The sequence below is a fragment of the Furipterus horrens genome, unplaced genomic scaffold, assembly GCF_987537825.1.
Source record: "Furipterus horrens unplaced genomic scaffold, mFurHor1.1.pri manual_scaffold_9, whole genome shotgun sequence".
Taxonomy (NCBI): domain Eukaryota; kingdom Metazoa; phylum Chordata; class Mammalia; order Chiroptera; family Furipteridae; genus Furipterus; species Furipterus horrens.
Window position 1 is genome coordinate 73828221 of NW_028327179.1, and position 144179 is coordinate 73972399.

The 144179-nt window shown below is 38.2% G+C and overlaps 1 protein-coding gene, 1 non-coding gene and 1 pseudogene across 2 annotated transcripts; 1 reads left to right on the forward strand and 2 right to left on the reverse strand.

Annotated features, from left to right (window-relative positions):
• The first annotated feature begins 450 nt into the window (after window positions 1-450).
• Window positions 451-86249, forward strand: IQUB (IQ motif and ubiquitin domain containing). Its single transcript, XM_090286775.1, has 13 exons — window positions 451-493; window positions 9628-10063; window positions 12342-12476; window positions 17623-17784; window positions 17871-18043; window positions 18239-18394; window positions 35876-36086; window positions 43184-43359; window positions 54919-55089; window positions 69366-69542; window positions 80975-81223; window positions 82163-82348; window positions 86031-86249. Exons 1-13 carry the CDS (start codon window positions 464-466, stop codon window positions 86211-86213), a joined length of 2445 nt encoding a protein of 814 aa, XP_090142901.1. The 5' UTR covers window positions 451-463; the 3' UTR covers window positions 86214-86249.
• LOC150001941 (U6 spliceosomal RNA) lies at window positions 13221-13327 on the reverse strand. The gene has a single exon (XR_016513254.1). It is a non-coding gene; the product is annotated as a U6 spliceosomal RNA (small nuclear RNA).
• A 47355-nt stretch (window positions 86250-133604) lies between the features above and the next one.
• On the reverse strand, window positions 133605-134254 carry LOC150001942 (RNA 3'-terminal phosphate cyclase-like protein pseudogene; annotated as a pseudogene).
• Between the last annotated feature and the right edge of the window lie 9925 nt (window positions 134255-144179).

Below are 144179 nucleotides of genomic sequence, written 5' to 3' on the forward strand. Positions count from 1 at the left end.
ACATTTTAAAATGTTTACTGTATAATATCATAAATGCTGAGATAAATAAAGGTAGGTGTTTCATGAGAAATAAAGATAAGTCATTGAGGGCAATAAATTCCCCCAAAATGTACAGGTTTATTGTGGAAAGTAGTGGAAAGTGATGTAAAATTATTTTTCCACTTTCAGAATTGAGTCTTTCCCACCGGCTGTTTTCACCTTGCATTTACTTTTATTTTACACAAACAAAGAATTACGGTGTGTGTGTGTATGTGTGATTTTGATGTGCTAATAACATTTCCAACATGCACTCATGTGGTTGTATAAGATCATCTCTACAGTAAAATAAAACATGAACATAGAATGGGTATCCAGTCACATTTAACACTGTGAAGTACTTGATGTTCTCTGCCACCAGGTTTTCTTCCTTCCATATCCTGCTTCTACGCCTAAATCTAATTTTTTCTTACATAGAGGGCAATGGATGATACATTTAAAGAGGAGAGCCAGAAAGGTGAGTGTTTAAAACCAATGGAATTCTCATTACTAGTAAAATTAAGATATACTATGATTTTGAAGGCGAGAGTGGGAGAGTATTTGGAAGCACTTGTCTGCACACCACCAGTAAAAGACTAACCTTAGTGGTTATCTGAATGTTCCTTCCCCCTTATTCCTGCTCTTCATGAATATGTGGATTCATGTAGTGGTTTAAATGCATTTGCTTTTATTTAAAGCCAGCTTTATTTGAGAATATAATACATATTTTATATTGTACAAGTAATAAATATATATCTTAAAATAGAATGAAGACTGAAAAATGACATTGTGCGTTAGGAAGTTATTGGGAGATGAGAATGCAATTTTAGTAGAATGATATAAAGGAATGAAAACATTGAACATTATGAAGGAGGAATGAACTGTCCGATATATAACAAAAGTTTTAATTTTATTACTTAATCATATCTTTTAAAAATAGTGAAGCATGTTAAGTCAAACATGGTAGCATAGATTAGTGGTTTAAAGTAGAGGCTCTGGAGTCATACTTGCTAGGATTAATCCTGGCTCCCTCGCTAAACCTCTCTAAACCTTAGTTTTCTCACTAGTAAAATGGGGCTAGTCACAGTTCTTAATGAAATCATTGTAAGGATTAAATTAGAAATATAAAGTGCTTGGTAACAAATAATAATAAATGCTAGCAATTATTATAAGGCCTCTGCATTAAATTTATTACATTTGCAATAGGAATATAAATGATCCTTTCCCTCGATTCTTTAAAAACTTTCTCCATTTAAAGGATTTATGGTGATTAAATAAAAAAAAAACCCTTTACAATTTAATGATTAACAAAAGCTTTGCTTCTCCTGACTTAAAAGGGGAATTATGTAATAGCTCCTGACTCCCTTTTCTCTGGTTGCCAGGGAACTAAGAGCCAAGTTCTAAATTTAACAAAGGCAAGTGGGCACCTACTGTTGTACAACTGTGTTCTCCTTTGTCAAGGTCTTCATTCTTATCTCATATTTATATTTTCTATAATCTCGATTTCTTATATCTATAAGCGTACATTGCTTTCAGTGTTTGGTTCGGAGAACTGTGCTTTTTCACAAGTGCGAAAAGAGATCTGGAAGAGTGGTTCAAGCCCAATTCACTTTCAGATCTAACCAGCCCTTGCCCCGCTCTCGGTGTCCCGCCCCTTCTGCCCCCTCATCCGCTGGCTTCGCTCCTTCCTTCACTGCCATCCTTTCCAGTGCCAGCCTCCGCTTCCCGCGAGAGCTGTGCAGAGGCGAGAGGAGGTGGTGCCAGGGTCGTTGCTACGTTACTGCCAGCAACAGAGAATCGGACGAGGGCGGGCGCTGCCTCTAGGAGCCTCAGAAACCACCTCCACCTGAGTAGCTGACTATTTTAGGTAGGAAGACAGGTTCTGGCTGCCCTCCCCTGACCCAGCCCTTAGACGGCCTTTGAGTCAGGGATTCTATAGACGCTGGACTCCGAGGACTCTGTGCTGGGCGCTTGGGGCGACCGACTCATGGGGCTGATTGGCCGGTCAGGAATGTTCCACTCTTACTTTCCAAACCGTGCAAAGCAACTGTTCTTTCTTGGGTTCCTTTTCTGGCTCCACGTCTGTGATTTGGGATTAGGCAGCTCCTCCCCCCCTAGTGCTGTTCACAGCAATAATATAGAATCAAGAGGTAACCTTCAGCTATCCATGGTGACCATTTTCAGTCTTTAGTAAATAGAGCGCTTACTGACTGTCCTCACTGGCACTCTCACTCCTTCCCAGCCATGGTTCTGCGGTGCCTTTTAAAAAACTTTAAAACTCAAAGTCTATTTGGTATAAATCAAAACTGGATTCCTGACTACTTACATTCTAGATCCGTCATGCCTTGTAGGTGAAAGGGGACGTTTTTTGTATATAATCATAATAGATACTGCTTTTCTCTTTTAAACAAATTTTAAGATTAAAATATTTACTTTCAAATAGATAATACATAAAAATGATAAAACAATTAAACAATAAAAAGAATAAACAGTGAAAATCTGCCTTCCATCCATTCCCCCCCACCCAAACTGTTGGGTCCTCCAGTTCACCTTCTAGAGGTACTCTCTGCATATGCAAATGTGTAGTTGTACCTGTAAAAGTACATACGGGTCTGAGCTTTTGTAGGAGGTCATCAAGAGCGCGTGACTGTGGGTTGACCCTTGAACTGGATGGGGCAATGGGAGGTTCCTTACTCCGTCCACTATTCTTGAAGTTTCTGCCCACTCGTCCCTTACTGTACTAGGAGCTGCTTCAAGGAGGAAGCCTTTAGAGAGGAATGTGTTGCTGAGACCATCTGGTCAGTGTACATGACTTAATCCAGCTGGATTAAGGCCTCTATACAACTCTTAGGTTGTGGTGGGTGATTGCAGAGATCTACTCTTTGCAGCGCCCAAGACAAGCCTCCTATGTAAGTTCGCTTGCTTATTAAAATTGCCACCTACCGCCCTGGCCCTGTAGCTAAATTGATTAGAGCATCATCTTCATACACCAAGGTTGTGGATTCCGTCCCCCGTCAAGGCATATGGGGAAGAAGCAACCAAAGAATGCATAAATAAATGACACAACAAATCAAAGTTTCTTTTTCTCTTTCTCTAGTTTAAAAAAAATCAATTTTTTAAAAAACCCACCACCTACCATACCAACTGGAGCACTTTGCCTCTTTTTTCTGTCTCTTGTAGTTTAGGATTTCACCTGGGAAACTCTTGGGGTTGTGAACCAAGAGCTTTGCTTTTTTCACTTAAGTAAATCATACAGTATGTAGCCTTTCGAATTGGCTTCTTGCTTAGCATAATTTGAGATTCATCCATAATGTTGTGAGTATCAATAGTTTATTTTTATTGGTAAGTAGTATTCCACATATGAATGTATGACAGTATATGTATCCATTCATCAGCTAAGGAACATTTGTATTGATTCCAGTCTTTGGTGATTAAGAATAAAGGCTTTATAAACTTTTGTGTACAACTTTTGTGTGAATGTAGCTTTTCGTTCCACTTGTGTAAAGGACATAGATTGCTGAGTCATATGATAAATATGTGTTTAATTTTATGAGAAACTGACAAAATTATCCCAAATGTACCAATGATATTGTTACAGTAGTTCTAATTTTTTTTCCCTTTGCTCCCCTCTGCCCAGTAACCCCCTTCCCTCCAGCATCCCACCCCGCTTAGTTCATGTCCATGGGTTGTGCATACAAGTTCTTTGGCTTCACCCTTTTGTATATTATTCTTAACTTCCCCATGTCTATTTTGTACCAGTCGATTATGCTTCTTAATCCCTGCACCATATCTCCATTTCTCCCCCTCCCCCTTCCCAGCTGATAACCCTCCAAATGACCCCTATGATTCTTTTCCTCTTCTGGTTTGCTTAGTTGGAATTATTTTTTATTTTTTAAATTCAGTTGATAGTTGTGTGCTTGTTGTCATTTTAGTGTTCATAGTTTTGATCTTTTTCTTAAGTAAGTCCCTTTGACATTTCATATAATAATGGCTTGGTGATGATGAGCTCCTTTAGCTTCACCTTGTCTGGGAAGTACTTTATCTGCCCTTCCATTCCAAAAGATAGCCTTGCTGAATAGGGTGGTCCTGGTTGCAGGTTGCCTTTCGTCACATTGAATACTGCTTGCCAGTCCCCTCCTGCTTGCTAAGTGTCCTCTGAGAAATCAGCTGATAGTCCTATAGGCACCCCCCTGTAGGCAACTCTCTGCCTCTCTCTTGCTGCCCCCAGGACTCTCTCTTTATCTTTCACCTTTGGCATCTCAGTCATGATGTATCCTGGTGTGGTCCCCTCTGGGTCCAGCTTGCCTGGGACCCTCTGTGCTTCCCAGACCTGTATGTCCATCTCCTTCACAAAATTTGGGAAGTTTTCCTCATTTTTTTCAATTCTTGCTTCCTCATTCTTCACTGGTTGACTTTTTTTCTTCCTTATGTTCTAAATCATTAATTTGAACCTCGGTTTCCTTCTCTTCACCATTGGTTTTGTGTAGATTTTCCTTCATTTCACTTAGCATAGCCTTCATTTCTTCTCTTATGTGTTTGCCATACTCAAGCATATCTGTCAAGCATGTGAGCATCTTTATCACCAGTGTTTTGAATTCTGCGTCTGTTAGGTTGTCTTTCAGGGAGGGGCCAACTGCATCATGTTTGTCCTCTGCACCTGCGCTGTGTGGATTTGGCTCTTCTTTCTGCTGCTGCTGCTGCTGCTGCTGCTGCTGCTGCCGCCGCCGCTGCTGCCACCGCCCTTCCCAGGCTCCTGCGGAGAGCCTGGCCGGCCTGCCCAATGCTCCTGCACTGCCCTTCCCAGGCTCCTGCGGAGAGCCTGGCCGGCCTGCCCAACGCTCCTGCACCCTCCCAGATAGAAGACTCAGAGACCCAGGGGGACCTCCGCTCAATATCCACATGCCTGAGCTCGTCCCTTCCAGGTTCTGTGCAGGGGGCTCCCTCCCTGGGAGCACAGGTGGCTTGGAGTCCCGCTAAAAGAGGCAGGCAGGGACATCCGCCGCACCGGGTGTCTTCCTGCTGTGCATGATCTAAGCTGAAAGCCCCAGAAGCGACGGAATATGATATAAAAAACATGCTGAATTACTATGAGAATGCATTTAAAGCTGTGTGAGGTGCTCAACATGAAATTCAAGGCCGAGATGCAGAGCAACTGGGGCCTCACCAAGGAGAATCTCATGTTCCTGGCGCAGAAACTGTTCAACAGCACCAGCAGCAGCCCCCTCGAGGACTACAGCAGTATGTCCATGTCCTGGTCCCAGTTCAACAGGGAGAATTTACCAGGGCAGAATTATACTTTCTGTGTAATTACACATCTGTGAGGTTGGCTATCTCCTCGTCACTTAGTTCTCCCACTGGAACCTTGATTTGTTCCCCCTTTTGGGCCATACTTCTCTGTCTCCTCATTCTGACAGGCTATGTGTTTGTTTGCCTCCGAGTCCCAGGTAGAGCTGTTGCTGGTGTTACGTTGTAAGGGGCAGAGCCTTAGGGATTCCTAAGTACAGGGCGACCTGTTTCACCACGTTGTGGCACTGTATGTTGGGGAGGGGTCCGAGAGGGAACAATGCCACCTGCCCAGCACTTGCCCCTTTTCCAGGCACCTCTCCCACTTCTGCACTGGACTGGCGTCCCTCTAGCTGCTGCCCTGGTCATCATTCCCAGATTGGGTGGGTCTGTGGACTTCTAGGACCATGGGGGCCCTTGAAACAAGTGGACTCTGCTGAGAGATCAACAGTTTCTGCCTCCACCCCAACCCCCACTGGTCTGCACAGTCAAAAGCAATGAGGCTTGATTTTCCTTGGTGCTGGGACCGTGAGCAGCTAGGTCTGATGAGGAGCTGGGAACACTCCCCAGGTGTCCCTCCTGACTTTAAAATGTGTGACTGTGCTTTCTGCTGGCCTGCTGCTGCCGCCACCACACTGTGTCCTCGCCACCCCGGCTCCGCCCCTCCTACCTGCCTGGATGAGTATTTCTTCTTTACATCTTTGTTTGCTGGATTTCCATGCAGTTTGATTTTTCTGGAACTTCTGGTTGTTTCTAGTTTTGAGGTAGCTGTATTCCTTCTTAATCGTGGAGGGAGACGCAGCGTGTCAGTCTACACCTCCATCTTGGTTGGAAGTCCCCAATGGGCATTTTCACCATCAAGTTATGAAAGCCTCTTGTCTTCATATTCACTAGCCCTTGATATTGTTTGGCCAAAAAAGGAAAACATTAACTATGGTAATAGGTGTGTAGTGAATTTTCATTGTGATCTGAAGTTGCATTTCTCCAATGACTAGTGATATTGAGCATCTTTTCATGTGTTTATTCTTGAGGCAAGAACTAGAATGAAGTAATTGAGGCAACTAGGTCCAAAATTTTGGGAGACATTTATTCTCAGGCTCAAGTGCAAGTGCAGAGCAGTGCAGGCACCATCCTTGCCTCAGCCTAGTCCTGGCCCTGCTTACTTGCCTCTATATATATTCTTTGGTGATATATCTATTGAAGTGTTTACTCTTGTTTCTTACTGTTATCATTTTCTTATTGCATTTTGAGAGTTCTCTGTATATTTTGGGTACAAGTCCTTTATCAGGTAGGAGTTTTGCAAAAAAAAGTATCTCCCAGTCTATGGTCGGTCTTTTTATTATTTTAGTTTTTTTTTTTTGAAGGGCAGTTCTTGATTTTGTTGCTGTTGCTGATTTAGAAGATGCCATCTTTACCATTTTAGGCGGAGGATGGATGACCCACCAGATAGAAACAGGAGCTTTACCTCAGGCTCTCCAAATGGACAGATGAATATGCTGCTAGGAGTTAGAGTTTGTTTAGGTACTCTCTCTTTAATCAGGTCATTAAGCTCTGTTATTGGATAAAATAACCAAAAGAAAGATTTTTTTTTTCCCAGTGGGTGAGATCCTAAAGAGGCTTGTTTAATTAAAAAAAAAGGGGGGGGGGTGGTTTCTGTTCAGTTTTATCTTATTTTATGTTATTTCCTCTTTTTTTTGAAAATTTAAAACTTTATTTTAGTTATTTTATTTCTAGTGCTGGAAATTTAACCATGTATATTTAATTCAACAACATCTAGGATTAATAATATCATGTCCCTCAATTTTTAAACAGTATAGGATTGAAGAACAGTTTATTCTTATCATTCTCTTCCCAATACCATATTTTATTGTCTAATATTTCAAGTTTTTACTATTATTTTGTTGACAATATTTGTTTGCATTTACCCATATGTTTATTATTTATTTTCTCACCTTTTTTCTTGAACTTTGTACTTCCATTGGGTCCATTTTCCTCCTTTTTCAAGTGTATCCGTTAGATAGAAATATTTTTAGAGCGGATATCTTGCTGGTAATTTATTTATAAATGTATCTGTTTTCTTTCTGGAGAGATAACTTTGCTGAGTACACAATTTTAGGTTGATGGGTATCTTATTTTAATTAGTACATTGTTGCCTTGGCTCCTATTTTTCTGATGAGCAATCTGCAGTGATTTTACTTTTCTTTCTTTTTTATTGTCAGAAAATTAATATGATTCAAAACAACAGATGATATGTCCTGTATATTATGACTGTTTTATGGGCCTTTTCTTTGTCTTTGTTATTCTGTAATTTAATTACAATTTATGTGACTATAAATTACTTTTTTATCCTGTTAGATATATATGTATGTTGTGCTTCTTGGATCTGTGGATCCATATATTTCATGATTTTGAAAAATTCTCATCCATTATTTTAAAAAGTATTTCCTTTTTTTTCCAGCTTTCTGTTTGCTGTTGTTGTTTTTTTTTCTGGGACTTCAATTTGACATATGTTAGATCAGAGCCTGGCAAACTTTCTGCAGAGGACTTCCCAGGCCACATGCAGTCTTTTTGCATGTTCTTTGTTGTGTTTTTGTTTTAGCAATACAAACCCATTCTTAGCTCACAGCAAGATATATGCTTAGCGGAAAAATATACTAGACTTTCTTTTTCATTTTCCCATGGTTCTTAAACTCTCATATTTTTGATATCCTTATCTCTTTGCAGCACTCTGTGTAAAATCTATTTATCTTCCAGTTTACTACTTCCCTCTTGAACTCTAATTCTGTATTCACTGGATTCAACAAATTATATATATATATATTTTTTTTAATTACAGATATTTGATTTTTTTTTTTTTTTGAAATTTGTCGTCTAGTCTAGTCAGCAAGACAACTTCACTGACTGAGATAAATTTTTTTCTCCATGAGAATTTGTGTTTAAATTGGGAACCCCAATCACAGACTTCCCATCTCACTACTGTTCCAAATTTTAATCTTCCCTCTGCTGGTTGCCATAGAAGTTAGCCTCAAGGTCACCTCCTCTACCCCTCCTTCCTGACTGTCAGCTTCTATAGGTAGGCTTACTGCTGACTGGCTGCTCACTACTCTGAACCAGCTCTTGCCTCTGCAACTTGGCTCTGGGCTGCTCTCCACCCTGACCCAAGTTCCTGGGTGCTCTCATACTGTTTTCCAAGCCAAAGCTCCTGCTTGCAGTAGCTTAGGCCCTAGTCAGCTCCAGGATCAACCCATACTTGTTTGTTGATATGTTCATTTTGGGAGGGGGTAGAGGTCATTGGACACCTCTGCTACAACTTGTGAAAGCAAAGCTGCCACAAAGAATGCGTACTATCCAGGATATAGTTGCTGTGTGAGCTGGCAGGTTTCTTGGAGCATCTAACCAATTGTAATGCCAGAACATAAATACCTGTTAGTTTTGTGTTTAGGAAAAAAGCTATTCAAAAAGTCTTTTCACAAACATTGATTATTGAATAAGGAAGAGATGACAATATATTTCAAAATATTTTCCAATATATTCTTCAAAGAAGATTTATTTCAAATTAATTGCGCTTAGAGTTTCTCCTTTTGGTATATATTTTTATTTCTGTGGTATTTTTATTAAATATTCACTGACATTTTATCTGATGCAATTATTAAGATAATCATTGTTTTCTAAAAAATCAATGAGCAGCATTTTAGTATATTATGAACATTACTGTATACCAGCCCTGGCTGGTTTGGCTCAGTGGATTGAGCGTCAGCCTGCGAGCTAAGTGTCGCTGGTTCGATCTTCCAGTCAGGGCACATCAGAGAAGGAAAACTCTGACTCCAAAAAACCTCCGCTGCCTTGCGGCATACCTCTTCAGGGGAAAGGCTAAGGGAGTAAACCCCGACAGAAAATCCGGAGCCGGAGTCCCTAAGGCGGTTTGACGTTGTAGTCAACACCGGCAACTCCTGCGGCGCACCTGAAGCCAAGCTGTATTGACTCCGTCTTTCCCTTGGACCCTTCAACTGTGAAGAGAGGGGGGGTCTGCTGCATGGGCAACAGCAGACCCTCCATATCACCCTGCCCAGGCTCTGTAGCTTCAGCTTCGCTGGAGAGGACACTCCAGCGTCATCGCAAGATGTCGATTCAACACGGGAGGAGACAGATACCGTGTCACTCCCGAGTTGGACTGCACAACCATTCTCGGCGGTGCAGATAGACTCTTAAGAAGCTACACCATCGTCTCTCGAGATGGACGGCTGCCAACGACAACGACTGTATACCATCAATTAATTTGATATTTGGTATAGAAGTTTTTATATATAATAAATTATTACTTTTTCTCAGTTCAGGACAATGTCTGAACAGGAGGAAGACTTTGATGCTCAAGATGTTCTTGATGCAGCAGAAGAAAGTGATGATGCTCATGAGACTATCAATATTCCAGTTACCTCAGAAGAGCTTCCAGAGTCAGATCAAACTGAAGACAATGAATCTGAACTAGAGCCATCTGGTGGTGCCCATGAAACACGTGTTAAGGAGCAGAGTGACCAGAGCTCTTTGAGCCTGAAATCAGATGATGAAGAACAACTCATGGAAGAGGTTATATCACCCGAAGAAGTTTCAGATTCTCCCAGACATTATAAAAAGCATGATCTAACTGATTTTGATAATGTAACACAGTCAGACAAACGGTATTCAAATGACTATCTGACATTTCTGGATAAAATAAAGGCTGTAAAGGAATCTCTAAAAACATCAATGATAGATTCTTCAGCAACAGGTATTATCTAGGGAAGATAGGGTACTTCCTATTTTCATTTTGAAGAATGGTTGCTTTTTCTTATTTTTGGTTAAAGATTTGTTTTATATTTGATGTTACTTTCCCTTTTCCTAAACACCAAACTTCTCTAGCTATACCACTTGAATGTCTTAACTATGTGTGAAGCTTCTCTATTCTGCATTATCTACTCTCCCTAAATTAAACAAATATCTTTAAATTTTAAATGGATATTTATCAACTTTTTTTCCCAAATTAAAGTAGGTTTTAAAAATATTAGAGATCTTGGAAAATAGTAAAAAAGTTCTTGGGGATAATTGTAATTTTTTTGCATGCCAATTTGGAATTAATTGTACGTAGCTAACAAGAGGTGGGATGGGAATTTGACTCCAGATTTTCTTGTTTCATATCCAGTGCTCACATCATGTTGTTTTTAAGTATGTCCAAATTTCTGTGTAGTGTTACCTTATATTTAGCTTCAGAAAAATCATTGTCTTTAATTATAGTTTAATTTTAAAGATATAATGTTGGTGGCATCTAGGACTTATTACTACATTGTTGGTAATGAAGCAGAGAGGAGCGGCAAGAAAGTGGTTACACAGAGAACCTTTCTACTTGCATGGTTAACTGACTGCTGCTCTCCCCTTTGTCCGTAAGTTTTGAGAGAGTTTTCATCCATAGGGTGGAGAACATGAGCTATCACTTAATAATAATAACAGCAGCTTAGGATGGCTGGTAAAGTGTAGCTTTTGAATCCAGTGGGGTAGTTTACCCTTGCATGGTATGTCCACATAAGCTAAGAATGAAAAGGAAGAAGAAATTAATCCAGCCCAATTACACATAATTGAAGGTGTCACTCTTCAATTTCATTATTCACTGTAAATTTGGGATCCATTTTTTGATATTTTTGTAATTCCCTGTTATTGCAGCTTATAACAAACACATGGTGACTTAAAAAAAAAAGTTGTCTTGATCCTGAGGCTCACAAATTCCTTAACACACCTCCCTTCCCAAAACTTAGGAATTCACTGCTAAGAATATTTTAAAATACATTTATCATCAAACTTTGAATCCATAAAACAATTAAAATAGTCTCCTAAGAATTTAACATCTGTGTAAATGTTCTCTTTGCTGACAGAGAACTGTGAAAACTAGTTTCAACAGGCTTGAAGAACCTTATTATCAACAATGCCTAGTTGAATTTCATCCTGGGATTACTGATGTCTCAATTAGCTTATGAAAACTGTCATATCAGACATCTAGAAATATACAAAACTCTTTTGGCTTACAGTGTGCACTCTTTATTCCATCTTTCTTATTACATCTTCTTCTTTAAAATTTAAAGTCTGTAGATGTAAAAGAAAAAAGTTTACCCCATAACAATTTTTAAATACTGCATTTCCTTCTTATAATTTGTAAACAGATAACCACTTAATAATGAAAATTTTTATTTTTTTAAATGTCTTTATTTTCTGTTTATAAAGTGAGAAGTGAGCCACATAATGTCCATTTTTGTGAAAAGTAGGTTTGTGCAGTTATTCCAGATATTTGTGTGTATTTCAGATATTTACAAAACAGTGATTTTCTGTTTTGCATTTTGGCAACTATAGACATAAACAGTGGGAAGAAGAATGGGCTTAGTATGAGATATCTTTTGTAGTTGCAAGGTGAAAGAAATTTTTTTTTGAAAATGTATTAGTTTTTCTTAATTTCATAAATAAGCACTGACTCAGTGATGTGTGATATCAATGTGTGATATCAATATGTGATCAAAGCATTGGGACACTCTCTAGGTCTCAGGGTCTTTTTCCAATACTACACAAAAATGCTTAGTTTTCTGAGATGTTTTTTAAGTCTATATCTGAGTAATATATAGCAGATATTTGGAACTTCTCAAAGCAGTTTAGTTTTATCTTCCATTTCTTGTGGTATTCTGAGCAAGGAGGTAATCTGAATGTGCACTGATTCTCGTGCCAGGGAATGGAAGAAAGATGTGAACTTTGAGCTGGTATTGAGGAAGCAGGTGTTCATCACTGATGCTAATTTTTGAGATTTTTAAATTGACTTTCAAAACAAAAGTTGCAATTGAATGTTTGTTACTTCTCCTCATAGAAAATGTAAAGTCACTGTTATTATGGAGGTGTGGTGGGGGAACATGGCAGAAGCAACTGCTTTCTATGTGATTAAAAATTGTTCCATAACTTTCTATCTGCTTGAGGACTCTAGGTTGCTGACCTTTGCTTTTGACTATGACTCTTTTCTTTTCTTTTTTAATCTACAGTAAAAGTTGTACTTCTTCCTGTGAGCCAGGAAATTATAATGCCTTTTAAAACTGACAGTATTTTTAAACACCTCAGGGATCATTTTTCACACCTATTAAATGTGCCATCTGACATACTACAGCTGAGATCTGCAGGTAAGCTTGGAAGCTAAAAATTTATCAAGACTTCTTTAGGGTTAATAATTTAATTTTTTTACATGTAAATATCAAGATCTTTGATTTATTTAAGTATCTTGATATTTACTGTTTGAACATGATGTTGTGGTTATGTACTTATTCATTTAATGCATTTTTATTGAGGACATATTTTGTTCTTAATCCTTTACTAAGAACTGAATATATAAAGAAACATGAAACAAAATCCTTGTTCTCAGGCAGTTACCACATAATGTATAAATGTTTTAATGGAGCTATGCACAAAAAGCTGTGAGTGCAGGGATGAAAGAAACTGGGAGATTCTAGAAAACTTATTTTAATAAAAATGGTAATACTTGTGCTAAGTCCCAAAGAAGTGAGGAAAAACTAGGACTTTTGGGATGTGGTAAGAGGTTTAGTGTGGCTGGAGAGTGGGGGGAAATGAAGTTGAAAAAAAAAAAAGATGAATGAGCATGTATAGAATAAGAAGAGGGCTGAAAATGGTTTATCCATCCATCTTCTATACATTAAGGTTCATTCACATTCCCATAATGTTCAAGTTTATTTATATTTTGTGGGCAATACTAAGCAGCCTACTTTACATTAGCTTTCTGTCAGGAGAGGATCTAGTCTTTGTGATGCAGTTAACCTGACTAACATAGCTAAATAAATGTTTCTGTAGACTATGTCTGCACAAATCCTAATATTTTAGCTTAAAACGTTCTGGTATTAACTTTTTTTTTTTTAAATATGGGACGCTTCACGAATTTGCGTGTCATCCTTGTGCAGGGGCCATGCTAATCTTCTCTGTATTGTTCCAATTTTAGTATATGTGATGCCGAAGCGAGCATGGTATTAACTTTTAAAGGGGCCACAATAACAATTTCTTGTGGAAAAAATCCTAAGCACTATAAAGTAGTAAGCCATACCTATTGAGTTCCTCCTTGCCAAATCAGAGAAAAACAATCAGTTCAACTTCAAAATTGTTTTCCAAAACTTTTACAATGAATATGCTCTAATAGTGTAATGTCTGTGTACTCAAACAACTGGTTATTAAAGCTTGGTTGGGGAAACAAAACTAAAATTTAAGTAGTAATAGTGATAGTGATGATGATCATGATTGTGTTGATGTTGGCTAATATATTGAGCATTTACTATATGATAGTCCTTTTACAAAATATTCTGCCTACATTATCACATTATCATTTAATCCACACAACTCTTTATTATGAAAAAAAATTTTTTTTTTGAGAGAGGAAAACTAAAGCTCAGGGAACTTGTGCAAATTCACATAGCTAATTAGTGGCAGAGTCTGAACTTAAATATAGACATAACTTCAAAAAGGGAATTTGAAACTGTATGGAATTAACTATAAAGTGAAGTTCAAAACTGGAGGAGAGCACTTTGAGATTGGAGTAGTTGGCCACTGGTACCTAAGAATTGCTTTGTTTGTACTTCATGATCTTTCTTCTTCAGGTATGAGTACTTGGCATCCCTACAGGGGAACAGGCAATAATACATTGGGGAACACAGTTTTTGTTGAGTTAGATCTGACTCTTGTTTTTGACTAACTTTTGGCATCTGAATCCAAAACTGACCCAGTTTTTCTCTATCACGTCAACTTTTAAAGGTACAGGGTACCCTCCTTGTGTCCCCAAAAATCATACAAAATATACATACAAAGGAAAATAAAGAAAAAATTACATGAATATGATCTTTATTTAGAGTTGTTTTTTTTTCATATAAAGGCTATATACTGTTACTGTAGGTCAAATTTTGTAAAAGTAGTAAAGTTCTGTTACCAAATACACATATTAAAGTATTTTATCTTTTCAAATGACAGGCTAGGAAATGCCAAAATAAGATACTTGAAACAATCTCCTTCAGTTGGCAAAGCTTTAACAAATTGCTTTATGAGACCCAGTTTTATGTGCAGAGGTGGGAATATAATGTTCTTTCTGTCAAAAAGTGGCTCATGTAGAATGTTTGGATCACCAGGTTTGAGGTCAGATCTCAGAGGCCAATTCAACTCCACCCAGTGCTTCTCATGAGCTCTGCTGTCCCACATAAACAGAAAACAGGGATACTTGGTGTATCTGCATTGCTGACCAAGAAGGAAGCAGACCATCTGAAGGTCAATACAGATGATCCAATTGTGCTTGTGATATTGGAACAGATCAATGACTCTATGCCTTTATATTCTTCACGAAAACAAACTGAATGGCCAATTGGGACTGCACCAAATAAATTGCCACTGTGGAGGAGGACATACTTTGAGCTCTGCTTTGAGCTATTGATGAACAATCACCATTCAGTTGTGTTATAGATTGGAATTCCGAATTCCAATGTGATGGCAATATACAAAGCCACCGTCACTTCAAGAGTACTGCAGAAATGCACTTTCTCTTGATCAAAAGTAGGATACCTTCGCTCCTTTTTCAAGCAAGTTTTTCTCATGCAGTCTTGATGCTAGGAGTTTTGAAGCCTTTTTGGATAGTCCCAAATCTCGTGCTAACTCATTCAACTCATGCTCACCAAATCCCTTACAAACTGGATCATCTTCAATTTCAAAATCTTCAACATTGCTGTCACTTAGTTCTTCACCATACTCCTGTTTTTTGAAAGAGGGAAGTTCAATGAAAACTGGCACTGGGATTTCAGCTGAATGAGGCACTGGGTGTATATCTGATGGTAGACCAGGATACTCTGTTTTACATTTATTTTTCTTGTTATATCTTGACATTTTCACTGTATAAAGTAACAGTCACTTGAATGATCTCTGGGCTCTCGCCAAACCATAGGTATGCCAAATGGCAATTTATCACATGTTCCCTTTGTCCACATCCATGAACTCTTGACACACTGCTTGCACATATTTTGAGGGACCTAAGACTTATCTTAGTCACCAAGTTTTACTTTAAAGTATGCAAAATAGGCTTGCCTGACAAATGCACTGATGTTTGTCCTTTGACTGGGAATGGTGAAACTGCCACAGATATAACAAAACGAATCAGTGTTGTTTAGGCACTTATGATTAGAAATAGCAGAGGCAACCATGATCTGAAGGAAAGGAAATAAGTACATATGTTAATAAAAATAATAAATTCTGCTAACTCCTTGTATACAGACAAGAACTTGGACTATACTTTGGAATACGATTCACCATATAGAGCGGTACACAACCTCACACCAGACTGTCTTGTGTAACTAAATAGCCTAGACAAGTATGAACCTGTCGCTGGTCTCCAAGTCTGTCCCCACCACTCTCCACTTGAGGGAGGTTTGCTCTCAGCCAATAGGAGAGCACTAGTGCTCCCCTCAATCCAGCCTAGAGTGGTTGTATTAAGATAAACTGTAGAGAAAAAACTTGACGTAATAGAAGAAAACTAACTGCAGTTTTGAAATCAGCATGCCTATTTAAGTCTAAAACAGTGGGAAAAAAAATCAAACTCAACAGGAATTATGTTAAAAATTGTTCCCCTGTGAATTAAAGAGCTGGAGTCTGTTGACCAACCACCCTGTAAGGCAGGCGCTTTCTTCTGGTACTAGAACTGAAGTTCATGTTTCATGAGACTAAGCCTACTATAGAAACAAGTAGAGGAATGAAGAGGGTTCTCGGAATCTGTATTAGATGCTATGACTATTGTAACAATTAACTACACATTTAGAAGCTTAAAGCAACACATTATTTCTCTTACAGTTCTGGAGGGCAGAAATCCTGACTCATTTTCACTCAGACAAAGCCAAGGTGTCAGCAGGACTGTTCTGAGAGTTCTGGAAAGAACCTGCTCCTTTGCCTTTTTCATCTTCTAGAATTGCATGCCTTGCATTCATTGGTTCATGGCCCATTCCTTGATCATCAAAGCCAGCAACGTCGCATCTTCAAGTCTTCCTGCTCTGTCACATCATCTTTGCTTCTGTAGTCAAATCTCCCTCTTCCTTTCTCTTATAAGAGCACTGCAATAATCCAGGATGATCTCTCCATCTCAAAATCCATGATAAAATCTATAGTCACTTTTGCCATATAAGTTAGCATTCATAGGTTCTGGGGATAAGGACATGAATATATTTTCAGACCATTATTTCAACCTATCACAAAACCCATAAAACATTCATGTTAATTTTTTAAATTAAGAATTTAGGGCGAGATATTGAAATTAAAGGAATTTTGTGTTTTCTTGAACTATGTATGTTGAGGTGGCTACTGGAACTATTAGGGAGAACACTTTCTAAAGTGTATAATTGTTATAATTGTCTAACCACATGCTGTAAACATAAACCTAATGCAAAATAATATTGAATGTAAACTGTAATTAAAAAATAACATTTAAAAATATACATTGATAATCATGAAACATTAAAAAGGCTAGTGGTATCTGATATATTTCTAAGAATGAATATAACAAAACCTTCCTTGTGCTCAACTTATTAATTGTAATTAGAAAGACCATATGTTACAAAATTGATATGGGTTCCATCAGTAAAGTTTTCATGATACAAAACAGCAGCCAGTAACATTATACATATTTTTATATGCCTTAAAGTAGAGAAATGAAATTAGAGTCAATTTATAGAAGTTGAAGTAATACAACATAAAAATAAAGTGATGTGCATTTTTTCAAGCACAAACTGAGGCTTAACTACACCTTGGTATTAACTTACATGAGTTTCTGATTATAGACACAGAAAAGAAGGGATCCTTTGGAATTCTGACTATATACACTTCTGCTGGAGAGAGGGATATTAAAATAATCAGGTTTTCCCTGATATGTCCTGTGCTTATATATAACACAATGTCATTTTTTAGAGTCAGTATTTAGAATATGATTTTTCCCATATTATAGAATAGGTTTTTAAATTTTAAATGTTGCATGGTTATTATATATTTGCATGTCTGATGAGTTGAGAGTTGTAGCTTTACTTATAATGTTGAATCCTTGCTTAGGAGTAGTACCTTAACTTTTCACATTGTGCAGTTTTTGGTACTGACATTATAGCAAGAGGTGGACACTATTAATATTTGGTACTTGATATCAATCAATATTTTAGTAAAGATATGTTTATATAAAAATATTTGATATTTATTATCCCCTTAAGTACTCATTTCTTTGTCATAACACTTCTTATAATTTTATCTCATTTTTAGGAAGGATTCTTAAAAATAATGAGACTCTACTACAACATGGAGTTAAGCCACAGGATATTGTACAAGTGGAAATCTTTTCTACACTTCCAGATCTATATCCAATCAAAAGAATAAATAGGTCAAGTGATGCCTCTCAAGTTATAACTGTCCAAGTACAAATTGGTTAGTTATTTGTTGTATTTTAGGTAAAGTATTTTGGAGTCATTTAATACTTGAACTTCCATTCAGTCTTGGTTTTATCTCCTCAGGCATTGATCAGTACCAGCAGGTGGCTGTTGAGATTATAAAATCTGACTTTCACAAACCATTTCTTGGTGGATTCAGACATAAAATAACAGGACTAGAATATCACAATGCTGGAACACAAACTGTACCTAAAAAGATTCCTGAAAAATACAATGCATTTTGTAGGGATACCCAGGTAATATTTGTTTTTTCCCTATATGTTTTTGTAGCTAAAGAATCAACAAATGTTATGCTCTATACCTCTCAAAAATAAAAATCTTCTAAGGAATTATATGGTAATTAAAATAAAAAAGAAAGTTAAATATGTAGAAAAATGTTTATATATGTATAGAGTAGATATTTATTTTAAAATGTTATATTTTTATTTTAGACAGTTGTTCAGAAAAAAAAGCTTCAACAAACCATAAATACAACATCCACACAGATGACTAAAATCGGTGTGTATGTATCAAATATAACTGATAAACTGGTAACACCAGAAAAATATTATTCGGCAGCAGAATACCACGCTCAAAGATTAGCAGCGGTAAGATAACTTTTATTATGTATGAATTCTAAAAATTAAATTTGTGAGTCAATTGAGAAGAATCCACATCAGTGTTACAGAAAAAATTATAACACTTGTTAAAGATGGTAAGGCAGACTTGATTCAAGAGGGACTACTACAATGGAGATTTGTAATAAGGGAGAGCAATTAGGCTTAACTCCAAATACAATAGGAAAAGTGGCTATAGCCAAGGAGCAGGGTTTAGGGGTCAGTGGATGGAAAATTACTAAGAGAAGACATTAAGGGTAAAGGGGTTTCTGGATAAACCAACCTAAGAGGATTGTTGCCAATGGCAGGCCAGAGAGATTAGGCATCATCTGGGGGATGGAGGAAGGTGAGGCTTATTTTGCTAAGCATAATTCTCTCTAGTACCATCCATGTTGTCGCAAATTTTAGGAGTTCCTTCTTTCTTTCTGCTGCGTAGCATTCCATTGTGTAAATGTGCCACAGTTTTTTGATCCACTCATCTACAGATGGGTGCTTAGGTTGTTTCCAGCACTTGGCTATTTTAAGTAGCACTGCTATGAACATAGAAGTGCATAGGTTTCTTTGAGTTGTGATTTCAGAATTCTTTGGGTATAATCCTAGCAATGAAATTGCAGGTTCAAAAGGCAGTTCCATTTTTCATTTTTTGAGGAAGTTTCATACTCTTTTTCCATAGTGGCTGCACCAGTCTGCATTCCCACCAACAGTGCACTATGATTCCTTTTTCTCCACATCCTTGCCAGCACCTGTTGTTTGTTGATTTGTTGATGACGGCCATTCTGACTGGTGTGAAGTGGCATCTCATTGTGGTTTTTATTTGCATCTCTCTGATGGCTAGTGATGTTGAGCATTCTTTCATATGCCTATGGACCTTCTCTATGTCCTCTTTAGAGCAGTGTTTGTTCAGATCCTTTGCCCATTTTTTAATTGGGCTGTCTGTCTTCTTGATGTTGAGACGTATAAGTCCTCTATATATTTTGGAGATCAATTTTTTGTCTGAGGTATCATTGACAAATATGTTTTCCCACATGGTTGGTTACCTTTAAATCTTGATGATGTTTTCTTTTGCTGAGCAGAAACTCTTTAGTTTGATATAGTCACATTTGTTTTCTCCTTTATTTCCCTTGCCTTAGGAGATGTATTGGTGAAAATATTGTTAGGTGAGACATCTGAAGTTTTCCTGCCTATGCTTTCCTCTAGGACTTTTATGGTGTCACGGCTTACATTTAGGTTTTTTATCCATCTTGACTTCATTCTGGTGTATGGTGTAAGTTGGTGGTCTAGTTTCACTTTTTTGCATATCCCTGTCCAGTTCTCCCAGAACCATTTGTTGAAGAGGCTCTTTTCACTCCATTTTATGTTCCTTCCCACTTGTCAAATATTAGTTTACTATATAGACTAGGGTTTATTTCTGGGCTCTCTATTCTGTTTCATTGATCTATATGTCTGTTCTTATGCCAGTACCAGGCTGTTTTGATTACAGTGGCTTTGTAGTATAGTTTGATGTCTAGTATTGAGATTCCTCCTACTGTGTTCTTCTGTCTCAAGCTTGCTGTGGCTATTCAGGATCTTTTTTGTTTCCATATAAATTTTTGAAGTACTTGTTCCAGGTCTGTGAAATATGTCACTGGTATTTTAATAGGGATTTCGTTGAATCTATAAATTGTTTTGGGTAGTATGGACATTTTAATGATGTTGATTCTTCCCATCCATGAACATGGTATATGCTTCCATTTATTTGTATCTTTCTTAATTTCTTTCTTCAGAGTTATGTAGTTTTCTGAGTACAGGTCTTTTACCTCCTTGGTTAAGTTTATTCCTAGGTATTTTATTTTTCTTGTTGCTATAGTAAATGGGATTTTATTTTAGTTTCTATCTCTGAAATTTTATTGTGGGTATACAGAAATGCCTTTGATTTCTGAATATTGACTTTGTACCCTGCAATTTTGCCATATTTACTTTTTAGGTCGAGTAGTGTTTTCATGGAGTCTGTAGGGATTTCTATGTATACTATCATGTCATCTGCAAATAATAACATTTTTACTTCCTCTTTTCCAATTTGGATGCTTTTTATTTCTTTTTCTTATCTGATTGCTGTGACTAGGACTTCCAACTGTATGTTGAATAGGAGTGGAGAGAGTGGACATCCTCGTCCTGTTCCTGATCTTGGGTGGAATGCTTTCAGTTTTTGTCCATTGAGTATGATGTTGGCTTCAGGTTTCTCGTACATGGCCTTTATTATGTTGAGGTATGCTCCCTCTATTCCCATTTTGCTGAAAGTTTTCATCATAAATTGTTGTTGTACTTAAAAAAAGCTTTCTTTTAAAGTATATTTTATTGATTATATTGTTACAATAGTTTCAGTTTTTTCCCCTTTGCTCCCCTCTTTCAGCACCACGCCTTCCCCAGCAACCGCCACCCCCCCACCCCCCCAGTCCATGCCCATGCATCATACATACAAGTTCTCTGGCTTCACCTTTTCTTATATTATTCTTTAAAATTTTTTTAATTAATTTATTTTACAATAAAAAAATAACAATCCCCCCTCTCAGACTTAAGACCCTTTATAATCTTATAAAGGACAATGGGCGAAGGTCTCGTGTTCCTCTAGCTGCTTCAAGCTGAGCACGGTCATCGTCCTTCCTACCTTTGGGTCCAGAAATTCCTAATAAGAGTGGGGGTGTGGAGGGGAGGGCGGCCTTCCCACATGGAGAAGGATCTTGAAGACTCCAGGTTAGTTGGCTGTCCCAGACAATGGCATGTTTGGTTTAACAAACTGGCATCCTTGTTGTATTCTGGGGGCAACAGGTTTGGCAACAGGGTTAAAAGACATTATTCAATCCATAACCACTAGGTGAAAAAAGGCAGGGATTAATTTTTCAATGTCCCATATTAGGCACATCTCACCTGTCCAAAATCCTTTTGCCCATTATACTTAGTTTGGGCTGAGGGGAATATTTTAGGTTTCCCCCCTATCAGACCTCTGGGCCCTTTCTGTCCAAACCATTAGGATAGAAAAGAGAAATAAGTTTTGAAGTGAAGCCCACAGACCACCCCATTCTTCACCAACCCAGCCACTTAGTTCAGCAAACCATTGAGTCTCAGAATGCAGCGATGCAGACAGGATTAAGTGAGGTCTATACATATACACAATCACTCAGGTAGTGATATCATAGGCTTATGCCCGGTCACGTTGTGATGTAGCAGCCTTTTCTGTCTCTCCATGGTTATAAGACTTTTCTCCAGCTAGTGTCAGTTGGTTATTCCAGATGATTTCTCCACAATTAAGTTGTAAATCCAGACTGATCCTGGGAGGAGGTTAGTGTAGCTTCCACTTACTCCTCCACGATCTTGGATCTCCAAAAGATTTTTCAGCACCTGTTGATATGCTCATGTGATTTTTGTCTTCATTTTGTTTATGTGGTGTATTGCGTTTATTGATTTGCAACTATTAAACCATCTTTTTATCCTGGAATGAATCCCACTTGGTTGTGGTGCATGATCTTTTTAATGTTTTTCTGGATCCAGTTTGCCAATATTTTGTTGAGGATTTTTGCATCTATATTCATCAATGATATTTCCTGTAGTTTTCTTTCTTTGTTGTGTCTTGACCTGGTTTTGGCATTAGGTAATATTGGCTTCATAGAAAGAGTTTGGGAGTCTTCCCTCTTCTTGGATTTTTTGGAATAATTTGAGAAGGATAGGTGTTAGTTCGTCACTAAATGTTTTGTGAAATTCGCCTGTGAAACCATCTGGTCCAGGGCTTTTGTGTGCTGGGAGTTTTTTGGTTACTGCTTCCATTTCACTAGTTGTTATCAGTCTAGTCAGGCTTTCTGCTTCTTCTTGATTCAGTTTTGGAAGATTATATGTTTCCAGAAATGTGTCCATTTTATCTAGGTTGTCGAATTTATTGTCATACAATTGTTTGTAGTAATTTGTTACAATCCTTTGTATTTCTGTCATATCAGTTTTGATTTCCCCTCTTTCATTTCTGATTTTGTTTATATGGATCCTCTTTTTTCCTGTTGAGCCTAGTTAAAGGCTTGTCTACTTTGTTTATCTTTTCAAAGAACCATCTCTACTTTTGTTGATCTTTTGAATTGTTTAGTCTCTATGTCATTTAATTCTGCTCTGATCTTGATGATTTTCTTCCTTCTCTTTCTGGGCCTTGTTTGTTGTTGTTCCTCTAGTTAGATTTTTTATTTTAGACTCTTCTATCCTTTTTAGGTAGGCCTGTATTACTATAAACTTTCCTCTCAGGACTGCTTTTGCTGTATCCCATAGGTTTTGGGTTGTTCTGTGTTCATTATCATTTGTTCCCAGAAACTTCTTGATTTCTTCCTTGATATCATTGTTAACCCATTCATTATTTAATAGCATGTTATTCATTCTCCATGAGTTTGAATGTTATTGAGTTTTTTCCTTGAGGTTGATTTCCAGTTTCAAGCCATTGTGATCTGAGAAGATGTTTGATATAATCTCAATTTTACTGCATTTGTTGAGGCTTGTTTTGTGTCCTACCATGTGGTCTATCTTTGAAATGTTTCATGTGTACCTGAAAAAAATGTATATTTTCCTTCTTTGGGGTGAAAGGTTATGTATATATCAATTAAGTCCATTTGATCTAGAGTGTTTTTCAGTGCCACAATATCCTTAGTGTTTCTTTGCTTGGAAGATATGTCCAATGTTGACAATGGGGTGTTAAGGTCCCCTAATATGAGTGTGTTGCTGTTGATATACTTGTAGTCTTCCAATATTTTTCTTATATATTTGGTGCTCCTATGTTGGGTGCATATATGTTTATCAGGGTTATATCTTCTTGATGGATTGTTCCTTTAAATATTGTGAAATGTCCTTTCTTATCTCTTTTTTGACCTTTGCCGTGAAATCTTTTTTGTCTGATATAAGTACAGTAGTCCCTCACTATATTGTGGCCTCACTGTACCGTGGGAGTTTTAAAAATATTATATTTAATTATTTATCGCAGATTTTTTGCTATATCGCAGGATTTTGCGATACTGTATATGTATGTTGTTAAAGTTATGTAGGTTTAAGAGTGTAGAATATGTTTAAGAATATAAGTAGTGTTTATAAAACTGTGGAAAAGGTTAATAAGGGAGTAGGAAAGGTTAATAAGGGGCTGGGAATGGTTTATAAATGTGTGGGAAGTGTTATAAAGCCTTAAAATATATATAAATACTAAAATAAATGTAAGGTTCCTACTTCGCTGATTTTCACCTATCACGGGGGGTCTAGAATGTAATACCCGTGATAACTGAGGGAATACTGTATTGCTTCCCCAACTTTTTTTTCTTGATCATTTGCTGGAAATACTTTTTTCTATCCATTCACTTTCAGCCTGTGTAGATCTTTTGTCTTGAAGTGTGTCTCTTGTAGACAGCATATATGTGGGTCATGCTTTCTAATCCATTCATCTACCCTATGTCTTTTGATTGGAGCATTTAATTCATTTACATTTAAGGTTACTATTGACATGTATTTATTCATTGTGACTTTTTCTCTTTGTACCTGTGTCCCTATCCCTTTTTCTTTTTTTCCTACTTTTTAAAGCCTTCCCTTAAGCATCTCTTGCAGTGCTGGTTCATTGGAGATGTATTCTTTTAGTCTTCCTTTGTCTGAGAAACTCCTTATTTCACCTTCCATTTTGAAAGAGAGCCTTGTTGGGTAGAGTAGTCTTGGTTTGTAGGCCTTTGTTTTTCATCACTTGAAATATTTTTTGCCATTCCCTTCTGGCTTGTAGTGTTTCTGTTGAGAAATCAGCTGATAGCCTTATCGGAGCTCCCCTGTATGTTATTTGCTGTTTTTCCCTTGCTGCGTTTAGGATTCTCACTTTGTCTTTTAATGTTGCCATTTTAATTATGTTTTGCCTTGTAGTGGACACCCTTGGGTTCATCTTAATTGGGACCCTCTGTGCTTTCTGTACATGTGAGATTTTTTCAATCCTCACATTTGGGAAGTTTACTGTCATTACTTTTTCAATCAGGTTTTCTATCCCTTGCTCCTCTTCTTCTACTTCTGGTATCCCTATGATACAGATATTATTACATTTTATGTTGTCCTGCAGCTCTCTTAAGTCCTCTTCATTATTTTTCAGTCTTTTTTCATTTTGCTGCATTGTCTGGGAGTCTTTTTCTACATCATCTTCTAACTTACTGACCTGATCCTCTGCTTCATTTAGCATGCTTTGATTCCTTCTTCAGTGTTCTTCAGTTCAGAAGTTGTATCCTTCATTTCTTCCTGGCTCTTATTGATAGTTTCTATGTCCTTTTTCATTTTGGTGTAGTTCTCAGTAAGTTCCTTGTAGCTTCCCTGGAGTTCTGGTAGTTTCCCTGAAGTTCTTCGTAGTTCCCCTGGAGTTCATTATAGTTTTCTTTGTTTGCCAAGTTCATTGAGCTTATTCATTACCATTGTTTTGAATTCCATGTCTCATGTTTTGCTTGCTTCTATTTCATCTATCCCACTTTCTGGGAATTCCTCCTTTCCATTTGATGGGGTTTTGTTTCTTTATCTTCCCATTTTAGGTGGCTCTTCTTGTTTGTTTCTGCTTCTTAGATTGATCTGCTTTTATTTCTGCCTTTGTGGTGTGACCTTCTGTGGTAGAAATCCTATGTGATTCAGTGGTGCAGGCTCCTTGATCTCCTGAACTTGATGGTCTTGGGATGCCCTTTATGCCTTTTATTTTGACTCTGGTAATTTTTGATTTTGGTGTTTGTTGTGTTGATCTTTGGTGGGTCCTTCCCTCCAATTAGCTGACTGAAAGTCACTCTGCCCACCTTGTTTTGAAGACAATTGTTGAGCTGCTGCCTCCAACTGATGCTACTTGGAGAGGAGTAGTCTGCTTAAGAGATTTCTCCCTTAGCCCTGGGTATGAGTCTGCACTGAGATCTGGTCTCTTGATCCCTAGGTCTTTCTCCAAAACCAGCACCAAGAACTTTTCCAAAGTGCCTCTAGTTCACTTCACCCTCCTTTGGCCACAGCCCAGGTCAAGTGGGGTGGGCCAGGGGCAGGCCCACAGCATGCAGCAGCAGGCAGACCTGGGGCACTCCTGCTCGCAGGCCTGGGGTGCACCCATGTGCAGCCCTGGGCAGGAGGAAGAAGGGACTAGTTATGCTACTGTGGAAGTGCTCCTCAAGAATCTTGCCCTGGGACTTCTGGCCAAGATGGAGGCCTAGGTAGACACACTGTGTCTCCCTCCACAACTAAGAAGGAATACAATTACCTCAAAACTAGAGACAACCAGAAATTCCAGAAAATAAAGCTTCACAGAAGTCCAACAAACAAAGATATAAAGAAGAAATACTCATCCAGACAGGTAGGAGGGGCGGAGCCAGGGTGGAGAGAACATGGTGTGATGGCAGCAGCAGCAGCAGCAGCAGCAGCAGCAGCAGCAGCAGTGGAAAGCACAGTCAAACATTTTAAAAAATTGAGAGGAACACCTGGGGATCACTCCCAGCACCAGACCAGAACACACAGCTCATGATTCCCATGCCAGGAAAAATAAAGCCTCCTTGCTTCTGACTGAGCAAACCAGTGGGGCTTGAGGTGGAGAAAGAAACTGCTGGTCTCTCAGCAGAGTCTGCTTGTTTAAAGGGCCCCATGGTCCTAGAATGTCTGGAAACCCACCCACTCTGGGAAAGATGGCCAGGGCAACAGCTAGAGAGGTGCCAGTCCCATACGGAAGTGGGAGTAGTGCCTAGAAAAGGGGTGAGTGGTGAGCAAGTGGCACTGTTCCCTCTCAGACTCCTCCCACACACACAGTGCCACAATGTGGTGAAACAGATCTCCCTGTACTGACAAATACCTAAGGCTCCACCCCTTACAATGCAACAGGTGCTACAGCTCTACCTAAGACACACAGGGAAACAAACACAGGAGCCTGTCAAGGTGAGGAGACAGAGAACTATGGCCCAGGAGATGGAATGGATTGAGGTTCCAGTGAGAGAACTAAGTGACGAGAAGATAGCCAACCTAACAAATGAGGAGATAGCCTGAGATGGAGGTGCCTCACACACCCTAGGCTTGGTTGGAAGCTGCTTTGTCCAGCAGAGTCTTAGTGACCATGGCGGAACAAACTCTTACCCAGGACACTTTATTATGTCCGATGAACAAACTTTTACCCAGGACATTTCATTATGTCTGGGGGAAGGAAGGTGGCTGCCTCTCTAGTGGAGAACAGCAATTAGACCTTCTTCCATCATGCCTTTTATTGAGGAGGATACACATGAGAGATACAAGGTCAAGATTCATGAATCATCAATAGTTTGGAGGTGTTAGGATTACAGTTGACAGTAACAGATTACATGCACTAGTACAGAGGGTACAGTGACTAGTCTGTGTCAGAGTCTATCAAACATCTTGACGCCACACTGGCATTAGGTGCAAAGTTTCATATATTCCTATCTAGAGACTGGTTATGTTATACTACAGAGTAAGAAAGCAGAGCAAATTCTAAAGCATAAAAGCATAATAAGCATTTTTCAAATCTAATTTTCATGGCAACCCTCTGAGTGGTTTTCGGTCATGTTCCACACAGAGCCTTATGTTGAGACTTAAAGACAAGCATGGCCGGGATGCCAGCAGCAGTCATGTTCAGGCCAGGGCTATAGTTTACTAAACCATGAGGAGCGGTTCCCCACAATAGTCAACCTAACAGACGCAGAGTTCAAAACACTGGTGATAAAGATCTTCACAGGCTTGACATATATCCTTAAGTACAGCAAGTGCATAAGGGAATAAGTGAAGATTATGCTAAATGAAATGAAGGAAAATCCACACAAAACCAATAGTGAAGGGAAGGAAACTGGGGTTCAAATCAATTATTTGGAACATAAGGAAGAAAAAAACAGTCAACCAGTACAAAAGGAGGAAATAAGAATTGAGAAAAATGAGGAGAGGCTTAGGAACCTCTGGGACAACTTTAAATGTGCCAACATCCAAGTCATAGGGGTGCCAGAAGAGGAAGAGCAAAAATTGAAAGCTTATGTGAAAAAATAATGAAGAAAAACTTCCCAAATTTAGGAAAGGAAATAGACATACAAATCTAGGAAGCACGGAGTGCCAAAGAAGCTAGACCCAAAAAGGACTACACCAAGACACACCATAATTAAAATGCCAAAGGTTCAAGATAAAGAGAATATCTTAAAAGCAGCAAGAGAAAAGCAGAGAGTTACCTGCAAAGGGTGGCCTATAAGACTATCAGCTGATTTCTCAAAAGAAACTTTGCAGGCAAGAAGGGATTGGCAAGAAATATTCAATGTGATGGAAAGCAAGGACCTACAACCAAGACTACTCTATCCAGCAAAGCTATCATTTAGAATGCAAGGGCAGATGAAATGCTTTGAAGAGAAGGTAGAGCTAAAGGAGTTCATCATCACCAAGCCATTATTATATGAAATGTTAAAGGGACTTACTTAAGAAAAAGATCAACAGTATAAACATTAAAATGACAACAAATTTACAAGTATCAACAACCGAATCTAAAAAGTAAAAACAAAACAGAGTAAGCAAACAACCAGAACAGGAATGGAATCATAAGTATGGGGATCATTTGGAGGGTTATCAGCTGGGAGGGGGAAGGAGGAGAAATGGGGACATGGTAGAGGGACTAAGAAGCATAATTGGTTGGTAGAAAATAGACAGGGGAAAATGAAGGATAATATAGGAAAGGGTGAAGCCAAAGAACTTATGTGCACGACCCATACACATGAACTAAGGCAGGTGGGATTGCTGGAGGGAAGGGAGGTACTGGGAAGAGGGGAGCAAAGGGAAAATAAATTGGGTCAGCTGTAAGAAAATAATCAATAAAATATACTTTAAAAAATTTTTTTACCCCGCCCCTAGCCTTTCCTCCCTGATCTGCAAAAAACAACACACACACACAAATACTCTGCTCCTTGTCTCTCAGAGCCAGATGCCACCTGGCCAGCTCCTGGCTCTGCCAGTGGGCACAGCCTCGATCTCTGACCCCGACTCCTCTTAGTGGAAACCTAGGGGAACTCAAAAGTCTTTGCGCACTGCCAGTCACCACCTGGGGAGCCAAGCCAGCCAGAATTCACGTCTCTCCCGTTTCTCCTCCACGATCCTCACCAGACAGGTTGTTCCGAGGTGGCCTTCTCTGCCACCAGCAGCACCAGAGCTCAACTCTTGACGGTATCCAGATGTTAACTGAGATGCTGGGTCCATAATTAGACAAAACTACAAACTGATCTCAGGAGCAAGCAAGCGCAGCCTCCTCTCACTCCTCCGCTGTCTTCCCTCCTCTGGAAGAAGACATGGATTTTTTCCCACCATTTATTTTTTAGACTTATGTCAAATGAAATTTCTCATGAATTTTGAGTCTATTTGCCTAAAATAGTTTTCTTTCCTTTTCAATTTAGCTTGAAACTGACTGTCTTTACTTCTCCCCTTTTAATCTTTAAAAAAAAATTTATTTTTTATTGTATTTTTCTATTACCACTTATCCCCCTTAAACTCCTCCCTCCCCCACAATCACCACACTGTTGTCCATGAGTCCTTTATACTTTTACTTGTTTTCTCCACGCCATCACCCTCATCTCCCTCCCTGGAACTGTCAGCCAGGTCTCTATATGAATCTCTTTCTATTTTGCTTGTTTGTTCAGTTTGTTCATTAGATTCCAAATATAAATGAACTCATTTGGTATTTGTCTTTCTCTGACTGGCTTACTTCACTTAGCCACATCCATCCATGCTGTTGTAAAGGGTAAAATTTTCTTCTTTTTCATTACCAAGTGGCAGGATTCTTAATAAAATTGAACAATGCGAAGATGGACACAGAAGCTGAAATGTCAAGGCAGAGTTGAAAAAGAGCTCAGAGGAGCCTGATTAGAGTTTGGTCAAGGAGGGAATCTTTGTCAATGGGAGTCATGTTTTACTGGTAGCAAAGACAGTCTTTATCATCAATCTCTCCCCAATATAAGGAACAAGAAACCTAAATCCTCCTAATTCTTCCCTTTCCCTCAGGGAATCCCAAGTTTTTTGTGTAATACCTTTGGTCATTTATTAGATTTGTACCCCTATCCCTTGGCCTTAAATCCTGTAACAGTAAAATCACATAAGGAGGTTTCCAAGGTAATTGAAATCAAAGAGATGCTAAAATCTATTTTCTCTAATATTTAATATAGCCATTTCAACTCTTTTATGCTATGTTTACATAGTCTATCTTTCTTCATTTGAGAGATTTCCCTAAAAGCCCCACCTACTGACTTTCACTTGTCTCATTGACCTGAACTGTGTCACATGACACTCCCTGCTTTGAGTGTGTTATAAATACTTTTTAAAAGTTACATATTGTTGCTCCTGAATAAAACTGAGGTTTACTTCCAGCCAAGATGGAGACCTAGACTGACATGCTCCATCTCCCTCCACAAAACAAGTGGTAAGAGAAGGAAAACCAGGGATTAAATCAACAAATCGGAACATAGCGAAGGAACAAACAGTCAACTACTGAAGAAAGAGGAAACAAAAAGTGAGGAAAATGAAGAGAAGCTCAGAAACCTCTGGGAGAACTATAAGCGAGCCAACATCTGAATCAGGGTTACCAGAAGGTGAAGAAGAAGAACTAGAAATTGAAAAATTACGTGAAAAAAGAATGAAGCAGAACTTCCCTAACTTGGGGAAGGAAATAGACTTACAGGTCCAGGAAGCACAGAGAGTTCCAAACAAACTGGACCCAGGGAGAACCATGCCAAGACACATTATAATCAAAATGTCAAAAATTAAGGATAAAGAGAGAATCTTAAAAGCAGCAAGAGAGAAGATGAGAATTATGTACAAAGGGGTCCCAATTAAGTGTCAGCTGATTTCTCAAAGAAGACTCTGCAGGCAAGAAGAGATTGGCAAGAAATACTCAAAGTAATGAAAAGTAAAAACCTACAACCAGGATTACTCTATCCAGAGAAGCTATCATTCAGAATGGAAGGGCAGAGAAAGTGCTTCCAGGACAAAGTGAAACTGAAGGAGTTCATTAGATCCAAATCACTGTTATATGAGATGTTAAAGGAACTTGTTTAGGAAAAAGAGGATCAAAACTATGAACATTAAAATGAAAACTGTATCACAACAACCAACAACAGAAGCTAGGAAATTGAAACAAAGACAAACTAAGTAGGCAACGAGAGTGGGAAAGGAATTATAGGTATGGGGAACATATTGGGGTGAGGTCAGTGGGTAGGGGGAAGGGGGAAAGGGAGGGAGATGGTACAGGAATTAAGAAGCATAGAAGGAGGGAGTGGAGTAGATAGGAAGATGTTGAAAAGAACTATGTGCACAACCAATGGGCATGGACTAAGTGAGGAGGGGGTGAATGGGGGAAGGGGGGTCAATAGGTGGATGGGAACATAAGAAAAAGAAATTGGGATAACTGTAACAGCATAATCAATCAAACATATTTTTAAAAAGACAGGTTTTATTAATAGGGAAGTAGAAGACAATAGATATAAGGTTGGGACAGTAAAATCTCTACAATACTTTCCAAGTTTCAATAAAATGACATTAAAGGGATAACAAAAAGTATAAACATATAGGAACAAAGAACACATGAGAAGAGAGAAGAGTAAATGTCAGTTGATTTTTTTTTTTAAGTTGTAATGCAGATGGAGAAGTGTTAATTACTTCCTTGAACAGAGGAAGTAAAAATCTAAATGTCTGCCAAGGGGGATGAAATCAAGGACCAAATGAATTTATCCCATAAAAATCTTGGAATGTGAACTGGAGGTTTTGTGAGAGATAGAAATGAGATGCGAACTATAAATAGAAGGATTGGTTAAAAGCCAGTATAAGGAGTACATTTCCATTTAATCTCCTTTTGTCTTAATTGCTTTCTTTCTACTTGTATCATGTTTATTTTATTCTTGAGTTGTTTGAGTTCAATGCTTTGTATTTATTTTAAACTTTTCTTGTTTCAGGCAAGATTATGTGTGATTATTGATATTTTTGTATTGCCATCTCATTTTGTTTTTTACTTATTATTCATTCTTGTTTTCTTATTCTTTTACTAATCTTCCTACTTTTTTTGACTTGACTATACTTTTCATCTTTTTGTTCTTTTATAGTTCAATATAGATACTTTATTTCTATTTTCTTAGTGATTACTCCTAAATTTTTTATTATATATTTATTTTTTATTGATTTTTAAAATTTATTGATATTAGAGAAAGGGGTCAGGGGAGAGAGAGAGAGAGAGAAGACATTAATTTGTTGTTCCACTTATTTATGCATTCACTGGTTGATTCTTGTATGTACCCTAACTAGAAATCAAACTTGCGACCTTGGTATCTTGGCATGTTGGGATGATGCTCTAACCAACTTAGCTACCTGGCCAGGGCTTCATAAAAAATTTTAAAGCATCTTATTTTTTTAATACCAAGTGCATATTTAATTAGGTTCTATATCTTTTCCATAAACAAGTCAGGACCTTAGCAGGCCTTCTTTTTTTTCTTTATTTCCATCTTCGCCTTCCTCATTCTTCCTATCCAGTGAGGATTTGATCTAGAATTATAATTTTACATAAATCTATATAAAATTTATTACATATTTATAATTTACTAATTTATTATAACTTCAGATTTTTTTATATATTTACATTAATATACTGTATATGAATTTTTCAAATAAAATGTATTCAACTTAACAACTTTTTTCTGAAGTTTTTGCTTGTTCTTTATTCCCCTTTAATTTATTCTTGCTAGAGCACATTCTGTAGTAATTCTTTCAAATTATGCATGGGAGGTATACTATCTAAGTCCTATTGAATGATCTTCATTCTTGAGTTTTAATTTGAATGGGTGTAGATTCATATTTATTTCAAAGTAATTTTCCTTTATAATTTTGAAACCGTATTTGATTAAAAGTCTGATATCAATCAGATTCTCAGCTCTTTATTTCCCCTTTCTAGAAGCCTTTAGAATTTTCACTTTACCCTTAGTAATCTTACTGTGATGTGCTTGAGACTTGATGATGGACCCTTTCTAACTGACAGCTCCTTTCTTTAGTTTTGGGAAATGTTCTTTTATTTTTAAATTACTTTATTAAAGTATAGTTGAAACCATATTATAATAATTTCAGGTGTACAGCATGGTGATTTCACATTTATATACCTTACAATGTGATCACCACAATAAATCTAGTAACCATCTGTCACTTACAAAGTAATTATGATATTATTAACTATATTCCATGTGCTGTACATTACAGCCCCATGGCTTATTTATTTTTAACTGAAACCTCATAGCTCTATTCCCTTTTCACCTTTTACACCCATCTGTTCACTCCCCTCCCCTCTGGAAACAATCTGTTCTCTGTATCTATAAATCTGTTTCTGTTTTATTTTGTTTGTTCATTAAGGTTTTTTTGTTTTTTGTTTTAGATTCCACATATAAACAAAATGATACAGTATTCATCTTTACCTGTCTGACTTGTTACATTCAGCACAATACCCTCCAGGTCCATCCATCTTCTACTATATTTCTGGTAATTTTTAGAATCTATGTTCTCATCCTATCTGGAGCTTGTATCATTTATCTTACATGTCTCTTAATTATTGCATTTATCTTACATGTCTCTTAATGTTCCTTCATTCTTTCTAATTATTTTTTGACCATTTACCCTGCATTTGAAAATATTTTCTTGCTAAGTTTTATGCTTACTAATTCCATCCTAGGATCTGTGCATTTTGCAGATCAGCTTACAATACACTACTAGTTCTTGGTCAATGTCTGTTCTTCCCATCATAATACAGCTTTGCTGGGCTCATGGCTGCACCACTAAAGACCGCATTTCATTACCTCCTTTGTATGTTGCTGAGACCAGTAACTAAATGTAAGGGGAAATAATATGTGGCACTATGAAAGTGACTGGGTTGTAGTTCTTTTGTTCTTTTCCCCTTTCTACTGGCTGGAAGATGATAAGCAGTGTACCAAGCACCCAAGACACAAAAGTGGGAAGCCATCTGTTGAATATGTCAGTTTCCTTCCAGCCTTAAATTGTTTACTCGTCGGCAGTCATCCGTCTCGAGAGACGATGGTGTAGCTTCTTAAGAGTCTATCTGCACCGCCGAGAATGGTTGTGCAGTCCGACTCAGGAGTGACACGGTATCTGTCTCCTCCCGTGTTGAATTGACATCTTGCGATGACACTGGAGTGTCCTCTCCAGTGAAGCTGAAGCTACAGAGCCTGGGCAGGGTGATATGGAGGGTCTGCTGTTGCCCATGCAGCAGACCCCCCCCTCTCTTCGCAGCTGAAGGGTCCAAGGGAAAGACGGAGTCAATACAGCTTGGCTTCAGGTGCGCCACAGGAGTTGCCGGTATTGACTACAACGTCAAACCGCCTTAGGGACTCCGGCTCCGGATTTTCTGTCGGGGTTTACTCCCTTAGCCTTTCCCCTGAAGAGGTATGCCGCAAGGCAGCGGAGGTTTTTTGGAGTCAGAGTTTTCCTTCTCTGATGTGCCCTGACTGGAAGATCGAACCAGCGACACTTAGCTCGCAGGCCGACGCTCAATCCACTGAGCCAAACCAGCCAGGGAAAAATTGTTTACTAATCCCTGGATTATGATGTGAGAAGGGAAGAACTTATACATTGTGTAAAACAACTGTGTTTTAGTGTCTTTAATAAGTTTAACAAATTTAATAGCACTCAAGCTAACATTCTATTGATTTGTATAATTTCAAAAGTAAAATTTTGTCACAATCTTTCTTGATACTTTTATATTGATTCAATATCCATTCCTTCTTCTCTAAAAGTGTTTATCTTGTCTGGTCTGGTTTTTGTTGCTGCGTTTTGCCTTACCTCTAGCAGGGGGCTTGTAAAACTTTGGCATTGATCAGAAATATCTGGAGAACTTGTAAATATATCTCATCTGTGCTCCACCCCACAATTTCTGATTCAGTAGCTGCTGGGAGAGGGGAGCTGAGAATCTAACAATTTTCCAGGTGATACTGATACTGTTGGTCTGGCCATCATGCTTTGAGACCCACTGTTCTAGTAATTGTTTCAAACAAATGTAATTAAATTCTTGTTTGTTAAATGAGTTGTCTTTTACTTTGTTGACTTTTCTCAAATGTTTGGTTTTTCTTGGGTGTACCCTCACAGTATTTGAGATTTTTGATGTCCAGTGTGTTACAACATATTTGTTTACTACATTCTTACCCAGTCGTTTTAGGGGATGGGCAAGGCTGATTCTGGGAGAGAGCTAGTTTTCTGGAGAGCGTCTTCTATTCATCCTGAGTGTCACCAGTCTTCTGGGACCCTAACTCCTTTTGCCTAGAAGCAGGTACTTCTGTTGCTCTTAACTAAATTGTTTTTGAGGAGCCTGTCCCTCTTGCTTTTTCAGTCAGTCACCTTAGTTGCCCGAGAGACCCTTCTGCTCATGTGATCCACCAGTTTGGGGCTTGAAGCAATCTTAGTCACTTCTGTATTTTCTAGTTTGCCTACCCAGTGTATGATTAGACTTCTTCAACTTATTCCATCTCTTTCCTTTCTTAAGGGGATTTTTCAGTTTCTCTTCCTTTGGAGGACTCCTTTGGTATGATCCAATGTCATTACTTATTTTTGCTTATATAATTGTCTTTAATTAACAGGGATTAGAATGAGGTAAACGATTATATCAACATATTCTCTTCCATCTTGATCCAGCTTCTCCACATTTTATTTTTATTTATGAATTTGGTAAATAAAAATATAAACTTCTCATCTATATTGCAAGATTTTTCGAAGACCTAGTCCTACAGTAGACACTCTGACATATTTATATTTCTCACAATTTAATAAATACTTGTTTGCTCAAGTCTCCCTTTTATCTAATCTGTCTTTGGTGATATCCACCACATGACCTACTGCTATATATTTAGGAAATACAATTTTAAAAAAATGAGTGTATGCTTTGACAATAAGATAAACTAGAGAGAATTATTATTCAATAATAGACATAATTAATATAACAATAATAATATTTTAATGGAATTTATTAGGGTGACATTGGTTCATAGAATTATATAGGTTTTAGGCATACAACTCTACAATAATAGTATTTATTGGAGATTTGCAATGTACCAGGCTTAAACTAAGCACTTTACATACATACTGTTACTGTCACTGTTTTGCAGATGAGAGACAGCAAGTAACTTACTCAAAACCAAAGAGCTAGTCACTAGCAGAGGGAAGATTCAAACTAAGTTTTACTCTAGATCCTGTGCTCTTAAGCATTGTACCGTCTGCCTTGTGTGAAGGTGTATTTGTTAGATTTCAAAGTCAAATAGCTGCTGTGCATTATCCATATTATAATGTACTTGTATGTGAGAATATCTGCCAGAGAGCTAAAACTAAACTCAAAGTTTTTCAGTATTGATTGAATTGGAGTAAAAAATAATCAGTTTTGCCATTCATTATTGACTGATAAAGTTGATGGTAAATACTTTTTATTTCTTTTTAATTTAACTATAGGTAATAGTGTTACAGACTTACTATAGAAAATGGCATGCAAAAATTGTGGTAGAAAATTTAAGAAGACAAAACATGTTAAGGTTGAAGTGGGAAGAACAGGAAGAACTAAGAAAGATAGGAGAAAAAGAAGAATGGATGAAATTGGACTATAACCGGAGGCATAATCCTCAAACAAAAGAAGACTTTGAACTTCTGTATAATGCCCTGGAACGTAAGTTTGAAATAGGCTTTGCATAAAGTGTTAATTTTATACTTTTTCATTAGTAGGAAAAATGGGTCTACTACAAAAGGAAGACCTTATTATTTTAGGAAGATGTCTTGGGAATCTATACTAGACAATTAAAAATGATGAATAAGGTCTTACAGTTGGAACAAGAATTAAGGCTGAATTGAATTTGGAAATGCTTTTATATTAACAATGGGTAAATTATGCAGACTTTGTATATTATGTCATTTGATCCTCATTCCTGTGAGAGAAAGAACTATTGTCTAATATGGGTCTTAGACAGTCTTGGGAGTTTGTGAACTCAGAGTTGAATTGCCTCCAATTCCTCAGTCTGGCATCCTGTCTCTGATTCTGCTCTTTAGATGAAGTGCTGGGCAATACCTTTAATTCCCTCCCATTAATCATAATATACGTATATATTTTCTACACATTTGATTTTTATGCCTCATTTCTTTCATACAATGTGTGCTAGTCATTGACACAATTAGAAGCTTCAGTTACTCAGACAAGCCAAGAACTCTCTACTGAGGGCAGTAGAGACATTGTTCTTCTTGAAGTCTGTCGCAGTGCCTACCTTCCAATCTCAGCTTAAATGTTGTCTGCTCAGAGGCTTTTGTGACTGACAAGACAACTTGTATATAATATTGTCATCTCAAATTCTCATTGCACCCCAAACTTTTCACTCATAACACCATAATTTGTAGTGATACATCTTTTGTTTAACATTAACTTTCACCACCGGGTTGTAAACTTTGAGAGAAACGGATTTTTTTAATGATCTCTGTTTTTCTGTGCTTAGCTCATATCCCAACAAATATTGGTTGAATGAATGAATAAATTAAGGGGAAACCTAAGAATGTAGTAATGCAGCAATTCCTAGCTTCTGCTTTCTCAGGAGTACCTGCTAGAATGGAAGTAACTGGAACAGAAGAATTTTTCTATTACCTTAGATACAAGAAAGTAAAGAAGTTTGCCTCGTGTGATGGCAGAAAAATTTTAGAAATTAAAAATAGCTTTATTTTTTGTTGTTGTTGAATTTTTTTAATCCAAATAAATAAGTCTTTGACTTCTATGATGATTAATAACATTAACTTTAAACAACATTTTTTAACTGTAACTTTGTTTCTTTATACATTACTTGTGGATATTATATGTGTTCTGTTACTCAAGTCACTTTTTCCTCTCTAACTGGATTCAATTTTTGGTGTTGAACATTGGACATATTTTAATAGCTATGTGAAAATGCACCATTTACTGAAGATGATGCAATTCAACAATATGTCCAACCAGTAAAATTAATGACTCTATCTCACCTGCAAAATTTAGGAATGTAGCAGTGTGTAACAGTTAAGCTTGCTCCATAGACCTGTACATCTGCTTCCTCTTTCTCCTAATTGTTGACCTATGCAAATACTTTCTGTTTTATTTTAAATTTTACTTCTCTCTCCATTTGCTCTGTCAGGTGAAAACAAAGGTTATTTCTAAGTTTGGTAGTTTAACAGGGAGCACTGTTAGCAAGGTGTCTGTGAAAGAGTGTACTGATAATTATAAAACTAAGTTCTGTTACAGCAGAACTCTATTCAAATAATATTCAAAATTCTTATGTGTGAATTAACCAGAGTATACCATTGTTACTATACCCTGGCTGGTTTGGCTCAGTGGATTGAGCGTCGGCCTGCGAGCTAAGTGTCGCTGGTTCGATCTTCCAGTCAGGGCACATCAGAGAAGGAAAACTCTGACTCCAAAAAACCTCCGCTGCCTTGCGGCATACCTCTTCAGGGGAAAGGCTAAGGGAGTAAACCCCGACAGAAAATCCGGAGCCGGAGTCCCTAAGGCGGTTTGACGTTGTAGTCAACACCGGCAACTCCTGCGGCGCACCTGAAGCCAAGCTGTATTGACTCCGTCTTTCCCTTGGACCCTTCAGCTGCGAAGAGAGGGGGGGTCTGCTGCATGGGCAACAGCAGACCCTCCATATCACCCTGCCCAGGCTCTGTAGCTTCAGCTTCACTGGAGAGGACACTCCAGCGTCATCGCAAGATGTCGATTCAACACGGGAGGAGACAGATACCGTGTCACTCCCGAGTCGGACTGCACAGCCATTCTCGGCGGTGCAGATAGACTCTTAAGAAGCTACACCATCGTCTCTCGAGACGGACAGCTGCCGACGACGACGACCATTGTTACTCTGTTTAACAGGTAACTGTGCCAAGTAACAGGGAATATACTACTTATTAGTAGTATTAACTTAAAAAATTACTTTCTTTTCTTAAGCCTTAGTTTCTTCATCTATAAAAGAACTTAATAATCTATGACATATCTATGTCAGAGGGCTATATAAAGTGAAAAATGTAAAATATTACATTTATGAAAGCACTTTAAAAAGTACAAAGACCTATGCATGTCTGAGTAACTGCTATATGGTAAATAATTTTATGCAGATTTTCCATATTAAAGTAGAACAAATATATATTTTATTTCTACACATGATTTATATGGAAGAAAATTAAAATGAAATTTCTTATATAAAATACATATCTCTTTTTTCTTATAATCTTACAACTATAAATTTAAGCTCTCAGAATAATAATTTTTAAGTCTGTTTTGTTGTAGTTAAAATTTCTGGTTCACAAGCTCAATAATTTATACCAACCACTCTTCTATTTAATAGCATAGGTTCAGTCCATGCTCTTAACTCCAATATTTGAAATTGCTGCCCTCTTGTGGCAAATAGTTGCAATTGCATAGTTTGAGTTACATTGCCTGATATAAATTTTATAACTTTTCCTCTGGATAATCTGTCCCTTAGTAATTAAGTGAAATGATATCAACTGAACAAATGTATTTAACTATATAAGATAATATAATGGGTCATCTACAAGCCTATATCCATGCAACAATGTTTGATGTTTATGCCTTTTAACATTTTTATCTATTAATTATTCATTCATTCATTCATTCATTCATCATTCATTCACTTATCTGTCCATTGATCTAAATTGTCACTCTTATCTCAAATTCAGCATAGGGGTCAACATCTTTGGGAAACCTTTCTCAACAGCATGAATAGAGCTTAGAGCCTCTTTTCCTTGCCCCATTAATCTCTGTACACACCACTCTCTTAATTGTTGACATTTTTACCTGTGGCATCTGATATGTCTAGTATGTGTTGAATTAAATCTTCTAACTTTTGCTTTGTTTTGACTTAACTGTGTTTTCTGCCCCTACTCTAATTATTACCTCTTGATCTCAAGGTATCTTGACTTCCAGCTTCTGCAGACTCCCTGGGCCTAGTTCACTGACATATCTGGCCCTGGCATTTCAGCCTGAATCTTTCTTCATTCTTGACTTTCAGGCTTCCAGTCTGTGATGAGAAATTTATGTATGTATGCATGAATATATTTATTTATTTAGTTATGAGAATTTTTAAAAGAAGATGCATATGAACTGGCAGTGATGGAAAAAATATTGAGTGTTATGATATTTTTTATTTTTCAAATTGCAACTAGATCTCAGAAATTTTAAAATGTGTATGAACTTTAAATACTAGTCTTATACTTCCATTTTATAATTGAACTTCAGACTCTGGAAGTTAGTCATCTGTAAAAGAAGATAAGTTAAGGAGATAAATGTATTCTTTCAAATGAACCAATTCTTTTAATATCATTTTCTTTAAAAAAATACTGGGTTATATGGGCTGAATTTTGTTCCCCTAAAATTCATATATTGAAGTCCTAATCCCCAGTATATCAGAATGTGACCGTATATGGAGATAGGGCCTTTAAAGAAGTAATTAAGGATGAGTGAGGTCTTATGAATGGGATGTAAGCCAATTTGACTGGTGTCCTTATAAGAAGAAGAGATTAGAAAACAGACATGCACAGAAAGAATATCATATGAAGACACCAGGGAAAGATGGCTATCTACAAGACTAGGAGAGGCCCTCCAAAGACACTATCCCTGCCATCACCTTGATCTTGAACTTCTACACTCCAGAACTCTGAGGAAATAAATTTCACACCCATTAGTCACCCATTCTGTGATACTTTATTATGGCTGCCCCAGCAAACTAATATATCATTCCAGTTTTAAAAATCATCTGTAGGAGATGGCAGGTGTGTGGCTTAGCTACTGTGCCCTGAAGGGCAGACTGAAGGTCAACCTAAAGGTTCCTTGTGTAAATTCCAGCAAAGCAGACAAAGATCATATGTGATCATTTGCTGCTCTTGTTGTGTTTATGCAAATGAACACGATAAATTAAAACTGGACTTAATGCAGAAAAATAAAATCACCCCTAGGGAACATATATTTTATAAAAGGGGGTAGAACCTCTCTTGTTTCCCTCAATGTCTTCTATGTATAGTTCTGGACATAGTCAAATGCAATATCAAATTAGTTTTGTCTAGCTGATCCTGATTCCTACGTTTTTCTATTTCTTATTAGTAGCTAGAACATGGTATATTTCTGACATCGTGTTCCATCCCTCATTATAGATCTACAGGGAGGTTGTTCATCTAAGGGAGAATATCTTGCTCTCTGAGGTTGGCAGAATATCTTAAATAATACCCTAGTGACCTAAATTTATTACTGGTCAGGAAGGCTTCTAATGTAAAATTAAGAATAAGCCTACTAGCATCATTCAATTTTTTTTTCTGCTTCCTGGGAAAATCCATATAATGAGATAAATATTTTCAGTTATTTTCACAAGCAAACAATTTTTATCTTCATTCATTTACTACCTTTTGGTATATGGAGTTTGTTCAATTTTTAGAAGTTCTTTCTGGTTGCTGGTCTTAAACGATAAGCTCATCAATCATGAATATCCTGGACTTGTATAACATTTAGCTCTTAAATTTACAACTCCTCTTTTTGGACAAATGAAGCTATACAGTGTTTGAATAATGTATTCCTGGTAAGGGACAGAGTAGATCCTTATAAGGAACATGACTGGCAAGTTTTTGACCTGATAAGGATGACTTCAGATTGAAATTTAAGAGGAAGAAAAAATGATCTGATAACACTGTAAAAGTAGATGTCATGAAAGGCAGTGGTTATAGCAGAAGAGGGCTAGAAATAATACTATGGCTTCAGATACATACTTTTCAATGCAGAGAATGGTGTTAAAGTAATCTGGCATATTAATAGAAGAAAATTATAATTTCTAATTATATAAATGATATATAAATGCAATATATCTTGCATTATCTCTGTAACATGATGAAAAACTAATCATGTCTGGAATATAACAAAGGAAGAGTACATTTTACTTGATTAAATCATACCTAATAGAAGATAAGGGGAAGTAATCTTATATGTCAAGAAAAGATGTACCCAAAGGAAGTCTTTAAGCCTAATGGTAAAAAATTTCAGGCTTTTGGGTAAAGATAAATGGAAAGAGAAGCAGACATTCTGTTCTTGTGGGAGGATTTTACAGCCTATCCAATTGCAGAGAAGCAAGGAAACATTAGTTCCTTCAATAAGGCATATGTCTTTCTCACTTTTGTTTGTACCATCAAGCTTTACGGAGTTCCTTTCACATGATAATTACTCAAAAATGGTTATTGGGTGTTTTTAACTGGCAAAGAAGTGATAGAATTTTAGCAGGTATAATAACCAGATAAGTGAACCAGGTTTTTTTTTAAGTTCAGAAAAAGTATAGGTTTGATTCTATGGCCAGAATAGAGTCCATAAGTGTCTAAAACTTCATTATTCTGACAATGTAATTATAAATTATCTTCATTTAAGAAGAACGAATTAGATGGCTACTAAATAAAGGTGGCTCTCTAGAGTAAACCAATGAATAGGTTCTCATTGAAAAGGACTGTAAAATTCAAAGGATGGCATATTTTTGAGAGGCAGAGAGCAGTCAATGCCATGGACCATGGGGTCAGACTACCAAGAGTCTGAGTCCAGGCTCTACCTTGGGCAAGTTACAGGGTCTCTCTTTTCCTGTTTCCTTTTCTGTAAAATAGGGGAAAATAGTAGCACCTAGTCACTGGCATGTCAGGAGAGTAAATGAGTTCATATATGCAAGAAGCACTTGGCACAGAGCCTGGCACATAGTAAGCTGCTGTCATTTTTATGGTCATGTTTAATTAGAAAGATGGGGCTAGGAATTGGGAAGAAAACAGGAGATGAAGTAAACAGTACAGTTAAAAAAACCTGATTTTTCTTTTAGTGCAGCCGTAAGAATAGAAAGGAAGTTAAGGCAAGGTCTGGCTATCCCTTGAAACCACAGTTCCTGTGTGGATTAGGGAAGAGGAGAATGAGACATCTGTTAGAAAAGGCTGATTTGTGGGGCCAGAGCATTCAGCATATTCTGATGTGTTCAGGGCTAAGGGGATCTTGAGTGAAGCTAAAGTTCCGCAAACCTGCATGGGTGGCAGACACACCTGCTGCCTTGGGGAGGAATCCATGGACATGCTCACCTAGAGGCATACATTGGTGTTATCTGTTCAGTATTCCCTCACTTATTGTGGGTGTTACGCTCTAGAACCCCCCACGATAGGTGAAAGTCAGCGAAGTAGGAACCTTACATTTATTTTAGTATTTATATATATTTTAAGGCCTTATAAACCCTTCCCACACACTTATAAACCACTGTCTGTCCCTTATTAACCTTTCCCACTCCTTAATTAACCTTTTTCACACTTTTATAAACACTACTTATGTTCTTAAACATATTCTACACTCTTAAACCTATGTAACTTTAACAACATACATATACAGTACTGTAAAACCCCGCGTTATAGCAAAAAGTCTGATAAATAATTAAATATAATATTTTAAAAAATCCTGCGATATAGTGAGGCTGCAATAAGTGAACCACAATATAGAGCGGGACTGCTGTACTGATGTCCTTTGGCTTCTGTTTGTTTGACTACTTTTATTGCTTTCAGTTTCTCAGCTTCTATTTCATCTTATTTTTAATATATCAGATATATAGTATGAATGATTCTATTCACATAGAATTTTATTTAAATTGATACAAAAATAAAATACTGCTTGTCAAGATGTAATGGTAAAAAAATACCCTGTAAAGATGTGGGATTTTAAAACTTGAATCTTTCATGTTAATCCCTTAGTCTGGCGACAAGAAGAACTGGCACGCATTAACCAATCTTTCACTGGAGCAAAAAGGAAAGCTGCTTTGTGTGAACTTCTGGACAAAGAGACCCAACTTATTGCTTCGATTGGGAGACATAGATATATTTCTTATATGGCAAACCAGGAAGCAATAATACAAGCTTTTTTGAATAAGGTCAGTGAAGTACCAATTATTTAAATAACAGTGTAGCCTTAATTTAGAAGTATAAAATAACAACTAAAATATTTACATTTTAAGAATTTTCATAAATTTTATTTAGCATTTTGGTGATGTATTTAAAAAAATTATCCCTATATTTTTCTTTCTTCTGACACTTCTTTAGATTTTAACTGCAACCTAGAATAATGATTGACAAGTAACATGAAATTAACATGTTCATTCTCAATAAAGGGACCAATGAAGGGGGAAAATATAAATACTTTCCTTGTAACTGTTCATTTAGATTTAGTCTGGCTATAGAAATTAGGTGAACTGCACACCCTGATAAAATGGAATATTAAATTCACAAAATGTCTTGTCTGGGGTGCCAATATAGTAAGCAGCCTGGGGAAAATAGCTATCAATTAATGTTTTTCTCTTGCTTACCAGGTCATTAACTGATTGGATATTTCTGGCCAAAAGGATGTATGATTATTGAAAACCATGAAAACATACAATTAAGGGAAAAACTAAAGTAATTACCCTTTTGAGGAGAAATTGCATATTTGATATTAAATAGCCCATTTCTATAGTGACCAATTCCCTTTTATAAACCTGACCTTTCCAAACAACTGAAAGCCAACCAGCCACCAAAAAAAAAAAAAAAAAAAAAAAAAAAAAAAAAAAAAAAAAGGAAGGAAGGAAGGAAGAAAAAGAAAAAAAGGAATGGAGTTTTTCAAGATATTCGTCTATAGGGATTCAAGTTGTACAATTCTTGTTTGAGAGCATTTGTTTTAAAAACCTATATATATTTTTATACTAGAAATGCCCTCTTCTTATCTTACCTGTATATTCTCTTATTTGATTTCAGTTTTTCTTGTGGTTTTAACTACTCTCTAAATCCTGGAATTCCCTATAGTTCCAGGTCAGACATCTCTTAGGAGCTTCCAAAATCACACATCCAAATGCCTACTGTCTTTGCTCTTCAGATGTCCCAAGAGTCCACTCCCAGTCAACCCCGAAGTCATAACATCTCACCATTCCTCATCCCACACCTCTTACTTTATCCTATTGCATGGTGCTCACATAGTTTATCTCTTGGAGTGTTTCATCACCTACTCAGTTGCTTCAGGCAGAAAGTAGGGCATTATTCTTTTTTACAAAATATGCTTTATTGATTATGCTGTTACAGTTATCCCAACTTCTTTTCTCTTTGTTCCCCTCCACCCAGTGACCCCCTCCCTCCAGTGGCCCCCTTTCCTTAGTCCTTGCCCATTGGTTGTGCATATAGTTCTCAACATCTTCCTATCCACTCCACTCCCTCCTACTATGCTTCTTAATTCCTGTACCATCTCCCTCCTTTTCCCTCCTTCCCCCTCCCAGCTGACTTCATCACAGTATGTTCCCCATACCTATAATTCTTTTCCCACTCTCGTTGCCTACTTAGTTTGCCCTTGTTTCAATTCCCTAGCTTCTGTTGTTGGTTCTTGTGATGCAGTTTTCATTTTAATGTTCATAGTTTTTATCCTCTTTTTCCTAAACAAGTCCCTTTAACATTTCATATGACAATGGTTTGGATCTGATGAACTCCTTCAGTTTCACTTTGTCCTGGAAGCACTTTCTCTGCCCTTCCATTCTGAATGATAGCTTCTCTGGATAGAGTAATCCTGGTTGTAAGTTTTTGCTTTTCATTACTTTGAGTATTTCTTGCCAGTCCCTTCTTGCCTGCAGAGTCTCCCTTGAGAAGTCAGCTGATAGTCTTATTGGGACCCCTTTGTACATAATTCTCATCTTCTCTCTTGCTACTTTTAAGATTCTCTCTTTATCCTTAATTTTTGACATTTTGATTATAATGTGTCTTGGCATGGTTCTCCCTGGGTCCAGTTGTTTTGGAACTCTCTGTGCTTCCTAGACCTGTACGTCTATTTCCTTCCCCAAGTTAGGGAAGTTCTGCTTCATTATTTTTTCACATAATTTTTAAATTTCTAGCTCTTCTTCTTCACCTTCTGGCAACCCTGATTTGGATGTTGGCCTGCTTATAGCTGTCCCATAGGTTTCTGAGCCTCTCCTCATTTTCCTCACTTTTTGTTTCCTCTTTCTGCAGTGGTTGATGGTTTGTTCCTTCCCTATGTTCCAATTTGTTGATTTGATCCCTGGTTTTCTTTTCCTCGCCACTTGTTTCATATGTGTTTTTGTTCATTTCAGCAGGACTAGCCTTCATTCCTTCCCCATCTTGTTTAAGATCTGCTGTTAGGTCTGTAAGCATTCATATAACTAAAGCTCTAAACTGTGCCTCAGAAAGATTTTCTATCTGCTGATCCATTAGATCTGATATTTCCTGGCAAGTCAGCTGTGTCACTGGGATCTCTATCATGATCTGTGCCATCTTGACAGTTTTGTGTTTACCTTTGCTTCCTGGGCAGGGTTGTCACACCTCCTACACTATAGGGGGCAGAGCCCCCTGCACTTGTCACTACTGGGCGACCCTTCTCACCACACTGTGGTGTTTTCTGTGGGGGTGGGGGTCCAAGGTGGATTCCTGCCATTCATTCTCAGCTGAAAGACTGGGAGCCTCCTCCTCCATTGCCATGTCCTCCGGCCCTCACAGTCCAAGGCAATGGGGCGGGGGGGGGTCTGCCTTCCTTGGAGTTGGAATCACAAGCTGACAGGTCTGGTCTGTAGCCAGGGTGCTCCCCAGGCGTTTCTCACCTCTTTTTAAATACAGGTATCTGTGCTTACTGCCATCCTGGTGCGGTCACCAAAGCTGCTGCCACCAGCACAGCTTGACCTCTCCGCCCTGGCTTCACCCTTCCTACCCATCCAGACAAGCACCAATTCTTTATAACTTCATACATTGGACTTCCATGTAGCTTTATTTTCTGGAACTTCTGGTTATTTCTGGTTTTGCAGTAGATATATTCTTTCTTGGTTGTGGAGGGAGACACAGTGTGTCAGTCTAGGCCTTCATCTTGACTGGAAGTCAAAAATAGCTCCAGGCATTATTCTTGACAGCCATCAGTCACCAACTTGTTTGTTCTATTACTTTAATAATCTCCTCAGTTCTTCATTGCTTCATTTCCAAACCCACTGCTACTGCCTGTAAGGAAAAGACTCTATCTTGGCACTCTGATGACTTCACATGTATCCATATAGGCCTTGTAGGCAAGGACTTGCACTGCAACTAATCTGAGTCTGGGCGGAATGCCTTGTGATCCAATTGGAACATGAAAAAATGGGAGGCTTCTGAGGATTTGCTCTGGGCAGCTCCTCTCTCCTGTTGCCCTTTCTCCCCTGGGAGGCTGTCATGAGACAGGGCTTATCTTGTGTGTGTGAGCTTGACATTTATTTAAATAATTCTGGATGTCCTCCTCATCTGGATTACTTTATATCTCCAAATTAGGCTCTTGGCCTCCAATTTCACTTCTCAATTCCCTTCTCCATACTGCTGCCACTTCATAGTGACCTCGTTAAATAGAGCTTCTGCCCCTGCCCCTTTCTCACTGCCTTTGGGGAACAAGGATTTTCATAAGTGATTCTCAGAATACCTCACCCACCCCACTGTTGTCTCCTTGTACACTTCTCCAGCCACACTGTTCTAGCCATGCTCAGTTAGTACTTATGCATCCTCAGAAAGATCATGAGCTGCTGATTCTTTTACATCTGGTTTTACCTCTACTTGGAACATCCTTTCCTTTCTGCCTCAGTAGCCAGTTATTTACCCTTTAAACAAGCTCAGATGCCCCTTGTTTCAGAAAGGATCCACTGATCCTCCTACTTTAGCCTGCATGGTATGCTTTCATGAGACTGTTTCACTCTTCTCTTAGTACATTGTGGTCAGTTTTTATTATATCTATTTACATGGCTGAATCCTTCCTAGATTCTGAGCTTCTAAAGGCAAGAGCTATTATTATCTCAGAATCCTCATATTTTAGCACAGAGCTTATCACAAAATATCAATAAATACTTGTGGAGAAAGGCAGGGAGGAAAAATCAGGGACAGAAATAATTGTATAATTTTATATTTAAGAAATTACACAGTATAGATACTGTCATTTCAAGTTATTGAGTATCTTCACTTGAGAAAAGATGAGTCTACCCCATGAAAGCCATACTATTCATACTTATCTGGATTCATATTTTAAACAGATTAATTCCTTAAGCAAGTTGCTTTATGTTGAATCTAGTTTCATCACTGGGAACCGTGTTCCTTATGTGGCTGATTATTAACCTCACCAAGGAGTACAACATGGACCCAGAACCCAAGTGTGTTTGAAGGTGCCTGAATACTCTGAGCTACCAATACACAGGAAAGGTGGGCAGCACCTTGTAAAGGATTTCCCACTTGTGCTTTCTCTGTTGCTTTGTTTCCTATAAACTATTTTTAAGTTCTTTTAAATACATTTACATTGTCTATTCTTCTTATGCTTTTGTACTCTGCTCACCACCCATACCCCAAGCTTCACGTCTAGCATCATCTCTAAACAGCTTCTGAATTATAAAGAGTCCAAAAGTAGATTAAATCCCAACATATAACAGTGACTGTGGAGCCAATTGAAGACCATTATTCTTTCCCGTGAAGTATATCACTCTAAGATAAGGTCTTTAAATCTCTCTCTCTCTCTCTCTCTCTCTCTCTCTCTCTCTCTCTCTCTCTCTCAAACACACACACACACACAAATAAGATTGGGAAAATTTATTCACAAGAATCCCCATTAGGCAGATTTTTTTTGTTTGTTTCATATAAATAACTTTGATAAATTGTTGAAGTTGAATCTAAGGCTCTGAAGGATCCACAGTGTAGGGAGAATTGTTTTGTGCCAGTAAAATGGAGTTGTCTTTTTTTTGTTTTTGTTTTTGTTTTGTATTGCCAGGAGAAAAAGAAAGTAAGAATACAGTTAAAAGGTAATGGGGTACCATGTGACTTCTTGTGACTTCTTAAGTTATATTACTAAATAAATGAAATATTAAATGCAAGGTGGTATTTTTTTCTAAGAGGAGAATGAGAATAATGACCAGGTTTTAATGTCCAGACTGATTCAGCGCAGCACACAAAGATGCAAGACCAGAGATTGAAGGAAGGGTGGAAAAGTTAGCCAACAGAATGTGTACATAGCACGGGTCATGGGTTTTTTTTGTGTGGGTCATAGGCTTTAGAACTATAGTTCTAAATCTGCAGTCACCCTGGATGATATACCAGTTAATATCACCAATCCCCAGGCTAAGATTTAGAGGAAATGGATATTTTGGCTGGTACAAGGGAATTTTACCTCAGTTTTGACCAAAGTGCTGTATAGGGCAAGAAAAACACAACCCCAGAATGGAGCAACTACACACAAGGTCATTCCACAGTCCATCACATAACCTAAGTAGTGCAGTCTTTAAAAACATTGACTAATGGTGGCTTTGGGCCTGCTTTTAGCCTGTTATAGTAAATTATAAAGTCTTTGTTATTTGAATACAAAATCATTTTAATCATCTTTTTGTATATGGTATCATAGTGAATATCATAGAAAACAGTTAAGAAAGATTTTATAGTAACATTTGCAAATACTCATATAATGTCTACTCTTCTTTATGTCTGTCCTCCTTACCACCTCAAGCTCCCATGCCTAACGTTGCCTCTAATATTCAGGAGCAGTCAGTGTTGAGTTCATAAAACTTGAAGTGATTTATTAATCTGCCGGTTTTTTTATTGCTAAGGAAAAAATAGCTTTTAATTAATTCCTGAAGCTAGACAAGGTTAGAGTTTTTTCAAATGTCAAAAATAACAACCAGAGCCATAATGCAGATTTTAAGATTCATATTTTGCACCATAGTATATAGATTGGTAAAGAGAACATTTATTTTCCTATACTTTGGAAATAACTTTGGAGAATAAAATTTTATGTTGTAGTTTTGGGTGAACTTCATTGAATCTAAATAGTATGTGGGTTATTGAATTAATTTATATCTTTTACCCTGAAAATAGAATTTCTCTAAGTAATGAATGATATGATTTTAAATTAGTCCAATCCAGGCATTGGACCAATCATTTATTGTGAATTCTATACTAAAACTTCATTCTCCTTAAAAGGATTAATCTAAAGACTTTTTTGAAGCATTAATTCAATCATTTATATGCTTAACACAACAAACATTGGCCTCCACTGGTTATCAAATGTTAAAAACTCACACGTTCACAGAATTAAAGAAATACAGGTTAAGAAATCTGAACAAAAAATCACCAGCCGTTTTCTGATATATCTTGGATGCTTTTTACCCACCTGTGTAAAGAAACCTCGTGCATTTTTGTAGAAGGCTTTCTCTAGAGTCAAGGTCATTTATTTCTTTGCTTCTCTTTGATTTGCATGCCACTTCTCATATTCACAAACTAAAATACTGAAACCCATGTTAGCTGTGTAATTTAAGTGTTTTTTCTCAGTACTCAGGTGGCCAACAGCTAATGGGACAGAAAAATCAACCATCTCTTGCCTCTCTGAGCACCACAGTAGTGTCCTCTGTGGATGAACAAAACCCTTTTGCTATGTAAAAGAAAAGTTGATCATTGCCCAGTAGCTTTGGGTGGGTTACGATTATTCTTAATTTGTGCACTTCAAGACTTTAGTATTAATTTAGGAGGAAGAAAAGACCTTCTCTCAGAGTGTAGTCATTTCTTCTCTTTTGTGATAGCCTGCTGTAAATATTTTTGTTATCTCTCCACCTTCCTTTCCCTGAAATGTGTCTTCCTGCTGTTCTTCTGTTTCTCTCGTCCAGAGTCTGTGCTGTCTCATTTGTTGGCAGCAAAGTGGAATTTATTATGTTCCCGTTTTCTGAACCAATTTAAGAACATGATTGCTGTACATCTCTTAGTACAGCCAAAGCATTCAAAGAAAAGATGAAATAGGAAAGAAAAATCAGCAAAATTGACATTTTCCTGCATCACAGTTAAAAAAAAAACAAACATCTTAAGGCCTGAAATTAAAGAGGCTGAGCTTTGAAGACCAAATTATCAGTGTTGGTAGAAATAAATCCGAGTATAAAAAAGCTTTGCCAAATGGATTTTTAATATCTTCTCAGTGCTAAAACTAGGGAACTTCAAATCTAGGATTCTTTATATCACTCAGTTCCTTTTCCCCTGGCTAACTCCTAGTTTTTCTTCAGGTTTTATCTTAGATACTATTTTTTTCACCAGTTCGGTGCTTCATAGCAACCTATAGTTACCAGTTTACCTGCAATCATCAAGCATAATCACTCTTCTTTTAGTTACTTATTTCTTTATCTTTACATTCCATTAGATTTGAGAGTTCTTGAAATCAGGATAGTATTTTATCTACTAAGTATCTAGTGCACTGAGTAATAAATAGTAAACATAATAAATATTCATTGGCTGAACGAATGAGTCCTTTAAGTGAGAAATTTATTCTTTTAATCTTTTGGGAGATACAGAATTAACAAACATAAAATCTTTATAGAACAATATGGACCCAAGTTTCATTAATGTTCTGAGTGACTGAAATAGCAGGACTACAAACATGCATGTGTGTGCATTTATAAGTACAATAAAATTTCAGGTACTAGCAATTTTATTGGTTCAGTTAGGAATCTTTATGGAAAAGGTAGGGTTTGAGTTAAAAATTGAAGGATGGGAAGGTTCAGGATGTTGAATATATTTTGAAAAATCCAAGGTATTACTATATCATACTATATTAGATGGATCTAAAAACTTTGAGGGAAGATAGAGTTAAATCAATCTATCATTAAAAAAAAAATACAGTAAACTAGGTATTTCATTAAAATGTTATTATACTTGGATTATTACCACTGAAATAAGTTACCAGCTTGCAGCCAGCCTGCAGAGCAAAAGGTATTGTCCACATTAATTGAAGATTACATTTAACAGAACCAACCCTGAGGAAAATTGCATGCAAAATTAGACTTTCAAATATTGCCATACAAACTTAGCTTAAGATTCCTTACTCCTTAAAACGTTTAAAAAGAGCTTTGAAACAATCATTAAACTTCAGTAACACTCTGAGGCTTACTCCAAACAAAGCTGAATTCAATTTAAAACAAATATATTTTTATGTCTAAGTGATAATAATTAAATGATAAAACACTTTATTATAGAGCTATTTCCCTTTTATAATTCTTTTAATTTTTAATATTTTTATTTTTAAGTATATTTTATTGATTATGTTGTTAGTGTAGTCCCGATTTTTTTCCCCTTTGCTCCCCTCTGCTCCCCTCTGCCCAGTACCTCCTTCCCCCCAGCAATCCCACCCCTCTTAGTCATGTCCATGGGTCGTGCATATAAGTTCTTTGGCTTCACCCTTTCCTATATTATTCTTAACTTCCCCCTATTTTGTACCAACCAATTATGCTTCTTGATCCCTGCACCATTTCCCCATTTCTCCCCCTACCCCTCCCAGCTGATAATGCTCCAAATGATACCTATACCTATGATTCTGTTCCTATTCTGGTTTGCTTAGTTGGATTTTGTTTTTATTTTTTAGGTTCAGTTGTTGATAGTTGTGAGTTTGTTGTCATTTTAGTGTTCATAGTTTTGGTCTTTTTCTTAAATAAGTCCCTTTAACATTTCATACAATAATGGCTTGATGATAATGAACTCTTTTAGCTTTACCTTGTCTGGGAAGCACTTCATCTGCCCTTCCATTCTAAATGATAGCTTTGTTGGATAGAGTAATCTTGGTTGTAGGTCCTTGACTTTCATCATATTGAATACTTCTTGCCAGTCCCTTCTTGCCTGCAAAGTTTCTTTTGAAAAATCAGCTGATAGTCTTATAGGCACCCCTTCATAGATAACTCTCTGCTTTTCTCTTGCTGCTTTTAAGATTCTCTCTTTATCTTTCACCTTTGGCATTTTAATGATGATGTGTCTTGGTGTAGTCTTTGGGTCTAGCTTGTTTGGGACTCTCCGTGCTTCCTGGACTTGTATGTCTATTTCCTTTGCCAAATTTGGGAAGTGTTCCTTCATTATTTTTTCACAAAAGTGTCCAATTTTTTGCTCTTCTTCTTCTCCTTCTGGCATCCCTATGATTCAGATGTTTGCATGTTTAAAGTTGTCCCAGAGGTTCCTAAGCCTCTCCTCATTTTTCTCAATTCTTGTTTCCTCCTTTTGTACTGGTTGACTGTTTTTTCTTCCTTATGTTCCAAAACATTGATTTGAACCCCGGTTTCCTTTCCTTCACCATTGGTTTTGTGTGGATTTTCCTTTGTTTCACTTAGCATAGCCTTCACTTCTTCCCTTATGCATTTGCCATACACAAGCATATCTGTCAATCTTGTGAGCATGTGTATCACCAGTGTTTTGAATTCTTCATCTGTTAGGTTGGCTATCTCCTCATCTGTGAGGTTGACTGTCTCCTCATCTCTTAGTTCTCCCACTGGAACCTTGATCCATTCCCCACTTTGGGCCATACTTCTCTGTCTCCTTATCTTGACAGACTCCTGTGTTTGTTTGCCTCTGTGTCTTAGATAGAGATGTTGCTCCTGTTACATTATAAGGGGAGGAGCCTTAGGTATTCCTCAGTACAGGGTGACCCATTTCACCACATCATGGCTGTATGTGGGGGTGGAGTCAGAGAGGGAACAATGCTGCTTGCTCAGCACTCACCCCTTTTCCAGGCACTTTTCCCACCTCTCTATGGGACTGACTCCTCTCTAGCTGTTGCCCTGGCTGTCATTCCCAGAGTGGGTTGGTCTGCGGATGTTCTAGGACTGTGGGGGCCGTTTAAACAAGTGGACTCTGCTGAGAGACCCGCACTTTCTTCTTCTGCCCCAACTCCCACTGGTTTGCACAGTCAGAAGCAATGAGGCTTGATTTTCCCCAGCCCTGTGACAGTGAGCTGCATGGTCTGGTCAGGAACTGGGAACGCTCCCCAGGTGTCCCACCTCACTTTTTAAAATATGTGATTGTGCTTTCTGCTGGCCTGCCACTGCTGCCACTGCCTCCAGTGCCACTGCCACCAAACCGCTTCTTTTCTGCCCTGGCTCCACCCCTCCTACCTGTCCGGATGAGTATTTCTTCTTTATATCTTTGTTTGTTGGACTTCCATGCAGCTCGATTTTTTGGAACTTCTGGTTGTCTCTAGTTTTGAAGTAGTTGTATTTCTTCTTAGTTTTGGAGGGAGACACAGCGTGTCTGTCTAGGCCTCCACCTTGCCTAGAAGTCCTTCCCTTTTATAATTCTTAATAAATTTTATTTAATTCTGTCAGCCTACTAACATTATATTATTTAATATTAGATTTATGCTCTAAAATATAATTTATTTATAGGGCTGAAGCTTCTTACTTGCTGAATTAAAACTAGAACTGAGGATCTAAAGTTTCTGATTCATTTTGGCTTTGATCAGAAAATGATATCATTACTTTGAAAGCATATCAAATATATATTTTTCAAGCTTACTTTGTAGTTCTTAATGTAGTTAGCTAATATGAAATATAAATATATTTGATACTTAACTAAAAATTCCTCATAATACTGTTATACCAAATACATCTTTATATTGTTTCTTTATTTGGCTAGTCTACATTCTTGACATCTAGTTAAACTTTAAATTATATCCAACCTAATATTTAAATGGTTGTAAGTACAGCATAAATTGAACTATAGCTCTCCAAAGCAATTACCAATCAGCCTCCAACATTTGAACAGTTAATAGTCATGATAATGCAGCCCTGTTTGAAAGAAATCAAGCAGCTTTATACTGTAAAGTAGAAAAGCAAATAGACTGAGTTTTCATGGTGAAATTTCCAGGTGAATGCATCTTAAAGGAGGGCACAGAAGCAGTGGCAAACACAGACTTAATCACCATCATTCAAGACTGTGCTGATGTCCCCAAGTCTGCAGAGCACTTGCTCCACCTCCTGTCTCTGGTCTCTGAATTCTTAACCTGGAAGTGAGCTTCAGGGCAGTGGGGGAGGTGGAATAGTTGGGAGGAACCATGCCAGATCTGGAAATAGAAAGTGAGAATGTTAGCCATCATGAGGGAGGCAGGGACCACAAGCCAAATAAAGCTGTTTCAGGATGGACAGTTGCTGTGTGAAGAACTAGGAACTTGTTATAGATTGATTAATCTAGGAAACAAAACTAAAACTCACAGAGTTCATGATATCTTTAGTTTTAACACATTGAGGATTGTAACAATTACTCTACAAATGTTGTCTTCAATTGGCAAAGTATGATCAAGACACGTTTATACAACTCACTATAATTAAAACAAGCAGATAATTTAAAAAAAAAAAATTCTAAGTTAGCATGCTTTTTCCCAAGGGGGTAACGAGTTATTTCATGTACCCTTCAGGCCATTCAACGTACTAGCTAGTACAAATTAGTAGCATATTCTGAATCCTGTAGGTATGTTTCTACTTTGAACATTGAAGAGCTCTCTCATAATTTTTCCCTTAAAATGTCTTACTCTCTCATGGTCAACACATTTTTCAATTAATTTTTTTACATTTTAGTGATACTTTTATTTATAAAGCACATGATATTAAAATAAATTTTTAGCAGAAAGAACTAAATTTTTTTTTAGCCTTTAACTAATTTATAATGATAAATATATTATTTTTAAGTGTGCAGCTCCAAAGATATGGAGAAGATGTGATGGCAAAATAATTGAGATGGATACACAATTCACTATCAGAGCCAGAGAGCTGCAAAACATCTATAAATGCATTATGCTGAAAAATCTCTCTCAAGATGAAAGGCTTGATGTACTCTTAACACTTAAACATACTGTGAAGGTATGTTATCTTTCTCTTAGTTTTGGCGTATCCCTATCACTACCAATAAAAAAATTAAATACTATATTGTTTTGGTATAATGCATATGGCTTGTGTATTAATATATATCTAAAAGTTCTCAGACTATATATTATGACACATAATTAATGTAAATATAGCACAATGAATATTATTAATGTAAATATATATGTGCAGTGAAGCAAATAAATGCAAATATATTGCACGGGATTAATATGTAGTTCAATAAAACAGCAACTATTATCTATATATTTTGATGAAAATTTTATTTTCAGCAGTTTTAAAGCAACATCCCATGTAAGTATTTTTGTCTTTTTTTCCTCATCAATTAATGATTTTCTGTATTTGAGTCCTGATTTTAATGAAAATAAAGCAAGTGTAACAGGTCAAGTTCCCAAGAAATATGGGCATTTGTGTACAGGGAGTGTCTTGGAGAGTGGTCTCAGTAGTAACTCCTATGAGGAAGGCAGATCGGTCAGGTGGAGAAATTAAACTCTGGTTGAGGCTCAGCAATGTTTTTAGCCAATCTCACTCTGAAACTCTGAAGACTTCTGAGTCATCCTTAATTGAGGCAGGGACTGGAGTTTTACTCCTGCATTGACCATTTACTAGATGTGGCTTGCTCCCACTAAGGAGGTGTGACTTTATTTTTGTTTTGTTTTCACTTTAATTTTATATTTGTAATTTATTACTTTTTCCTGGACAGTTAAAAAAAAACAAAATACACTATATTACCATGATTCTATGTTGTGAACATATTGGTACATTGACTACACATCACCAAAACATAACCACAAAAGTCAAAGCAGTCAGTATTTAAGAGTCTAGAGAACAAAGGGCTGAACCAACTGAGAGCTCTCAGGCAAGCTCACATTTGTTGCCAGGCCTGACCATGGTTGGAGTCCAGTGAACACCCCTAGGAACATCTGGGCTGGGCTTGAGTGATCAGGGATTTGGGAAGGTGTTAGTTTCCATGGTACCCAGAGGTGTAACCCTCCCCACTGGTCTTTTCCTTCAGTATCCAAGAAGGGAAGGGGGTATAGGAGATGCTTTATAATGCTATTTACTGCACTCATCCTTGAATGTGGCTTTGAATGAGGCATCTCTCTTTTCCAGAAAGCAGTTCTCAGAAAGGGACTCAGTTTAGTGTCAGCCAGCAGTAAACCAGTGGTGGGGGAATGATCACATCAGTTCTGAATGCAGCATACACTGCACATGCTGCTGTTAAGATCCACTGGCTTCATGTGATAAGTTTTGGGAGCAGCTCCTCTGGATCTGGGTAGGCCCTTTTCTCCTGGGGAGACTTATAAGAGCAAGGTGGATAAGGTAACTACAGCTCCTCTTGTCATCCTTAAGGCCACAATATACACTCTTGGACCTTTCCTCTGCTACCCATTTTAGATTTTTCCACCCTCAAGTAGCACCTTTACTGATCTAGGTGACATACCTGTTGGGGTGACCCATACCTTGAGAGATCAAGACCATAGGTCATCATGCTCTTCTCGGACTGAGGCCACTAGACTTCCATTTACTGTCAAAATTAGGCAAGGGAAAAGCAAGAAATGCCCATTACCTTGGTGCCAAAGATATTCTTCCTTGTCCCTATTGGGTAATAGTGGCCCTACTGCCTTTGAAAAATCAAGGTCAGTTACCTTTACAGGCATGTGACACTTTTCTTGTCTCTGATCATTTGGCCTAAGGAACCCAGGCATTAGATGTAGTTTAACATTTAGTAGGACTCTTGCTATGTCCACTGCTAGAAGCATTTTCCCTCCAGGAATTAAGACTTCTAAGTTTGAAGAGCACAGAGTTGCAGGGACAGGAAGCAAAAATTCCCCTAGTTTACAAGGTAAAGCAGTTTGAGGGGCTTCTACTTAGTCTTCCCTATCACATTATCTCAAGAAATCAAGGGAAAGGTGGAAGGGACTTGCCAACTACCAAGTATTCCATTCCAATGATATATTTAAGGATTAGGGAAATGAATACTGGGTAGGTTTCTGAACCCAGTGGACAAATTGTGAGCTGGATGTGGGTCAGGATTCCTTTTATTTACTTGTTTATCTATCTATTTATTTTTGTTCCCATATACCTTCACTGAGGGTGGGGGCCTTTATTCCCCGTCATCGATTAGTAATTTGATCCAGGGTATTCTAAGGAAGAAAGCATGACCTTGAATGAGGAAGTTCTGTTAAATTGATGGCAGCTACTTTGAGCCAATATGGCTTTCTTCAGCTGAAGGCAATCTGGAGAGAGGCTCAGCCAAGAATTGCCAACTGCCAGCCCTATCAGCAGCTGAGAGACCAAATGCTTTGGTTCTGAAGTGCAGGTAATCCAGACAGCACATCACAGCATTCACTATAATGAATGTCTTCTATATCCCTAATGAAAGAGGGAAAACTCAAGTATCATTAGTACCACTGGTATAGCTCTTATATTTTATAGCTCAACTTGAAGGCAATATTAAGCATATGTTATTGTCAATATAGATAAATTAAATGGGCAATTCAGCTAAAAAGATTTGGCTTCTGAAAAAGGTTTTGAGTTCACTAAATTTATACGACACTTGCTAGATGTCACCTTTAGTTTATGGCATAAAGATATAAGTTGTTTCTGAATTATCTATTGCTAACTATTATAAAGATTGTACATAGGCAGTGGATTGGGTAACTGCATGGTACATCTGTTTTGGTCATCAATAGGAACCACATTGCCAGAGCATACAGATACAGCTATCCAAATGATAATCAGTAGTTCATTATAAATAATAACTGAAAAAATGTCACTCATATTTAGATCTATCTATGAGAATCTTGTGATTACAACCCAAGACTTTCATGAGTATAACTCTTAGATAACTCCTGTGGATTCTTTGCTTTCTAATTGCAAATAAATCTCATTCTCTTAAGAAATAATACCAAAACACATAAAGTTCTTAAGATACACTAAGTAGTTGAATAAAACAGTTTTTGTTGAGAGATAAGTCACCATAGGCCTCTTGCATTTCTGCCCATCTTTGGAGCAGAAGCACTGAGTGCCTTTGTTCTGGACTACCCTTTCAAAGATATTTGTGTAGGGACTAGCCTTGGAGTAGAGAGTTAGAAAGAGGGAGAAACAAAAGATCCAGAGCTGGAAGATAAGCCTGATATCTATAGAGGGCAGTAAAAAGACCATTTGGAAAAAAGAGAGCACAGGTAGGGAATATAGTAGAAATATTCTTATCTGACATAATTATGACCATTATCTGGCTATTTAAAAAAGCCAAAGGTGGCTCATAAAAGATTAATTGTGCATCTCTTAAATAACATGTTTAGGATGTTATATCCACATGTATTCACTTATGGCTGTGCAATCTTAAATAAGTAATTCAATATTTATGAAAATCAGTTTCAATTAATTTGTAAATTAGTTGCTTTGAGGATATAAATATATGTATATGTGCATATATGTGTATATACAATATAAAATAAAAATACAATCTTTATGTTTCAGTGCTTACAGATAGGGAGCCCTTAATAAATAATGGGTATTATTTTGATGACAATTACTAATACTTGAAAAAGAGAGAGAAAAAGGGTGACAGATAGATACACACACACATACAGAAAGAGATTATGAGAATAAATGATTATATCCTCAAGTGTGAGAACAATGTTAAAAACTTTAAAAATCTCCCCAGGTCCTTCTAATGTGCCTTCAGGGTCAAGGACCACTGATGCAGATTCATGTATTAGCTATGCCAAGTGTATATTAAAAAGTACAGAAGAGTATTATTTTATATTTACTGACTTTACCTTCTGACTCATTCATTCAAACTGTGTTTCTCATGGTCCTATGTTGGGTGATTGGAACAACTTACTTCTATTTACTATTTATAAATCCTTCTACCTTAATCACTTAGCTCTTACCTGGGACTTTCTTACTCAAATACACTCATTTCTATTACTTTATTAAAAGTTATTGTGTATTATAGTAATATACAAACAACATGTATAAAATAGATATGTGCGGTTTAGTAAATATAAAGCCATTAATCATGTAACCACCCTCTGGATCCACAACAGGACAGTACCAACATTGACAGTGTTCCCTTTCTGTTCATAATGGCAGTTCACCCTCTTGTCCCGTAGAAGTAACCACCATACTGACTTTCATGGTAGTCATGTCTTTGATTTACATCTTAAGTTTTACCACTTCTGTATACCTTTCTAAAAAATATGGTTAGCGTAATTTATTTTTGGATTTTATTTAAATGGAATTATACTATATATATTGTTTTTGTGCCTTGATTATTTTGCTTGACATTAACTTTTTTATTATATTTTATTGGTTATATTGTTACAATAGTTTCAATTTTTTCCCCTTTGCTCCCCTCCACCCAGCATTCCCCCTCCCCCAGCAATCCCCCACCAAATCCATGTCCATGGTTTGTATATACAAGCTCTCCCGCTTCACCCTTTCATATATTCTTCTTCTTCTTTTTTTAATAAATGATTAATTATTTTAACAATAAAAAATAACAATCCCTCCCTCTCAGATATTAAGACCCTTTATAATCTTATAAAGGACAATGGGCAAAGGTCTCAAGCTCCTCTAACTACTTCAAGCTGGACACGGTCATCGTCCTACCTACCCTTGGGTCCAGAAATCCCTAATAAGAGTGGGAGATGTGGAGGGGAGGGTGGCCTTCCCACATGGGGAAGGATCGTGTAGACTCCAGGTCAGTTGGCTGTCCCAGACAATGGCGTGATTGGTTTAACAGGCTGGCATCCTTGTTGTATTCTGGAGGCAACAGATTTGGCAAAAGGGTTAAAAGACATCATTCAATCCATAACTACTAGATGACAAAAGGCAGGGATTAATTTTTCAATTTCCCACATTAGGGAAAAAAGTAGGGGGCTTCTTTGGAGGAAGGTGTGCCAGGCACATCTCACCTGTCCAAAACCCTTTTGCCCATTATACTTAGTTTGGGCTGAGGGAAATAATTTAGGTTTCCCCCCTCTCAGACCACTGGGCCCTTTCGGTCCAAGCCATTAGGATAGAAAAGAGGAACCAGTTTTATTTATTTATTTTTTATTTTTTAATGTCTTTTATTGATTATAATGTTACATTTGTTCCAATTTCCCTTTCCTCTGCTCCCCTCCACCCGGTGGCCCCCCTCCCTCCAGTTGTCCCCCCCTTTTAGACCATGTCCATCAGTTGTGCATATAGTTCTTCTCAACCTCTCTCTATTCCATTTCCTCCTACCATGATCCTTAATTCCTATATCATCTCCCTCCCTCTCCCCATAACCCCTCCCTGTTGACCTCCCCCCAATATGTTCCCCATACCTATAGTTCTTTTTCCACTCTCATTGCCTGTTTAGTTTGCCTTTGTTTCAATTCCCTAGCTTCTGTTGTTTCTTGTGATGCAGTTTTCATTTTAGATTTCATAGTTTTGATCCTCCTTTTTCTAAACCAGTCCCTTTAACATCTCATATAACAGTGGTTTGGATCTAATGAACTCTTTCAGTTTTGTTTTGTCCTGGAAACACTTTCTCTGCCCTTCTATTCTGAATGACAATTTCGCTGGATAGAGTATTCGTGGTTGTAGGTTTTTGCTTTTCATTACTTTGAATATTTCTTGCCAGTCCCTTCTTGCCTGCAGGGTCTCCCTTGAGAAGTCAGCTGATAGTCTAATTGGGACCCCTTTGTACATGATTCTTTTCTTCTCTCTTGCTGCTTTTAAGATTCTCTCTTTATCTTTAACTTTTGACGTTTTGATTATAATGTGTCTTGGAGTGGTTCTCCTTGGGTCCAGTGTTTTTGGAACTCTCTGTGCTTCCTGGATATGTAAGTCTATTTCCTTTCCCAAGTTTGGGAAGTTCTGCTTTATTATATTTTCACTTAATTTTTCAATTTCTAGTTCATCTTCTTAGCCTTCTGGCAAACCAATGATTCTTATGTTGGGCCTTTTATAGCTGTCCCAGAGGTTTCTGATCCTCTCATCCTTGCTTCCCGTTTTTTCTCTCTGCACTGGTTGACTGTTTGTTCCTTCTCTATGTTCTGGTTTGTTGATATGAACTCTGGATTTTTTTTCCTCACCATCTGTCTCGTATGTGGTTTTGTTCCTTTCATTATGAGTGTTTTTTTATTCTTTCTCATCTTTTTCCAGATCTTTTGTTAATTCGGTAAGCCACCTGATAACAATGGTCCTGAACTGAGCCTCTGACAGGTTTCTTATTTGTTCATCTGTCAGATTCTTCATCTGTTGCCTGAGGAGCTGCGCCACCGGGATTTCTATAGTTGTCTGCCTCATTTTGACAGATGCGTTTTGTTTTCTTGGGCCGGCTATAGGGGGCAGTGCCTGTGTACTTGTCACGACCCAGCGACCGGCGGCAATCCGCAACCTTTTTTGCTGTGCCGTGGCCCTTTGTCGTCACAACCCAGCGACCAGCGCCATTCCACAACCTATTTTGCAGCCCTGTGGCGCTTTGTGTGGGGGCGGGAGTCCAAGATGGATTCACACAGTTATTCCGCGAGGAGACCGGGATCCATCCTCCCGCCCTCTGGGCCTCACTGTTCAAGGCGATGTGGTGGCTGCTTTCCCCAGCATTCGAGTTGCAAGCTGCTGGGGTTTGACTGCAGCGGGGATTGTTCTCCCTGCTGCTGGGATTGTTATCCCTGCTGCTGTCCCTGGTGCGACCGCAAACAGCTCTGCCCCCTTTCGCTCTTTCTACCTGCCCAAAGGGCGCCACTGGTTTATAACTTCATACATTGGGCTTCCGTGTAGTTCTATTTTCTGGAATTTCTAGTTATCTTTTGTTTTGAAGTAGTTGTATTCCTCTCTAGTTGTAGAGGGAGACCGAGCGTGTCCATCCAGGAACCAGTTTTAAAGTGAAGCCCACAGACCACCCCATTCTTCACCAACCCAGCCACTTAGTTCAGCCAAACCATTGAGTCTAAGAAGGCAGCACTGCAGACAGGATTAAGTGAGGCTTATATGTACAGACAATCACTCAGGTAATGCGATGATAGGCTTATGCCCTTTGAAAACAGAAAACACATGTTAATTTATGTAACATAATCCAAAAACAAGTCTCTAAATCTGTAAGGCTGTCTTATTGGAAAGACACACAGTTGCAAGGTATTTGACATTCTTCTTGCCTGTAACTTAAATATCTTTGATGATACCACAGACATAGTTTAACTTTCAAGTGAAAACATATTTTAAATGAAAAGAAACTTTAAAGATGGTTAGCTGCACTACTTTATAGTCTACCACTGATCATTGTGATTTTCCTTGAATAATGATTTTTCTCCCTAAGATTACCACCCCTTGTCATTAAAGGGACTTCATTAAGTCCATTTTAAATTTATCCTGTTCATTTGCATAAACACAACAAGAACAGCAAATGATCACTTATGATCTTTAGTTCTGCTTTGTTGGAACTTAGGCAAGGAACATTTAGGGTGACCTTCAGTCTGCCCTTCAGGGCACAGAAGCTGAGCCACATACCTGGCATTCAGCCTTGCCTGTAAACGCCTGTTTTTCCAAATCCTTCTGGTTTTCCATTGTGCCTTAAGGTCCCTTCTAGCCATATTTCAGGAAAACAACCTTCATTCCTTCCCTGGAAAGATTGCTGTGGACAGCACAACCAACCGCAATACCAGGCCTTTTATCTCATGGGCTTTTATTACCTTCGAAAGTTATTCCCAGTTCCTCAGAGCTTTTTGGTAACAACCTGAGCCCAAGCATGTCTCCTTTAGAAATGATATTCCAGTCAAAGTCTTGGTCAAAAAAAAAAACCTCTATTAACAACTGGTCTTATTAGTTTTATGCAAAGAAGCTCATGTCATTACTTGTTTAGAATGTCAAACTCTAGAGGGATGAGATAGAAAGAAAAATATACAGTGTGAAGGAAAATCCTTGTCCTTCTAATATTCACTGAACTGGCATTTTCATTCTTTATATTTTCATTTTTCCTCCACTAAAAATTTTTTGTTTGTTTTTCCATTACAGTTGTCCCACTTTTTTCCCCCTCTTGCTTCCTTGCACCCTGTCCATTCTTTCTCCAACATTTAGTCCCCGCTCAGTTGTCCATGTCCATGGGTCATTTATACATGTTCTTTGACTAGACCCTTCCCCTTCTTACCCCCTTCTCTCCCTCCCGCCTCCCCCCTTGTTAATGTTAGTCTACTCCTTGTTTACATACCTATGGTTCAATTCTTCTCATTTGTTTGTGTTGTTCATTAGTTTCCTGTAATAGGTGACAGCATAAGGTATTTTTCTTTTGTTGCCTGGCTTATTTCGCTAAGCATAATTCTCTCTAGTTCCATCCATGTTGTTGCAAATGGTAGAAGTTCCTTCTTTCTTTTTGCTACATAGTACTCCATTGTGTAAATGTACCACAGTTTTTTGATCCACTCATCTACAGATGGGCACTTAGGTTGTTTCCAGCACTTGGCTATTGTAAATAGTGCTTCTATGAACATAGGGGTGCATAGATTCTTTTGAATTGGTGTTTCAAAATTTTTCAGATACAGTCTTAGCAATGGAATTGCTGGTTCAAAAGGTAGTTCCATTTTTAGTTTTTTGAGAAAATTCCAAACTGTTTTCCATAGTGGCTGCACCAGTCTGCATTCCCACCAGCAGTGCACCAGGGTTCCCATTTCTCCGCATCCTCTCCAGCACAAGTTGTTTGTTGATTTGTTGATGATGGTCATTCTGACTGGTGTGACGTGGTATCTCATTGTGGTTTTTATTTGCATCTCTCTGATGGCTAGTGATGTTAAGTATTATTTCATATGTCTATGGACCCTCTCTATGTCCTCTTTGGAGAAGTGTTTGTTTAGGTCCTTTGCCCATTTTTTAATTGGGATGTCTGTCTTCTTGGTTTTGAGTCGTATGAGTTCTTTATATATTTTTGAGACCAATCCCTTGTCTGAGATATCATTGGCGAATATATTTTCCCATATGGCTTGTTTCCTTTTCATCTTGCTGATGTTTTCTTTTGCTGAGCAGAAACTTTTTAGTTTGATATACTACCATTTTTTAAATTCTCTTCTTTATTTCCTTTGCCTTAGGAGATATATCAGTGAAAATGTTGCTACGCAAGATATCTGAAATTTTCCTGCCTATTTTTTCCTCTAGGACTTTTATGGTGTCATGGCTTACATTTAAGTCTTTGATCCGTCTTGAGTTTATTCTTGTGTGTGGTGTAAGTTGGTGGTCTAATTTCATTTTTTTGCATGTCCCTGTCCAGTTCTCCAAACACCATTTGTTAAAGAGGCTCTTTTCACTCCATTTGATGTTCCTTCCCCCTTTGTCAAATATTAGTTGACGATATAGACCTGGGTTTATCTCTGGGCTCTCTATTCTGTTCCATTGAGCTATATGTCTGTTCTTATGCCAGTACCAGACTGTTTTGATTACTGTGGCCTTGTAGTATAGTTTGATATCAGGTATTGTGATTCCTCCTACTGTGTTCTTCTTCCTCAAAATTGCTGTAGCTATTCAGGCTCTTTTTTGGTTCCATATAAGTTTTTGAAGTATTTGTTCTAGGTCTGTGAAAAATGTCATTGGTATTTTAATAGGGATCGCATTGAATCTATAAATTGCTTTGGGTAGTATAGACATTTTAATGATGTTGAGTCTTCCCATCCATGAGCATGGTATATGCTTCCATTTATTTGTATCTTCCTTAATTCCTCTCTTCAGTGTTATGTAGTTTTCTGAGTACAGGTCTTTTACCTCCTTGGTTAAGTTTATTCGTAGGTACTTTATTTTTCTTCCTGCTATGGTAAATGGGATTTTTCTTTCAGTTTCTATCTCTGAGATTTTGTTGTTGGTGTACAGAAATGCCTTCGATTTCTGAGTGTTGACTTTGTACCCTGCTATTTTGCCAAATTCACTTATTAGTTCGAGTAGTTTTTTTTTTTTTTTGGAGTCTATAGTGTTTTCTATATACACTATCATGTCATCTGCAAATAATGACAGTTTTACTTCCTCTTTTCCAATTTGGATGCCTTTTATTTCTTTTTCTTGTCTGATTGCTGTGGCTAGGACTTCCAAGACTATATTGAATAGGAGTGGAGAGAGTGGACATCCTTGTCTTGTTCCTGACCTCAGGGGGAGTGCTCTCAGTTTTTGAGTATGATGTTGGCTTCAGGTTTCTCACATATGGCCTTTATTATGTTGAAATATGCTCCCTCTATTCCCATTTTGCCGAGAGTTTTCATCATAAATGGGTGTTGTACTTTATCAAATGCTTTTTCTGCATCTATTGATATGATCATGTGGTTTTTGTCTTTCATTTTGTTTATGTGGTGTATTACGTTTATTGATTTGTGAATATTAAACCGTCCTCTCATTCCTGGGATGAATCCCACTCGATCGTGGCATATGATCTTTTTTAATGTGTTGCTGGATCCTGTTTGCCAATATTTTATTGAGGATTCTAGCATCTATGTTCATCAGCGATATTGGCCTGTAGTTTTCTTTCTTAGTTGTGTCTTGACCTGGTTTTGGAATTAGGGTTATACTGGCGTCATAGAACGAGTTTGGGAGTCTTCCCTCTTCTTGTATCTTTTGGAATAGTCTGAGGAGGATAGGACTTAGTTCTTTCCTAAATGTTTTGTAGAATTCACTTGTGAAGCAATCCGATCCAGGGCTTTTGTGTCCTGGGAGTTTTTTTTATTACTGCTTCAATTTCACTGGCTGTTATTGGTCTATTCAGGATTTCTGCTTCTTCTTGATTAAGTTTTGGAAGACTATATGCTTCCAGGAATTTGTCCATTTCCTCTAAGTTGTCAAATTTCTTCCCATACAGTTGTTCGTAATAATTTCTTACAATTCTCTGTATTTCTATGGTATCAGTTGTGATTTCTCCTCTTTTGTTTCTGATTTTATTTGGGTACTCTCTCTTTTTTTCTTGATGAGCCTGGTTAAAGTCTTGTAAATTTTGTTTATCTTTTCAAAGAATCAGCTCCTACTTATGTTGATCTTTTGAATTGTTAGTTTAGTCTCTATGTCATTTAATTGTGTCTGATCTTGATGATTTCCTTCCTTCTACTTGATCTGGGTTTTGCTTGTTGTTCTTCCTCTAGTTCTTGTAGCTGTAGGGTTAAATTTTTTTATTAGAGATTTCTCTAGCTTTTTTAGGTAGGCCTGTATTGCTATGAACTTTCCTCTCGGGACTGCTTTCGCTGTATCCCATAGGTTTTGGGTTGTTGTGTGTTTGTTATCATTAGTTTCCAGAAACTTTTTGATTTCTTCCTTGATGTTTTTGTTAACCCATTCATTATTTAATAGCATGTTATTCATTCTCCATGAGTTTGAATGTTTTTGAGTTTTCTCTTCGAGGTTGACTTCCAATTTTAAGCCATTGTGATCTGAGAAGATGCTTGATATAATTTCCATTTTCTTGAATTTGTTGAGGCTTGTTTTGTGTCCTACCATGTGGTCTATCTTTGAAAACGTTCCATGTGCACTTGAGAAGAATGTATATTTTGCTTCTTTGGGGTGAAAAGTTCTATATATATCGACTAAGTCCATTTGATCTAGAGTGTTGTTCAGTGCCTCAATATCTTTGATGTTTCTTTGCTTTGAAGATCTGTCCATTGTTAAAAATGGGGTGTTAAAGTCCCCTACTATGAGTGTGTTGCTGTCTATATCTTTCTTGGTGTCTTTCAAAATTTTTCTTACATATTTCGGTGCTCCTAAGTTGGGTGCATATATATTTATAAGGGTTATATCTTCTTGATGGATTTTTCACTTAAGTATTATGAAATGCCCTCTTTGTCTCTTTTTATGGCCTTTGCTGTGAAATCTGTTTTGTCTGATATAAGTATTGCTACCCCAGCTTTTTTTTCATGTCTGTGTAGATCTTTTGTTCTAAAGTGGGTCTCTTGTAGACAGCATATATGTAGGTCATTCTTTCTAATCCATTCAGCTATGTTTTTTTTATTGGAGCATTTAATCCATTTACATTTAAGGTTATAACCAATAAGTACTTATTCATTGTTATTTTCCCCCTTCATACTCGTGTTCCTCTCTGTCTCTCTCTGTTTCTTCATCTTCTTAAAGCAGACCCTTTAGCATCTCTTGCAATGCTGGTTTGGTGGAGATGTATTCTTTTAGCCTTCTTTTGTCTTGGAAACTCCTTATTTCACCTTCCATTTTGAATGAGAGCCTTGCTGGGTAGAGTATTCTTGGTGGTAGGCCTTTGGTTTTCATTGCTTGGAATATTTTTTGCCATTCCCTTCTGGCTTGTAGTGTTTCTGCTGAGAAATCTGATGATAGCCTTATTGGAGCTCCCTTGTATGTTATTAGCTGTTTCTCTCTTGCTGCTTTTAGAATTCTCTCTTTGTCTTTGAATGTTGCCATTTTAATTATGATGTGTCTTGAAGAGGGCCTGTTGGGGTTCATCTTCATTGGGACCCTCTGTGCTTCCTGGACTTGCGTGACTCTTTCTCTCCTTATGTTAGGGAAGTTTTCTGTCATTAGTTTTTCAAAGAGGTTTTCTATCCCTTGCTCTTCTTCTTCGGGAATTCCTATAATATGGATATTATTACATTTTATGTTGTCCTGCAGCTGTCTTAGAACCTCTTCATTCTTGTTCAGTCTTTTTTCATTTTGTTGCAATGTCTGGGAGTTTTTGTCTAAGTTGTCCTCCAGCTCGCTGATCTGATCTTCTGCTTCTTCTAGCCTGCTTTTAATTCCTTCTACTGTGTTCTTCAATTCAGAGATCGTATTCTTCATTTCCTTCTGGCTCTTATTGATAGCTTCCATGTCCTTTTTCATGCTGGTTTAATTCTCAGTAAGTTTCTTGTAGTTTTTCTGGAGTTCCTTGTGGTTTCCCTGGAGTTGTTTGAAGTTTCTGCTGAGCTCATTCAGCTTCTTCATAATCCATGTATTGACTTCCATATCTGATAGTTTGCTCCCCTCTATTTCATTTAGCACTCTTTCTGGGGATTCTACCTTAACTTTCGATGGGGGGTTGTTTCTCTGTCTCCCCATTTTTGTGACTCCTATTTTTTATTGGTGCTTCTTAGAATGATCTGCACTTCCTGGATCTGCCTCTGGTGGTGTCAGATCATGTACCAGTCTGGCCCTAGGCAGCCTGTTGGAGACTTCCAGGGATTTACTGCCTTTGTCTGGTCTTCTTTAATTGTTAATCTATTCAATCTGTGGTTCACTGCCAGGCTTAAGGGCCGTAGGTGTGCAAGCTTAATCCCTGTAGGCAGGGCTTTTCTTCCCCTCAGGCTGATGCCACTTGGAGCGGAATGGTTTGCCTGCAGCAGTGGGGATGAGTCAGCACTGGGACCCAGTCGGCTGCTCCCCCAGTTCTCCCCTCAAAGCCGCCGTGCCAAATTCTCCCCAAGTGTCTCTAGTCCTCTCTGCCTTCCCTGTGCTTGAGCCCAGGGTAAGTGGGGACCAAAATATTTTCATATGTGATCCACTTAAGAGTTCTTTTTCTCCAGCTGTTTCTCTCCGGCTAGCAAGAAACCCTGTGGCTTTCCGGTTTTCACACCTGATACTATTTTACTTTCCACTCTGTTGCTGCTGGCTGGGAAGCCCAGATGTGGGTTTAGACCCTGCCCTTCTCAGGGGGAACCCCTGGCTGCTGAGCTGTTTCTCAGTTCCTTCAGCTGCCACCTGTGGGAGCCCAGCCAGCCCTTCTGCGTCTCCCCACTCCTTACCAGTCACGTTGTGATGTAGCAGCCTTTTCTGTCTCTCCATGGTTATAAGACTTCTCTCCAGCTAGTGTTCGGTTGGTTGTTCCAGATGATTTCTCCAAAATTACGTTGTAAATTCAGACTGGTCCTGGGAGGAGGTTAGTGTAGCTTCCACTTACTCCTCTGCCATCTTAGATCCTCCTTGACATTAATTTTTAAGATTGAAACTTGTTATTATATATAGCTGTAGTTCATTTATTTCCTTACATTTGATAATATTCTGGTATATGAATAAGCCATTACTTATGTATGTAATCAACTTATTTATGGCTATTCGGTTGTTTCTAATTTGGGGCTACTGTGAACAATGACTCAACATGCATGTTTCTCTAGGCACTTAAGAGTAGAATTGCTGGCTTGTAGATTATGCGTATATTAAACTCTACTAGATAATGTTATTTTTTTTCCAAATTGTGCCAATTTATACTTCTATCACTGATGTTTCATTTCTTCTGAACTCTAGTTTCATTTTCTTTCAGTGGCAATTCCAAAAACTAACTGATTTTTAAAAGTCTATACTGAATATTTTTGTGTTTTATATAGGAACATGAATGTAAACTGACTCAAGAAATTCTAGAATTGATTGACAGAGAGGTTGACCTTATGATGAGAGGAGTAAAACAAGATAACCTTGAAGGCCTCAGAAAAAGAATTGCAACACTGTTTTTTCATTACATCAAAACACCTCTGTTTAATCCAGAAGTTGCAAGACACCTTAAGGTACCCTATCTTTTTCCTGTATATTTTTCTCAAAATTTTAAGATATGCTATAATAATAGAAGCGTATTCAGACTTTGCTTTTTTTTTTATTTCTTTTATTTTTTGGTTTTTCAATTACAGTTGTCCCATTTTTCCCCTATTGCTCCCCCCACCCAGCCCATCCCTTCTCCCACAATCATAGCCCTCCCTGTTGTCCATGTCCATGAGTCATTTATACACATTCCTTGACTAGACCCTTCCCTTACTTATCCCACTTCTCTCCCTCTCCCCTACTGACTACTATTCTACTCTTTGTCCTATTTAGTTCGTTTGTTTGTGTTGCTCTTTAGTTTCCTGTATTAGGTGATATCATATGGTATTTTGTTTTCTTTGCCTGGCTTATTTCACTAAGCATAATTCTCTCTAGTTCCATCTATGTTGTCACCAGTGGCAGGAGTTCCTTCTTTCTTTCTGCTACATAGTACTCCATTGTGTAAATGTACCACAGTTTTTGGATCCACTCATCTATAGATGGGCACTTAGGCTGTTTCCAGGACTTAGCTATTGTAAACAGGGCTGCTATGAACATAGGGGTGCATAAGTTTTTTTGAATTAGGGTTTTAGGATTTTTCGGGTATAATCCTAGCGGTGGAATCGCTGGTTCAAAAGGCAGTTCCATTTTTAGTTTTTTGCGGTAATTCCATAGTGTTTTCCATAGTGGCTGCACTAGTCTGCATTCCCACCAACAGTGCAGTAGGGTTCCCATTTCTCCACATCCTCACCAGCATTTGTTGTTTGTTAATTTGTTGATGATGGTTACTCTGACAGGTGTAAAGTGGAATCTCATTGTGGATTTTATTTGCATCTCTCTGATGGCCAATGATGTTGAGCATTTTTTCATGTGCCTATGGACCTTCTGTATGTCCTCTTCGGAGAAGTGTTTGTTCAGATCCTTTGCCCATTTTTTAATTGGGTTTTTTGTTTTCTTGATGTTGAGTTGTATAAGCTCTTTATATATTTTGGAGATCAGTCCCCTGTCTGTGATGTCATTGGCAAATATGTTTTCCCATATGGTTGGTTTCCTTTTCATCTTGCTGATGTTTTCTTTTGCTGAGCAGAAACTCTTTAGTTTGATGTAGTCCCACTTGTTCATTTTTTCCTTTATTTCTCTTACCTTAGGAGTTGTATCCGTAATGATATTGTGACGTGTGATATCTGAAATTTTCCTGCCTATGTTTTCCTCTAGGACTTTTATGGTGTCACGGCTTACATTTAAGTCTTTGATCCATCTTGAGTTTATTCTAGTGTGTGGTGTAAGTTGGTGGTCTAGTTTCATTTTTTTGCACTTTCCTGTCCAGTTCTCCCAGCACCATTTGTTAAAGAGGCTCTTCTCACTCCATTTTATGTTCCTTCCTCCTTTATCAAAGATTAGTTGACCATAGAGGCCTGGGTTTATTTCTGGGCTCTCTATTCTGTTCCACTGATCTATATGTCTGTTCTTATGCCAGTACCAAACTGTTTTGATCACAGTGGCTTTGTAGTATTGTTTGATGTCTGGTATCATGATTCCTCCTGCTGTGTTCTTCTGTCTCAAGATTGCTTTTGCTATTCAGGGTCTTTTTTGGTTCCATATGAATTTTTGAAGTGTTTGTTCTAGGTCAGTGAAATATGTCATTGGTGTTTTAATAGGGATTGCATTGAATCTGTAAATTGCTTTGGGTAGTATGGCCATTTTGATGATGTTGATTCTTCCCATCCAAGAACATGGTATTTGCTTCCATTTATTTGTATCTTCCTTAACTTCTTTCTTCATTGTTGCGTAATTTTTAGTGTACAGGTCTTTTATCTCTTTGGCTAAGTTTATTCCTAGGTATTATATTTTTCTTGTTGCTATAGTAAATGGCATTTTCTTTTTTGTCTCTGATATTTTATTGTTGATGTACAGAAATGCCTTAGATTTCTGTATATTTATTTTGTACCCTGCGATTTTGCCAAATTCACTTATTATATCAAGTAGTCTTTTAGCAGAGTTTATAGGGTTTTCTAGGTATACTATCATGTCATCTGCAAATAGTGATAGTTTTACCTCTTCTTTCCCAATTTGGATGCCTTTTATTTCCTTGTCTTGTCTGATTGCTGTGGCTAGGACTTCCAACACCATGTTGAATAGAAGTGGAGAGAGTGGACAGCCTTGTCTTGTTCCTGACCACAGGGGGAGTGCTCTCAGTTTTTGTCCATTGAGTATGATGTTGGCTTTGGGCTTCATATATAGCCTTAATTATGTTAGGGTATGCTCCCTCTATTCCCATTTTGCTGAGTGTTTTCATCATAAATGGGTGTTGTACTTTATCAAATGCTTTTTCTGCATCTATAGATATGATCATGTGATTTTTGTCTTTCATTTTATGTAGGTGATGTAATATATTTATTGATTTGTGAATATTAAATCATTATTGCATCCCTGGGATGAATCCCATTTGATCATGGTATATGATCTTTTTGATATATTGCTGGATCCTGTTTGCCAAAATTTTATTGAGACTTTTAGCATCTATGTTCATCAGTGATATTGGCCTGTAGTTTCCTTTCTTTGTTGTGTCTTGACCTGGTTTTGGGATTAGGGTAATACTGGCTTCATAGAAAGAGTTTGGGATTTTTCCCTCTTCTTGGATTTTCTGGAATAGTTTGAGGAGGGTAGGAGTTAGTTCTTCCCTAAATGTTTTGTAAAATTCTCCTGTGAAGCCATCCAGTCCAGGGCTTTTGTGTGCAGGGAGATTTTTGATTACTGTTTCAATTTCCTTCTTTGTTATTGGTTTGTTGAGACTTTGTACTTCTTTTTGATCCAGTTTTGGAAGGCTATATGTTTCTAACAATTTGTCCATTTCTTCTAGGTTTTCACATTTCTTGCCATACAGTTGTTTGTAGTAATTTCTTACAATTGTTTGTATTTCTGAGGTATCAGTCACAATTTCTCCTCTTTCATTGCTGATTTTGTTTATTTGGGTCTCCTCTCTTTTTTTCTTGATGAGCCTGGCTAGAGGCTTGTGGTTTTTTTCTTTTTTCAAAGAACTAGCTCCTAGTTTTGTTGATTTTTTAGATTGTTCGTTTAGTTTCTATGTCGTTTAATTCTGCTTTGAACTTGATAATTTCATTCCTTCTTCTTGCCCTAGGCTTTTTTTGTTGTTGTTGTTCTAGTTGTTGTAGCTTTAGGATTAGATTTTTTATTTGAGATTCTTCTATCCTTTTCAGATATGCCTGTATTGCTATGAACTTCCCTCTTAGTACTGCTTTTGCTGTGTCCCATAGGTTTGGGGCTGTTGTGTGTTCATTATCATTAGTTACTAGAAATTTCTTGATTTCCTCTTTGATGTCATTGTTAAATCATTCATTATTTAATAGCATGTTAATCTCCATGAGTTTGGGTGTCTTTGGTTTTTTTCTCTGAGCTTGATTTCAAGGCATTGTGGTCTGAAAAGATGCTTGATATTATTTCAATTTTTTTGAATTTTTTGAGGCTTGTTTTGTGTCCTATTATGTGGTCTATCTTTGAAAATGTCTCATGTGCCTTTGAAAAAAATGTATATTTTGCTTCTGTGGGGTATAAATTTCTATATATATCAGTTAAGTCCCTGTGGTTTAGTGTGTTGTTCAATGCCTGTATATCCTTGGTGTTTCTTTGCTTGGACGATCTGTCTGTTGTTGATAATGGAGTGCTGAAGTCCCCTACTATGAGTCTGTTGCTGTTAATATCCTTCTTGTGGTCTTCTAATGTTTGCTTTATATATTTGGGTGCTCCTATGTTGGGTGCATATATGTTTATCAGTGTTATATCTTCTTGATGGATTGTTCCTTTAAGTATTATGAAATGTTCTTCTTTGTCTTTTTTTATTGCCCTTGTTTTGAAATCCATTTTGTCTGACATGAGGACTGCTACCCCAGCTTTTTTTTCAGGTCCGTTTGCTTGGAACATTTTTTTATATCCCTGTACTTTCAGTCCATGTAAATCTTTTGTTTTGAGGTGTGTTTCTTGTAGACAGCAAATATGTGGGTCCTGTTTTCTTATCCATTCCGTTACCCTATGTCTTTTAATTGGAGCATTTAATCCATTTACATTTAAGGTTATTATTGACATGTATTTATTCATTTCCTTTTGTACCTCTCTTCCTCTACTCTTTTTTTTTTTTTTTTCTCTTCCTTTTTCTTAGATATTCCCTTTAGCATCTCTTGCAATGCTGGTTTGGTGGAGATGTATTCTTTTAGTCTTCCTTTGTCTGAGAAACTCCTTATTTCACCTTCTATTTTGAATGAGAGCGTTGCTGGATAGAGTATTCTTGGTTGTAGGCCTCTGTTTTTCATTGCTTGAAATATTTTTGACCATTCCCTTCTGGCTTGTAGTGTTTCTGTTCAGAAATCTGTTGATAGCCTTATTGGTGCTCCCTTGTAAGTTATTTGCTGTTTTTCTCTTGCTGCTTTTAGGATTCTCTCTTTGTCTTGGAATGTTGCCATTTTAACTATGATGTGCCTTGCAGTGGGTTTTTGGGGGTTCCTCTTTATTGGAAATCTCTGTGCTTCCTGGACTTGCATAACTTTCTCTCATCAGGTTGGGAAAATTTTCCGTCACTATTTCTCCTATCAGTTTATCTATTCCTTGTTCTTCTGATCCCTCTTTAATTCCGATTACTCTTATATTGTTCTTCCTTATGCTATCCTGTAACTCCCTTACCTCTTCTTCGTATTTTTTAAATCTTTTTTCATTTTGCTGTATCACCTGAGAATTTTTTCCTACATTATCTTCTAACTCACTAATACGATCCTCTGCTTTGTTTAGTCTGCTTTTGACTGATTCTACTGTGTTTTTCAGTTCAGAGATTGCATTCTTCATTCCTTCCTGGTTCTTGTTGATAGTTTCTATGTCTTTTTTTATGCTGGTGCAGTTCTCTGCAAGTTCCCTGTAATTTTCTTGGAGCTGTTGGTAACTTCCTTGGAGGCTGTCATGGTTGTTTTTAAGGTTGTCGAGTAATATTGAGCTTCTTCTCCACCATTGTTTTGAATTCCATGTTTGACACTTGGGCTATGTCTATTCCATCTACCTCTCTTTCTGGAGATTCATCTTTTCTTTTCATTGAAAGGTTGTTTCTGCATCTTACCATGTTGGATTCTTCTTGTTTGTTTTTGTTATTTGGATTTGTTTGCTTTGCCTTCCCACCTTTGTGGTATGAGATTCTTTATGTTAGATCTGGGGGTTTCAGTGGTGCAGTCTCTTTGATCTCCTGAGCCTGATGTCTTGGGGGTACCTTTTATGTCATTTGTTTATGCTGTCTGGTTATATTTCAGGTGCTTTTTGTTAGGATCTTCCTTCTGGCCAGTTGATTGAGGGTCACTCTATCCACTTTATCTTGAATTCTTTTTTGGAGATGTCAGTTCAGCCTTTGTGTGTTGTCTTGTTTTTATGTATCTACAGCTGGTCTAATGAGGTGGGTCAGCGGTTCCTGTTCCTTGCAGCAGTGGGCCCCCGCACAGTGCGTTCCTTAGGTGCCTGTTGGAGCTAGCCAAGGTGTCCTTGCAGGCATGCCTGTGAGCTGGTAAGGCGGCCCAAGAGCTTGCCTCAGGTCTGCCGTGCAGCTCTCCGGGAGTTGGTCTCTTGCCTGCCAGTGCGGGGCCCCAGACACTCGTGCACAGTGGAAATGAGCAATTGGTGCCTATTTATGTCGGTGAGGTGTTTTTGTGCTTGTGTGCCTGTGCTAGTCCAAGGTGGTTGGGAAGCTAGCCTCAGGCTTGCAGCACAGTGCTCCGAGAGTTGGTCTCTCGCCTCTTAGGGTGGGGCCCGGAACACTTGTGCTCAGCAGAAGTGAGTGTCTGTGAGTCGCTGCTGCCTGCTGTTCCAGCGGCACCGCCGCTGCCTGCAGTTCCCGCACCGCCTGGGCGGCATGAGCAGAGCCTGAGCAATGCTTTGTGTTCCAACCTGGCACTTGGGCCTGGAGCCCACTGGAGCTGGCCAGGGGCGACTGCGCACAGTCTTCTGCGTATCCAGTGGGCCCTCCCTGCGCCTGTTGGGGCACTAATCTTATGTCTGTTGGGGTGTGTCCGAGGGGCACCTGGACTTGCGGCCCTGCGCACCTGGGCCAGTGAATGAGGGCACTCCCCTATGCGCATCTGCGTGACACAAGGGAAGGGTTGGGGAGTGGATGAGCGCACTTCTGCGCCTGCGCTCCTCAAGAATGTCCTATCACCCCCAAACTTTCCCCCCATCTCCGCCGTTCACAAGAGAAAAATACAAAGGAAAAATTATGATTTCACTTGCTCAGCAGCACGCTGTCTCCGGTCTTCCAGCGCCAATGCTGCCTGGTTGAGTCTTGTCTCTGCCAGTGGGCAGAGATCTGCTTTCCTCCTGACACTGCTCTGGGGAAGCCTGTGGTCGCCAAAAAGCCTTTGTGTACTTCCAGCCACAGCTCAGGCAGCCACCCCAGTCAGGAATCCCGTTTCATCCCTTTTTCTTCCACTATCCTCACTAAACAGGTTGTTCCCAGATGGTTTTTCTCTAATCCAGCAGTGCCAAGGCTTGACTCCTGCCAGTGCTCAGCTGCTCACTGAGATGTTCTGTCTGCAATTAGTCCAAACTACAGATGGGTCTCGGGAGCATGAGAGCGCAGCCTCCCCTCACTCCTCCGCCATCTTCCCCCTCTCCCCAGACTTTGCTTTAACACTTCACTGCGGTCCATGTGGAAGACCATCTTATTGTGAAATCTCTTTTGAATGATTTTTTTTATGTTGATGAATTAAACCTATTTAACTTCATCTGTGTCTGTATTACCAACCTTGAGTTTATTCCTAATCTTCAAATCAAATTTCTACTTGAATAAATGCACTATGTTGAATGGATCATGATCTCTCACACCTTCATGCTTTTGCATGTACTCTTGGTTCCCCCTGGAATGCAGTCCCCATCCTTCATGCAGCCAACTCCTTCTCATTTTTTAAGACTTGATTCACATATCCCCTCCTTCATGAGGCCTTAGAGATCCTGGATCTCTGAGATTCTACATGCCCTTGAGTCCCCTTATAATACTTATCATATAATTATTACTAGATAAATCCATGTAGCTGTTCTGAGAGAACCTAAAATGTAACATATTTGAACTAAACTGCCTTCTCCAGCTCTACCATGTTTAGACTTCAGTAGAGATTTTGCTCTCTGTGCCTTATTGCTTTCTTTACTGTGTAAAACTGTTTAAAATACTTTTAGTAAAATCTGGAGGGGGAGTATATTAAAGAGTCTAAATAGTGTTCTATTCCAATAATTATTTTTAGAGTTATAATTTACTTAAGAAGCTGACTAAACATCTATTTGGCTTTATTTTACAAACAAAAATATTAATATTTAGTCAAACTTTAATAAAAATAAAAATTGTTTAATTTTTATATTTAAATGAATTTTTAAAATTTAATTGTATTGCAAGAGAATACTAAAATATAACAACAGTCCAAGAGAAAAGTTTTCCATTTTGTACTGTCAAATGGGTGCAAGATTTTTCAAGATTTTCACTTTTTAAGCTATATGATGTCTAATCACTGGGGTATACACCTGAAACTAATATAATAATGTATATTAACTGTAATTGAAAAATAAAAATAATTCAAAATGATTAAAAAATAAATCATGGTGCTGGAAATAAAAGTTTTATTGATATATAATTCATATATTATACAATTTGCCTATTTAAGGGGTACAATTCAATGGGTTTTAGGATAGCCACAGATATGTGCAACCATCACCACAGTGAATTTTAGAACATTTTCATGACCTTAAGAAACAGTTTTTGCTAGCTATTATTCATGTACTCTCCCATCCCTCCAGTTCTCTCACCCCACCACTATCCTCCAGCTCTAAGCAACCACTACGTTGTGTCTAATAGAGTTGCTCGTTCTGAACTTTCATATCAATACAATCATGCAATAGGAAAAATAAAATAAAGAAAAAAGTAAAGATCCCATGTTATTATTTTTTATTTCAATCAATGTTTCATTTGTCCAGGCTGTCCTCTAGTGCCGTGGTTCTCAACCTGTGGGTTGCAACCCCTTTGGGGGTCAAATGACCCTTTCACAGGGGTCGCCTAAGACCCTCGGAAAACACATATATAATTACATATTGTTTTGTGATTAATCACTATGCTTTAATTATGTTCAATTTGTAACAATGAAAATACATCCTGCGTATCAGATATTTACATTACGATTCATAACAGCAAAATTACAGTTATGAAGTAGCAACGAAGATAATTTTATGGTTGGGGGTCACCACAACATGAGAAACTGTATTAAAGGGTCATGGCATTAGGAAGGTTGAGAACCACTCCTCTAGTGCTTTTCTATAGACTTATTCAGTTTTTATATGTTGCAGCAATATAATACAATTTTATATTCTTCACCTTCACGCAGCACCGTATCATTTTATTCATTTTGTAAGTTATCTTTGGTAAAATTCACTCTTTTTTGGTGAGTTTTGACAAACTTGGAAAGTCATGTAACCAACAGCACAATCAAGATTTAAAACGTGTTATCATCCCAAATTCCCTTATACTGCTGCTCTGTAGTTAGCCCTTTCCTTAGGCCCCCTAACCTTCATAAACTCTGATCTGGTTTTCTTTTTACAGTTTTGCCTAACCCAGAATGTCATATAAATGGAATCATACTATATGTAGTCTTTAAAAAATTTTTTTAAATTAATTTTTTTAGAGAAAGGGGAAGGGAGGGAGAAAGACAGGGAGAGAAATATAGATGTGACAGAGAAACATCAATAGGTTGCCTCTCAAATGCACTCTGACCAGGAACTGAACCTGAAACCCAGGCATGTGCCCTGACCGGGAATTCAACTGGTGACCTTTTGCTTTGTGAAACAATGCCCAACCAACTGAGCCACTCTAGTCAGGGCTTCCTTCATTTAGCACATTGCATTTGAGATTCACATATTTCTGAGTATATCAGTAGTTTATGTTTTTATTGTCTAGGGGTACAGAGTTTATTCATTCACAGTTATAGAACACTAAGTTGTTTAGAGTTTTGGGGTTTTGTGAATAAAGTCACTACAAACACTTGATTATGAGTTTTTGTGTAAGTTGATTGTTTTGGGTTAAAAACCTAGAAAGTGAGATTTTTTAGTCATGGTAAATGCATATTTACCTTTATAAGACACCATAAAACCTTTTTTTTCTAAACTGGCTGTACCATTTTTTATTTCCGTCTGCAATGTATGAGAGTTCAAATTGTTCTGCCACCTTGTCACCACTTGGTATTGTCAGGTTTTATTTTAATTTTAGCATTCTAATAGGCATAAAGTAGTATTCCATTATATTTTAATATACACTTTCCTAATGACTAATATGCATCTTTTTATTTACTTTTTTGCCATACATATATTGTGCTACCACCCCCAATTTTTTTTCAGTTGGGCTACTTATTTTCTTGTTATTGAATTTTGAGAATTCTTTATATATTTCACATATAAGCACTTTGTAAGATATATGATTTGCAAATATTTCTCTTAGGCTGTGGCTTGGCTTTTCATTTTCTTAACAGTATCTTTAAGAGAGCAAAAGTGTTTGATGTTGATGAAGTTTAATTTATTCATTTTTAAATATATTATGCTCTTGGTGTTTGTTTGGTCTTTAATAAATCTTTTCAGATTAGTTAATATTGTTAAAATGTCCATACTACCCAAACTGACCTACAGATTCAGTGAACTCCCTATCAGTTCACAGAAAAGATTCTTAGTAGCCAAAGCAATTTTGAGAAAGAAAACTAAGCAAGAGGCATCATGGTTCCCAAATTCAAATAATATTACAAACCTCTAGTAAACAAAACAGTATGGTATTGCCATAAAAGAAGATGCATAGGTCAATGGAACAGAATAGAGAGCCCAGAAATAAACCCACATATATGTGACCAACTAATATTTCACAAAGGAACCAAGAACACATGATGGGAAAAGGATAGTCTCTTCAATAAAGGATACTGGGCAAACTGGAAAACGACATGCAAAAAATGAAATTCAACCCGTATCTCCCACCACATACAAAATAAACTCAAAGTGGACTAATGGCTTAAATGTAGGGCCTGAAACTAAACATACAGTACTAGAAGGAAACAGGGGAAATGATTTTTGGCATTGGTTTGACAATGATTTTTTTAGTCATGACACCAAAAGCAAAAGCAACAAATGCAAAATTAGAAAAATAAGATTGTGGGATTGTATCAAATGAAAAAGCTTCTGCACAGCAAAAGAAACAGTCAACAAAATGAAAAGCAATCTACAAAATAGGAGAAATTTTTTTAGAAACCATATATTTGGTGAGTTAATATCCAAAAAGGGGGGAGGACTCTTACAACTCAATAGTAAAATAATTTTAACTGACTTTAAAAATGGTCAAAGGGCCCTGGCTGCTGTGGCTCAGTGGATTCAGTGTCAGCCTGTGAACCAAATGTCACAGGTTCAATTCCCAGTCAGGGCACAGGCCTAGGTTGCATGCCAGGCCCCCAGTTGGGGGCACATGAGGGGCATCCACACATTGATGTTTCTCTTCCTCTCTTTCTCCTTTCCCCTCTCTCTAAAAACAAATAAATAAGGTAAAATAAAAATATATTTTAAAAAAATGGTCAAAGGACCTTAAGAGACATTTTCCCAAAGAATAGACAAAAGGCCAGCAGGAACATGAAAAAGATGCTCAATCACCAGGGAAATGCAAATCAAAACTGCAAAGTGATGACACCTCAGAAACATTGGAATGGCTGTAACCAAAAGACAAAAGGCAAGTGTTGACAAGGATGTAGAGAAAAGGGAGTTCTTGTGCACTGTTGGTGAGCATGTAAATTGGTACGGCCATTATACAAAACAGTATGGAGGTTCCTCAAAAATTAAAATTAGAACTACCGTAAGATACAGGGTATCAAATTTTGAAAATTGATCATTGAGCCAGTCCAAAGTTACTGTTAAGATGAATGAATAAGAACACTTGGTTTAGTGCGCTTTTATTTATATGTCAACCTAGCTGTTGCCTATAAGATTAATTAATGCAGCATAACACCCAAAATTTAAATTCTTCTTAAAAATAAGTGCCAAAGCACTTGAAATATTTTCTTACTGTTTTGCAACCCAGAGTCTTTACCTACTAGTTTTTTTCAGTCAATTAATTTTTGTGATTTTACCATACCACATATACCTAAAGTTTGATGAATACTACAGATTTGTTAATATTTTGGCAGTGTAAATGAATACTGCTTGAAATTTACATTTTGTATAGACTAGGAGGTGAAAGGGAAAATATAATCAACTTTTTATCTTATTCTAATATAAGTTAACCCTCAGTGCTTCTGTTGGATAGTATTTGGCCTGGCTTTTGCACCTTTCTCTCACTCTCACTATATAAATATAAATATGTGTATTTATTTTTACTATTTAGGTCCCTCAAGACCCACTGAAGCTTTATAAGAAGATTTACTTTTGCCACAGTTGCCAGCTCTATTTGCCTTCTACGGAGTTTTTTGTATCATCTACCTCACACCGGTTATACCGGTGTCGTAACTGCGTTAGCCTTGACAGTGAGTCTAGACAACGAGAATCATTTTTAAAGTACAAATGTTTACTTCAGCGGCTCTACTATTCAGAAGCTGAATATGAAGATGATTCTAAAATTGCTTTCCTGATGCAGGTATAATCAGTAAGAGTCACCAAACATGGATGAAATTTGTCCACTGATCTCCTGCTTTCCCACCCAAACTTTTTAAAATAATGTATTTCCTTCCCTATGCTTATACTTCGTGAAGCTTACTCTTCTAGCACTTCTACGTTTATATATGTAGATGTCTTGATAAAAAGTTGTTTCAAGGGTTTTAGCTAACCCTGGATGCTGTGACTCAGTGGATTGAGCATTGGCCTGCAAGCCAAGTGTCGCTGGTTCGATTCCCAGTCAGGGCACATGCCTGGGTTGCATGCCACGTCCCCAGTTGGGGACATGTGAGAGGCAACCATGCACTGATGTTTACCTCTCTTTCTCCCTCCCTTTCCCTCACTCTGAGAGTAAATAAATAAAACCTAAGAAATAGTAATAATAAAAGCTAACAATAGAAAATATATTTAAAATAAGTTTTAGCTAATATGGTTTAAATAAAAAAGTTCTAAAACAGTTAGTTAATTTACCCCTTCTCTGTTTTTTGTTAAAACAAAAACGTCTTCTTAATAATACTAAGCAAATATTTCATTTTTAATTAAATTTTAATTTCCTCATTTGTAAAATGAGATTAAAATGATGTACAGTAACCCTGAGGATACAATGATAATTACTAATACATTTTGAAAAGTGCTTAATACCATATAAATAATGTAATGTAAAATTATTGGAAGAAATATATACAGCTTACTCTGGGTCAAAGATGCAGTCATGAATGTGAGACTGTTAACATAGTCTGGGCAGAATGAACAGATATTTGGTGGCAAATAAGGAGCAATGTGGCACTGAAAACCTCACTAATAGTATTTCTCTTTTCAAAATAAACTCAATATAATTTAGTTGTTTCCTTAAGTAATATAATAATCTTAAAGAACTTTTATGTTTATAAGAAAACATTTTAAAACTTATTTTGACATGCAGCTGCAAGACATTCAGTACCTGACCGAGAACATCTGGGCATCGCAGTCAGCACTCAGTGCCTGGAATGATCTCAATGACTTGGTCATGGTCAGGTGGGACAAGTCCCTGGAGTGGTCCCCCTGGAACTGCATTCTTCTCACCAAAGATGAAGGCACTGCTCATCTCAGGCTAACAAGTATTGAAGAGGTAAGAAAGTTGAGCTTTTGAAAGTTAATTATTGGGATTATTAGAGATAAATTGATTGCCTTTTAATATATTCCATACATAATTTATATACTTCCATTGGATTAAGAAACAAAGAACCCATGGATAACAGTAACAAAATATGTGGATGGCATATAAGGCAGAGATTAAAATTAAAAGGAAGCTAAGGCACATGAGGGTAAAAGATCTGAAGGTCTGTACAAGTACCCAAATATGATTCTACTCCCTTCTCATAATAGCAAGCTTAAGCATAGTAGTTCTACAGTAAATTCTACAAGGACAGAGACTTTGTTAGGTTTTGTCTATAGCTCTAAGCAGTGCCTGTTACAGATTAGGGGGTTAACAAGTATTTATTGAATGAATAAATGAATATTACCACTGAATAGGTATTGTGGAACTAAAATCTGTTCTTTGATTAATCATCATGAGTCTGCCTAAAATCACACTAAATTCTCAAATAGATTTTGTTCATAATTTTGTGCTCTGGGGTATAGTTTTAAAATTCCTGTTTTTATTTTCTTCCAACTAACTAGAAGTGGAGAAAGCACTTAAATACCATTTAATTTCAAACTTTATAACTTAGAAGATTTAATCTCTAAAGCATTTTGATGAATGGAATTGAGGAGTCCCTGATTAGCTCTCAGAGAGCTCCATTTACACTAAGCAAGTCTAGAATTCTAATTGGTGTTACTGATTCTCTGCCTTCCGTTGATTAAATTGATGTATTTAATTCCATGTAAGATATCAGCTAAGAGAAAATAAAGAAATGACTTCAAATACAGCAGTCATTTTGAATAGTGCTCTTCACTGCCTGTTTTTATTAAGGAGAGGGAAGGTGTAAAGAGGAGAAACTAGTTAAATCCGTAGCTTTTTTGAATAATTTTCTAGTAGAAGGCAGGCTAAGGAAATTTTTACTTTAGGTATTGAAAGAAAGAGGAGCAGGAAATTGAAACTGTGTTATATATTGTATTTAGTAAACTAAGCTGCCTTGTAAATACTTAAGCACTGCAGGCATAGCCCCTACTGGGAAAATCATTTTATTCAGCACTCTTAGTGGGATTGACGTTCTTTCCTGAAGCTGCTATTACACTGCTTCCTCAATTAATCCATATAGTGCCCTTTGTGTATTTAATCAAATTACTGCAGTAATAAATGTTCTATCCACATGCAAAGTGCTGAGCTTATTAAGTTTCTGTTAAATAGCTAAGGTTCTCAGCCAGACAGACAAACAAACAAACAAACAAACAAAAATTGCCTCCATTAGGGTTTTGGGCTGGTGTAATCTTTTAAGTATTAATGTTTAACCTAGTTAAGGAATAATTTGTCTTGCAGTAAGTTAAAGCATTTCCAGAATTTCCTTAATGCACAGATATTTGCTTTCTCAGTAAATTAAAAAACTCAGAAGTTAAAATAATCTTGACTCCCTATAATCATGACACAAGTTATAGGAATAAGACTCCTGTTCCTTAAACTGTAAATGAGGCAGATCAATTTCTCATAGTGTGCACACTGGCTGAAGTAGGAACAATAGTGGATTTAAAGGCAGGAGACCTCACCCAGCATTCCCCCATTCCTGTCACTAATCATATGAGTGACATGAAGGCCTGCGCTCTTTGCTTCATCTATTTTTATAAAGGTTACCTGAAAACATGGAATTAGTATAGAGATTTAGAGTACCCCAACTTTGAATTCTGGCTCTGTCACTCATGAGCTGGTAAAAGCTGGGCAAGCTTATTAATGTCTTGGTGCTCTGGTCTTCTCATCTATAAAAAGGGAATAACATAAAAAGTGGGTGATAGATATTGGCTATCTTTTTACATTATTATTTAAGAGTTATTATTCCTTTAATTGTATGAACCATAATATGCTTATGTCATCTTTAAGTATTACTTTTTGAAAGCCTGTAAAGTCCTGTATATGTATAATTTAATGCTGCATAACAGAAATGTAGTAATTTTTCTTGAATAAATATGGGCTAAGAAGTGAGGCAATGAAGTTAGAATGATGCAAAGGATGACTATTTTGACCTGTTAAGTTTGTCTGTGGAGAAGAAAATTTTAAATAAGCCCAGGATACTCCACCTAGTACTTTCTGCAAAAATATTATATTTTTTTGGCTCCTTTTCTCTAGGGCTTTCTTTACTTTTGATTAACACTATGGAAGGATCTTTACTGGGGGGACATCTAATTCTCAGAATAAAAACTTTAGGAGAAGGTACAGGTAGTATTTATCATTTGGTTGAAAGAAGGGTCAGTTAATATTAATGAAGAGAATAGGCAGTATTTATTAATTCAACCAGAATTTAGTTTTGAATGTTCCATATACTGTGCTGAGTGCTTAGAAAAAAAAACATAATTCTTCATTGTTTGAGTTGCATTCGAGTTCAGCTGCCAATAATAGACTAAGTAGTTTTTAATGACTTAATCAAATGGGAGATTTGTTTTCTTATCTAACAAGAAGTGCAGAGGTTGGCAGGCTGGGGTTGGTTTGGTGGCTCTGCAATGCGCCCACAGACCCAGGTCCTCCACCTTTCCCTTCAGCCATATTTAATCATTGGCTTTTGTTTTCATGCTTGCAGACTTCTAGAGATAAGATAGCTACTTTATATCTTGCATTACATCCACTTTTCAGGTATGGCAAATCCTAAGTGTGCTGGACAAGTGAATCTTTTCACTCTTAATAAGCTTTCCTGTAAGCACTGTCCAATGACTTTTAATTATATATGTATGTATAATGACCAGAAACTTGTCACATGACCATCTCTAACAAGAATAAATGCTAGGAAAGCTGAGCATGTCACAAAATAGAAAATCAGGCCCCTATACAAAATTAGTCCTCTAAATATAGTGGAAGAGAGAACACCATTGGGTTGGCAACTAGTAGTCTGCTACTCTAATTAGAAAACATATAGTTTTATAGCCATGTGGCAATGCTATGTAACAGAGAAAGTTCAAAGTGCTGTTATAGCTGTAGGGAGACAAGATGCCTAATAATTAAGAACAAATAAAAGTAGAAAGGCACAAAAATTTGATAGTTCAGGAACGTTGTTTTCTGTTTAGAAGCCAGAAGAGAAAGAATGCAGGGATTCATGAGGTGGGAATCTGAGGAGTAGGAGGGGGACCAAAGAGAAGTTTGCATTGTCACCACACCAATGTGAGCTTTCTTTTGAACTCTAAAGATATGGGAAGGACCAAATCCAGAAAATAAATTGAAGATGGTAATCGTATCAATGTTGAAAGAGACTTAAGAGAACCAAGGTGACACAGGTGCATTCACAAAAAAAATATCGATTAAGTATTTACCTTATGGTGCCAAGAGACCCAGCTATGAAAAAGACCCAGTTTGAGCCTTCACATTTTCTTTATCATGGAAGAGACTCTCAAGAACATAGTGAATTTCAAGGCAGAATGACCTAAATATGACAATTAAAATACATAAAAGTGTTTGCAAGTATGGAGACAGGAGAGTTTAGTTTAGGGTCAGATGTCAGAAGGAGAATCAGGAAAGGCTTACAGGTTAAGGCCTCACAGGAGCTGAGCCCTGAAAAAATGATAGACAAAGTGGGAAAGAACTAATAAGCAAAGGCACTGAGGCATGAAAGTGTTTTTACTGGGCAAAATATATCTGTGACATTTAACAGAATTTGATTTTCTTTTCTTTACAGGGATATGGACCCTTGTTTATTCACAAGATTAAACACAAACATATCCTGGCTAGGAACTATTTTTCTCAGATTCCAGTCCTGGCTTCATTTATACTTGAGGATGCTGAAACAGATGAGATCAGAAAGAAATATCACCCGGAAACATCACTTAAGATTATAGAATCCCTGAGGCCTAGTCTTTAAGAAGACCCAGGGATATTTGTTTGATAATAAACACTTTTGTCCACTGCTAATAGAGTAACACAGAGGTCACACAATATGGAAATAGAACTTTTAAAGTTGACTTTCATAGTATCATAAGTTGTATAAAGAAGAAATATCCCTATATATGTGCTTTTGTGAGACAATGTTAAATTGAAATATGATTTTGTTACTAAAATCACTATTTTAAAGAGAATATTTTACATTAAAATTTTAAAATTTTCAGGTGCATTATAGTTAAAATTAATAGACAAAAACTATGCTCAACTTTCAACCTAAGAAATTTATTTTAGATAATATGTAGTTGTAGAAGAATAATCAATATATAGGTGGATGGGAGGAAGCATTATAGAATTACCTTTTTTGAAAACCTTACAGGTAAGATAAAAGATACTATGTTTTAATATAAGGATTTAAATTTTCACATTTTATCTTCTCCTTTTACCTTTCATCTTTCTCAAAATCCCAAGAAAACAACTGAAACTATTTGTAAACAAACAAACTGGAAAACAGGGTAAAGAGTGGAGCTATCTTTTATCCTATGGGAGAAAAACTCTTTGTGGGGCAATAATGAAAACTCTATAGGAGGAATAAACTTGATCAAGGAATTATAATAATCTCTTTCTCCAACAAACCAAAAGGATAACCTTGACCACATGCATGTCAAGGACCTACAATGATGACCAAGGGGTTATAAGACAGTCTTAAAACGAGATAGATGGACCCTCAAAATTTACAAAGGAACTTATAAAGTGTGGGCACTGTGTAGGGAAACTAAAGTATACTGCAGGAACCCAGGGCCAGTATGAGGGAAGGGGTGTCTGTCTACTGCTTGTCTCAAATGAACCTGGGGAGGGAGCATTTGGAAAACCCAGAAAGAGAGTAAAAAGAGGATCACCGAGAGGACCAGAGACCAGGCCTCAAGAACTAGAGAAATAAACACTCTGATCTCACACTTCTCCCTTCCTGCAGTCTTCTGCTTGAGTTTTCCATTGACAGAACCCAACCTCCTCCCAAAAGCAGAAGTAGAAGTGTGTTGACATAACTTATACAGCTTCCAGACAAAGAGCAGAGTAGAAATGGGGAGAGTGGATCTGGATGGCTAAATAGAAGTTATCAAGCTATAGAGAAAAAGTACAAGTGAAGACCTCTAATTCAAGTAGCAATATTTCACACACTGCAACATAACCTTAAATATACATTTACATAATTAACAGCAAGGAGATACATATAAGAAAAAAACAAGATTGAAAACATCAGTGCATAATTTTAAATAGGTTAAAATTCTCTAGTGAAAGAGTTATTCTCATATTGTAGCAAAACAGTGAGATATATGCTGTGTACCGGATATATACCCCAAATAAAATGACAAAAAAGAGGTTGAAAATTATCAGTCATATGCAAGCAGACAAAACATGATGGAAATAACATCAGGTTTGAAATTGGGAAGAAAAATTGCAGAACAAAGGGAGTTATTTATCTTGATAAATTATAATTCACAATAAAAATGGATAATTAATCTATGTTAGATAGAGAAGTTGGTTTTAAAAAGTCTGTTGAAAATTCTCCATAGGCTTCTCCAGTTTCTGCATGATTTTTGGGCAGAGGCATTAGATTTTGTGCAAGACTCATTTTCAAGGGCATTTGTAAAGCAAGGAGTCTTGGAAGATTCATTGTAAAAGATTCAACGTATCTAACGTATCTAAGCCCAGGATTCCTATCCTGTAATGCAACTCACTAAGTGTGCATGGGTCACTTGGACTTTGTGTCACCCTGAAGGAATTAGGACAAAATGCTGATATTCTGTCTGCTGCTATTTCTGTGAACAATAAATTGTGCTTTTATCTCTGACCCAGGAGTTTCATGTCTTCTATCATCTATGAAATTGTAGCAGGCTAACTTGTTAGCTTGCAATTAGCTTGCATCTCTGACCCTTCACAGTTCTCAGCACAGATAACCTCATGAATGAAAAAAAGTGGAGCTAAGAGGTAGAAAACGCTATTTCTTGTTTCTTCCCAGTAACACTGGATGCTTAATCACAATTCCCCATCCTGTTGAAGTGAGGCATGCTCTGCCCAACTTACTGCAACTCAAATTGTGTCACTTTGGAACATTGAAGGAATAAATAATTCCAATTCTATAGATATTCTTCTAAGGAATAGAAAAAGAGTAAATAGTCCCCAAATCATGAGGCCAGCATATCCGTGATATCAAAAGTTGACAAAGATAGTAAAAGAAAGAAAATAATAAGCCATTTTCACAATGAATATGGATGCAAAAACCGTAAATAAAATCCTAGCAAACCAAATACAATTTATTAAAATGTAAAACAGATGGCTTTGGCTGAATAGTCTTCATTTACCTCTTTAGATCTACATTCCACCCTTCCCCGCTCTCTGCTTTGCGCCCTTGGAGGTTAATCTTTGTGCACTACATAATGGGTTATGTAATGTCCTCCAGTTGCTTTGGTCAGTGGGAAACATCAGCAGGAAATTTGAGCTCTGCAGGAAAGGCAACAATTGCTGTATGTCTTCCCCTGGCCTCTCCCATCTGATTTTTGATCTGTTGTCAGGGACTGCTTTCATCTGCCTAAGACCACATCTCTGGGTGTGTGCTCATTCCTCATACTCAACAACACTTTGAGTTCTGGGACTTATTCCTTCTTCTCACTTCTTCAGTTTATGGGTGATAATGTCTTTCTTTTGTAGATAACTGTAGGTGATTCACTTTTTTAATTTTGATTTTCTTAAACAACAGTGACCTTTCCTTGTAAATAGTCCTTTTACTAAATCCTTGTCAAATTAACTACTTTGAGTGTGTCACCAGATTCCTGCTGGACTCTGGCACCAGCAAATGGATTTTAAAATGGATCCTAGGCTTGAAATGCTCATATTTTGAACAGCATATGAATAACCTCAGCAGGGGGACATGAGACACTGAATGTATGCAGCATGTGGTAGCATCGTAATTACTCAAAATATCCTGAGCAGAGGCACAGAATGGGGTGCACATGGAGGGGAGGCATAGGGAGATCAAATGGCTGAGCTAGTCACTTTGATGACAGCTGTTGTGGCACAGGATGGTATTTCTTACCCTAGAAAGGGTTCATAAAGGCAAGAATAAATTGGAAACTCTGAATGGTCAACACAAGGCCCAGACACAAATTTACAAAGCCTTTATGATGACTCTTAAAAAAGTGCTTATCTCCTGTATATGTAGGACAGATGTGACTGAGGATTAAGTCTGGAACCTGATTTGGAAATAAATAATATAACCAGAGATAGATATAGTAACTATTAAGATGTGAGTCTTCTAATTTGGGAGACCAGGTAAGAAAGTCTTTATTTGTATGAGGAATAATTTATCTTATTAGGTGGAAATGTAGACAGTTCAAACATGAAGAGATGGTTGCATAGAGGAACTAAGTAGCCAGAGAGGTCAAGCTCTGCCAGTTCTCAGCTTATTGCCTCTCAACTCTAAATCTTCAGTTTTATCCCTTTTTTGCCCTACTTGTGATGCTGAAGCTGGACTCATACATATTTCTCCTATGCCATCTGACACCACATTAAGTATTTTCTGTGGAGGTAGCTGGAGAGATGATGAAGTGAGTTAATTTTACACTTCTCGTGTGCTTTTTCATTCTTATTCCTATCACGTGTAGTGGAGAGGAGTGAGCAGAACACCCAGTGGTACTTACCCTCCAGCAAGTTTTGCCAGCACCTCTGTGGGTGGCTGGAACATCCTGTGAATATTGTCAAACCCCCAGTGGGTGGCTTCGCAGTGAATCTTGCCTGAGACTTGGTGGGCAACTTCCTGCTTGCCAAACCAGGCTCACAGCCCCACAGCAAACTTCCCTGCCACATTTATACCCTCTTCAACAAAGCCTGACTCTCAGTTTAGTCTTGAACTTTCAACCAAAGTTGTTTCTCCCTTGGGTTATCTGCTTCCATGTTAGAGGAAGTGACTGCTCCCTACCTCTGCTGTTTCTAAGTTATTCATACAGTTCTCTTAGTGGTAATCCCTTGTTATCAGACAAGAATTCTTTATATTAAAGTTTCCCTGTTCAAATTACAGTGTTGTTTTTGTCTCATGACTGGATCTTCACCAGCCCACAGCAGGGAATGTTCAGATTCCCTCTCTAAAGTTAAGACACTATTTGTTGCACATTGTATCTAACCCGCCACAGATAAAAAGACTCAATGCTGAATGAGCTTCTGAGATTCTAGAGGCAACACATACCGTATTCGGGTATGCTGATCTGACCCATTTATTTATTTTTAAAATATGCTTTATTAATTATGCTCTTACAGTTGTCCCAATTTTTTCCCTTTGTTCCCCTCCACCCAGTGACATGCCTCCCTCCAGTTGTCCGCCCCCCCCTTAGCCCATGCCCATTAGCTGTGCATATAGTTCCTCTCAACATTTCCCTATATACTCCACTCCCTCCTACTATGTTTCCTAATTCCTGCACCATCTCCCTCCTTTCCCCTTTTCCCCTCCCTGCTGACCTCCTTCCATAATGTTCCCCATACCTATAATTCTTTTCACACTCTTGTTGCCTACTTAGTTTGCATTTGTTTCAGTTCCCTAGCTTCTGTTGTTTGTTGTTGTGATACAGCCTTCATTTTAATGTTCATAGTTTTGATCCTTTCTCCTAAATAAGTCCCTTTAACACCTCATATAACAGTGGTTTGGATCTGATGAACTCCTTCAGTTTCACTTTGTCCTGGAAGCACTTTCTCTGCCCTTCTATTGTGAGTGACAGTTTTGCTGGATAGAGTATTAGGGGTTGTAGGTTTTTGCTTTGCATTATTTTGAATATTTCTTGCCAGTCCTTTCTTGCCTGCAGAGTTTCTTCTGAGAAATCAGCTGACAGTCTTATTGGGATGCCTTTGTATATAATTCTCTTCTTCTCTCTTGCTGCTTTTAAGATTCTCTCTTTATCCTTAATTTTTGACATTTTGATTATAGTGTGTCTTGGTGTGGTTCTCCCTGGGTCCAGTTGTTTTGAAACTCTCTGTGCTTCCTGGACCTGTAAGTCTATTTCCTTCCCCAAGTTAGGGAAGTTCTGCTTCATTATTTTTTCACATAATTTTTGAACTTCTAGTTCTTCTTCACCTTCTGGCAACCCTATGATTGGGATGTTGGCCCCCTTATAGCTGTCTGATAAGTTTCTGAGCCTCTCCTCATTTTCTCCACTTCTCATTTCCTCTTTCTGCAGTGGTTGGCTGTTCCTTCCCTATGTTCTGATTTGTTGATTTGATCCCTGGTTTTCTTTCCCTCACCACTAGTTTCATATGTGTTTTTGTTCATTTTAGCGGGACTAGCCTTCATTCCTTCCTTGTCTTGTTTAAGATCTGGTGTTAGGTCGATAAGCACTTTTATAAGCAAAGCTCTGAATTGTGCCTCAGAAAGATTTCCTATCTGCTGCTTTGTTGGATTAGAAATTTGCTGTCTGGTCAGCTGCATCACTGGGATCTCTATCATGATCTGTGCCATCCTGAACAGTTTTGTGTTTACCTTTGCTTTCTGAGCAGGGCTGTCACACCTCTTACGCTATGGGTGGGGTGGGGGGGGGAGACCTGTGCACTCTCACAGTCAGGCATTTTCTGCGGGGGTTGGGGCCCAAGATGAAGTCCTTCCGTTCAATCTCCGCTGAGAGACCAAGAGCCTCCTCCTCCATCCCCATCCCCACCCCCACCGGGCCTCACAGTCCATGGCAATGGGAGTCTGTCTTCCCCGGCTTTGGATCGCAAGCTGACAGGTCTGGTCTGCAGCTGGGGGTGCTCCCCAGGCACTTCTCGCCTCCCCTTAAATACAGGTGTCTGTGCTTACTGCTGTCCTGCCACTGTCATTGCTGCTGCCGCGGACAGCACAGCTTGATCTCTCCTTCCTGGCTTCGCCCCTCCTACCTGTCTGGATGAGCACCACTTCTTTATAACTTCATATGTTGGACTTCCATTTATATTCTGGAACTTCTGGTTATTGCTGGTTTTGCAGTAGTTGTAGTCCTTCTTAGTTGTGGAGGGAGATGGGTCGTGTCAGTCTAGGCCTCCAACCTGGCCGGAAGTCTCCTGTGTTTGTCTGCTTCCATGTCCCAGGGAGAGCTGTCGATGCTACTATGTTGTAAGGGGTGGAGCCTTAGGTATTCCTCAGTACAGGGCGACCTGTTTCACCACGTTGTGGCGCTGTATGCGGGGGAGGGGTCTGAGAAGGAACAATGCTGCTTGCCCAGCACTCGCCCCTTTTCCAGTCACTTCTCCCACTTCATACCAGACTGGCTCCTCTCTAGCTGCTGCCCTGGCTGTCGTTCCCAGAGTGGGTGGGTCTGCGGATGTTCTAGGTCCATGGGAGCCCTTTAAACAAGCAGACTCTGCTGAGACAGGCAGTTTCTGCCTTGGTCTCAACCACCACTGGTTTGCACAGTCAAAAGCAATAAGGCTTGATTTTCCCCGGAGCTGGGACAGTGAGCTGCTCTGGTGAGAAGCTGGGAATGTTCCCCAGGTGTCCCTCCTGACTTTTTAAAATGTGTAACTGCACTTTCTGCTTGCCTGCTGCTTTGCCACTGCTGCCACCATGACACCATGTCCTCTCTGCTTGGGCTCCACCCCTCCTACCTGTCTGGATGAGTATTTCTCTTTACATCCTTGTTTGCTGGACTTCCATGCAGTTTGATTTTCTCGAACTTCTGGTTGTTTCTAGTTTTGAGGTAGTTGTATTCCTTCTTAGTTGTGGAGGGAGACATAGCATGTCTGTCTACACCTCCATCTTGGCCAGTAGTCCTCTGGCCCATTTATTGAGTAAATTTTAAAGCTTCCAGGTTTAGAACAAACAGGTCACACAATGGTGGCAGAGTAGGAGGACCTTTCTCACACCTCCTCCCAGAGCCAGACTGGAAATAAAAATAAAGAGAGGAACAGACATTTGAAATAGCCAAGTGAAGACTACCTAAAGAGGAGACTTTAACCAAGGACTGCAGAAACCACCTTGAGACTTGTAGGAAAGGCAGGGACATGAAAGGAGCTGGCTGTGCTCCCATGGGCAGCAGGCCAAAGTTATGGCCTGGCTGTGGGAGTTTCCTCCTGGGAGGGGTGAAGCCTAAACCCCAGACTGTGCACCCAAACACACAACACCAGTGCTGGGATCAGCGGCCCATGTATCAACCAGTGGTGGGAGACTGTGGGGTTTATGTCTGCCAGGGAGAGACGGAGCCTGCTGGAGACAAAGCCACTGTTTTTAAGGGGCTAAAGCACAGGTTTTCATTTGCAGCCAGTCACGTTGGGCTCTGGCAAAGGGAGGACAGCACAGACTGGAGTCACCTGAGGAGGGTCTGGAGTGAGAGGCATTGGGCAGAGATGGAGAGCGGTTGCTGGAATTCCTGTGCCAGGTCATCCTTGTGCTCCTTGATCTGCAGCAGTCATTTTTCTTGAAAAGAGCAAGCCCCTCCAGGGGAAAAACAATTATCAACCCTATGGGATACCGCTTGTCCCACCCTTCATCTTAACTCCTGCTGAGGAGATAGCAGCATAGGTAGACTCAGGCATGTTAGAGACTGGCTTTAGGGAGCAGCCATTCCATACACTTTCCCAGGAATCCAACTGGCACTTACCCCTCATGGGAGAACCATAGAAACACCCTTCTTGTTTCTGGAAGACCTGAACTCTGGGCTCTGGAGGCCCTACTCACTTTCCTACTAAGGACTCAGCCCTGCTGAGTTCAGAGAAATAATCCAGGACAGACACAGATGTGTGGCTTGGGGGTGGGGAAACACACTCATCATATTCTTTAAAATCTGACTGGCACCTGCCCATCATGGGAGATCCATGGGTCCCACCCTCCCAATTCTGCCAGGAACTCTCTCAGAAACAGTTGGGTCAGTGATTAGATTAAGACTGACAGAAGGCCAGCAAGCAGAGGCAGTGGAGGCAGATTGTGTGATATCTTGAGGCCAAAAATTTACACAGGTGTAAATCAAGGGATGAAAAACATATTCTATACAAATGAAGACAAAACAAGACAAAACAGGGGTAGCAATACTTATATCTGACAAAATAGACTTTAAAACAAAGGCCATAAAAAGAGACAAAAAAAGTCACTACGTAATACTTAAGCTATCAATCCAACAATAGGATATAACTCTTATAAACATATGTGTGCCCAATATAAGAGCACCTAAAAATATAAAGAAAATTTTGGTGAACTTTATAAGGTAGAGATAGACAGCAATACAGTCATTGAAGGGAATTTTAACATCCCACTGTCATAAATGAGTACATCTTCCAGATCAAAAAAAAAAGAACAAGAAACAGGTGACACACTAGATCAAATGGATTTAATTGATATTTACAGAACATTTCATCCCCAAGCATCAGAATACACATTCTTCTCAAGTGCACATAGATCAACATGGGTCATTCTTAAAGATAGATCACAAAGTAGGACAAAAAAATAAGTCTTTCCCTGGCTGGTGTGACTCAGTGGATCAGGGACCAGCCTGAGGATCAAAGGGTCACTGGTTCAATTACTAATCAGGGCACATGCCTGGGTTGCCAGTTGGGGACATGCAAGAGGCAACCACACATTGATGTTTCTCTCCCTCTCTTTCCCCCTCCCTTCTCCTCTCTCTAAAAATAAATAAATAGAATCTTTTAAAAAAGTCTTAATAAGTTCAAGAAAATTGAAATTATATGAAGCATTTTCTTGGATCAAAATGGCATAAAATAGAAATCAACCTCAGTGAAGAAAAAAACAAACAAACAACTCAAAATCATTCAAATACATGGAGGCTGAAAAACATGTTATTAAATAATGAATGGGTCATCAATGAGATCAAGGAACAAATAAAAATATACTTGGAAACAAATGAAAATGAACACGAAACAACCCAAAATTTACAGGTCACAGTGAAAGCAGTCCTGAGAGGAAAGTTCATAGCATTACATGTCTACCTCAATAAGACAGAAATAAACAATCTAATCTTACACTTAAAAGAACTAGAAAACAACAACAAACAGAGCCCAAAGTGAGTACAAGGAAGAAAATAATCGAGATCAGAGCATAGATAAATGACATAGAGACTACAAAAAACAATGAAAAAGATCAATGAATCCAGGAGCTGGTTCTTTGAAAAGATAAACAAAATTGACAAACATTTAACCAGACTCATCAAGAAAAAAGAGAATCCAAATCAATAAACTCAGAAACGTAAGAGGAGAAGTAGCAACTGATACCACAGAAATACAAAGGATTGTATGAAGATACTATAAACAATTATATGCCAAGAAATTGGACATGGCAAAATGAATAAATTTCTAGAAACACACAATCTTCCAAAACTGTATCAGGAAGATGCAGAAAGTCTGAATTGGCTGATAACAAATAATGAAGTTAAAGCAGTAATCAAAAATTCCCATCGAACAAAAGTCCTGGACAAGGTGGCATCACAGCCAAATTTTACTAATCATTCAAAGAAGAACTAACACTTATCCTTCTCAAACTATTCAAAAAAATTCAAGAAGAGGAAGACTTCTAAGCTCTTTTTACAAGGCTATTACTATCCTAAATGAAAACCAGCTAAACACACAACAAAGAAAGAAAATTAATTATAGGCCAATATCCCTGATGAACATATGCTAAAATACTCAACAAAATATTAGCAAACTGAGTCCAGCAATACATTAAAAAGATCATATATCATTATCAAGTGGGATTTATTCCAAGGATGCAAAGATGGTACAATAATTGCAAGTTAATAAATGTAATATGTCACATAAATGATACAAGAGCTAAAATCCACATGATTATATCAGTAGATGCATAAAAAGCATTTGATAAAATCCAGTACCCATTTTTGATAAAAATACTCACCAAAATGGGAATAGAGGGACCATACCTCAACATCATAAAGGCCATATATAAAAAACCTACTGCCAACATCATACTTAATGGGCAAAAACTAAATGTGTTTCCCATAAGTCAGGAACAAGACAGGGATGTGCACTTTCACCATCTTATTCAACATAGTACTGGAATTCCTAGCCATAGTGACCTGACAAGAAGAAGAAATAAAAGGCATTTAAATTTGATAGGAGGAAGTAAAACTGTCATTAACCACAGATGACATAATATTGTACATATTGTAGAAAACTTTATAGGCTCTACCAAAAAACTACTAGACCTAATAAATGAATTCCACAAAGTTTCAGGATACAAAATCAATAATTGGAAACTGGTAGCATTTATGCAGCAATAACAACTCTCAGAAAGAGAAAGTAAGAAAACAATCCCATTTACTATTGCAGCAACAACATAAAATAAGAAATAAATTTAACCAAGAAGATAAAAAACCTGTACTTGGAAAACTATAGGGCACTGAAGAAAGAAATTGAGGAAGATACAAATAAGTGGAGCATATACTGTGTTTATGGATTGAAAGAACCACATTAAAATGTCCATACTACCCAAAGCAATCTATACATTCAGTGTAATTCCTATTAAGATAGCAACAGCATATTTCACTGATATAGAACAAATATTCTGAAAATTTATATGTGACCAAAAGAGACCCCAAATAGCCTCAGCAATTTTGAGAAAGAGGAACAAAGTTGGAGGGGATCACAATGCCTGATATCAAACTATAATACAAAGCCACGGTAATCAAAACAGCCTGGTTCTGGCATAAGAACAGACACATATATTGGTGGAATAGAATAGAAAACCCAGAAATAAACCCATGTCCTTATGGTCAATTAATATTTGACAAAGGAGGTTAGAGCATAAAATGAGGTAAAGATGATTTGTTCAATAAATGGTGTTTAGAGAGCTGCACTGATACATGCAAAAAAAAAATGTAACTAGACCACCAGCTTACACCACACACTAGAATAAACCCAAAATGGACAAAAAACTTAAATATAAGTTGTGACACCATAAAAATCCTAAAGGAAAAGACAGGCAGTCACATAACAATATTTTTTGCTGATATATCTCCTAGGGCAAGAGAAATAAAAATAAATAAATAAACAAATGGGACTACATCAAATTAAGAAGTTTCTGCACAGCTAAAGAAACCATAATCAAAATGAAAAGGGAACTGACAGTATGGGAGAACATATTTGCCAATGATATATCAGAAAATGGTTTAGTCTCCAAAATATATAAAGAACTTATATGACTCAACACCAGGAAGACAAACAATCCAATTAAAACATTGGCAAAGAACCAGAATAGACACTTCTTCAGGAAGGATATGCAGAGGGCCCAGAGACATATGAAAAGATGCTCAACATCATTAGCCATCAGAAAAATGCAAATTATAAACACAATGAGATATCACCTCACACCTGCTAAAATGGCTATCACTTATAAATCAACAAACAAATGCTGGCAGGGATGTGGAGAAAAGGGAACCCTAGTGCACTGTTGGTGAGAATGAAGACTAGTGCAGCTACTGTGGAAAACAGTATGGAATTTCCTCAAAAAATTAAAAATGGAATTGCCTTTTGACCCAGTGATTCCACCACTGGGATTATACTCTGAGAATCATAAAACACCAATCCAAAAGAATTTATGCACCCCCATGTTCATAACAGTGCTGTTTACTATAACCAAGATTTGGAAACAGCCTAGATGGAATTGGAGACTACTATTCTAAGTGAAATAAACCAGTCAGTGAAAGACAAATACTATATGCTTATAAGAGGAATCTAATGAACACAATAAACTAATGAGCCAAATAGAACCAGAGGCATGGAATCATGGAATAGTCTGGGAGCTGTAAAATGGGAGTAGGGAGGTTGGGACTGATTGAAAGAAAGTGAAGGGATTAGTCAAAGAACATATTTGAAGGACCCATGGAAATGGACAATGATATGGGCACTGCCTATAGAAGTGGGGTGGTGAGCTGGGTGGAGGCGATGAAGACAACTGTAATAACATAAACAATAAAATATTTTAAAGTAGAAAGTTAAAATTAAAAACACTGAATTTAGCAATGTTTAATCATTGCTGATTCATGTGACTTAGCATGAAGATGAATATAGGGATGCAGAAGAAAACTGACCTTTAGAACATTTTTTTAATACTCACCCAAGAACATTTTTTTTATTGCTTTTAGAAAGAAAGAAAGGAAGAGAGAAACATCCATCAGTCTCTTTCTCATACACCCCTTGACTTGGTATTGAAACTGCATTCTGGTATGTGCCCTGATCAGGAATTGAACCTGCAACCCTTCGGTCTAGAGGACAGAGCTCCAATCATCTGAGCCACACTGGCCAGTGCAGAAGAAAACTGATTTTGAATAGAATATAAAAGTTTTGTGCAAGTCAGAAGTCTATGTTTCTGACTCTACAACAAAGTCGTCGGCAGCCATCCGTCTCGAGAGACGATGGTGTAGCTTCTTAAGAGTCTATCTGCACCGCCGAGAATGGCTGTGCAGTCCGACTCGGGAGTGACACGGTATCTGTCTCCTCCCGTGTTGAATCGACATCTTGTGATGACGCTGGAGTGTCCTCTCCAGTGAAGCTGAAGCTACAGAGCCTGGGCAGGGTGATATGGAGGGTCTGCTGTTGCCCATGCAGCAGACCCCCCCTCTCTTCGCAGCTGAAGGATCCAAGGGAAAGACGGAGTCAATACAGCTTGGCTTCAGGTGCGCCGCAGGAGTTGCCGGTGTTGACTACAACGTCAAACCGCCTTAGGGACTCCGGCTCCGGATTTTCTGTCGGGGTTTACTCCCTTAGCCTTTCCCCTGAAGAGGTATGCCGCAAGGCAGTGGAGGTTTTTTGGAGTCAGAGTTTTCCTTCTGTGATGTGCCCTGACTGGAAGATCGAACCAGCGACACTTAGCTCGCATGCCGACGCTCAATCCACTGAGCCAAACCAGCCAGGGGTTCTACAACAAAGTAATATACTACTTATCCTATGTATTTCTCAAGGTCAACCCAACTATAGCTCATTCATTCATGTACTTATTTATTCAACACACATATTTTTGGGTTTAATATGAACTAGTTATTATGCATTGGAGCCACAACTACTATCTATGCTCTCAAGGAACTGTCAGGGTAGCCCTGCTCTGAGAAATTGCCCAGAGACTGTTGTGGGAACAGATAACTGGTTTATTGAGGGAACAAAGGAAGGGGGAAGTGGGTGGAAGGGGAGAGGCAGCTCCTGGACCAACTCAAGGGCTCATAGGAGCAAGGGGAATGGGGAGAAAGGGAATGAAAAATGGGGACTCCCGGTTGTTCTCGTGGGCCCGTAGGAGTCCCACCTGCACTTCTGCAGGCACCTTTTTTATACTTGTTAACCACACATTTTGGTGAGGGTGAGTTTGCTTATCAACATATTCAGTAAATCATTTATATCTGATTGCTCGCCTCCCCCCCTCTCCCCCCACACCACCAGGTTAGTTAACACATTGGGCTAGGTTCATTACCATTTCCCCTGGGAATGGTTTCAGTCCATCAACACATCTTTTGGGAACTGCTAAATCCATCAGCATATCTTTGGGAATGGCTGAGTTCAGGGCCAGGTTGGTTAGCATATACCAAAAGTGCAGGTGTGCATTCTAGCTGCATCCATGTTCTGACATTTCCAGTCTTTTGTTTGTAATAAAAAGAATGATGCTGAGGTCCAGGGTCATGGATGGAGGGTTTAGGGGAAAAGAGCATCACAGTCATTCTGATTACTTTGTGCTGAGATATGGGTGTAGTTAGAGTGTACATTACCCTCCATATTTATATTTTCGATGTTTCTTGTGCTGGCAGGGGTTGGAACCGAGGAGTAGACAGGAGCATGATGGTGTGAGCTGTCTGTGCTGTAGCTGTAGCTGACAAGGAGTCACAGGAGGCAGGGTCCTAGAATGAGAGCTAAAAGTAGTGTTAGCAAAGGTGTAAGAAGGGGTTGTGGGGCTTTTACTCCCATTCAAGTGTTTATGTCTCAGCCTGGTGAATAGGCTGGTAGCGGTAATTTCTCAGCATTGTGGTTGAGTGGGTTGCCTGTGCCATAGCTGCATTGACCGCCCTATGGATAAAATAGTATAATTAATAATGATGCTGTGTGGTGGATTTAGGATTTGATTCCCATCAGCTTCAGGAAGAATGCATTGTCCACAGGATGGGACAGTCTATTGTTGGTGGTCAGGGCCTTGAGTCTTCCAGGTCTTTAGTAAGACTCAGTCCCCTGGCTGGAATGGGTCAGGCAGATAGACAAATCTGCAATGAGCAAACCTGCACAAAATTGTTAATTTACACCACAACTTATAAACCAGTCACTGAGTCTATGACTGTCTTGGGAAGACATTTAGTTCAAAGCCTTCTTTTTGGAATGACATTTAACAGCTGCAATTTGAAAGATTTTTTTTTTTTTGCCTGTATATCGAGCATCTCTAATTTCACAAACCCAGTTTTAACTTCCTAATGAAAATAAACTTTGAAGACAGTTACTTGCACTACTCTATAGTCTACAAGTGAGCATTGTGATTTTCCTTGAATAATGATTTTTCTCCTTAAGATCACCCTCATTGTCATTAAAGGGACTGTATAAGTCCAGTTTTAATTTAGCCTGTTTATTTGCATGAACACAACAAGAGCAGCCATTGATTATATATGATCTTTCAGTCCACTTTGCTGAAACTTACACAAGGAACCTTCAGATTGACTATTTAATCTTCCCTTCAGGGCACAGAAGCTGAGCCACACACCAGCCACCTGGCCTCGCCTGTAAACACCTGCTTCTTTCCAGTCCTTGAGGTTTTCCATTGTGCTTTAAGGTTCTTTTTAGCCATCTTTCAGGAAATCAACCTTCATTCCTTTTAATGAAAGATTGCCACAAATTGCACAACCCACCAAGGTACCAGGCTTTTTTCTCATGGGTTTCTATTAGCTTTGAAAGTCAATCTCAGTTTCTTCGGGCTTTCTGGTAACAACCAGAGCCCAAGCACACCTCCTTCAGGCTTGACATTCCAGTCAAAGCCTCCATTGACAAAACCCCTGTTAATAACCTGTCTTATTAGTTTCATGCAAAGAAACATGGAGTCCTCACTCACTCCCTCAGGAAGCCAAATTCTGGAGAGATTAGGTAGGGGGAAAAATGTAAATGAGGAAGGAAAATTCTTGTCTTAATACTTACTAAAATTGCATCTCTGTGCCCTATACTTTCCATTAGTAAAACCATTTAACAAAATAACAAAACTTCTATATACCTTTCACAAACCTTCTTCATTTCCATGCCTTACACTCTCCCTTGTTCACTTTCCTACATAGTGTGAATCTTTAACGTTCCCTGGGAAACCTCGATCTCCTTTCCAGAGCAGAAACAGAAGATCAGAAAGTAAGCAGCTGAGGTTTCTTTTTCTTCAGGTTCAAACTTTCACACCCTTTTTCATTTATATTTACAACTTTCCACAGACCTTCTGCAATATTCACACACTTTCTAAAATACTTTTACTTCTTTAGATTTAACCATAACATGCTTCCAATCCTTGTTTTCTTTCCACACTGTGAAGGACTACACTCAAACTCAGTATTTAACAGCTAGAAGTTTCTAGATTTGCAGAGATATTTTGCAGCTATTAACAAACTTCTGCTTCTCCTCCTCTCTCTAATGTATATTTTTTGAGATTTTTCCAAGGAGTTTTTTAATTGTTTTACCTTTTGCAATTTCCCACAAACATCTGGTCAGCTTCTATTACAAAAGTGACTTTTAAGAGTTTCTGCCTTAGAATGACCACCCCATTCCTGCCCTGCTCTCTCAGGGCAGGGGCTGGAGAAAGGCTGCTGCCAAAAAATGGCTGGAGTTTAAAAGTGTCACTTTTTTTTCTTTTTTAGTTTACACAGATGATTTACAACTTACATGCTTAGCTGCTTCATAATATATGCAACCTGCAATATTACATTTTAGAATAATTATTAGAATTATAAATAATTAGAATTTTGTAGATTTTTGTAGATTTCTGTAACATCTTTTTATTTGACAAAGCTTTCCAAGTATTGTAAAATGCATTAAGCCTGATTGGTCTAGAGTTTTCTTCTTTTTGGTAAGAAGAAAATAATAAATCCTTGAGATATTTCAAGGGCCCTTTGAAATACCTCAAAGTTATAGAGAAAAGTCCTTTAAATTTTAAATTCTGCAAATATTGTCAAACATTTGATTTAAGGAATATATATTTTGACATGATATTAAATATTTATTTAAAGTGATAATAAAAAGTGTATAACATTAATAGGCTGACAAAAATTCAGTTCTTAGTAGTGAGAGATATGAATTTTTGAATATTAGTTAAGCATTTGAGTAATATACCACAATACATAATTATTTTACTGAACAAAACCTTAACTTTTAGGCAAATATAAGAAAAACTTTTTACAGCTTTTTTGTCAAGGCTTGGGTTAGGCAGGTAATGAATAACGTCACCTCCTGCTAGGTTATTAGGTGGTTGCTTGGCTGGAAAACAAACACAGCAACTACTTTGTAAAGCAGATAGAAGCGGGGTGGTCAGGGGAGATTTTGACCCAGAGGAAATGTAGGCAGAGGTCAGTTGGAGGAGAATAGGTTGGAGGGGGGAGCAGGAGGAGTAAAGGGACGGTCTACTGTGAAGAATTTTTAAAAAGCCTCCGCATATGGTACTTCGGGCCATTTGCCGTAACCCTGAGATAATTGTCGAGATTAGTAAGAATTTGGAGATCAGGTAACAGTGGAGAGAGAAATTAGCTTTTTAATCATAGAGACTAATATGCTTCACTGAGCGTAACGACCCAGAGGGTGAGCCTGAGACGAAATGAATCAGGAGGGTTAAGGGGTGTCCCCACTTAAGCCGCTAATTCTATGAGACACAAAGTCCTTGAGCAAACTGTCCAGGGGGAGGACTTCCCCAGCTGCCTCTGGAAGTCCAATTGAGCTCAAAGGCTCCAGGGTGCAAAGGCCCAAAACGGACTTGCCAGTGGGGTGGGCGTCCCCAACAGCCACTGGGAGTTCAACGAGGCGAGGCGCAATGCCCCAAGGAAGACCGACCTAGGCCTAGGATTCTCGAGAAGAGCCCCAGTAGGCTCAGAGACGAGACGGTTAACCTGACGAGAGACTCACCCAATGAGACAAAACTCGACTAGTTGGTGTCCAGTGTGGATGGAGAGCTGGCCACGGCAAAGGATCCAGAGACAGAGGTCATGAGATGGGCAGATCTGTGAGCAAGGTGCGGGAGGAGGGGCGAGAGGGTTCCAACTGGCGGGTCAGGGGGTAAGCCTGGGATGTGCTGCCACAGCCCACTGCTCCCCTGCCTGCAAGCTGCAGTTGACCCCTCTCAGAGCCCCTCCCGGGTTTCGGCACCAAAATTAATTATTAATTTGTTCACTTATTTTTAGAGAGAGGGGAAAGGAGAAAGAGAGGGAGAGAAACATCACTGTGTGGTTGCCTCTCACTTGCGCCCCCAACTGGGGACCTGACATGCAACCTAGTAATGTGCCCTGACTGGGAGTAGAACCAGAGACACTTAGCTCGCAGGCCGATGCTCAATCCACTGAGCCACAGCAGCCAGGTGATTTTATTATTTCATATGCCATATGTTGATGAGATACACATGGAATTAGGTTTACTCTCCAATGACAAATCTTTTCTTAGTGGCATACATGGTTATTAACTGTAGAACAGTGACATGGTGTTACAGAAACGGGGGTGCCCAAAAAACCCCAGAGTTTGTGACTGGGGGATGGGGAGAAGGAATCAGCTTTTAGGATGCCTTCACATGCCTGAGGCTGGTGGCTAGTGTCTTTGTTATGCAAAATGGCTTTAATGCATCCAAGGCCTCAGGTAGATGGGAGGGGGCTTGGACTGGGGGATAGTATGGATAAAGCACACAGAGCCTGCGTGAGGTTCTGTAAATGGTCAGAAGTGGGTGCAAGGCCCAGTGTGTCACAGGACACAGTCAGGGATTTAAAAATAAGTGGCAGACATTTTAAGGAGGCTGACCATGCGGTTTTAATGGGGACTGACAATGCAGTTTTAAGGAAGGGACGTACCTTGCTGCTTTGAAAAGGGAGGCTCTCCATGTGGATTACAAAGGACCCATCATGCAGTTTATAAGCAGGCTAAGAATCCATGAGGTTCTGGATTAAAAGCTGGTGGACACCATAATGCAGACGAGGTCTCCCCAATCAGAATTGAATGATCGGCAGCTACTGGCAAAGCTGAACTGTGTCTAGAAAGTAGGGAAACGGTATCTTTAACTTTTCTAAAACTAGCCTGGTTTGCTGGGGGAGGCAAGGATATGTGTTAATGGGTGTTTTAAAGAACGTAAAACTTAACATCAGAAATCTGCAAATAATTAGATCTATATAACTATTAAATAAACAATTCTTTTTCTTTTCGCTAAACTCTGGTATTGAGAGTTATCATTCTGGTGGCAGGCAATTGGGTCCCTAACTAAAGAGCCCGTGGGTTCTGTTTCAATTGGAGCAGCCCAGGGGTTCTGTAACAATGACACTGTGGGAATTTGTCCAATAGCTGCTGTATTCCAATTTGACCGGAGTCATCTCTTATCTTTACTGTTCCCTTTTATTCAAAAGAAACAGAAATATGCTTTCCAGAGGTGAAGATTCCAGATGTACAAAGTGCATACAGCTACTTCTGATACTCTGCAGCTCTGAAATTTACAAGTGATGAAGAGGTTATTTTGAACTTTCTATGGGACGTCCTTAGAAAAAACTTCCCAGGTTTCACAAGAACTTTATCTGCAAATGAATTGGTCCATCTCTCTTCCCACTTAGCTTGGCTTCCTCTTGATGCTGGTGTTTGGCAGCTTCCAATGGTCTTCCTAACCTGCATTTATCTTTCCCAAGTTAGAGGCAGCTGGGCAATTTTAGGAAGACAACAACTCCCTAATTCTCTCTTTTCTAATTTATAAAGGCCAGCAATTCTCTCAAATTTTAGGAGACTGATTGGGCTTTGAAAGCAAGAATTGTATGTGGTCTTAAACTTTTTAGGCTTTATTATTTTATCAATATTCTCTAACAATGTGAAAGTTTTAAAAATACCAGTTATTAGAATAAAAAAAATATGTATTGTGATAGCTCTATTCTCCTTACCTGTTTTTAAATTGATGTGACCAAAACTACCTGGAGTTGGTCTCCCATTGCAAGTAAGAACCTATTTAATTTTCATTATACACAGCAGTAAGTGGCCAGGAAAAGACCCTTGAGTTGAAAAAAATAGTTGCTTTTGAATAAAGAATAAAGAATCCTTATTTGCCAAACAAAAACACAGCTGTTTATGGTAACAATGTTATTGCAATTGTTTTCTTTGGAGGAAAATGTAAGAGATATTAAATGCTTTTAGAGAAATTTTAGTGCCTACTGTTTTTCCCAGCTTTTTAATTACAGTATTATTTGACCTCACTTGTCTCAATCTTCCTTTTCAACCATCTTCTTCTTGGGAACACTTTATTATGTAAGCCAAGATGCCACATACCAGTTAGGCTCCTTCCAGGAGGTGTGGAAATGCAGAGAAGGAAAGCAGCCTTGGTTGTTTGACCAATCATAACACCACATTGTCTTAAAAACATCAATACACTAATTAAAATGTAATAATAAGAAATAGCAAAAAATAGTCATGTTACTCTTTTAATGAAAGCTATATTTTACAAGATATAAATTTGTTAACCTATCACTCAGAAGAAGGAACTCTAAATCTCCCATTATACTTATATGGGAGAAAAAACTTTTCCTTTTTTCCCTTCTAGGTTCTTCGATTGGTCTAATAATTACATAGTTGGCATCAGACATTAACAGGAGACAAACAAATTTAATGACATATGTACAGGAGCTCAAAGACAAGAGACTCAAGGGCAAGACAGGCAATTGAGGTCTTACAAGCTATCTTGAACTAAAGAATAAGGTAAGTGCCTGGGACTTCAAAGTGGAGGAGGGTAATTCACAAGATGATATGGAGAGCACAAGTCGTTTTCCCTGCCACATTCATAGGTCATTCAGACAAAAAGTTCTAGGCTATCTTTGTGGGACAGGCCTCCTATGTAAGTTATTATTTTTAAAAAATTTATTGTATTTTTGTCATTACCATTTAGTCCCCTTATACCTTCCTCACTCCCCCATCCCCCACTGCAATCACTATACTGATGTCCAATCCATGGGTCCTTTTCCCTTTTTGCCCAATCCCACCAACACCTAATCTCCCCACCCCTTTGCTGTCATCCTGCTCTTTATGAGTCTGTCTCTATTTTGCTTGTTAGTTCAGTTTGTTCATTAGATTCCACATATGACTGAAATCATATGGTATTTGTCTTTCTCCGATTGGTTTATTTCACTTAGCATAATGTTCTCCAGGTCTATCCATACTGTAGCAAAGAGTAAAATTTTCTTCTTTTTTTACAGCCAAGTAGTATTCCATTGTGTAAATGTCCCATGGTTGTTTTTATCCACTTATCTACTGATGGACACTTGTGCTGCTTCCAGATCTTGGCAACTGTAAATAATGCTGTAATAAACATAGCGGTGCTCACATTCTTTTGAATTGCTGTTTTGGGTTTCTTCAGATATAGTCCCAGAAGTGGGATAGCTGGCTGGGTCAAAAGGCAGATCCATTTTTTTATTTTTTGAGGTAACTCCATACTGCCTTCCACAGTGGCTACATCAATCTGCACTCCCACCAACACTGCAAAAAGTTCCCTTTACTCCACATCCTCATCAGCACTTGTTTGTTGATTTATTGATGATAGCCATTCTGACAGATGTCAGACCATATCTCATTGTGGGTTTAATTTGCATTTCTCAGATTATTAGTGATGTTGAGCATCCTTTCATACATCTACTGGCCGTCTGTTTATCCTCTTTAGAGAAGTGTCTCTTCAGGTCCTTTGCCCATTTTTTAAATTGGGTTGTTTGTCTTTCTGGGGTTGAATGTTGTAAGTTCTTGATAAATTTTGGATATTAACCCCTAATCAGATATATCAGCCAATATGTTCTCCCATTCTGTGGGTTGTTTTTTTATTTTGTTGGTGATTTTCTTGGCTGTGCAAAAACTTTTTAGTTTAACGTAATCCCACTTGTGCATTTTTTCTTTTGTTTCCCTTGTCTGGGGAGATATATCTGATAAAATATTGCTATGAGACATGTCCAGGATTTTGCTGCCTAAGTTTTCTTCTACCATTTTTATGGTTTTGGGTCTAATATTTAAGTCTTTGGTCTATTTTGAAATTATTCTTGTGTGGTATGTAAGAAGGTGGTCTAATTTAATTTTTTTCATGTATCTGTCCAATTTTCCCAACATTATTTATTGAATAAACTATCTTTAGCCCATTGTATGTGTTTGCTTCATCTGTCAAATATTAATTGACTATAAAGGTGTGTGTTTATTTCTGGGCTCTCTGTTCTGTTCCATTGATCTATATGTCTATTTTTAAGTCAGTACCATGCTGTTTTGATTACTATGCATTATAGTATAATTTGATATTAGGAATTGTGATTCTTCCAATTTTGTTCTTTTTTCTTCAGATTGCTGTAACAATGCAGGGCCTTTTTTGGTGCCACATAAATTTTTGAAATATTTATTCTAGTTCTGTGAAATATGTCATTGAAATTTTGATAGAAATTGCATTGAATCTGTAAATTGCTTTAGGTAGTATGGACATTTTATTGATATTAATTCTTCCTATCCATGAACCAGTATGTGTTTCCACTTATTTGTGTCTTTTTCTATTTATTTCTTTAGTGTCTTATAATTTGCCAAGTACAGGTCTTTTACATTCTTGGTTAGGTTTATTCCTAGGTATTTTATTCTTTCTGTAGCAATGGGATTGTTTTCTCCTTTTTTTTTAAGGTAAGTTTTATTTTTAAAATAATTTATTTATTTATTTATTTGTTTATTTATTTTTAGAGAGATGGGAAAGGAGAAAGAGAGAGAGCGAAACATCACTGTGTGGCTGCCTCTCATTCATGCCCCCAACTGGGGACCTGACGTGCAACCTAGTCTTGTGCCCTGACTGAGAATCGAACCAGTGACACTTGGTTCGCAGGCCGAAGCTCAATCCATTGAGCCACAGGAGCCAGGGCTGGGATTGTTTTCTTAATTTCCCTTTCTGATAGTTCATTACTGGCATATAAAATTGTAACTTATTTCTTAATATGAATTTTGTATCCTACTACTTTGATAAATTCATTTCAGTTCTAGTAGTTTCTTGGTGGAATCTTTTGGGTTTTCTATATAGTATCATGTTATCTGCTATGAATTTCCCTCTTAAGATTGCTTTCTCAGTGTCTCACAGATTTTGGATTGTTGTGTCCTCATCTTCATTTGTTTCAAAGTGTCTTTTGATTTCTTCCTTAAACTCATTGTTGACCCTGGTCATTTTTTAATAACATATTATTTAGCCTCCATGTCTTTGAATGTTTTTCAATGTTCTTGTGATTGATTTCTAGTTTCATAGCATTGTGCCAGAGAAGATGCTTCATATGATTTCTATCTTCTTAAATTTATTGAAACTTGTTTTGTGTCCTAACATATGGTCTGTGCTAGAAAATGTTCCTTGTGCATTTGAAAAGTATGCATATTCTACTGCTTTGGAGTGAAATGCTCTGAAGGTATCAGTTAAATCCATTTGATCTAGTGTGTTGTTACAGGCCACTGTCTTATGTTGATTTTCTGTCTGGAAGCTCTATCCATTGAAGTCAATGACTGTATTTCTGTTGATCTCTCCCCTTATGTTCATCAAGATTTGCTTCTCATATTTAGGTGTTCCTATGTTGGGTGGATGAATGTCTACTAGTGTTATAGCCTCATGTTGGATTGTTCCCTTTATCATTATGTAGTGTCCTTCTTTGTCTTTTACAATAGCTTTGGTTTTAAAGGTTATTTTGTTGGATATAAATACTGCTACCTCAGCTTTTTTTCCTTTCCATTTGCATGAAATATATATTCCCATCCCTTTACTTTTAGTCTGTGTGTGTCTTTCTGGGATGGGTCTCTTGGATGTAGCATATATATTGGTCATGTTTTCTTATCCATTCAGGTACTCTATGTCTTTTGATTGGAGTATTTCAGCCATTTACATTTAAGGTGATTATCCATAGATATGTATTTAGTGCCATTTGATTCCTAAACTATTATCTTTTGTATTTTTGTCCCTTTTTTTTTCTTAAAGAAAGCCCTTTAATTTTTGTTGCAGTACTTGTTTTGTGTTAACAAACTCCCTTAGCTTCATCTTGTCTGGAAAGATTTTTATTTCCCCTTTGATGTTAAATGATAGCCTTGCTGGGTAACATAGCCTTGGTTGTAGATCCTTGTTTTTCTTTTTCTTTTTTTAAATGTGTTTTATTGATTATACTGCTACAGTTGTCCAAATTTCCCTTCCCTCTGCTCCCCTCCACCTGGTGGCCCCCCTCCCTCCAGTTGTTCCCCCTTTTTAGTCCATGTCCATTGGCTGTGCATATAGTTCTTCTCAGCCTCTTCCTATATTCTCTATTCCCTCCTGCTATGTTTCTTAATTCCTATACTATCTCCCTCTCCTTACCCCTTACCCCTCCCTGCTTACCTCCCCCTAGTATGTTTCCCATACCTATAGTTCTTTTTCCACTCTGGTTGCCTATTTAGTTTGCCTTTGTTTCAATTCCCTAGCTTCTGTTGTTGTTTCTTGTGATACAGTTTTCATTTTAGTGTTCATAGTTTTGATCCTACTTTTTCTAAACCAGTCCCTTTAACATCTCATATAATAGTGGTTTGGATCTAATGAACTCCTTCAGTTTTATTTTGTCCTGGAAGCACTTTCTCTGCCCTTCTATTCTGAATGACAATTTCGCTGGATAGAGTATTTGTGGTTGTAGGTTTTGGATTTTCATTACTTTGAATATTTCTTTCCAGTCCCTTCTTGCCTGCAGGGTCTCCCTTGAGAAGTAAGCTGATAATCTAATTGGGACCTCTTTGTACATGATTTTTTTCTTCTCTCTTGCTGCTTTTAAGATTCTCCCTTTATCTTTAACTTTTGACATTTTGATTATAATGTGTCTTGGAGTGGTACTCCCTGGGTCCAGTTTTTCTGGAACTCTCTGTGCTTCCTGGACCCGTAAGTCTATTTCCTTCCCCAAGTTTGGGAACTTCTGCTTTATTATATTTTCACTTAATTTTTTAATTTCTAGTTCATCTTCTCCGTCCTCTGGCAAACCAGTGATTCTTATGTTGGGCCTTTTATAGCTGTCCCAGAAGTTTCTGATCTTCTCATCATTTTCCTTGCTTCCTGTTTCCTCTCTCTGCACTGGTTGACTGTTTGTTCCTTCTCTATGTTCTGGTTTGTTGATTTGAACTCTGGATTTTATTTCCTCACCATCTGTCTCATATGTGGTTTTGTTCCTTTCAGTATGAGTGTTTTTCAATTCTTTCTCATCTTTTTCCAGATCTTTTGTTAATTCTGTAAGCCACCTGATAACAATGGCCCTGAACTGAGCCTCTGACAGGTTTCTTATTTGTTCATCTGTCAGATTCTTCATCTGTTGCCTCGTGAGCTGTGCCACCAGGATTTCTATAGTTGTCTGCTTCATTTTGATAGATGTGTTTTGCTTTCTTGGGCCAGCTATAGGGGGCAGTGCCTGTGTACTCATCACAATCCAGTGACCGGCGGCGATCCGCAACCTTTTTCACCGTGCTGTGGCCCTTTGTCGTCACTACCCAGTGACCGGCGGCAGTCCAGCAACCTTTTTTGCCACACTGTGGCGCTTTGTCGTCACTGCCCAGTGACCAGTGGTGATCCGCAACCTATTTCACAGCGCTGTGGCGCTTCGAGTGGGGGCGGTGGTCCAAGATGGATTCCTGCCGTTATTCCGCTAGGAGACCAGGATCTGCCCTCCTGCCCTCTGGCCCTCACCATTTGAGGCAATGTGATGGCTGCTTTTCCCAGCATTGGGGTCACAAGCTGCCGGGGTTCAACTGCAGCTGGGATTGCTCTCCCTGCCGCTGTCCCTGGTGCTACTGCAAACAGCACCACCTGATTCGCTCTTCTTACCTGCCCGAAGAGCAGCGCTGGTTTATAACTTTGTATGTTGGGCTTCCGTGTATTTTCTGGAATTTCTAGTTATCTTTTGTTTTGAAGTAGTTGTATTCCTCTCTAGTTGTAGAGGGAGATCAAGCATGTCCATCTAAGCCTCCATCTTGGCCGGAAGTCGGTCCTTGCTTTTCATCACCTCGAATATTTCATGTCACTCTCTTCTGGTCTGAAATGTTTCTGTTGAGAAATCAGATTACAGTCTAATTGGTGCTCCCTTGTATGCAAATGCCTGATTTTCTTTTGTGGTTTTTAGCATTTTCTCCTTGTCTTTAAGCCTTGTCATTTTAATTGTGTTGTGTCTCAGTGCAGGCCTCTTTGGTTCCAACTTGTTTGGGACTCTCTGAGCTTCCTGAACTTGTGTGTCTTTTTGCTTTACCAGATTAGGTAAGTTTTTGGTCATTATTTCTTCAAATAGGTTCTCAATGCCTTGCTCTCTCTCTCCTCTTTCTGATGTTCCCATGATGCATATGTTGTTATGCTTCATGTTGTCCAAAATATTTCTTATGCTTTCCTCATGTTTTTAAATTCTTTTTTTATTTTTGTGGCTCTGCCTGGGTATTTTTTTCTACCTTGTCTTCCAAATCACTGATTTAATCCTCTGCTTCATGTAACCTATTCTTTATTTCAGATATTGAGTTCTTTATTTCTCATTGATCTTTTTTTTAACAGTTTCTATGTCTTTTTTCATCTTGTTGTGTATCCTTATAATCATTATTCTAAACTCTTTAATTGATAAATTGCCTGCCTCCATTTCATCTAGTTATTCTGGAGAATTCCCTTGTTCTTTCACTTGGGATCTGTTTCTTTGTCTTCCCATTTTGGCTGTTTCTTTGTATTTTTCTGCATTTTTTGTTAAAGTAATTAATGATATAGCCTTAAGTTGTAATCAGCAGCCTGGCTTAAACACCACTGGGTGGGAGAGAGTAATTCCTGTGGGCAGGGATATTGTATCCCTTCAGGCAGATGCCATTTGGAGAAGAGTGCTCTGCATAAGAAAGATTTCTTCAGTATGGGGAATGACTCAGCACAGGGATCTTGGTGGCTGTTCCTTCAGTTCTTTCCCCAGAGCCAATAACTCCAGACTCTCCTCAAGTGTCTCTAGTCCACTGTGCCCTCCTTCTGTCAGAGCTCTGAGTAACTGTAAAATAAATTTTGTATGTTGGCTCTTTAAGAGGCTCTCTGCTTCTCCAGCCATCTCTCCCTGGCAGACAGGAACCAGCTGCTTTTCACAGATGCATGTTATCTGGCTTCCTTTCTGGTTCTGGTGCTGTAGTCTGGGGAGCCCAGCTTGCGATTTAGTCCACATACTTCTCATTGGTAACCTCCGAGCTTCTGGAATATCTTTCCAGAACTTCAGTTGCCACCCATGGGAACCCAGCCAGACCTCTCAGTCCTTCTCCCCACTCCCTACCCACTTCATGATGGTGAAATGGTTGCTTCTGTCTGTCTTTGGTTATAGTACTCCTTTCCAGCTAGTGTTTAGTTGGTTATTCAGGATGCTTTCCCTATAATTTAGTTGTAATTCCAGATTGGTCCTGGGAGGAGGTTAGTGTAGTTTCCACTTACTCCTCTACCATCTTAAATCTCACCATGCTGTTTTGATTGCTGTGGCCTTATAATATAGTTTGATATTAGGAAGCATGACTACTCCAAGTTTGTTCTTTCTCAGGATTGCTGTTGCTATGTGAGGTCATTTGTGGTTCTATATAAATTTTTGAAATATTTTAGTTCTGTGAAAAATGTCATTGGAATCTTGATAGAAATTGCATTGACTCTATAGATCACTTTGGGTAGTATGGAAAGTTAATAATACTAATTCTTCCTATCCATGAATACAGTATGTGCTTCCACTTATTTGCATCTTCTTCAATTTCCTTCTTCAGCATCTTAAAATTTTCTAAAAATAGAGGGAACATATCCAAACATAGTAAAGTCCAAATATGACAAACCCACTGCCAGCATCATACTCAATGGGAAAAAAATACAAGCATTCCCCTTAATATCAGGAACAAGATAGGGGTGTCCACTTTCACATCTCTCATTTAACATAGTACTGGAAATCCTAGCCACAGCAATGAGACAAGAATAAGAAATAAAAGGTATCCAAATTAGAAAGGAAGAAGTAAAACAGTCTTTATTTGCAGATATGTGATACTGAGATCTCCCAAAACCCCACCAAGAAATGACTGGAACTGATAAATGAATTACTCAAAGTAGCAAGATACAAAAATTAATATTCAGAAATCAATTGAATTTTTTATGCCAATAACAGACTAACAGAAATAGAAATTTAGAAAACAATCCCATTCACAGTTGCTTAAAAAAGAATAAAATATCTAGGAATAAAACTATATAAATTCTTTTAGGTAGTTAACGAAGAAGTAAAAGTTTTTCTTGAATCTGCTGGGTCTTGACTGCCTTCAGCTCAAAATAATCCATATGCCAAAGTAGTACATTTTAGGCATCACCTGTTCTGCTCCCTACATACTTATTGCTGCAATTTTTATTGGTAATGGTTGAAGTGTTCATAGGGAGTTTATTTTCATTGAATCATTTTATCATTGAGGTAAAATTTTTAGACAGTGAAGTTCCTAGATCCTAAATGTATAAACTCTGTGGGTTTTGAAAAATGCATAGACCTGTATAACCAATATGACAATCAAGTTGTAGAATATTTACATTACTTCAGAAAGTACTTTTGTGGCCCTATATAGTCAATTTGCACTCACTGTAGACAATTAGCATTCTAATTTCAATTATTGAAGATTACCATTGCCAGTTCTTGAGTTTTAAGAAGGACTTTTTAATGCCTGGCTTTTTTTCCCCTCAAAATCGTATTTTCAGGATTCAGTGATGTTGTTGGAAGCATCAGCACCTTGTTGATATGTATTGTTGAGTCATAGTTTATTTGGATTATTTTCAGGTTTTTTTGGCTATTATAGGTAATCTGTTAAGAACTTTCTTTTACCAAGCCTTTTACCAGACATATACTTTTATTTCTATTGAGTAAATATCTGGAATTAAAATTGCTGGGTTATTGGTAAGTATTGTTTAAGTTTAACAGAAAGAGCTAAACAGTTTTTCAAAATAGGTGGTATTATTTTACAGTCCTAACAATGTATAAGAATTTTATTTGCATTAGATCCAAGATGGCAGAGGATTAAGTGGTTGCTACACAAACCTCCTCCCAGGACCAGTATGGACTTACAACTTAAATGTGGAGAAATCATCTGGAATATCCAACTGAACACTAGCTGGAGAGAAGTCTTATAACCACAGAGAGACAGAAAAGGCTGCTTCATCGCAATGTGACCGATAGGAAGTGCGGAGACACCAAAATGCTGGCTGGGCTCACATGGGCGGCAGGCGAAGGGACTGAGAAACAGCTCAGCATCAGGGAGTTCCCCCTGAGAAGGGTAGGATCTAAACCCCCAGCTAAGCTTCCCAGCCTACAGCAACAGAGTGGAAAATGAAATAGTATCCAGCTGTGAAAAACAAAAAGCCACAGGGTTTCTCACTGGCTTGAGAGAAACAGCTGGAGAAAAAGAGCTCTTAAGTGGATCACGTATAAAAATATTTTGGCACCCACTTATCCTGTGCTCAAGCAGAGGGAGGGCAGAGAGGACTAGAGATGCTTAAGGAGAATTTGGGGCAGTGGCTTTGAGGGGAGAACTAAGGGAGCAGTGAAATGAGTCCCAGTGCTGACTTATTCCCTATACTTCAGGCAGACCATTGCCCTCCAAGTGGCATTAGCCTGAGGGGAAGCAAAAGCTCTGCCTACAGGAATTAAGCTGCCACACCCTCGGTCCTTAAGCCTGATCGCTGATCACAAATTGAATAGATTAACAACTAAAGGAGACAGACAAAGGCAGTAGGTCCCTTGCAGTCTCCAACAGGCTGCCTAGGCCCAGACCAGTACACAATCTGATGCCACCAGAGGCAGATCCAGGAAGTGCAGAACAATCTAAGAAGCAGCAACAAACAAGAAGAGTCACAAAAATGGGGAGACAGAGAAACAACCCCCCATCAAAAGGAAAGGAAGATTCCCCAGAAAGAGTGTTAAATGAAATAGAGGGAAGCAAACTATCAGACATGGAATTCAAAAGATGGATTATAGGGAAGCTCGATGAGCTAAATGAGGCCCTTTAAGAGGAGAACCTAGGTCTCCAGAAGCCCTCTTTTTCACTTAGCCAATATCCTTGGTGGTTTCCACAACCAGAAATTATGGGGACTTCTCCTCTTGGCATTGGAACTCTGGGCTGTGGCAGAGGAGGTCTGGTGTGGGGCTGCAACTCTTCACTTTTAAAGTGGGACCTCTGAAGTGGGCCCATCTCTCCCAATTTTTATGTGCCACAGGTATGTGTGGCACCATCCTGATCTGAGTCTCTGCTCCTCCTACCAGTATCCTTGTGGCTTCTTCTTTGTATCCTAGTTATAGGACCTCTGTTCAGCTAGATTTCAGGTGATTCTGAAAGATAGTTGTTCTGTAGTTTACTTGTAATTTTGATGTGGTTGTGGGAGGATGCAGTAGTGCATTTACATATCCTGACATCTTGACCAGAAGCTGTGAAGCAGGTTTTTTTTCATAGGTAATATGTATAATGCATAATTTGACTTTGGACATAAAAATGACTTCCTCTAAAATAATTGAGTATATCACATCAATTGAATTTATTCAAATTAAAAAATTGCTCAATCTAAAAAATGTGTTTACTCAAAATAAATTTACTTTAGTAGTTTGCTTATTTATAAAATTCAAATGATGAATGTTTTAACTTTTAATATCAAATGACTCTAATATTGCTGTCTTTTACTTTGTCTCTTTTTCTGTTTTCTGAATTGTTCTCTTAATGCATTGTGAGGGGGCCAAAATATACCTCAAAAAAGTCTATATCTGTTGAAACAGTTTGACCCCATACCTGGGAAAGAATTCCAATCACGAAACTGATAAGGGTTATTTGTTAACATTTGTTAACATAAGTCCTAGCAGATCCTCTTCATGCTGCTTTTTATCTACAGTGCAGCAATGGGAGAGAACAATCTGTAAATCACTTTAAGTTAGGTCATAAGTCAGTGATTATAATTGACAGAGGAATCTGCTTTTTCTAACCATGCTTTTGTTACAGAACCCCTGGGCTGCTCCAGTTGAAAACAAGCCCACGGGCTCTTTAGTTAGGGGCCCGATTGCCCGCCGCCAAAATTATAACTCTCAATACCAGAGTTTAGTGAAAAGAAAAAGAATTGTTTATTTAACAGTTATATAGATTTAGTTATTTGCGGATTTCTGTTGTTAAGTCTTATGTTCTTTAAAACACCCATAAACACATATCCTTGCCTCCCCCCTACCAAACCAGGCTAGTTTTAGGAAAGTTAGAGAAACCGTTTCCCTACTTTCCAAACACAGTTCAGCTTTACCAGCAGCTGCCAATCACTCAAATCTGATTGGGGAGGTCCTTTCTGTGCTGTGGCGCCCTCCAGCTCTCAATGCAGAACCACCTGGATTCTCAGCCTCCTTGCAAACTGCCTTCTTCCTGCAAACCGTGCGGATCTCCTCTCCTCAAAACTGTATGGTGAGAGCCTCTTAAAGCAGCCTGGAGACCCCTTCTCCAAGCCACATGGAGAAGGCCCCTTCACCAAGCCACGTGGAGGGAGCACACGAGAGAGCGAGAGAGCGAGAGCCCAAGAACGAGTGCGCGAGCGAGAGCGAGAGAGAGCGCTAAAATGTCCGCAGCTGCTTATTTATCCCTGACTGCGTCCTCTGATGCAATGGGTGTTGCAAACAGTTCTGCCCATTCACAGAACCCCACGCAGGCTCCGTGTGCTTTCTCCATACCACCCCCTGGTTCAAGACTCCTCCCATCTACCTGAGGCTTTGGATGCATTAAAGCCATTTTGCATAAAAAAGACACTAGCCACCAGCTTCAGGCATGTGGAGGCATTCTGAAAGCTGCTTCCTTCTCCCCATCCCCCAGCCGCAGGCTCTGGGGATTTTTGGACTCCCCTGTTTCTGTAACACTTTGAATTAACTAATTTGTTTGCCACTATCTAATTGTATCTGGGATTTCTGTTGGTAAATAACAATTGACTTTGAAAAATCAAAGGGAGCTCTTGGCTTTTTCCTTTGTCATTAAAATTACCTTTATTTATCTATGTGTCTTTCTTTTTCTTTCTAATTCCTAGTTTTCCCTCATTTCTCTTTCCCTTCTTGAGTTTTCTACTCAAATATACTTTCTTCCTGTATTTCTCTTTCCTTTATCCTTTTTCACTTTTTTCTTCAGTTCCTCAGTTCCTTCTCTTTTTGCTCTTTCCCTCTACACAATCCTTCTTCAACTTGCACAGACCTTCAACTTACACAAACCCTCTGTGACTTACACAGATCCTCTGCAACTTATACATCCTTCTGTTACAGAACCCCTGGGCTGCTCCAATTGAAAACAGACCCACGGGCGTTTTAATTAGGGGTCCGATTGCCCGCCGCCAAAATTACAACTCTGAATATTATATTTGAGTGAAAAGAAAAATTGCTTATTTAACAGTTACACATATCCTTGCCTCCCCTCTACCAAACCTAACCAGTTTTAGGGGGTTCAGAAACACTGTTTCCCTACTTCCTAGGCACAGATCAGCTTTACCAGCAGCTGCCAATCACTCAATCTGATTGGCAAGGTCCTTTCTGTGCTGTGGTGCCCTCCAGCTCTCAATGCAAGACCACCTGGATTCTCAGCCTCCTTGCGAACTGTCTTCTTTCTGTAAACCGCGTGGATCTCCTCTCCTTCTCCAGAGCACCTCTGCGAACACTCACCAGTGAGGGAGACAGCCCGAGAGCGTGCCCCCCCTTAAGTGTTCGCAGCTGCCTATATATCCCTGACTGCGTCCTCTGACGCAATGGATGTTGCCAATAGTTCTGACCATTGGCAGAACCCCACATAGGCTCTGTGTGCTTTCCATACCATCACCTGGTTCAAGACTCCTCCCATCCACCTGAGGCTTTGGATGCATTAAAGCAATTTACATTATGAAAGACACCGGCCATCAGCCTCAGGCATGTGGAGGCATTCTGAAATCTGCTTCCTTCTCCCCATCCCCCAGCCACAAACTCCGGGTATTTTTGGACTCCCCTGTTTCTGTAACACTTCTACAATTTACATAGTCCTTTCTGCAAGACAAAATATTGTAAAATAACTACTAGAATCATAAATAAAATTTTATTAGAACTTTGTAGACTCTTGGAGATTTTTGTATAATTTCTTTATTTGATAAAGCTTCCAATGCATTTTAAGTATATTAAGCAAGCCTGATTAGTCAAAATTTTCTCTTTGTAAAAAGAAAGAATAAATCCTTGAGATATTTCAGAGGCTCTTTGAAATACCTCAAAGCCATCTCCAGATTAAGAAAAAGTCTTTTAAAATTTAAACCCTGGAAAACTTGCCAAACATACTTGACTTAAGGAATATATATTATGAAATAATATTTGACTATTTATTTAAGGTGATAATAAAAGACATGAAGTACCAATATAGGTGACAAAACTTTAGTCCTTAGGATTGAAAGAAATGGTGTTTTGGAAAGTTAATCAAGCATCTGATTAATGTAATATGAAATAATTATTTTAATACTCGGTTTGTAAGGCAGGTATAGGAAAACCTTTCTCCCATTTAACATACTGAAAAGAACCAACCAAATTTTGTATTAGCGAATTTATATAATTTCCCCTCAACATTTCTCCTTATAAATCTTCTTCAATTTGTACGGTCTCTCTGCAATATACATAGTCCCTCTTAGTTTGTTTCTTTCTAATTCATTCAGAAATAAAACGGTTCTTTTCCCCATTAGCAGATACACACAGTGTTCGAAAGTGAGCTGTTTTATTATCTAGTGACCTTGACAACTGGAAGGAGGCTGGAGAAGAAGCAGGGGTAAGGGGAGTGGGGTGGGGTGGGGGTGGAGATACCAAGCTTGGAAGACTTAGTGTGGAGGAAGTAAGAGGAGAGATCCTAGGCAGGCTGCTTTGGCTCCTTAGAAAAGTTATAAGAAAGGAGTGAGCCAAGGCAGGGTTGTGTTGGTTCACCTGGAAGTCAGAGGAAAATGGGCCCCTTAAGACAGGATCAGGGGTAAGTCCCAGTCGAGCTTCCACCACCCACTCCTCCCCTGGCTGCAAGTCTCTTTGTGGCCCTTAGGCTTTAGGAGGAAACAAAAGGTTTACGCCCAAGAAGGGAGAGAGAGCAAGACACTTACCTATTGCAAGCCAGAACGTATTTAATTCTTTAGTTCTATGCCTTGCACAAAATTAGATTATCTGATTGAGTCACCAAGTGAGGTGTTAATAATAATTTTGAAGAAAGGCACTGTATGTTTCTTGGCATCTAATTCAGGAGTTTAGGAATTAAATGCATAGCCTAAAATTTGAAATTCCAATTAATATTAACATTTTATTACAAAGAAGTATGACATGTGATAAATAAAATACTGTCATGCATTAATGTATATTACATCAAGATAAAATTCTGGAAGAGAAGGAAAATTGAGAAAATATGATGAATACATCATACTGTTGAAAAAGTGTTTGTTTAAGTGGATTGCATGTATCAACCACATTAGGACCCTAACTAGGTCAGCAAACTAGGACAGATGAAGGACAAGAGGAAATAAAAATCCTGCCCTGTTTTAGGGACAATTAACTGGAGCTTTACAAAAGTACATCAACCTTAATTCTTTCAAGGACCAAGCACATTTGGGGATGAATTTTATCCAGCAGGCAACCCCAGACACCAGGAGAAAGTTACAAATGCTGGACTTGGGACCCAGTCACCCACTGAACAACTGGTAGAAATAACTTTCAGTGTTTTTAACAATCAAAACAGGGCAAAGGAAAAAGCAAAATGCCACCACCCAATGGAAACAAAAGGCTCACTTCTCAGCCACAGCTTTTAGCTCTATGATATCTCAGGGTCACATAGCCCCCAGAATACAATGAATATCAGAGTTACAGTGCTATTGTTCCAGACAAGGAGGGATACACTAAGGCTGGTGCTACACCCTAGACCACCAGCACTTCCTTACATTCTGGCATTGACTCTCTCCTCCTCCCCTTGGCTGACCATTAAACTATAGAGATCTCACTGTTCAGTGAACTCCTTTTCATTGGCCCAAGGAAGTTAGGGACAAATGCTTTTATCCCTTGGAGATTCTGCCTTTCATCTTCCTAAGCATCATCCTGGATAAGTGGTCACCTGGATCCAGCCCTCTCTCTGTCCAAATTGCTGTTTCCAGTGTCTTCTTCTCCTCTCCATTGCTCATTGCCAGACGCCCCTTATTATCTCATAATTTTTTCTCATTTCAGGTTAACATTCACCATCTCTGTCTACTTAGCTTTCTATTTCTGTGGTGAGTCTTTTTTTTCTAATCAGTAGAGATGAACTCATTACCTGTCCTTTAATTAACAAATGAGTTGGTTACAGATAAAAGCATTGGAAATGGGCATTGGGCTATTGATCAAGTGAGTTTTCCTGTTTCTCACCCTAAAATAGTAACTAATAAATGAGTGAATTGGGATTCAAAAATTCTTTCACTTAAGAAATGCCGATACCTTTACTTATTAACCCTTTTTACAGTCTCCAAGTCCCCCTTGCTGGGAAATTTCTGCTCTATAACTGATCTCTCTCATGTCACAGACCAGGCCTATATCCTCTGTCCATTCTAAATGCAGGAGGAGAACAGTTTTACCAGTTTTTATACAATGACATATTTTTTGATACTTAGAAATTTCAAAGTTAACTTTTTCACTGATGTGTTTTATTTATGTCCTCAGACTTGGTTATCAAAATTTTGAAATTTCTTTTTAAAAGGACACACTATGGAAATCTAGCTTCATCTCAGGCCCTTTAACTCCAGCTTTACTGTATGGGAGGTGGTATGAGAAAGTTTTTTCCCAAGATCATTCTTAATTTCATGTGACAAAACACAGGCCACTTACTGTAGCTATATTGACATATGCCTGCTATTTCTTCTTGAGTCCAAGTCTGCACTTGTTTCCTCTGTAAATCTTTCCCTCTGAAGTGAAATGTTCAGAAAGGTTATCTAACTGATGTGAGACTTAAGTTTTTCCAGGACAACTTATTTATCAAACCTCTATTTCGCTATTCTCCATTCCATCTATTAAAATTTATAGCAGCAAACTCTATGAAAACTGGATCTATGTGGGTTGGAGGTAAATTTAGGCCTTAGTGGAGGATGTCACTCACAAGGCAAGCTAATTTAAGGATGGTATCTTTGTATTTGAATTTTAAAGCAGTACAGCAGGAAGAAAGAAGTGTTGCCAGTGTAAATTTATGTATGGATATGGCTTTTGAAAACTATCTTTAGAACCAACATATGGATCACAGAGATTCTATAATAAGCTCAGATAATTGAAAGATTGCTTATTTTTACTTCAGTTTATTTTTAAAGACGAATTTATTCACTTTAATATCCACAAGAGCCAAAACTACATTTCCACAGGAGAGACATGTATAGTAATTCAAATGTTTGAAGCCAATTATCTACTATCAATCTTGAAGTTATAGAATGATCTCTTTTGACCCTCTTAGAAAACAGTATTAAATATTAAATATTAAATAATCATACCCAATTTTAGTTAGGACAATAGAGATAAGGATGGAGAAGAAAGGACAAAGAGCATGCTGCAGCTACCTTGAAAGGAAGGTCTATGGATGCTCCTGCTTCACACTTGCACTTCCTACACACACAAGAGCCTGGAAAGTATAAACTTTATTCTGAAGGACTGAGTGTCCCATTGAAAATTGGGGATTCTAGCCCTGGCTGCTGTGGCTCAGTGGATTCAGCATTGGTCTGCGAACCAAGTGTCACTGGTTCAATTCCCAGTCAGGGCACATGACTAGGTTGCACACCAGATCCCCAGTTGGGGGTGTGCGTGAAAGGCAACCGCACATTGATGTTTCTCTCCCTCTCTTTCTCCTTTCCCCTCTCCCTAAAAACAGATAAATAAAATAGAGTAAAGTAACCTTGTTAAAAAAATTAATTAATTAAAAATAAGATCTTTAAAAAAAAAAAAAGAAAATTGAGGATTCTAGACTCTGGGAAAAGGGGACAAATAGTTATTGGAAATAATTGGCAGTGCCTGTCACAATGTGATAATATTTTTATGTCCTATAATCCAAATTCTGTACCTCACTGATTTCCAAGAATTGTCACTCTGTGGAAGTATATCACATATTAAAAAACATCAGCACAATCGGGCACCCCAAAGGAATCTGGAGGATAATTGAACTGTTCTGATTTGGGGATAATGTGACTGTAGTATTGGATATATGTCTCTGTGAAAACCCATAGAACTGTACACCACCCTGAGAGAATTTTATTCTATGTAAATAAAAGAAAATTTAACTATGATGTGGAGGGAACTAAAGATGGAAGACAGACAGTAAGAAATGATTTTAACTGTATTTCAAATGAATGGTATAGCCACACTGAAGCCGGTAGGAATGAAAGGAGCTCTGACCCGAGTAATTTTGAAGAGCAGTGTTTTGATTGGATAATGAAAGACTAAAGACAAGATTACTAAACACAAACACTGTACATTGTTTGGTAAATATCTGTCCTGCAGGAACATGAGTTAGCAACACTGAAACTACTTCATATGTAAACTAGGATTGAACAAATAAGACAGTATGTTACACATGTCAGCAAGGCTTCTGACTATTGGAGCAACACTTTACAAATAAGGAAAGAAAGAAGACTAGAATTGAACCCTGTGGTATGAGCTTGGAGTCAGAGTTATCAGTGTAAACCCATATTTCAAAATATGCCAAGAGGTAGATACAGAAATAAATATGTACATGTAGGTAAGTGCCCATACACACCTATCTTAGCTCTATCCACAAAGAATGCTTACAAACTTTGATATCCCACTAACACTGAGCACACCTAGTGCCTAGATCTTTGTTTCTAAGTATCTTTCTCCATTAAAGAAACAAGGTTTCCTTGGAGAGGTGGTTGATTTCATGGCTGGGGCAGGTAAAATACAAAATGAACCTGAAATATTCTGTAGTTCCAGAAAGTAGAGAAGTACAAAAGGATAGAAGCTTGTCAAGAGAACACAGACACCAACCTGAATGAGCTCTTAATGGCTAAACCTGGGACAATTTGAGAAACTGAATAAATAATGATCACATTGGATTATAACCTGTAGTGGTTAATTTTATATGTCAAGCTGGCTGAATCATCATACCCAGATATTTGATCAAACATTATTCTAGATGTTTATGTCAAGGTGCTTATTTTTTGGTAGACTTTGACCAAAGCAGATTACTCTCCAAAATGTGGGTGGGCCTCATCCACTTAGTTGAAGCCTTGAGTAGAAGAAAGACTGACCTCCTCCACCAAGAAAATATTCTGCAAGCTGACTGCCTTTGGACTAGGACTGCATCTGTTCCCTGGGGCTCCAGCTTGTTGACCTCCCCTCAGATTTTGGACTTGCCTCTCCTCAATAGTGTGAGTCATTCCTTAAAATAAATCTCTCTCTCTCTCTAGGTATTAATACATACCCTGTTCTGTCTCTCTGGAGAACCCTTACTAATACATAATCCAAAGAACAAAATAAATATCCATGAGTTCATACTTATATAAATAACTAAATAAATAAATGGGGAAGAGGGGGAAAGTACTCCTTACAAAAGAATTTCAGTTAGTAAATAAGAAGGATGAAGGAAAACAGAAAATCACCACTAGTGGGCAAGATCCATCCATGGATACTAAACTAAATAGGTGAAACAGGATATTTGTGTCATCTCAGAGTGTCTCACTCAAAGTATATATTTATTAATCACAAAGGAAGATGAGTAACTTTAGAATGGAGAAAGCTGGATGATACCACCTTAATAAAACAACGAGGATTAACATCACCAATAATAAGACATATTGATGCAACATAGCCCTGGATATGAGGTAATGAGAAGGCCACGTCATCTCTGTTGAATTCTTTCACAAAATTTATGACCTCTGTCTTCATGAGAAAACAGAACACTAACCCCAATGGAGGGACACTGTAGAAAATACTGGGTCAGTAATCTCTAAAAGTGTCAAGATACTACTGAATGACAGGGAAAGACCAAGCAACTGGCACAGATTGAATGAGACTAAAGGAGACATAACAACTAAATGCAGTGTGGTTGCATGGGTAGAATCATAGAATAGAAAAGGGGTATTAGTGGAAAGCTGAAGCAATCCAGGTAAGTCTATCATTGTTAGCATTAGTCAATAGTATTGTAGTAATATTAATTTTTTAGTTTGACAATTAACATTAAGTAAGATATTAACATTAGGAGAAGTTGGGGAAAGGGCACAGGTAACTCTCTTTATTATCTTTTACCTTCTCTGAAGGTCTAAAGTTGCTTCAATATGAAACACTGAAAATTTACTATTATGTTTATAGTCCATCAACAATGATATGAGGAAACAAGATGGCGGAAGAGTAAGTAGAAGCTACACTAACCTCCTCCAAGAACAAGTCTGGATTTACAACTTAATTTTGGAGAAATCATCTGGAATAACCAACCGAACACTAGCTGGAGAGAAGTCTTATAACCACGAAGAGACAGAAAAGGCCGCTACATCACAACGTGACCGGTAGGGAGTGCGGAGATGCAGAAGGGCAGGCTGTGCTCACATGGGTGGCAGCTGAAGGGACTGAGAAACAGCTCAGCAGGCGGGGGTTCCCCCTGAGAAGGGCAGTGTCTAAACCCCCAGCTGAGCTTCCCAGCCTATAGCAACAGAGTGGAAAGTAAAATAGTATCCAGCTGTGAAAAGTGAAAAGCCACAGGGTTTCTTGCTAGCCAGAGAGAAACAGCTGGAGAAAAAGAGCTCTTAAGTGGATTACATACAAAAATATTTTGGCCCCCGTTTATCCTGGGCTCAAGCGGAGGGAAGGCAGAGAGGACTAGAGATGATTGGGGAGAGTTTGGTGTGGTGCCTTTGAGGGGAGAACTGGGGAAGCAGCCGACCAGGTCTCAGTGCTGACTCATCCCCAGTGCTGCAGGTAGACCATTACCCCCCCTCCAAGTGGTGTCAGACTGAAGGGAAGCAAAAGCCCAGCCTACAGGAATTAAGCTGCCACACCCACGGTCCTTAAACCTGATGACTAATCACAGATTGAATAGATTAACAACTAAAGAAGTCAGACAAAGTCAATAGATTCCTGGAAGTCTCCAACAGGCTGCCTAGGCCCAGAGTGGTACAGAATCTGACGCCACCAGGGGCAGATCCAGGAAGTGCAGATCATTCTAAGAAGCACCAACAAACAATAGGAGTCACAAAAATGGGGAGACAGAGAAACAACTCCCCATCGAAAGGAAAGGTAGAATCCCAAGAAAGAGTGCTAAATGAAATAGAGGGGAGCAAACTATCAGATATGGAAGTCAATACATGGATTATGGAGAAGCTCAATGAGCTCAGCAGAAACTACAAAGAACTCCAGAAAAACTACAAAGAACTTACTGAGAATTACACCAGCATGAAAAAGGACATGGAAGCTATCAATAAGAGCCAGAAGGAAATGAAGAATACGATCTCTGAATTGAAGAACACAGTAGAAGGAATTAAAAGCAGGCTAGAAGAAGCAGAAGATCGGATCAGCGAGCTGGAGGACAACTTAGACAAAAACTCCCAGACAGTGCAACAAAATGAAAAAAGACTGAACAAGACAGAAGAGGCTCTAAGACAGCTGCAGGACAACATGAAACGTAATAATATCCATATCATAGGAATTCCAGAAGGAGAAGAAGAAGAACAAGGGATAGAAAACCTCTTTGAAAAACTAATGACATAAAACTTCCCTAACATGAGGAGAGAAAGAGTCACGCAAGTCCAGCAAGCACAGAGGGTCCCAATGAAGATGAACCCCAACAGGCCCTCTTCAAGACACATCATAATTAAAATGGCAACATTCAAAGACAAAGAGAGAATCCTAAAAGCAGCAAGAGAGAAACAACTAATAACATACAAGGGAGCTCCAATAAGGCTATCATCAGATTTCTCAGCAGAAACACTACAAGCCAGAAGGGAATGGCAAAAAATATTCCAAGCAATGAAAAACAAAGGCCTACCACCAAGAATACTCTACCCAGCAAGGCTCTCATTCAAAATAGAAGGTGAAATGAGGAGTTTCCAAGACAAAAGAAGGCTAAAAGAATACATTTCCACCAAACCAGCATTGCAAGAGATGCTAAAGGGTCTGCCTTAAGAAGATGAAGAAACAGAGAGAGACAGAGAGGAACACGAGTACAAAGGGGGAAAATGACAATGAATAAGTCCTGAAAGAAAGAAGGAACTTCTACCATTTGCAACAACATGGATGGAACTAGAAAGAATTATGCTTAGAGAAATAAGCCAGGCAATGAAAGAAAAATATTTTATGCTATCACCTATTACGGGAAACTAATGAACAACACAAACAAATGAGCAAAATTGAACCAGAGGTATGTAAACAAGGAATATACTAACAATAACAAAGGGGAGATGGGAGGGAGAGAAGGGGGTAAGAAGGGGAAGGATCTAGTCAAAGAACATGTATAAATGACCCATGGACATGGACAACTGGGTGAGGACTGAATGTGGGAGAAGGGGGGAGGTATGGTGCAGGGAAGCAAGGAGGGGAAAAAAGTGGGACAATTGTAATGGAAAAACAAACAAAAAAATTTTTAGTGGGTGAAAAATTAAAAATATAAAGAATGAAAATGCAAGTTCAGTGAATATTAGAAGGACAAGGATTTTCCTTCACATTGTATATTTTTCTCCCTATCTGATCCCTCCAGAGTTTGGCATTCTAAACAAGTAAGTAATGACATAAGTTTCTTTGCATAAAACTAATAAGACCAGTTGTTAATAGAGGTTTTTTTTTGTTTGTTTGTTTGTTTTTTAACTAAGACTTTGATTGGAATGTGATGCCTAAAGGAGACATGCTTGGGCTTTGCTTGTTACCAAAAAGCCCTGAGGAACTGGGATTGACTTTCAAAGGTAATAAAAGTCCACGAGGTAAAAAGTCTGGTACCTTGGATGGATGCGCGGTCCATGGCAATCTTTCCAGGGAAGGAATGAAGGTTGTTTTCATGAAAGATGGCTAGATGGGACCTTAAGGCACAATCGAAAACCAGAAGACTTGGAAGAGACCGGTGTTTACAGGCAAGGCTGAATGCCAGGTATGTGGTTCTGCTTCTGTGCCCTGAAGGGCAGACTGAAGGTCACCCTAAATGTTCCTTGCATAAGTTCCAGCAAAGCAGAACTAAAGATCATAAGTGATCATTTTCTGCTCTTCTTGTGTTTATGCAAATGAACAGGATAAATTAGAAATGGACTTAATGCAGTCCTTTTAATGACAAGGAGGGTGATCTTAGGGAGAAAAATCACGATTCAAGGAAAATCACAATGCTCAGTGGTAAACTATAAAGTCGTGCAGCTAACCATCTTTAAAGTTTCTTTTCATTTAAAATTTGTTTTCATTTGAAAGTTAAACTATGTCTGTGGCATTATCAAAGATGTTTAATTTACAGGCAAGAAGAATGTCAAATGCCTTGCAACTGGATATCTTTCTTATAGGACAGTCCTACAGATTTAGAGACTTGTATGTGGGTTATGTTACATAAATTAACATGTGTTTTCTGTTTTCAAAGGGCATAAGCCTACGATCTAATTACCTGAGTGATTGTCTGTATGTATAGGCCTCACTTAATCCTGTCTGCATCGCTGCCTCATGAGACTCAATGGTTTGGCTGAACTAAGTGGCTGGGTTGGTGAAGAATGGGGTGGTCTGTGGGCTTCACTTTAAAACTGGTTTCTCTTTTCTGTCCTAAAGGCTTGGACAGAAAGAGCCCAGAGGCCTGAGAGGGGGGAAACCTAAACTATTTCCCTCAGCCCAAACTAAGTATAATGGGCAAAAGGGTTTTGTACAGGTGAGATGTACCTGGCACACCTTCGTCCAAAGAAGCCCTTTTTTCCCCTAATGTGGGACATTGAAAAATTAATATCTGCCTTTTGTCATCTAGTGGTTATGGATTGAATGATGTCCTTTAACCCTGTTGCCAAATGTGTTGCCTCCAGAATACAACAAGGATGCCAGCCTGTTAAATCAAGCATGCTGTTGTCTGGGGACAGCCAACCGATCTGGAGTCTGCATGATACTTCCTCATGTGGGAAGGCCACTCCCACCTCCACACTCTCACTTGTATTAGGGATTTCTGGATGCAAGGGTAGTAGGACGACGACCATGTCCAGCTTGAAACAGCTAGAGGAACTCGAGACCTTCGCCCACTGTCCTTTATAAGATTATAAAGGGTCTTAAGTCTGAGAGGGAGGGATTGTTATTTTTTATTGTTAAAATAATTAATTAATTAAAAAAAGAAGAAGAAGAATATATGAAAGGATGAGGCAGGAGAGCTTGTATGTACGACCCATGGGCATGGACTTGGGGAGGGGGTATTGTCGGGGGAGGTGTGGTGCTGGGCGGAGGGGAGCAAAGGGGAAAAAATTGGAACTATTGTAACAATATAATCAATAAAATATACTTACAAAATAAATAAATAAAAAAGATGATATGAATTTTATTTTAAAATTTAGTACTTACATTATGCAAGAAATTTTATCATTTCAACTGTTTAAACATGGGATAAAAAATTACATATGTAAACATTTTTAAAAACGTGCAACACCTACAAAGTTTTCAAAATTCCTTTAGAAGGTATCTGAGCAAAAACATTGGAAGTCTATTGGTCTAGGCAACTTGTATCAAGCTGTTTTTACTCACCAAACCCTCTATTTCTTTACTTAGGAGGTTTATTTTGACAAGTTAATGCAATTGTAGACCACTCCTGGGCCCCACTGCTGGTACAGGCAGGTGAAATGAATGAGTGAAGCTAACCAAGTCTAAGAATAACAACAGTGTAAGTAGACTGAGGAATGGGGACCAACATTAGGCCTCAGTGTCTGGGGGAGAGTAGGGGCTGAACTGAAATGCACGCGCTCCATCAAGGGCAACTGCTACTCAAGGCTTGGTGGGGTCTAAAGTTCTGACTTGTCAAGAAGAGCCAGAATTACCTATATTTGTGTGAATTTTCCAAGTCTTTAAGTGTTGGGAAATAGCAAATCATTTTAAAATAGAGTGCAGGCCAAACTAAGTGAATCTGCTTACCTTTATCTTTCTTCCACCTAATTTGGGTCTTTCACCCCTATTTCTTTTTCTCTCTCATATCTCGCTAGGTAACCAATATGAAACTAAAATGTGGATATTTTTAATATTTGTATAATAATTTTATATGCCTCTTCTTCTAGCTTTTAAGAACAATTTCAAAGTTGAAAGTGCAATAAAACCAACCCAAAAGTTCACTATAATAATAATAATAGTAATAATAATAATAATAATAACTGAGTATTTGATATGTGTGAGACATGATTCATTTTGTGTGGCTTTATATGGACTGAATTGTTCAACTCTCAAAACAATTCTATGAAGTATGTTCTATTATGAATTTATTCTACAGATGAGGGAAGAAAGGCTTACCGATAGATTGCGCTGTCTGTCTCCAGAGCCAGGCTCTTAACCATGACACTGAATCAGGCAAGAGCTCCACAGAGCAGAGTTGCCAGCCAAATATAAAATATCCAGTTAAATTTGAATGTTTATTTACTATATTTGCTAAATCTGGAAACTTTACTCAGGGGTAGTTCTTTGGCTTTATGTGCCCCCATTTATTTGGCAAACAGTTGAGAACTGAAGATAACTTTGACTAGAACCAGAAAATTTTCTTATATTATACAACTGTTTTAATAAATTTCCTTTGCCTTCCTCCCCATGCCTTTTCATTCTCAGAAGCTTTAAAGTGCAGCAAAACCAAGCCAAGCAGAACATGGTGATATTCATTAATGGGGTTTTAATTTCACTTTATTTTTGCTTATTTGTATAAATAATTTACATCATTATAATGGTTCTAGCAAGACAGATTGTATTATGTTCCAACCAACTTATGAAGTCCTATGAGAGCAGGAGAAGGTATTTGCTCCTCAATATAGATTTCTGGTTGTTCTCTATTAAGTGTATTACTTTTTGAAATAAATTTAGAAAATATATGTGCTAGTGTTCTTGTTAACTAAATAGCCATAAAGCCAACTGTTTATGTCAAGAAGGGACTTTAGGGTCTTACCTACTTTACATTTATGTTAAATTTACATCTTGTTCTTAGCAAAGTATCAAGGAAAACAAACCTAAATTCTCAGGTTTGGAGGAGACAAGCCTGAGTTCCAAGGGATAGAGGGAAGGGGTATGTTGAGTGAAGACTGGGAGGAGCAGTAAGAAAGCCTGGTCACCTGGAAGAGTTGCATTGGGAAGGATAAAGGCAGAGCACTCCCTGACCCCCTCAGTGAATACCAGGGAGCCACTGTCACTTGTGTTTGATGGGCTGACTTGGATTCCAATCTCTAGTCCCTTTCTAATTTTTACACCTCCTCCCCACCTTTTTCCCTGGACCTGAGCACTTTTCCACTATATGCAGGAGAGTTCCCTACAGTTATTGTGGAAAACAGTGATTGAGAAGGCAGGATGGGTCAGAGATTTCACATTAGTCATTCAACCAGAGTTCTCTGATATTTTTATCTTTAGCATAATTTATTCATCTACAGTATTTGGAAGCAAATGTCTCAACTTTTAAATTTTATTTTTAGGCTCTGGCTTGAAGTAAGACTACACAGAATTTCCTCCTTGCAAGTCTCATAAGCATACCAAAAGCATTCTATTGGATTTAAAAGGCAAGCTCATTTTCCAAAGGGCCAGTGCTAGGCAACATTCAGAACCTGAAAAGTGACTGGGTTCCCTTTCACCCTCCCAAGTATCCAACCACTCTGCTGGCACTTTTGTGATCTCGGATACCAGAGTCTGAATCTCTCAAGCTACATTTTGTTTTCCCACCAGGGTACTCTATCCAGGTCTTCACCTTTTCCTCCAACTGTCAATTCATTCTGTTATTTATTAGTTCATTTTTTTGCAAGTAATTACTGAGTATCTATCATGTACTTGGCTGTTTTAGGTGCCAAGGTACAACAGTGAATAAAGCAATGTTCTGACCCAGTGTGTGTGATTGTGGGACACAAATAATGTATAAGCAATATGTCACTGTACAAGTATATAATGTAGTATGAATATGGATGTAAAGTATATATTTGTAAATATATATAAGTAATTAAATATAAGAGTATATGTATAGAATGTCAGCTAGAGATAAATGCCATGAAGAAAAGGCAATCAAGTCAAGAAGAGACAAGTTCTGTTAGTTACAGTTGTCAGGAAAATTTTCTTTGATGAGGTATTTGAGCAGCAAACTAATCGAAGCTAAGGAGTGAGCCAGGCCTTCTTCACTTACTCTCAGGAGTCTACTGCACACAGTTTCAGGGATAAGATAGACTTTATGAAATTCAGAAAAGCTTAATAAAAAGGATTTACTTCAAGAGAGTAGAAAAGTCTGCCAAGACAGAGAGATTTTCTCCCAGTATATGAATCATCTGTAACTTATAATTTCAAGGTTTAGCAATTCTAATAGTAACAAATTACAGTTCTAAGTGAGGAGACAACAGCAAGTATTAGAGTGGAAAATTTGGTTTTAAGATTAAACCAGTAATGACAAGATGGGCATTGAATCATTTAAACATGAGTCTTTTTGATCTTAGTGTGGAAAGTTAATCAAAACCCCAGAAAATAAACTGGTTGCTTGCTATGTCTTTTTGTTGACATAGAACACTGTAGATATGCATTTTACCTATATGCAATTACTGCAGAATCAGTGAAAAAATGTGGCCTATTCTTTTGCACTTCTTTAGGTCTCATTTGGTTAAGATTATTCCAGGATTCTATTTGAATTTCTTCCTTCTTGAAAGTGCCTTTGGAACACTCTGATATACATTTAGATTGATTTGAGGCCTTATGTCACAGGAAAGTGATTATTAAAACCCATTATTTATTTTGAGCAATAGTAGAATTTATAAAATATCAGTAATTAGGACTGACTTTTTCAGGAGAGGAAGGCAAAGAAAAGGTGAAGTTTGTTCTGAAGTAATAAAAGGCTGAAATGTGCTTGAAAGTGTCTGTTCTCTTCAGTAAAAGGCTAATTTATTATGCCATTAATATATTTCCAGTAAGCTATGACTATCTTTTGGAAAAGCATCCCACATATCTAGCCATTATCAAGCAAGCAAAATGATGTTTTCATCATTTTCCTCATCTCATCATTCAGTTTGGGAGGGTTCATTGTTTAAAGTTGTTAATTAGTATTATTTTATGCATTCTTTTATATAATGAAACCACCAAAAAATTATTTTGGTAGGTGGTAAGTTTTTTTATAAAAAATATCCAATAACTTAAAAAAAATTCTTTATTGATTGTAAAGAGACTGAGAGGAAGGGAGAGAGAGAGAGAGAGAGAAAGAGAGAGAGAGAGAGAGAGAGAGAGAGGGAGAAAGAGAGAGAGAGAGAGAGAGAGAGAGAGAGAGAGAGAGAGAGAGAGAGGAGAGAGAAATGTCATCTTCGTTCTTCCACTTATTTGTGCATTCATTGTTGCTTCTTGTATGTGCCCTGACTGGGGATCAAACCTGAAATCTTAGCCTATCGGGATGATGCTTCAACCAACTTAGCTACACGGCCAGGGCCAATAACTTTATTTGGACACCTGCCTGCCCCTGAGTCATTCATGCCCCCCCCACACACACAATGAACAAGGCAGAGAGCAGTATTTGTCTACAACATAGCAGAGTCCATTCCAAAGATAAGGGATGAAATAGTCTGATATACCATATTCTGAAATTTGCATAAGACTGCAATACTCACAAAGAGTTTCCACCAATTTTATCTCACTTAATCCCTACACAGAAACCAAGTTTCAAAGAGGTCACTCCTTGCAAAAGGAACAGTAACAGACACTACAGGTCTGGAAAATGGCCACATGATAGGAGCCCAGGTATGTGGGCTCAGGAAACATTGCTGAAATATATCTGTGACGTTGGTCTAGTAGCGTGACTATCCTAAAGGCATGCCTTTTGTCCAGGTAAGCCAAGGGAGCTCTTATTATCATAGAGCCTCCTGAGGAATGTCAATATCACTGGAGAAATGGCTGGAAACTATATAGTACAAAGATATTTTTTATTTAAAGATTCTGATTGCTTTTAAATGGAAAATTAGGAGAGACCTTAATAGAAGAAGTTATCCTGTCCTGGATTAACTTGGACTTGGTATTTTTGGGTCCTTGGAAGCTTATGCTTTATCTATAGGTTTTGGGGTCCTTATCCTGTGACAGTGTCATTTGAGGGTCTAGCTAAGGTTAGAGAAGCCAATGCCAACACAGTTAATCAGCATTTTTTCCTTACCCTCATGTTCTTTACCACATGGCTTGGTTTCAGTTTTAAATACAACTAGAAAAACTTTTCAAATGCCATAAAAATTCTATCCTGTAGGGAGAGAGAGAATGATTCTAACAGCACTCTGGAAATGCCCTGCTTAACAGGGATCATGAGCAATAGAGCCAGGCTTTAGTAGGTTGAGTCCACACATCCGCCCTACAGATTTCTTCAAGCAGCATTTCAGGCAGTTTCTGCCCACATCCTCTTGAATCACCGCTGCTTCCTGGCCCTGAGGGTTGGAGACCAGTGTGGCACCGAGGAAGGTGCTGTTGGTGGTCTTGGTAACTAATGACAACCCAAAGTCTGGAGACTTCCCAGAGTTTATTCCTTTGACGTGGTCTGTGAAAATATAGAACTAGGGTATATAAGCTTGTTGGGGATGCTCCTTGCAGAATTCATAGTCTGGTTTGCCATCTGGGGTAATACATGTACAAAGTATGCCTTTCCTCAAAAATGTTTGATTTTTCCTGGATCTGTGAGCTGAATGGGCTTCAGGACCTTCCTTATAGGACATCTGAAAAACACTTCACCTCCTCCTCCAGGAGGCATTTCCCATCACACAATCTTTAGTTCAAATGATCCACCATCAATTCCAAACTGTTTCAAAACAGGGAGGGCCATTGGTCTAAGAACATCAACGGAAGGGTCAACTTGGTCACTGGTCACTGAAGCCAGAAAAACAGACTCTCCAGGTAATAGCCAGTGCTTCCAAGGCCACTAGTCATGTACCACAAATCCACCATACAGGAGGTCAGGCTGATAATACAAGGTCATTCCTGCCTGGTTTATTTCAATTCAAGAACCATTTGTTATTTTTTTCCAACAGCCTTATGAAGCTGGCTTCAAAATCTTGGAGGCCTGGGCTGTGTTCTCTGGCCAGGATCTTTCAGATTTTGATGGGGTACCCACTCAGAGTCAACAGACTCATATGCCAGCACAAGCAGAGAGGCACAGAGATGTGGAGATGAGGAGATGAGAAATTGGTGGTCCCACACCCATATGTGGTGGATAAAAATCAGGAGGGATACCTCAGAAGTGAGGGATCCCAGCCCCACACCAGACCACCCAGCCCAGGGTTCCTGTGCCAGGAGGATAAATGCCCATAACTTCTAGCTGTAAAAGCCAGTGGGGTTAGGGATGGCAGATCCTCAGGAGTCTCCTGTTAAAGGCTACCCAATGGAATTAGGACTTATGCAGATTCACTCCCTCTGGGCTTCAGCACCACGGCAACAGCTAGAAGAATATCAGTAGCATGCATGGAGAAATTGAATATTCAGCATTAGGCCAAGTGCCGGGAGACAGTTTCATCCCAGACAAAACTCCAGAGGCCAGGCAATGGCATTGTTTCCTCTCTGAGCTCACCCCCACACAGAGCCACAGAGCATGGCATGGGTTGCTCTGCCCTGGAGATTACCTAAGGCTCTGCCTCATGTAACATACTGGTGCACTTTTCTATAATAGGCCACACTACTAAGACAGGGAGTCAAAACAACTCCACCTAATACATAAAAACAAACACAGGGAGGCTGCCAAAATGAAGAGACAAGAAACATGGCCCAAATGAAAGAACATAACAAAACTCCAGAAAAATAATTAAATGAATGGAGATAGGCAATCTATAATATGCAGAGTTCAAAACACTAGTTATTAAGATGTTCAAGGAACTCACTGGATACAACAGCATAAAGAAGACCCAGGCAGGAATGAAGGTTACACTAAGTTAAATAAAGAAAAATTTATAGGGAACCAACACAGAGTGGTTGAAGCCAAGAATCAAATCAATAACTTGGAACATAAGGAAGAGAAAAACATTCAATCACAGCAACTAGAAGAAAAAAGAATAAAAAAAAATTAAAATAGGCTAAGGAGCCTCTGGGACATCTTCTAACATACCTACATTCAAATTATAGGGGTGCCAGAAGGAGAAGAGGAAGAGCAAGAAATTGAAAACTTATTTGAAAAAATTATGAAAGAAAACTTTCCTAATTTGGTGAAGGAAATAGGCACACAAGTCCAGAAAGCAGAGTCCCAAACATGTTGGACTCAAAGAGGAACACATCAAGACAGATCATAATTAAAATGCCAAAGGTTAAAGACAAAGAGAGAATCTTAAAAGCAGCAAGAGAAAAGCAGAGAGTTACCTACAAAGGAGTTCTCATAAGACTGTCAGCTGATTTCTCAAAAGAAACTTTGCAGGATAGAAGGGACTGGCAAGAAGTATTCTAAGTGATGAAAAGCAAGAACCTACAGCCTAGATTCTCTATCTAGCAAAGCTATCATTTAGAATGGAAGAGCAGACAAAGTGTTTCCTAGACAAGGCAAAGCTAAAGGAATTCATCATCCCCAAGCCATTATTACATGAAATGTTAAAGGGAGTTATTTAAGAAAAAGAAGATCAAAACTAGGAACATTAAAATTGCAATAAATTTATAACTAACAACAATTGAATCTAAAAAACAAATTAAGCAAACAAACAGAACAGATCATTTGGAGGGTTATCAGCTGGGAGGGGACAGGGGGAGAATGGGGAAAGGTACAGGGGTTAAGAAGTACAAATTGGTAGGTACAAAATAGATGGGGAGATGTTAAGAACAGTATAGGAAATGGAGTAACCAAAGAACTTATACACATGACCCATGACATGAACTAAGTGGAGTATTGCTGGAGGGAATAGGGTGAACCAGGTGGAGTGGGGCAAAGGGAAAAAGTTGGGACAACTGTAATAGCATAATCAATAAAATATACTAAAAAAGAAAAAAGAAGTTGCAGACCATGCAGCTGGAGGTGTTTGCCAGAGTCACCAGGTGTGCATAAGGCCTGGGAAGCCAGAGTGCGGCTACCTCAGACAGGCAGGAGGTTGCAACCCCAGTGGTAACTGGGGTTCCCTTCCACAGCCCCACAGCCCCAGAGGCCTTGGGGTGTTCAGATGGTTTGGAACAGGAAAAAGAATCAAAACACCAGGTCAGAGGGGACAGGGGTGAATCCTGTGACTGCCTCCCTTCCTCCTCTCTTCCCCGCCCATCTGAGGGCACATAGGTGGTGAATTTTAATGTTGCAGTGGTTCCTCTGCTTGACCAATTTATTTTCCACAGAATCTGCCAATGAAACCTAGAGAATATATATTTATGTGCAGTATATAGAAAAAATATCTATAATTCATACACATACATATATACATATGTGTGTGAATACACACACCACCTCATTAGAATTGCTATTCATATATAGATAGCCAATCTATTTACAATCATCCTGGTGTATGGTATGAGGAATGCATTCAATTTTATCTTTCCATTTTATTATTCAGTTGTCTTCCACATGTCCCTTCAACCGGTTTCAGATGATGCCCTTATTATATCCCGAGATTTCATATTCCTTTGGTCTTTATCTAGACACATTAAATTGTTTCATTAGTCTCTTTATTTATACACCAATATCACTTTGTTTTATTTATAGAGACTTTATAACATATTTCAAACTTTGGTTTGGTCACCTCTCTCCCATATTGCTTTTTTTCCACAAGACTTTTTTTTTTATTCATTTTTATAAATAAGCTAGCTAATCAACTTTTAGCTTAAAATATATAGTTATTTTATTAGAGTTGTTTTAAGTTTATAAATTTCCCCAGGGAGAATGGCCACCTTTATGATGTTGAATATTCTAAGCTGAGAACCTGATGTGTTTTTCCATTCATTCCTGTCTACTTTTATGTTTCATTTTGTTTCAATAATGCTTTATAGTTTTATTTACATAAGCTTTGCACTTTTTTAAAATTGATTTTTAGTTTTTTTTCAAAGTAAATGTCTGCTCTTCCATTATTTCTTCTAGCTAAATTTTGATTAAATACATAGAAACTTTGGATTTCTGTATTTTAATTTTATAATTGCTACTTTATTAAATTCCTTTATTGTTTTAAGCAGTTTTTACCAGGGACACTTTTGGATTTTCCAGGTATTTAACTATATCATCTACAGATAGAGATATTTTTCCCTCCTTTCTTGTGCCTTTACTTGCCACCTCTAATTTGATTGTGTTAACTAATACCTCCAACTTACATTTAAAAGGTAGTAAAGATAGTGGACCATGTCCTGTTTGAAATGTGATCATTAATGTCTCTAGTGATTTTCCATTATATAAAGATGTTGGTGTTGGTGGTGAGATATGTGCGTGTGTGCTTTCAAACAAAGTATGCATCAATTCTTATTTTACTAAGTTTTTAAAATGGCAGTTAAATTTTGTCAAATTTTCAATTAAAATCATATGACTTTTATCCTTTTCACTTTTACTACTAGTATATTAATGAATTCCCAAAACTGATTCACTTTAGATTTCTGTAATAAACTCTAGTTGGTTATAATATATTATTTCTTAATGTGTTTTTAACTTTGCTGCTATCATTTATTTAAGATTTTTGTGCCAATTTTCTAAAAGGAAATGTCTATAATTTCTGTGCATTTTTAAACATGTTTGAACATAAGTGTCAACTTGCATCATAAAAAGAATTAGTAAGTTTTACTTTTTTCTAAGGTTTATAATAATTGAAGTAGCTTTAGGATTATTTGATCTTAAAAATCCAATAAAATTCCCTTTTTTAAGCTCTGAGCCTGGTGCATTTTAGTCTGAGAGTTATTTTATAATGTTCCCTAATCCTTTTATGGTAAGTAGTCTATTTGGACTTTTTATCTTGATCGAGGTAAATTTTACCAAATTTCATTTTCCTAGAATATTACTAATTTCTACTAGAATTTCAAATTTAGTTCCAATAATTATGTGTAGTTATCTAGTCAATCTGATACCTTATGTTTCTTGATCATATTTTCAATATATCTTTGCTTTTAAAATTTATACTAAGCTAATATTTTACAGTCAGTATTGAAGGATTTTGTGGTGTCTAAATGTTTTATTACTTATTCTGATTCTCTCTCATGCTGGCTGGCATGCTTGCATGTTTGATAATTTATTATTTTGAATTTAAACTTTGCTAAATTTTAACTAAGTGGTGCAAATTAAGAAAAATTCCTCCCAGAAAATATTTTCTACATCTGGGACTCAGAGGGCACCATTAGTCTATCACTATGTGCTAGACACTGAGTTGCAAGCCCTTCCACAGAGAACTTGCTGCCTCACTGCAGAAGGTGGGCTCAACAGACAGCCTCCAGCTCTGAGCCACTTTGGTTTTGCTCAGCTGGAGGAAGCCACTGCTTCTGAGATCATGAAGCAGGTGTGACAGCCTGCCTATCACGGCCCAGCTCAGGAGGCTCTGACAAGCAATACCCCGCTGTTGCTGGATCTGTTGCACCTGCATCACTAGTCATCCTCTCTGCCCAACCCTGCTCTCTCTTCCTTCCCTTCACAAGCATTGACCCCTAATAAGCAACTGTCAGTCTCTTACCTCAGTCCTGCTTCTGAAGAACCCAACCTGCAATAGACCCCTCTAACTCAATTTATTGGTATAAGTTTTTCATGACCTTGCAAATAGTTTATATACAAATCCTAGGCAAGTCTATGGTTAGAAATTCCAAAGAAAACTATTATTACATTTTTCCCCCACTCAGAACTATAGTGGGCACAGAGAGGTTTTATTTTAAGTTCCCTTTGAGATTTTGGCTCAGGTAGCAGATGGAGTCTACCCTTTGATGGAAGGTGTGGCTCTTTGTAAGAGGTCTCAAATTTATTTTCCTTTCTCTCTGTTCTGTAGAGACCCAAGGCCTAAGTCACTGGCTTCCACACAGACTGATATTTAATACCCCAAACTCTGGATCTTAGATATTTAGTTATCATTTAGCTGAAATTAATCTTAGAAATTTTAAGCAGCCCAAGGGAAGAGAATGCTTCTCTCCACAGAAAGTTTATATTTGGTTCTCCCAGATGCCAAGAGGAACGGCCAGTCAGGATTGCCTTAAATGGAATTGTCAGCTTGGGGTGTTGGGGACTCACTGGAAATTGAATTTCAGCACTAGCCCACACAAGTGGTTATGAATTCTTAGGAGGTAATTCCTCTAACAACCCCTTTCACCAGCCAGAGCTGAGAAAGATTGTCTTACCTGCTACCTCTGGTGTTTGTGTTTGATTTTTAACTGTATCCATTGAGTGTTGACTTTTGGAGGCAATGTATCTGTAGGGTCTTTGATCCAACTTCCCACATGATGAGAGGGCTTGGTTTTGTTATCTAACCTCCTATATTTCATTAAACTAAAGCCACCCAGGGCATGATCCATGGCTTTAGAGAAATCAGCATTAGCATATGCTCAGCTGTCTAGACTTGTGCATTTTTTGTGGTTTTGGGCTTCTGAATTTCCTTAACTTTTTCATTGGACAGACTCTGCATTAAAACAGTGTTTGTTATTTTTTCCAGTATAATATTTATAGTTTTTTTGAACTGGGTTTTATTCTTTCTGGGTATTTATTCTTCCTTGTTATGGGGAATAGAAGTAAGTTTCTTAGTTTTGAGCTAATTTAAATTGATTGAATCATGAATTCTGAAAAGGAAACATTAATGGAAATAAATTCTAAAAGATGCTAATAGGGATTTCAAAATATATTGCCATTAAGGCCATCCTTGTCATTAGAGCAGGCTCTAGCTAATCAGTGGTGCCAAAGGACATTCCGCTGGCCCTGATCCAAAAACACAGGTACGCAAATGAAGTTCTGATGAACGTTGGAATTTTATTATTATTTATTTGTTTATTTATTTATTTTCTTAAGAAAAATAAAATCACTCCAAACTCTGAGCTATGGTCTAACTTTAGGAACTGTTGCTCCTGCCATTGATAACATCATCATCATCATGTTGGCAGTGACGAATGAAGGAAGGTAAGTGTCAGATTAGAAGACAGCTGATGAGTAGAATAAATGATCTTTTAGATGAGAAATTTATAGGTCAGAGAGCCAAGATGGTTAGCATGTGATCACAAGGATGGTGGTACTATCTTGTGGCTGCTTTGCTGTAATAAGTTAACCTAGGGACAAAGGAGGTTAAATCAAACCAGATTTATTTTTTTGGTACATGTTTTTTAAAAGAAAAAAGGCCCTGTGGAATTCAAATAGAAATATTAACATGAAATGTTTAACAATGACCAAAGGCATACAATTCATGCATGGTACTTGGAGTGGAGCTACTAGTGTGTGCAAAATGATGAGCATCTTATGTTGTGTATATTTACTGTTTATATTATCTTGAAACACAGGCTGCAGTTGAAGAGTTTACTTCAAGAGGTTTATGTTATAAGGACAACTAACATTTCTCATGTTTTGCAAATATTCTTGCTCCTAGAACTCCATTCTGGATAATCTGTGGGGTAACAATAAGAACCAATCTTAGCTCTGTTCTTTTTTCACTTTTTCCAGCGCTATCCTGTTCCTCTCTTTTCTTCCCATATGTCTCAGCAAATGCTGTAATAGGGTTGATGGGCGACGTGTGTGTGATATCTGGCCTAAAATAAAAGTCTAAAATACAGTCTGAAAAAAGCAACAGTAACAACACTTTAGGCATAGCAAAGGTGACAGATGTTGCTAGGAGGAGGGCTTGTTTTTCATGGCTACTGAGTACCTTTCTCTAGAGCCAACATTATGTTCCTTCCCAACATATTATGTGTCAGTGACTCCCAAGCTCCTTCTGTGACAGAATAACAGAAGCACTGATCCTCAAGGTTATAATCACTCTTGCTGTAATTGCTCTTGTTATGGGCATTCAGTGTTATCTACAATGTTTATTTCCTGATCAGAAAGAGCCTTTATGGTCATTTAGAGGTTCTGCTCTGTGCTGTTTCCAGTCTTGTGTTTACATGCCAGGTCTCTAATCTCCCACTCCAAGAACAGGGCTGAACGGGGAAAGAACAGGGAGATGTAGGTCCCGACTTGGCTGACACAACCTCTGAATTGGGTCAATGTCCATTGTTGCTGCCTTTTCCTAAGGAAAAGAGAGAGTTTCTGTTTAATTCAGAATCATTTATCCTGTCTTGATTTTCTTGAAAAGATTTAAATTTCCTGCTATTTTTTCTGCTTACTTCCCATATATAATTTAATTCTCTGACTTCAGAACAAGAGGAAGGGAGAGAGAGAGGGAAAGAGAAAGAGAGAGAGAGAGGGAGAGAGAGAGGTGAGAGAGAACATTCATCAGTTGCCTCTTATACATGCCCTGAGCAGGGATTGAACTTGTACCCTAAGCATGTGCCCCAACTGGCAATCAAACCCAAAACCTTTTGGTGTACAGGATGTTGCTCCAACCAACTGAGCCTCCTGGCCAGTGTTCCCATATATTTTTATTTTTTTAAGAAAAAAACTAATCTATACAGTATTTCAGACTTCATCCTTCTGGTCACACTCACCAGGTGTCCCTTTATAATGCACCTTGGAGAGATCTACCAGGCTGGACAAGGCTTGCTGCCCTCAAGATCTGCTCTCATCTTCCCCCTTGGCCACCAGACCAGTAACTAGGCCCACCAAGTAAAAGGTTGTCCTCTGAATGTTCCAAGAAACACAATCCATTGTGAGTTTGGGGGACTTACATAATAGCTTTCTTCTAGAGAGCTGAATCCCCTGAGTCTTTAATCTCTTTCCACACATTGCCAGGGCAGTTCTGGTACTGCTGTTCATTGAATGGGAGCTAACACTTTCCCAGGAGTCAAGAGCCTTCCCAGCAGGGCTTCAAGACTGAGGCTCTTCCCAGGCTGTTAGGTTATGTCTCACAGGAGAGAGCCCCCATATCGACCAACTGCTTTATCCAGCTTTACATTTGCTACCTGTGGGCCAGCACCATTAGCACCCTCATAAGTATACTTTCCTGGTTTCAGCTGTAAAGCTGGAGCCTGAGGCTCCTTCAGAGTAAAATGTGAGGGAAGGAAACAATATAAAGGAGTCTAAACAGTATAAAACAGTATAAAGCTGGTAGATTTAGGAGGAGTCTGGTGTCATTGTGCTATAATGGGGAATTTGGGAGTGTAAATTGTACTACAAACACTGTTACACCTTGAGACCAGGAAGCAGGACTTCCATCCAGTCAATTATTGGCCACTGGGAATGAAGCAAATGGCACCAAGATAGCTTCAGTCACCCATGGAAACTTTCTCAGGGAAGATGCAAGAGGTGATATCTAGAGAACAACTAAATGTATTTAGTAAATTTTCTTCTCTAGTTTGGTAGGAAAGAAATGCCTGCCACCCAAATAATAACAGTAGAGTGGAAAAACATCAAAAGTGAGAAGAAGCCTTTTAAACTGCTCCAGAGAAGTTGGGGATAACATGAATTAAACCAACCCTCTTCATAACATGTCTTATTTAAAGTTTGTGGGGAACATTTTCACTAGTTTATTTTTTCATAGTTCATTGTTTTTGCAAATTAGTTAAAATTATTTTTTGAACAAATTTCCTCTGATGCTAAATCTGATCATCTTTCAGACCAAGACACTGAGACAGAGAGTAGGTAACTTGAAAAAACCTGAAAAGTGGAACTATTATTAGGGCTCAAGGTTCTAAAGGAGAGTTCACTCTTCATTTGCTACACTAGACTCTCTCCTGGATGGAACTCCATAGCTTGCCACAACCCTCCAATCAGTCTTTGAATTTTGAAGAAATTGGTTTGTAACTGGAACTTCCCTTCAGCATCAAGGAGAAACCAAAAGAAAGACCTATGTGCTATATTGCTTGTGCCAATATCAGTACACTTATTCAGCATGTAATCAATATTTATTGAATGAATATTCATCTTGTTTTTATATTAATTTTACATGTTAGCATATTTAACAGTATATTATTGAAATTTAAAATATTTAAAGTAGAGAAATAGGATATGTACATCATCTAAAATTGGAATAGTTTTGCTTAAACAAACTTTGATTTGGTTGAGTGCATTTGAAAAGATCTTTATAGGCTCATGAATATATTTTTCAGTGAAGACTACATTAAGGGTATCCATTAATAGAGATTCAGAAAACAAAACTGAAATGTACATTTTGTCAAATTTAGATTTTAAACTAATGCTAGGTATATTCTCAGATCTGCTATAACCTGAGAGCTCTCAGGTTAACTCCTTGATGATTATCTATCAAGGTCCATGAACTCCAGCTTCCTCCTTGTCAGGAAGTCCACTTTCCCCACATGTCCATGTGAAGCTGGCTCCTGTCTCTAGCACAGAAATAAATTTCCCTAATGTTGTGAATTATCAGAGGAATCAAACTCTACAGAGTTGAGGCAAGTTTCTCACATTTCTCTTTTCTTAGCACAGGTTTAAGTTACAGCATAATTATTTTCAGTCCTTCTTTATCACTTCTCCTATTTATTACATGACTACCTTGTAGATGTAAGGTTTTGCAATACATTTACACGCATATTTCTAGTTTTCATAATATCCTAGTACATTTGGTGTTAGTGCCCTGTTTTATAGATAAGAACATGGGGTTTAAAGAAACTGATAAGCAAATGGCAAAAGTAGAACTGGCATCTTTATTTTACTCTAAAACCATGTTCTTTTCAGTGTT

Excerpts from the sequence above, each read along its gene's own strand:
- IQUB (XM_090286775.1), top strand. The coding sequence starts at position 464 with ATGATACATTTAAAGAGGAGAGCCAGAAAG. Across the intron at positions 494-9,627 it reads TAAAGAGGAGAGCCAGAAAG|TTCAGGACAATGTCTGAACA; the intron begins GTGAGTGTTTAA and ends ACTTTTTCTCAG. Across the intron at positions 43,360-54,918 it reads TACAAGCTTTTTTGAATAAG|TGTGCAGCTCCAAAGATATG; the intron begins GTCAGTGAAGTA and ends ATTATTTTTAAG.